At 54.9% G+C, this 136494-nt stretch overlaps 4 protein-coding genes and 2 long non-coding RNA genes across 14 annotated transcripts; 5 read left to right on the forward strand and 1 right to left on the reverse strand.

Annotated features, from left to right (window-relative positions):
* Positions 1-18066: 18066 nt before the first annotated feature.
* ETV3 (ETS variant transcription factor 3) lies at positions 18067-31326 on the reverse strand. 2 transcript variants are annotated; one of them, XM_040635840.1, is made up of 5 exons: positions 31241-31326; positions 29355-29413; positions 28512-28749; positions 27153-27268; positions 18067-22338 (listed from the first exon to the last, which is right to left on the reverse strand). In XM_040635840.1, exons 2-5 carry the CDS (start codon positions 29398-29400, stop codon positions 21209-21211), a joined length of 1530 nt encoding a protein of 509 aa, XP_040491774.1. In that variant the 5' UTR covers positions 29401-29413; positions 31241-31326; the 3' UTR covers positions 18067-21208. The 2 variants fall into 2 exon arrangements, with proteins under 2 accessions (XP_040491774.1, XP_040491775.1); XM_040635841.1 differs by having other exon boundaries at positions 29355-29410; positions 31241-31324.
* Positions 21279-23083, forward strand: LOC103668330. Its single transcript, XR_569980.1, has 3 exons — positions 21279-21363; positions 22548-22673; positions 22808-23083. It is a non-coding gene; the product is annotated as an uncharacterized LOC103668330 (long non-coding RNA).
* Positions 31327-62866: 31540 nt separating the features above from the next.
* LOC103668329 (SLAM family member 8-like) lies at positions 62867-75258 on the forward strand. 6 transcript variants are annotated; one of them, XM_008696531.2, is made up of 6 exons: positions 62867-63002; positions 65894-66031; positions 66188-66283; positions 67852-68148; positions 69665-69772; positions 70622-75258. In XM_008696531.2, exons 1-5 carry the CDS (start codon positions 62930-62932, stop codon positions 69757-69759), a joined length of 699 nt encoding a protein of 232 aa, XP_008694753.2. In that variant the 5' UTR covers positions 62867-62929; the 3' UTR covers positions 69760-69772; positions 70622-75258. The 6 variants fall into 6 exon arrangements, with proteins under 6 accessions (XP_008694753.2, XP_008694750.2, XP_008694751.2 ...); XM_008696528.2 differs by having other exon boundaries at positions 65894-66283; XM_008696529.2 differs by having other exon boundaries at positions 65894-66283; positions 70704-75258.
* Positions 75259-88630: 13372 nt separating this feature from the next.
* Positions 88631-93069, forward strand: LOC103668328. The gene is made up of 5 exons (XM_040635844.1): positions 88631-88761; positions 88801-89015; positions 90523-90663; positions 90859-90950; positions 91219-93069. Exons 1-5 carry the CDS (start codon positions 88631-88633, stop codon positions 91309-91311), a joined length of 672 nt encoding a protein of 223 aa, XP_040491778.1. The 3' UTR covers positions 91312-93069.
* Positions 93070-97947: 4878 nt separating this feature from the next.
* LOC103672103 (CD48 antigen-like) lies at positions 97948-119091 on the forward strand. 3 transcript variants are annotated; one of them, XM_040635845.1, is made up of 6 exons: positions 97948-98069; positions 108206-108568; positions 112901-113200; positions 114744-114851; positions 115160-115290; positions 117444-119091. In XM_040635845.1, the coding sequence occupies exons 1-6, from the start codon at positions 98003-98005 to the stop codon at positions 117552-117554; spliced, it is 1080 nt and encodes a 359-aa protein (XP_040491779.1). In that variant the 5' UTR covers positions 97948-98002; the 3' UTR covers positions 117555-119091. The 3 variants fall into 3 exon arrangements, with proteins under 3 accessions (XP_040491779.1, XP_040491781.1, XP_040491780.1); XM_040635847.1 differs by having other exon boundaries at positions 115210-115290; XM_040635846.1 differs by having other exon boundaries at positions 112952-113200.
* Positions 119092-120761: 1670 nt separating this feature from the next.
* On the forward strand, positions 120762-125679 carry LOC103672102. The gene is made up of 2 exons (XR_005836231.1): positions 120762-121095; positions 122865-125679. It is a non-coding gene; the product is annotated as an uncharacterized LOC103672102 (long non-coding RNA).
* Positions 125680-136494: the final 10815 nt, after the last annotated feature.

Consider the following 136494-nt stretch of genomic DNA (forward strand, 5'->3'; position numbering starts at 1 on the left):
GTGTGTGTGTGTGTGTGTGTGTGTGTGTGTGTGTGTTCGAGAAGCGACTGGCAAGCGCATCCGCGAGGGGTAAGGAAGTTATCAACGGCGCCTTCCCGTGTTTAATACCGGTCTTCCCCTCAGAGCGGCGGCTCGGCGCCGTCGGGAACCCCGCTGCCTGGTTCACGGCGGGCCCCCACCCCGAGGCCAGCCCAGCACCGGCCTCCGACTCGCAGGTGCTCTGTAAGTATTCGCTGACTTACTGAACCCTGGGCGCTCGGAAGGTGGGATCTTGCCTGTCCCCAGTGTGGCGGGAGGCGTGGTGGCGGCCAGCGATGAGATGGGGAGGAGGCTGGGGAGTGAGCCCCACGGCATGAGCTTGCCTGAGGCAGGCAAAGGGGGGATGTCTCTGTCCTAGAGCCTCCAGACCGGCTCCCACTGTCACTGAGAGCAGAGCACCCAGGGAGCGTGGGGGGGTGCAGGGTGTGGGGCCCCTCCTGGCATGGACGGTCCCTGCACGGGCAGGACACGTGTGCCCCCGGCACCGGCTTACGTGACCTGACTCTGGGTTTCCAGTTCGGGCGAAGTCAGGCTGAGGTGAGCGCTGCTCTCAGCCAGAACTTACAGGCTGGCAGGCGCGGAGGGCATGTGAGGGCTTGTCTGGACTAGCCGCCTCGCTTTCCAGACGGCAGAGCCACCTGACGCACGGCGCTTAGCCACCGACCTCCACTCCTAGCGCGGCCCCTGCTCACGCGTGTGGTCCTGAAGGCTTACAGGCCGCTGTCTAGGGCAGTGGTTCTCAAACCCTACTGGGCCTAAGGATCCCCTGAGAATCTCTCCACAAGGCAGATTCTGATGCCGTGGGATTGGGGGTGCCTGTGACTCTGCCTTTCTAACAAGCTCCTGGGTCTGTGGATCCTGCTGTGAGTAGCCAGAACCGGGGCGACAGAGCAGAAGGGGAGTCAGGACGGCTCCGGATCTCAGACACCTCGGCCGTGAGACCCTCCCTGCCCTCCCCTCCTGGGCCCCCACCCCAGAGGTCAGCGGGTCTCCCGCTCTTCCTTTCGCAGGGGGGCTTGTCTCCCGGGGGTTGACTGACAAACCCACAGCTCCTGGGGGCAGATGCTTCTGGGGATCCCCAGTCCAGCCTGAGGAGAAGGCAGCCCCGGGAACTAAGGTGGCTGAGCGGCGAGTGGGTCCACGCCCACTTGGAGTCTGTGGGAGTAGGTTTCCTCACCCATCCCTCTGCCAGCTGACATTCTGGAACCTCCCCTTTCCTTTCCTCCCCTGAAGCAGCCGCCCCCACCCCTCTCCCACCTTCCTTTCCTGCCTCGTCCATTGGGAAGTTCCTCCTGTCTAACCTCAAGTGGGTTGGGGTCCTTCCCACCTCACCTTAGGAAATGGGTTGGGAGATTTGGGGGGGGCTCAGGGAGGGGTGCGGAGGTGAGAGTTCCCAAGGGAAGACTGTTCCGTGGAGGAGCTGGTGGAATTCCTACAGCTGCCCCTGTGCTGCTGGGTCTGATGGGGTCTTCTGGTCTGGAGGATCTGGCAGGAGGAGAATGATAGGGGGCCTGGGGGGCTCAGCTGGTGAAGCGTCTGCTTTTGGCTCAGGTCCCAGGGTCCCGGGATCAAGTCCCACATGGGGATCCCTGCTCAGCGGGGAGCCTGCTTCTCCCTCTCCCTCTGCCCCTCCTCCTGCTCATGCTCTCTCTCTCTCAAATAAATGAATAAAATCTTAAAAAAAAAAAAAAGAGAGAGAGAGAGAATGATGAACCCCCTGTGGAGCAGACCCTCAGTATGCCCAGCACCCCGCCCAGGAACTGACATGCCCAGAAACCTCACTGGGAGTATCCGAGGAGATGGAGCTCAGAGGAGTTAAGGAACTTCTCTAAGGCCACACAGCTCTTAAGTGAAAGAGCACAAAGAAAGACCTTAATTCAAGATTTATAATATTCTTCCACCCAGGTAGGCTACCAACACCCCCTGTCTGGCCCCCAAAGGGAAAAAGCCCAAATACAAAAACCAGAGTGGCATCAGTAGTGGAGGTCAAGCCCCCCTCCCTGCCCCTCCCCATTTCCCGGCCTCCCCCGTGTTTGTGGGAGTCCCTCTTGGACCCCCAAGTCTTTGAGGAGCTTGTCGCCTGGATGTGGACGTCCTCACTGCTGGCGAGTCCTGCCCAACGTTTCCCCTCAAGCCCCTGCTTTTGTGCTGGAGCCCCAAGGAGCCAACCCACCCTCAGACAGGCTCTCCCTTTGCTCTTGGGTTCCATTTTACCCCAGGCTCTGGTGGTGAGGCCCCCGAGCCTGGGGGGAGGCACCCCGCTGTGTCCCTCAACCCTCCACCCCAGGCCCCCAGCTTCCTCCCTCTGGTGTTGTGAGCCCAGCAGGGCTTGGGGGACGGGCCAGGCTCTGGAAGCCCCTACAGCTCCGGGCTACTGCGGGGTCTGAGAGGGCCGGCCTGGAGAGCTGTCCATCAAAAAGGGTCCTAACCCAGTCCGGGATGGTCAGCGTGGCTGCTCAGAAGCGCTTTGTGTTGTCAGAAGGGCTGTAGCAGTGCCACAGCGTTCTGCTCACCGGGACTTCCAGCAGTCTCCTTGGCCGGCGCAAGGGCTCATTACAACACATGTAGGTTTTAGGTCGCGAGTTAATAAAGCAGCATAGAGAATGCTGGCAACAAGAGAGAGGAAGCCCTACGCCAGGGCTTGGAGCTAAAGGAAATGTCCCAGGCAGATCTTATCTTTCTGAGAGTCAGTATGAATTGGGCCCCTATCCCGCCCCGGGACGGGGCTTGACGTTTTCCCTGATGCTACTGCATGAATCTTCACCATAACCCCCCGACGAGGCCATTCACATCCCCATTTGACAAGCGTTGGAAATCGAGACTCCAAAGAGTGGGAGACTTGCCCGAGATCCCAGGGCAGGTGGCCAAGCCGGCCGTCCGGGAACTGGTCTGACTCCGCGCTCTGAGCTGTGATCAATGGGGCAGAGGAGCTGAGGCCGAAGCCGTGAAGCAGAGCGGGCAGTGGGGCCCTGGGCCCTGGAGGAGCCTCTCCGGTCTCAGCTAAGCTGTGAAGCCTGGCGACCCACAGTCAGATGGGGGGCGGGGGATGAGAAAGACGGGGACACACTCAGAGAAAAAGAGAGTTGCGAGTTCAAGACCGATGCTGCCTACCCATCTGAAAAGCAAAACTCGCCTCAAAGGTGACTTTGTTGTTGGCCCCTAAGGGTCCGGCCTGGACGGACCGCACCGTCTGGTCAATGGGCCTCCACTGGGTCCTCTCATGAGTCCCTGACCGATTCAGCGGGAGAGCAGCGGGCCTGCCATGCTGGGGGCGGTGACCGTGACCGAGAGCCAGCAGTGGACACAAGCCAGGACGGAAGGGTCGCAGCGCAGAGACCAGTTCAGAGGGGGACAGTGGAAACACAGAGACGACAGTCTCCGGGTGGGGGGCGGGGGTTATGCCGGTCAGCACTGAGCAAACTGCGCACCCCCACCCCTCCACCAAATCCCCAATCTGATTAGAAGCCTCTGGTCTGTCCCCTTGATCTCAGTCCCAAGTGGAGAGGAGGTAGTCTTGAGACCTCCCTTAATGCTATTAGCTAAAGCTACTTAGGTAGGAGTGTGAGGGGACCGGGGGGGCCTGGGGAGGGCCAAGCTAACCACGTCTTCCCCTGGGGAGTTGGGGGGAGGGGCAGGGCTAGAAGTGCTTTCTTCCCGGGGCCCCCAGGGCATCTTGTCCCTCCTGCCAGGTCCCCAAGCCCAGGGAGCCCTTCTTGACTCTCCACCAGCTGACCCCTACCTCTCCCCTGGAACATCAGCTCTTCCTGCTGGTGCCCCAACAGGGAGAGACGCCCCTCCTTGCTGCTCCCCCAAGAGGGTCCCCAGGCAGCCCAGCCCTGCTTCTCCCACTCCTCTGCTTCCCTCTCCAGGGACCCTCGGGTCTCAGGTCGCTGCCCCCCCAGCCCGGCCCCTTGTAGACCCTCTGACTCTGGTCTCTGAGTCCCTGGGGGCCGTGGGCTTTAAAAGGTTTGTGCAACTGCGAAGAGCAGAAATGCAAAGCCAGACGCCCCTAGGCCCTACCCCAGACTTGTCAGAAGGGCAGCTGAAGGTCGTGGGGAAGGTGGCTCAGCCCTGGGGCCCAGGGGTCGGGAGGAAGGGCACTGGAGGTCAGGAGGCAGGCTCCCAGCCCCACAACCTCCCCTCTCCCCTCTCTGGTCTCTGTTTCACTTGGTTTGACCTTTTCATCTTCAGCTCATTTCCTGCTTCCTGAATGTTTCTTCTCTCTCCTTTCCAGTCCCCGTCCACAGGCTTCTCGAGTCTTCCTTCCCTGGCGTCTCTGTGGTCCATCCTTTTCTGTCTCGGTTTTGAGGCTGTTCCTTTTCTGTCATTATTTCTCGAGACGCGCCATGTGCCTTGCCCCATCCCCTTGCCCCATCCCCTCCTCCGGCCTCTCCTCCTGTCCTGCTCCTGCTCTCTGTCTCAACCATGCTTCCGAGCTGGAAACCAAATGTGGGCGGGCCCCCAGCTCCCTGGCCTGGGCTCTGCAGCCCCCTCGCTCCGCCTGCCTCCCTCCCAACACCCTCCAGCACCGCACCCCTCCCGGGGCAACCCCAGCCTCAGTTCCTTCCATCTCCTTCCCGGCAGGCAGCTGTGCCCCGGGGATCCCCCTGCCTGGACATCCCCAGTCCTTCCCTTTGTCCCCCCCCACCCAGGGACAAGAAATCCCCTCCAGCAGGCGCTGAGGTGGCTGGGAGCCAGGCAGCCAGAGGAAGTGAAAGCTCTCAGCCAAATGCTAAGCCGGAGTGGCTGGCAGCCAGGATCAGCGGCTCAGGACCTCGCCTGCGGGGGGGCTTCTGCCACCTTCTGACGCACCCACCCCCAACCCCAGCCCACTTCCAGCCTCCACCTCGACCCTTGTCCTCACCCCAATCCTAGTGAACCCTGACTTCCACTTCCACTAAGCCTGGAGCCTGAGCGAGGCCCCTCTCCCCTCTGGCCCCACTGCCCCCGAGCAGGGCCAGAGAGGGGCTTGGAGCTGGGGCGACAGGGTTGCCACACTCCTCCCCGGCCCTTCTCTTGTCCTTTGGGAGGGGCTGGGGAGGGGAACCTCACCTCACTGTGCCTCTCCAGCCTCACAGAGCCGACACCTGTCCTGGGGCACAGGGGCTCTCAGACTTCGGGCTTCTTGGACCCAGTTCTTGGGAAGGACGCCAGGAGGCTGAGGAAGGGAGACAAGCAGGCACAGGGGGCAGAACCCCCTACCCTGTCAGAGGCTTCAGTCCGGCTCACCCCAGCCTGGCTCAGATGGGAGCACAGCCTTAGCTCTCCCATCCTCGGGAACCTCTGCCCACCCCCTGCCCCTCCCCATCCCCGGGGTGGGACGCCCACACGCCATGTCAGTCCTCAGCCCCGTGGACCATGCGGTGAGCTCTGGGTGAGCTGTTGCAGGTGCGGACGGCGGGGATGTGCCGGGGCCCGTCCTCCCCTCAGCTCCAGCCCCACTCGGACCCCGTTAATGCCGGGCGTCCCATCTGCCCCAGCGAGCTGACACCTGACCTCGCCAGTGCCCGCATGGGGAGAGGAGACCAGCTGTCTTTGTGAGGCCCCCACTTCTCTCTGCCCTGACTGCCCAGCACCTGGCTCTGCGGCTGTCCCATGCCTGGCGCAGGAGTCAGCCACCTTGCAGGGCTTCAGGGTGGCCCTGGGGCTCTCGCCTCCACCAGCGCCTGCGTCTCCTTATGAAGCCGCTTCCCGATTGTTCCACAGCTGGACCCACAGCTGGGGTGGGGCGGGGTGAGCAGGGCCGTCCCTCGGCCAGCCCAGCCGCACACCTGCCACCAGAGTCCCTTACCTTGGTGTGGCAGCTGTCCCCTGCTCCGTCCCCTGCTCCTTCTGTGCAGCCCTCGCGCAGCCCAGCGGCCTCGCTCATCACATGCGAGTTAGGGTTACTTAAAATGAGAGCGGGATCTCCAAGCTCCCAGGGGAGCTGATGTGGTTTTCAGACAATAGCATTAACCCTTTGGGGGCCAGTGGCACCACGGCCGCGCCCCCTCCACCTCGGTGAGGGCTGGGGTGGGAGGCGTGTCTCTCGGTAGGCCCTTAGCACCCAGAGCCCACCCCTGGGGCGGGTGGGTCCTAAAACACGGGGCCAACACAAACACTGGCGAGAAGGTGGCCTGTCCTTGGTTCGAGGAAAAGGACACGGAAGTGCAGGGAAGTCCTTCCAGCTGTCTACCCTTCCCTAGATAATCAGGCTTCTCTCAGGGAACCTTCTGTGGAGATAGAGCCCACGCTGGGAAGAGAATCCCCTTCGAAACCTGGGCCTCTGGGTCCCAGAGGGGTCCCAGGCCCCGGGCCTGCTCACCGGGCGCACCAAGTCCTCACGCGGAATGTCTTCTCTGAGTCGCGGGTATGAGATGATACGAACGGTTTACCCCGTGTGTTTTCTCTGAAGATACGTAAACACTGTGTCTGTCCTCCTGGAGTTCTGGAAAATGATTTTTCCTTTTCTCTACTAATATGACTCAAAGCCAGACAGCAAGAAGAACTTCCAACTCAGGCACAATAAACCAGACAAGAGGAAGTACCTACAGGGGCTTCGGACAGCCTTCTGCGGGAATAGTAGGACTGGGGAAATGGGTGGGAGGCAGATGCTTTAGGCACCTGACCTCAGGAGAGGCTTCTTAGGGGGAAGCTGGAGCCTCTGTCTTTAAAGTCCTGGGTCCGCCTGTCGGGCCTGGAGCCCGTCTCCCCAGTGTCCGGCAGGGAGGAGGGGGTTGACGGCTGTCATCGGGGAATCAATATGATTTTCTTGTTTTCCTCCCTGGCTCTGGGAGGCCAGGCTGCCCTCCCCCCTCATTACGCAGCCCCTCCCAGCCCTGAGCTGATGGAGGACCATGGAATTCAATTCTGGGGGTTGTTTTCTGGTTAAATCAACCGAAGCTAACATGACGGAAAGGTGAGAGAGGGAGAGGATGATTGATGGGAGAGACAGGCCGCTGGGGGCCACGGGGAGAGGGTCCCGGGGGGTACTGAATGAGCATGCAGGCTGCTGGATGCAGGCCGAGGGGGGGCAGGATGAGCAAGGACAGGGCAGGCTCAACCTCCACGGAAGACGCGGAGCGGCCGCGTGGGGACCGAGGTTGACTCCAAGCCCGGGACCCGTATTTCCCTTAGGTGCCGGCGGCCTGTCCTCACCCCACAAGTGGTCCCACCCTTCTGCACCTTCGCCCCATTCCAGCTCCCTCACTGACGGGCTCAGGACCACTGGAGTTGGGAGCCAGTAGAGGCCAAGGCCTGGAGGACCCTGGGAGGAAGGGCTCTCCTCTTCTCTCCACCGAGGCCCTGCCCGTGCAAAGGATCCACCGGGCGCAGACTCTGAAGGGGGCGGACTGGGACATCGGAGTGGGGCCTGGACTCCACGGGGAGTCACTCGGGTTTCCCTGGGAGGCAGTGTCTGGGCGGCCTCCAGCAACGGAGGCTCCTGGCTTCTCTGCTTTCCCACTTCCTGCTGTCACCCCAGCTCCCAGGAAAGTCCCCCGGTGTCGCGAACTGTGAGTCCTTGCGGGAACTAGACCAGCTGCCTCTGAGCCAGTGAGGGTTTTCCTCTTGCACCGCTCCGCACACTTCCCCGCCCACTTCCTCCCATATGCCCGTAAAGCCCATCAGAGTGCAGCCCCGGGCCCCGTCCACGTCCCACGGGGACAGGAGGCTGGGCTGGGGGGCAGGAAGCCAGGGGCTTGGCGCAAACGCTGGTTTCTGGGGTGGCACACGGGGCCTCTTGTTTCTTCTCCAAGACAGAGGCCAATGGCCTAGTGCCCTCTGGGGATGGGGTCCCCTTCCCAAGTCCAGCCCTTTCCTTCGCCCTGTGAGCCCCCAGGGGCGGATGCCGGGGCCTGGCGCAGAGCCTGCACCGCCCTGCTCCGCCAGCGATGGCTGAGGGATGACCCGAAAGGCGCCCAGCCAGCCTCTCACCCTCGAGCAAATCCCACTCCCCTGGCTGGCAACAGGGACCCAGTTCAGAGCTGCCTTCAACCCCCAAATTCATCACCATTAACGTTGTGCGGACCGCTCCGGCTCCCTAAGCTTTCCTGACCCAGGAACACCATGATGGGCGCCTAGTGAGGGGCGGGAGAGACCCCAGCCCCATCTGGAGGCCGCAGTGTGCAGAAGGCAGCCCTTCCCACTCCGGGGGTCTCCCCGGGTCCGCGTGGAGGGGACTCTCCCAGGGCGGAGGGAGGGCCTCGGCTCCCCTGCCGGCCCCTAGGGCTTAGGGGCCCAGACGCGGGTAAACCGAAGGATGCCCCATTTGAGCCTGAAGGAGAAGCTTCCTGTTCCAGTTAGCGACTCTTTTTCATACTTGAGTAACCAGCATGAGCCTCCGGACACGGCGTGACAAGTCGGATCAAGACCTCATCACCCCACATGGATCCTCTTAGGCCTCCCTTGGGCCTGTGTAACCGGCTGACTTACAGTGGGCAGGACGGCTCACGGGGCTGACAGCGTGCGGGCTGGGGCTCGGGCATGAGGACCGGGAAGGAGAGGAAGAGGCCCCTCTCCTCCCTCTCCGCCGGGATCCGGCCCCGGGTTACGGCAGACTGAGCCCAGGAGGGTCTATTGGCCAGGCCAATTGTGACAGTTGGGACTGGACTCGGCCAGGAGGAGTAGGGACGCCCCTGAATAGGGGGGTCAGGGGACAGGGACACCCCTGAATAGGGGGGATCAGATCCCCGGTGGCTGCGATGAAGGAGGACTTGGGACCTCAGGAGTGGAGGCCGAGGCCGAGGGAGGACAGGAGGAGGAGGAGGGCGCAGGCCAGGCTGGGTCACCTGGAAAGCAGCCGCCAGACCAGGGTGGGGGAGGGGAGGCTGCGCGTGCAGGCGTGGAGCCCGTGGCTGTGGTGTCGGTGGAGACTCTTCATGTCCCATTAGTGGCAATGGAAGGTGACATGCGGGATCGATACCAATCGAGGCAACAGACTCCCAGTAATAAACCCATTTCACTCACGCTCCCCACCCCCGCCGGCCGCCCCCGAGAGAGGGAGCCAGGGCTTCCCACGCCTGACCCCCTCTCCAGCGAGGCTGCTCCCAGACCCGTCCCCAGCCCTGGCACCGGGGCAGGGCGGGGGCCCCAACCTGGGAGGAGTCACCGGCAGGGTGGGGGTGGGTGTGTAGCCGCTTCTGTGGGGCTCAGGCCCAGGGTCCGCAGCCGGGTTGGGGTAGGGGGGCACTGAGAGCTTTGGCCCAGGCCCACCTCATCCTCCCCAGGGCGGGGGGCGCCAGGAGGAGCTGGGCTCACCTCTCAACCCCCGAGCGTATTTCCAAGGCAGAACAGGGAAAGCTCTGGAATGTGGTGAGTGGCTCACTGTGGGCCCCCGGTCAAGGTGTCTTTGTGCTCCTGGCCCCCCTGTGGCTCCGTGTGGGTGTCTGCGTGGGGGCCTGTCTGTGTCTGTCGGCAGGTCTGTGTCTGGGCGTCTCTGTGTGTCGGCTGTGCGGTTTCATGCGTGGGTGGTCGTCAGGTTTTGTGTTCGCAGCGTGTGTTGTAGGTGTGCTCTGTGCTCACACCTTCTCCGGGCGCGGGCGTGTGAGCCTGGCTTTGTCTGCGTTTCTGTGGCTGTCTGCTCTGAATGTGTGGGTTCTGTGTTGTTTCGGAGCCTGTCCGCGAGCATGTCTGTGCACGTGTGTATATGTGCATGCATGTGGGTGTGCATGTGGGTGTGCATGTGCGCATACATGTATGTGCATGTGGGTGCGCGCGCACATATGCATGTGTGCGCGTATGCATGCACATGTATGTACACGTGCATCTGTGAGAGCATGCACGTGTGCAGATGTGTGCACATGTGTGGGCATGCATGTTCATGCGTGTGCACACACGCACATGTATGTGTACGTGCATGTGTGTGCACATGTGTGTGCACATGTATGCATGTGCGTATGTGCATGTGCGGGCACATGTGTGCATGTGTGTGTGCACCCGTCTTGGTCTCCTTCTACATGCGGCACATGCTGCTCTGTCCAAACCCTTAGTATTTGGACCCAAACCCTGCGCCGCTCCAGGCCCTGGAGCTGGACATGAGGCCCGCGCATCCGGCCTTGCCTGGGACAGAGAGCTTTCCCCAGAGTTTCAGCAGCAAAACTGAGACACCCCCCCTCCCCCCCTCAGCAGGATGGTCATTCCTGCTTCTCTAGGCCTAGACCCCAGGAGGACAGAGCAAATGGCAGGGCAGATGCAAGGCAGGGAGGGAGGGAGAGGAGTGGGCTGTGGAGGCTGGACGGGGGAGCTGGAAATGTCGAGGCATGTGAATGAAGAACTGGGAAAGAACGAAGGCCCTGGGAGCAGCAGGAGGAATGCAGGAGAGACAGAACGGGGAACTTCCTGGAGCTGGGAGAGTGGGGAGGATGCTCTGTCATCTGCTCTGGACACACCACGGAGAAGGGCTGTGGGGGGCTCTGCGGGACCGCCGGCACAGGGCGATGAAGGGGACTTGTTCGTGGCAGGGAGCGAGCCCCCGGACGGGCCCTGTGGGGGCTGCCACCCCTGCACACCTGCCCCCTGCTTGCTCCGGCCGTCACGGGTAGGGACGGCTGTGCAGTGTGTATGCGGAGGCCCTGCTTCCCTCGCAGCGGCCAGAAGGGGCCTGGGTGGCCTTGGGTGGTGGGCATGGGTGGAGTGGGGGTTGGGAGGCCAGGCTCATTATAGTGTTTCAGGGTCTCTACACTCCACCGGGAGGGTCCAAGCCATGCTTCCCCGTGGAATTCCTAGCCTCCCCCTCCGCGCCTGGCCCGTGGTCTCTCAGAAACGTTGACCGCGTTTGTAGCTTTGCCCTTGCTCCTGCACGTGCTAGCTGCCCTCTTGTCGGGGGCGGAGGCAAAAGGGCGCCTTCTGACCCCCGGCCGCTCCTGGCCTCAGCGCCTGTCCCTCCTCTCTCTCCCGCTGCCGTCGGGGCGCACAGGGGAGCAAAGCGGCCCCAAATCTCATGCCTGCGGAAGTTTCTGCTCAGACAGGACCGGGTTCCGGCCAGCCGAGGGGCCCCGTCTCTGCCCAAAGATGCCCCTTGCTGTTTTGTCTCTATGCAGTGCTTTTCCAATCGCCCTGACATTGGCCCTTTGGCACCGTGGGGGCGTTTGAGGGGTTGTGCCAATGACCACGAGGATTTCATTGTCTTCAGAGGTCACACAAGGCTTTTATCTGTTTTATAAACCCAGTTCTCAGTAGAAGTTTTGAAGACAGAGCTCCAACGTTAAGAATCTTTGGCAGCCTGGTCCCCTCCTGACACGGGCAGGTGCTTGTGGACGAGAACAAGCAGGCCCCTGCTCCCCGCACCCCTGCTCCCCTCCCCTCTGCTCCCGAAGGAGTGTCTGGGGTGCAGGCTGTTCACTGCTCCAGTCATCTGGGCAGAGATTCCAGGGTGCCGGGCGCCCAGAGTGTGGGCTGGAAGGAGGACATGGCTGCAGGTAGACGCGTCCCCTTGGCCACAGACTGCAGACCCTGGGTACAGTTGTACCGTTTGCAAATGATAATCTCAGTATCAGCTGCCCCTCCGCTTGACTGGTCTGTGACCTGAGTTCTGGAAGATGGTCCAGGACCCTTCACTGCTTGCTCCCCTCTGGGCCTTGTCCTTTTGTCTTTTGTGTGGGTCTTCCTGTCTGACCCTCAGATGGGTCTGTGTCTTCCTGCGGATGGGGGTTCAGGAAGCCAGGAGCTGTTGCTTCTCAGATTGGGGGCTCCTTGGGGGGGGGCTATCTCTTCTCTTTCAGGCTGCAGATCCCTGGGGAGGGTGAGCTCCCTTCCTGAGTTCCCCTTCCCCAGGCTGCCTGGGCCCCGTGGGTGGGGGACTGGGCAGGGGCGAGGACGGGGAGCAGGAGAGGTAGGAAGGGGGGCACATGGGGCTACGTGGGGGCAGGTCTGATGGGCGCCACCGTAGTTGAAGAGGTGGGAGGAGGCAGTGGGGGGGCAGAGGCAGGACTCAAGACCTACTGAAGGGACGCCCAAAAGCTCGGCTGGGGAGTAGGGGGCTCGAGGTCCCAGTCGGGGGGCGATGGGTGGGGTGGCAAGATGAGGCGGTGGAAGCTGAGGCCCAGGGATTCTACTTCCCCAGCTCTGTCTGGACCTCGGAGCCCAGGAGGGCGGGCACTTCCACTCTCTGGAGCCAGGGAGGGCTTCTTGAGAGCGGAGAGCTGGTCACTCTCCGCCATCCGCCCCAAACACCAGCCCAGGGCAGGCTAAGCAAACTTGTATCTGTAGGTGCTATGTGTTAGGGAGCTCTGCATCGGGCTGAGAGAAGAAACAAGAGGGAGAGAGAAGGGAAGCCAGGAGAATGCAGAGCTCAAATGAGACCCGAGATAAAGCAATTACCTGATCAATACGGGTGAAATTGAGTAATCTAGCAGGTCAATACCGTGGGCAGGCGGCTGGGGGGGTCCCGTGCCCACCCCTGCTGCAGCCCCCATCTACTCCTTGAGGCTTCATCTCTGAGTCGGCCTCTCCGTCTGGCCCCCCAGAGGACCCCCCTGTCCCTCCCCGCTCACCCCCTGCCCTGTGCTCAGGCTGCCAGCCCCCCGACCTCCTCTCCCCTCACCAGTCCTTCCGGGCTGCTGCCCTGGGTGCCATCCCCTCCTTCTCCAACTCCCCCGCTGGGGGCCACAGCCCAAGCCAGCTGAGTAACCAGCTGCCCACCTGTGTCCTGGGAGCATCAGATAGGACTCTCTGAGGACAAGAACCAGATCTGCAGGGGCCAGAACTGACTGGAGGGATCTGTGCCTCGGGCACTGGAAATACACCCTAACCTCTCCAGTGCTGAGTACTCTCTGAGCCCCACTGGGGGGCAAGCAGCTGGAGGGAGGCCCCGGAAGGTGGCCTGCAGGTGTTGGCAGGGAAGGGCACTCGTCCATCTGGGGACTGCCCAAGGTTAGAAGGGGGACTTGGGGCTCTGGTTTTTTCCAGAAGGGGTGTGGGGAGAGTGGGAACACTTGAGCTCCTGCCTGCCAGCCTGTCAGTATTGAAAAATCCTGGGACCGGGGACACTGCAGTGTGCTGGGGATGAGGGGAGGCCCTGGCACTGGGGGGACGGGGGCGGGGGATCGGGGTGGGGTGTGTGGGTGGAACTGGCCTCCTGATTACACCATGGCCTGTGGCCTGCGGGACTGAAGCTCCTGGTGTGTAAGGAGTGTCTTTATTTGACTTTAAAATCCCAGGACAGAGCGTGGCATGGGGCAGCCACTCCGGAAATGCTAGTTCAATACATGAACGACTGTTGTCACTGGGCCACCATCTGCCTTGCATTTCAGTGCATTGTTGGCGTGTTTGTCACCTAAAGCGTGAGTCCCTGGAGAGCAGGGACCTGCTGTCTGCGGGCACCCACGTGTGGCCTGGAGGCTGTTCCAGGAGAGCCCTCTGGCTTCTCGAGTCCTGACCCCGCAGAGTCCCCTTAGGGAAATCAGGGGCCTCTTTCCAGCCACTCAGACCCCCGGATGCCTTCCACCCCGGGGCTGTCCCAGGATCTGTGTGTCACTGCTGGCTAAGAGGCAGGGAGGTGCTGGTGGGGGACATGGACCTCGGAGTCAGAAACTTGGGCTGGTGACTCACTAGCAGTGCTGACCTCGAGCAATTCACTTCACTTCCTTGAACTTCCTTTCCTTCATCTGCAAAGTGGGGACAGTAACAGGTGCGTGCTGCAGAGGGCAAGTGGGGATTAAGTAAGTGAGTTCAAGTAAGCGCCTCTGGTTGTCTGCAAGCGGCTGGGGGGGTGTCCCGGGCTCCCCTCCCTCTCCTTCCTGTCAGTTGCCCAGAGGACACAAGTCACAAAAAGAAGACATCTCGAAGCACCAGATGAACCTGGCTCCCCACCTGGCACCTGTTCCCGTGGCTCTGAGGAATGGGGGGGGCAAGGAGTTCTTAACAGCACACGGGAACAAAGGGTCCTGCATCCACCCCCCCAAACCTTGCTTCAAGGCTGATTTCGCCTCCTGGAGGGAGGGGTCCCTCCATCCTCCTGGGCCACCCCACCCCTCTCCAGTGAGGTCCCTGCAAGAGGGCAGGCGAGAGGCCAGGGCGGCCTCCCTGGCTGGCCCTCAGCTGTCTGGGACCAAGGTTGTAGACCAGTGTTCGGACCGAAGCTGCCAGCTGAGGCAAGGGGCCGTGCCACGGGGCAGAGGCCTGCTGCTTCTTGGCTCTAGACCTTCACTTTCAGGCTCAATCTACTGCTCGGGCCGCAGCCCACCCTGCTGTCTGCCTAGACCACCGGGATCAGAGACTCTGGGGACTGCTCATCGGCATTGCTGACGGCTTTGATCTTTGATCTTTCTCCTCCCTGGTCAGAGGGCAGCCCAGCCCCTGGAGGCTGCTTGACCAGAGCTCAGGGCCCCTCCCTGGGTCTGCTGCAGAGGCCAGCTTCCCTCCTGTGCTCCGGACTGGACAGACAAACACCAAGGCTGGGGGGGCCCCTGCTCCCAGTTCTGCGTGTCTGATCCTTAGAGGCGTCTTCGCTCTTGCCTCGGAGACCCGAGGGCAACGCCCGGGAAAGCAGGGGACTCGGAGTTGGGAGGCTGTTCGAATCACCTGGCCTGGGCCCACTCGGCGCCTCATTTCTCTCCTCTGTGAAACAGGGATCCTGGCATCTCCGTGCTCTGGAGGGCGGCCAAAGAGAGATGGGAGAGTGCTCGACTCTTGATCTTGGGGTTGTGAGTTTGAGCCCCAAGGTGGGTGTGGAGATTACTTAAAAATAAAATCTTAAAAAAAATGATTTTGAAGGGCCCCTGGGTGGCTCAGTCGGTTGGGTGTCTGACTCGATTTCGGCTCAGGTCATGACTCGGGCCGTGCTGGGCTTTGCTGCGTGGGGAGTCTGCTTGGGATTCTCCCTCTCTCTCCCCTCCCCGCCGCTCGTGCAAGCACACGCTCTCTCCCAAATAAACAACTCTTTAAAAAATGATTTTGAGTACTAAGTGCTCTCTGCGCATCACTTAATCCCCACAAAAATCCTGCAAAATAGGGAAGTTGAGGCACAGAGAGGTTGCCTAATCTGCCCCTGTTCTCTGGGCCAGTACAATGGCAGGGGTGGGACAGCGGGAGCGAGGCCAGCGCCGGCTTATCTCCCTCCCTCAGGGTGTCAGCACACCCTGCTGCTGGGAGAAGGGCCGTGGGAGCGTGCTGGGGGGAGGCGTGTCGGAGTAGGGCGCTGTCCAGACAGCAGGCCTTCCTGGGGGGTTTTCAGCTGCCTTCTCTCACACCCTTTATTTTTTTATTATTTTTAAAGATTTTATTTGAGAGAGAGAGAGGGAGGGAGAGAGAGAGAGCGTACAAGGGGGGGTGGGGGAGGAGGGTGAGCAGAGGGAGAAGCAGGCTCCCCGCTGGGCAGGGAGCCCGAACGCGGGACTTGCTCCCAGGACCCCAGAGGCCGTGACCTGAGCCCGAGGCAGACGCTTCACCGACTGAGCCACGCAGGCGCCCTCGCGCACCCTTAAAAACCTTTTTTTTTTTTTTTTTTGCAGGTCTGGGGCAGGGGAGTGAAGCCGGCACGTGCGGGGCTATCGGGGAGCACCGTGAGTGGGAGGGGCGTCGGTTCATCTTCCCCTTGGCCGCATTCTGTGAGCTCGTAGCTGGGAGCACACGGGGCAGGGGGCAGGTCTTCAGGGAGGGAGACAGCGCCAAGGTGCAGGGTGGGAGGGTAACCGCCGGCGCAGGTGCCGCTCTCTGCGGCCTGGAAGCTTGCAACAAAGATAGTGTGTGCTGCAGTGCTACGGTCCCCTAGTCCCCTTGCCTGGCCCATTCCGAGCCTGCAGCCCCCACCCCAGCAATCAGGCCCCCCTGTGCATTTCCCGTCACCCATTTATCCCACAGGCGTCGGGCCGGCATCCTGAGGCTTTGGCACCGCGCAGGGCACCGGCGCGCTGGCCCTCGGCTTCCAGACCACGCCGTGAGCAGCCCGCCCCAAGCGCTGGTGGCAGCGTGCAGGGTGGTGGGGCAGAGGTCCTCACGGAGCAGCAGGACCCCTCAGAGCAGCCAGGGAAGGAAGAAGGTGTAACTGGCCAGGAAGAGGGGAGGAAGGGAGGGTGTTGTGGGCAGTGGGATAGACCAGCGGGTCGGCAGGCCCGAGAGGCTCTATGGCAGAGCTGTGGAGAGCACGGACATGGGGCTCGCACCCCGGTCATACCAGTTACCAGCTGGGACTCAGTGTCCCCTCAGTAACACGGGGACACACAGCACCTGCCCCAGGCGGCACCAGGTGGAAACCGCAAACACCAGGCAGCCCGACACGGTCACTGCTTGTCCGCAGCGCAGGCTGTGTGTGGGGCAGGAGCGTGCAACAGGGGGGTAACCCGGAGCCACCATGGCCCTACCTTCTCCCCTCCTGCCACCCCACCTCCACACAATTCTGTGCGCGGAACGGTCCGCACAGGGTGGCACAGCCTGACGCGCGGGCCTCACCTCCGAACTACACCCCTCTGGGGTTCTGACCCAGCTGTCTCCTTTTGCTTCCAGCCACAGGAGGCACTCCCAGCACGAGGGTCTGCCTCCGAGCTCAGTCCCAGCTTGACTTGGATGGTTTAGGGATTCAACCAGTCTCTGTCACTTCACTTGTTCCCGAGCAGCGACCTTGACAGGCTGGGTGGTTCCCCAGGGCCGTGACCGCCATGTTCCTCACTGGCTAGTAAAATGGTAAACTCTTGTAAAATACTGGGGATAGCCACTGCTAGTGGAGTAAAATGTGGCCTCCCCAGGCATCTCCTAAGACCTTTTGTGATCTGCCCTTGCTTGCCTCTTCAGCCTCGCCCCTATCGATCTCAGCTTTCCCGAACTCACAGGGCCTTTCAAGAGGAGTCAAAATGCCTGGCTATGATTCTACAAACGTGGGGAACTTAGGGGTGAAATGAGATGACTTAGCCTAGCACCATCTCTCGTAGGCTGTGTTGTGGGACAGTCAACATCCCAGCGAGACCCCCACCTGCCCCTTTGGATTCCCGTTCTCCCCTGGCTTCCCTAGCCCCGGCTTGCCCATGCTTCACAAAACCACCTCTACTGAGATAATTCACGTACCGCGGCATTCACCCTTCCAGAGTAACCATGACTCAGTGGTTTTTACTATATTCAAGTTGTGCAACTATCAGCACGCACTGCAGAAGGCTGCCATCCCTCCAAAAACACGTGGCCCATTGGAGCCCTGCTCTCCTCGGCAACCGCCGGCCTAGGCTCAGGCCCTATGCATTTCTCTACCCTGGGCGTTTCCTGTGAACAGAACCTTCCAAAGTGCGGCCTACTGGGTCTGGTTTGGTCAGGTGCTTTTTTTTTTTTTTTTTTTTTTTTTTTTTTAATTTTAATTCGAATTCTCAAGTGAGCTCTATGTCCAACGCGGGGCTGACACTCACCACCCTGAGAGCAAGAGCCGTGTGTCCTACCGGCTGAGCCAGGCGGCCGCCCCTGGGCCGCGTACTCTTCATTCTCAGGACAATCTTGACAATCTAGACATTCCCCCGCCTCCCCCGGCTCCAGCTGTCCCTTCTCTAGCAGCGGCCACTGACGCCAGGATACGGACAGTCCCCGAAGCTGTCAGACCTACGTGCTCACCGTGCGACGGGACGAAGGGCGGCGGTCTGTGGGCACGGGCTCGGCAAGTTCTCGGCCACGACCGCCCTGGCGCCGCGCGTCGACACCACCAACACCCCGCAGACGTTACTTAAAGTATTTTTTTATTTAATTTCTGAGGTAAAATACTTTTTTCTTTCAACTTCCATAACAAAATACAGAGCTATCAGATACCCCTGGAAAAAATATGTATATTATACATATATTTCTATAACATTACATCATATATATATATAATATATATGCAAAAATCTGAAGACTTTATAGAAAGTGGAACATCTAAAAGGCACTGCACAATGGAGTCGGCTACCTACATCTATGTACATATACACACTTTATTCTGCTGAAGCGGAGAACTAGTGAAGTCATCTTTCACGTGTGAATGTCTCACTCACAAATCCCTGCCTCGCAATTTTGTAACTTAAACAACACCCAGATATTTCAAATCAATTTAACTGATAACTCCCCCCACCCCCCAAAGTGAAAAATAGAACAGTTCTTGAAAGATTGATTCAAAAAAATTTTTAAGCAAAATTAAAATGTTCCATTACCCTTTACAAAACAAAAGTACAAACATAATTATGGAATAAATAAAAAACAAGGGAAAAACAGCCAACTGACTACCCGCTTGGTGAGAAGTGATGTACTTCAACTACGTTTTAATGCTTCTGAAAGTTTCTTGGCCCACGGAGGACTACTGCGGTAGCTAGCGAGCTGGTTTAATGCAGTGCAGCCTGAAGACTGGGGTGAAGGGACCTGGGGAGTCACTTATATGACACTCCTAGCCATCCTTAAAAAAAAAAAAAGAGCTCAGCAGTGCTGCGTGCTCTTAAAGAGACCTGTTTCTTCTATAGTCAAAAAAGCGAACTGTTTGCACGAACAAGTTCTTAATGAAATTTCAAGATTTGTATCTGCAAAGTTTTAAACGTTTGGCACAGCGAAATCTCTAAAAAATGGGGGAGAAAACAGGCCTGGTTTTGTCCCCCTTTTCCCACCTGCTGCCGGACAGTGATGAAATGTGCACGAGAGAAAGGCGTGGCTTTGTGCCGGGCTGGCGACAGGTGCTGCCAGGAGCGGGTCCTGGGGGTGAGAAAGTACCCCCACCCCCCTTTACCCCCAGGAAACATCAATGACTTCCACATTCCCGGTCCCCTTCCTGAGCAAGCCCAAGTTCGGCTCTGTGGAAGGACCTCCCACCCCCTGCCCCAGCCCCAGCGTGCAGTGCAAATCAAGCAATGATTTACTGGTGGAATGGCAGTCAAAGGAAACAGTAAAACACCAAACAATTTCTTAAAGCCAAAAAACATTTTTCATGGAGTTGAACATTTTTCGAGTGTGTTTTTTCAAGTGTAAAAGCAGTGACTTTTTGTTCAAACAGAAGCAGCATCTAGGAATTAATTCTGGCACTTGGGTTCCAGGGGGTTACAGGTATGCATCACAGATTTTTCTCCCTCTTATTTTAAAGGCCTCGAGTTTCTATTCCTGAGTTCATACCGACACGTGCCGGCCCTCTGCTCTCGTGGACAGAGGGGGGCCAGCCAGCCTCCCTGGTTAGACTGGGCAACGCCAAGCAGAGAGTCGTCTTGCACCTGCCCGGGCTTGCTTTCTGATCCGAGGTAAGAGGTGCAGAGAGAGAAATGACAAAAACATAACCAACCAGAGGAGCCTAACAGGGAGCCCTTTGCAGCCCAACCAAAGCCTGAGTTGATAGAGACCGTTCTCCCGATCCCTTCCCTAGGGAAAGACAAGTCACTATTTGGAATCTGAACCGAACAAGGAGGATGCTTGCCAGACAACAGCATGATGCACTCAAGTCATCCCAAGTCGACTACCTATTAACCCACCAACCTGCTCCGACCCTTTTCCGCCCCTCATGCGTGCACTCCTTTCAAAAAGATCCCCCCAACCCCCATCAAAAGACACCCCTCGAATGCTCCCCAGTGTAGCGCTCACTTAGGCTAAGGTGCAGTCAGGGATTTCTCCGATTCCTAGATGGCGCCCCTGTGCCCACTTCTCACCTCCATCGGCTACAGAGCCCTCTCCTCTCACCCTGCCTCCTCCACGCCAGGCAGACGCGAGCCACCTCAGTGTCTCCTCTGTAAGCCACACCACGCAGGGACACGCGCAAACACATGGGTGGCAATGGCTTCTCTCTGCCCCCCCGCCCCCCCATCAGGCCCCTTTTGCTTCATGCAAGAGTGATACTTTCCTGTTCCTTTGTGCTGACGGAAGGGGCTTTCCCACGGAGAAACCACTCCTCCCTGTAAACTGGAGGCTCCTGTGGGATGGTCAGTTGATCGTGAGAAGGAGAACAATCTGGGGAAATGGGTATGGCAGGAATGGCCACACCACAACCGTACAGACACCGACTCCTTCATTCCTACCAGGCTCCGGCATCTGGCTACCTTCTGTGTCTCTGTCCACCTCTGCCTTCAGCCTCGACAAACACCCACTTGCACCCCGGCTACCTTCCGCGCTCCCGGGTTTTACCCGCCCCGACCTCCCGCAATCCTGCCTTTTTGCTCCCTGGCCCCAGGAAGTCAAGAGGGGACCACTAACCACCAGCTCGACCTGTAACCATGTTTTGACATTCCTGGGTTGTCTGAAGAGTTGTCCGTCCCTTTTACAGGTTTATGCTGACAGACCCGTATCACGTGATGAAAGTATGTTCATTGTTAAGGCTTCACTTAGGAAACAGTCAGAGACCCAGACACGACGCAGACAGCTCCAGGGTCGGGCCGCTCGGTGAACTCACTCATAGTCACTCTGCGGTCTGGCTCCCCAAACCACGATGGAAAAGGAAAAATGAAGATCGTTTTTGTGTTTGTTTTGTTTTTAAAGGCATTGGGTTACTTCCTCATGCCCTCTTCTTTCTTCCCTGAATGAGAGCTTACGAGTCCTCATGGCTTCTTAGCAGGTGAAGGAGGGGCGAGCCCAAGGAGCCGGCACGGCTCCCCACCTCCCGCGCCGCCGTCCCGCGCCTTGGCCCTCCCAGCCCCGTTCTGGCGCCGCGGCTCCCGCTTCCTGCAGCCGGTTTTTCAAAAAGGAAAGGTAAAAATGCCAAACAACAACAAAGGAAGAAAGAAAAAAAGCAACATCTGAACATCCCCCTGTCCCCAGTAAGACTGAGATTACCTTACTCCTCCCCCGAAGGAACTACACAGAAACATTTCAGGCCACACGCTTGGTATAATGGTCTCTCACTGCTCAACCTCCCCACCACGCCCTACTCCCTTCTCTCTCTCTCTCTGACCAAAAGAAATTCATTAATGGCTTTTCATATATAAATACAATAGAAAAGAAAGAAGTCTGGAACCTGAACTATACCGAGACCAAGGACACCTTGGCCCCCTGGGAGTTTGTCAGCAAGTGTGAGCCTCCCCAGGAAGCAGAGGCTCTTCCCCTCCTTTCAGTTCATTACCCTTCCCGTGTGCTACTCACCAGGAAAAAAGTGTGTTCACGTCCCACCTAATTTACAACAGAAGATACCCATCCCATCCCCCAAACATAAAAATACAAGTCTATGCCCCTAAAATGATCAAACCAGTCTAATTCCCTCCCTCCCTCCCCCCCGACCCTGAAATCTCGCTACATAAATACATGTATGCATTTGATTATAGTATAAACACCTCCCAATGCACTTCCAGTTCTAGGCGTCGGCCGCGGCCGTGGCCAAACCCCGGGGTCCGGACCCGCTCCAGAGGAACTTGCCGTTCTTACTCAGCTCTCGGGCTTCGGGATCGTCATTCCAGCGCCGCTTCAACCGGAGCTTGGGCGGCATCAGGGCATCTTCTTTCTTCTCAGGTGCGTTGGGCTCTTTGCCAGGCCTGTCCTCACTGTCTTCAGTCACCTCTAGGGGTTCTTCACTTGGGGTGCTAGCGGGGACAGAGGGCCAGACTGGTGCGGCCGGGCGGGCAAAGACGGTGCCTTTTTCCTCCTCTATGGTCCTGCTTGGCACAGTGCCCTCCTCGTGCGAGCGCTCCTCCTCTCGCACCAACTGCCGGAGACTCTCGGGATCCTTGTCAGAGGCTGGCTCCACCTTAATTCTTGGGGGAACAGGAGTCACGGTGGCGGCGGTGACAGGGGCTGACTCTTCACTGCTCTCTACCCTCTCCCGGTTCTTCCGCCCAGCCGGCGGCGGCTGCAGCTTGATGGAGAACTGGGCGGACTCCTCAGGATGCATTTGGCACTGCAGTGGCGGGACCATAAGTCCTGGGTAACGGGGAAAGGTCCGGGGACTCAGATGGTAGTTGAACACAGAGCAGGCTTGAGAATGAAGGTAGTGTTTCATTTCCTCGGGGTTGAAGGAGAAGCAGCTGCTGCTGGTGAAGGGGCTCAGGCCTGGGGATGGGCTGTAGGAGAAGATGGTGGGAGTCAGGGAGAGGGCCGGTGAGATGGGGACGTTCAGAACACCTCCGCGGCCAGGGAGCGGAGAGACAGCGAAGGGACTGTGGGGGTCAGGGTACATCCCTGGCCTGGTGAACAGAGGAAGCATTATGTCAGGCTTGCGTTTCTGATGGCCAAGCCCTCCACCGACGGCACTCCGGGAGGACAGGAGATCCACGCCCCGGCGCCAGTCGGCGGCTGAGCCGTCCTCCAGCTCCGGAAGCTCTGCCTTTCTATCAGCGCCATTACTCGACTCCTGGCCAGAAGCGGTGAGGGAGCCAGCCGAGAACCGCCCTGGCTGCACGTCACTAGTTGGAGAATGGGCGTCCAGAGGCGGGAAATGGAACCGGGACGAGGCGGTTGGCACTGGTGGCGCACTCTGGGGAACCACACCTGGGACGGTGGAGAAGACAAAGGCCGCTTTAGAGGACTGGTCACTCATCGGCAGCACGGTTACTTACGCTACGTGAGCCCAAGATGTTTACTTCTTGTTACGACAGGAAGCCAACACTCCAGCCGTGCTGAATCCCTCCGCTCCCCGTCTTCCCGGGAGCACAGCTCAGCTTCCTCCACCCAAGCCCTCGCCCGCTCTGTCTTCACAGGACTCGTCACTGCCTGCCTTCGCAACCATGTACTTGGTCGTCTGCACTCTCAAACATCAATTCCACGAAGGTGGGGACTTCCTCTCGTTCACGACTAGACAAACGGCCGTTCGCGGTTAACAACAGGTGGGGCTCAATACAGGTTAGGTGAATGAACGGATGGATGGGCCCATGAACCTTCTCGTCTCCAACTCTAAATACTGTGCATACACCACCTGCTGCACTTTCCAGCTGGGTAAAGTCTTGTTTTATTTTCATAGGTTCGGCTTTATCTGTCAAACAAGCAAGCGAACCAAAGGCAAACAGCCCTGGAAATGATGCGCACGTCAAGTGATGCATTAGAAGCCCAAAGACTGCACCTCACGTACGTGGACATGCGCAAGACCACGTAAGATTTAAGAACAAAAGCAGATTAAAAAAGAAAAGGCCATATGTTCAAGTGAGTTCTTACGGTAGATCTTTTACCATTTCTGATCTAAAATCACCACAGAGATTCAAATATTTTTCGATCTCTTCAAATCTGATTTCCTCTAACGTGTTCTATAGAACGCTCACCGTTCCCACCCGCTTTCAACGCTCCTCAGGCACCGAGCAGGCTGGGAGACAATATAGGACCTCCCCTGTCCCTCCCCCAAGTCCGCCGCTAAAACTGAGACTCAAATCCAAGCAGAAACCAACTTCACACTAAATACACCAAATTCAGAGGCCCACAGGTTCTCCACTCCCCCAAGAGGTCCTTCCCTAAACAAGGCAGAAGAAAGGTGGGCCATCAGAGGCCTCAGAGCCCTTCCTGGGAGGGGCTCCTGGGAGGTACCAGAGCCTTCCATGGGTAATGGCGTCAGGAGAGCTTTCTACACTCTGAGGCAGAGATAAGGGAGAAAGAAAAAGAAGGAAACCCAAGTGAAAGTATGGTGACCTAGGAGAAGACACAAAAGAGGGCGTGAGGCGGAACTGGGAACTGCCCCCATCAGCTGCCTCCTCCTGTTCCTGGAGTAGTGGGACATCCCCCGCCAGGACTCTGGGGTCGGGTGCCGTGTGCACTGTGGCTTTCGAGGCACGTGCAACTGAGTGACTGCCAGAGCAGTAGTTCCCAAACTGAAGTTCCACAGAAACTGCTTTGTCCCCCTAAAGCCAATGACCTCATCTTTCAATTAGGAAAAACTCATGCATGACCTTGTATATAATTTGACTAGAATCAAGAAGGTCCCAGGACAAAAATCTCCCTTCTGCCAGCCTTAACTGTATCTACTCTTTTTGATTCATTTGGGTCTTGTTTTATATTAAGAGCACATCTATTGAAAAGCAAAAAACCACTTTCTCTGTGTTCTGAAAGACTACAGGAGTATAACGTGGTGGGGGCGGGGAGGGGGGAGAGAAGGTCCTGTCTCCTGAACAATTTAGTTTTGTTTTAAATCCGGGTGTGAATCTCAGTTCTCGCACCGTCTATGTTGTGGCATGTAATCAACGGGTTTTTGACCCCCTTTGGCAAAATGGAAATAACGAGACCCTTGCCTAGGTTCAAACCCTGGCTCTACCATTTATTAGCTGTGTGACTCTGGATAATTTACTTACCTTTCTGTGCCTCAGTTTCCTTACCTGTAAAAGGGACAGCTACAGGACTAATCCTCATATTATAAAAACTTAAAGGGTTAATATTTTTATAAAGTCCTTATTATTATCGGCACACAGCAAATTACATGTTAGGTTTTTGTTAAGACAAGTAATTTTTTATTACGTAATAGTCACACTTTAAAAACAAAAACTGTAAAGGCACATGCTATCTGAATATGTACCATGTGTTAGACAAGAACAGTAGAGTCACGTTAAACTTCCCAGATGTGTTAATGTTACTGGGGTCATGGAGGAGAATGTCCTTGTACCGAGGGTGTTAAGTGCTAACGCACACAGGGGACAAATGTCACGACGTCTGCAACTTAACCTCAAAACTTAAAAAGTACGTAGAAGAGAAAAACACATATGGCAACAATGTCGATCATCAGTGAATCTAGAAAGAGGACACATGGGTGTTCCCAGTTCTATTTTATCCCATTTTTCTATAGGTTTACAGTTTTCCAAAATAAAGAGCAATATAAACCACCAGGGTGGGAGTGGGGAGGCAGAGAGTGAGAATTCTCGAACCCGTCCCTGAGCTGGCCTGTCCTGCAAGGTGAGCACTGTTCCTAGTATCTTCTGTATCTTCCCAATCTTTGATAGACAATAAACATTCAAAAATACAGAATAACGTATTTTACAGCACGCTTTTAACGGTAACGACAAGATACCGTACGCAGAGTACTTCCCGCACCTTCCAAATGTCAAGCATTCTACCTGAAGCTGTCACTGATGAGGAGGATGGTGGGGGGAGGGACCAAGAGTGCTTGTTTGGCTTTTTACTCTAACCCTCGGAACTGTGTGGACAGGTGCCACCACCATCTAGACATGAGCTCTCTGGCCTCAGAACCAAAAGCCACACAGCTCTGCTTCCTGGAGGGCTTCACGCACTGCACTGCTATTTCCCATCGTGCTCCACCTCATCTAGCTTCTCTCTCCTGCGAAATTTTCAGTTCCTCCGGAGAAAGAACTCCTCCCTGATCTTTTTGTTTTGTCTTCAGGACTTAACACGTTATCTGTTGAGCAAATGAATGAATCCCAGTCTGGGGGAGGAATGTATGAATTACTCCATAAAAGCTGGATTTCAGTAGCTCAGTCTCTTAGGAATGGTTTGCTGAGAAACCGTTCAACGGGTAACTGTACTCAACCTGCCTGTCTCAGTCTTGGACTTTGCTGTCCTCCGTAATTTTCTCATTTGTAAAATGTGAATATTGAGATATACACTTCAGAGCAGGCTGGGAGAGGTGAACGCGGTAACTCACAAAAACACCAAGCAAAAGTACCTCCGTGAAGCAGATGCTCAGTCAATGTTGTTTCCCCCGTCACCATAAGTTAAACCCGAAACAACATCTGCCCTCTGGGTAAAAGTTCTTTATAAGCTAATGATTCCCATTCTTTGGGGTTATCTGTACCCAGGACGTAAGCAACCAAATATATACCTAAATGAAATGCACACTGTTCTGCTTTCCCTGTGACTTCATTCTGCTAGGGCCCCAGCTTTGTTAAGGAGCAATGCTGGGCCCACTGCTTTCAGGCAGACTAGGCTGTGCTAGGCCATGACCGCCAGGCTAGTAGTCCAGAGTCTTCCCAGAGTGAGGATCCAGATTTTCTTCCCATGGAAGGGCACATTACTCCCTAGGGCTGACGGGTGTGCCCTGTTCCAGGCTGCCCAAGTGGCTGGACTTCTGGGTTTTCAATAGACAAAAATGGGTCAAAGACCTAAGAACAAAACCAATGAAGCCCTTTTTGGCGGGGGTGGGGGGGTGAGGGAGAGTGGTATGGAATACCAATGCATGCTTCAAAGTTGCTGGTATATCCACGTAGAGACCCAATTCCTCTAGGTACACAGGAAGGGGGCAAGAGTGAAACTAGAGGAAGCGGGATTCCAGTGGCTAGAATAGGTCTGATTTCCTAACACCTCTCCCTCAGGCACCAGGAAAGAAAACAGGTTGTAATTAGAGAGATGCATTCCAATACCATTTTTTTTTTTTAACGCATGCCCCAGGGACAGGAGGGAGTGGCTACAGGAGAGATGAGATGGAACTGTACCGATAGCAGCATCAAGCCCAAACTGCCCTAACTTGTTGTGTGTAGTTAATGACCTATCTGCAATGGATCTCAGCATTATACTCTCAGCCACACCCCCGCTCTGATTTTCAAGTTTCTTCCGACTTTTCTCTGAGAAATCAGGATACTGCAGCGTCACAACAGGTTTCTTGGCCTTAACACACAACGCCACAGACACAGAGCACCGATGGACTGTTCAGAAACTAGTTAAATACAATCTATTTTCCTAGGGAAGGAGAGATCTTGCCTCTGAAACGAAACAAAACCAAATCCCTTCAAAGCGGCTGGACAGAGGCTGACCTGAAACCTTTGTGAGGAGCTCTGATGGCGAGCTATCCGTGGACAGCCCGGAGGGGAGGCCTTGCTGCACTTCAGAGCAAAGAAGGTCAAGTAACCCCAGACCTTACTCTCTGAGGAGGTGCTGGTGCAGATCAAAGACACCGCTTTTCACTGCAAACATATGAACCTCCCCTTCTGTGATTAAGGATGCTGTGGTTTTGATGATATTCACTTGATAAGCGAGAGCTTGGTAGTTTCATAGAAAATCGGAAGTGTTTGTAGAAACCGGTTCTTGTCTATGAAAGAGCTGCTGGGCAGGGTGTTAACACTGTGCGTTCTGACCTGAAGGATGAACACGAACCTATGGAACATAATTCCTGAAGAGGACAGCAGAAGAGAATCTGGGAGACGAAAACAACATGCACAAAAGAGAACCAAACAAACTACGAAACAAATCTCTCCTGATGCAGCAGAGCCTGTCACTCCCCATATGGGACAAACAGAGAAACCTGAGCAGGACCCTGGGGGTAATCCACTGAGCCTAGTATTTCTAAAAACCCTTTAACGTGCCAGGTCTTAGACTTGGGTTTTTGAACTTCTTTATCAACTCAAAATTCATTCCCCACCGAGAAAGAGTTTGCTTCTTACCACTTGACCGAATGTTGATGAATGGGTAGTTGGGCATCACCAGCTTGTTGAAGTTAAATTTGTAAGTAAACCTTTTCCCTTTTGTTTTATGAAGGATCCTCTTGTTGTAATAGTATCTGTAAAAATAGGAGCATGGATCAATTTACCTTCTAGTTACCGACAGTTTTTGATATACACAGGTAACCACTGAGATCAACAGCAGCTCTGCCCCTAAGTATTACATGGAAACATCACTATCATTCTTTTGCAGCCTGGCCTTCAGGTTAGGGCTGGGAAACTTATACAATTTACAAACGAAGTTCTAAGTCCTTGGCTGGAGCTTTACAAAGACAATCTCACTTTAAGATCTTGAACACCTGTCCTAGCCCTAACCACCTTTCTCCTCTGTCACTCTACAGTTTCAATTCCATAGTCCATTTCCTTCCTATTCCCGTGTGTGTCACTGCTCTGCCCAGGTGGGGGCAGACAAGTCTCTTGGGAGACCTGATCTGGCCAGTCTGGAGGCCTGAGCACAAAGTGCAGACGAAGACACGTACAACTGTTCTGCGGCAGCAGATCCAGCAGTCACACGCCCTGATGTGGAAAGCAGCAGGCAGCCTGGTCTGCTTCACTTTCACAAAGATGTGAGAGAGCCCCCAGCACTGCTGCTGCCCAGCTCTGACATTCAAGGCCACGAGGAATGAAGAGAGACAGGGGCCTTGGGGGGGGCCTGCAGCCCCCAGCCTAGCATCTATTTGGCAGCACCCGTTACACACAGCCTTCTGGCCCCTTGAGGGTGAGGAGGCTAGGAGATGGAAAAACTGACAAGGGGAAGAAAAGAACCCAAGAGAACCTGAAGTGGTCAGTCTTTAGACACTTCAGAGCAACCTTGGGCCTGACAACTGAGCTCACAGATACGGGTCCTCAACAGTGAGGTCAGGACCATTCAGGGAGCCCTCCTCCTGTGTGCTCTGCTTGCTTCACTTTTCCCAGTTTTTTCCAGGAGAGCCTCCAGAAGAGACATTCTAACACATTTCCCGCAGAGAAGTCTAAACTAATCTGGATTATAAATGAGCTCCAATCCGTGTTTCACCATACACGCTCGCCCACTACAGAGCAGAATCGGTTGTCTGTCAGGACCCAGTGCCAACCACGTTGGAATTCCCTCCTACATAGAACCAAAGATATGCCTTTTCTCCTCCTGTGCCTGTGCTACTCAGACTCAGCAGCTCCTCTACTCCCACTTCAAAGCTACACATTATTCACTTAGATAGTGCAGTCTCTTACCACCTGATACGCTTTTTATCCAACATTCATACCCAACTGCTTAGTCTCCCTCCGATCTGTTAACAGCATCCATTCGGGAATCCTTTCCCTCACCTGAGGGCTCGGCTCAGCTTGTCGTAGTTCATCTGGGGTTTGCACTTCCTGCGGCCCCAGAGGCGGGCCACCTCATCGGGATCCTTGATGACAAACTCCCCGTACTCTCCCTGCTGCCAGGCGATGACATGGCGGAACTCTTCCTTCTGCAGCAGTTCCAGGATGAAGTGCCACAGCTGGATCTGCCGGGAGCCCGGCGAGGACTCTGTTTTATAGGCCCAGTCAGGAAACTGATACCCTTTAATGTGAAAAGGGCAAGATCAAGGGAGTCAGGAGTCAGGTTCATATATATCGGTATTCCCGACTTCACATGCCGATGCTCAGAATCTCTAGAGTGCTGTGCAAACATGCCATAAACATCCCTTCGGTCAGCCAGGGCTAACCACAACAGGGGAGAGGAAAGCACAGAGACGTCACCTTTCCTGTGGCAATCGTTTTATCTGCTAGAGCTGGACAGCAGCACCCAGGTGTGCCAACCTCTCGCTCTTTCCTGCATTACTAAATCTCACACCTACTTTCCGTGAGGGCAGGAACATTCCAAAAGAAACAAACAGGAAAGACAAACTAACATTTTAGGGAAATACAGCTGAAAACCCCTTGTCCCCGAGGGTGGAACTGTGTCTCTAACAGGGAGGAGACTCTAAAGCTTGGGATAAAGGTGTGGTGACCAGACATGTTAATATACATCCATAAGAAACAAGCCTACAACTGTGCTAGCAGTATCCACCCAGTCAAGAGGCTGTCTAGTCATGGTCTGACATTCGTGAACAGAGCCCAAGTGGAGAGAAAAGGAACCCCTGAGGGACATTCCAGGTACATCAGAGATGATTAACTTCTGCTCACCTCCACCTCCTTCTGGCTTTTCCACGATGCTACAGCCTGCTTTCATTTTCGCCCTCCTGCTGAGAGACACAAGCCACATCAATTACTTTAAGGTGCTATTTATTTATTCTCCTCCCAAGGTTTTCTGGCACAGCCTTTCCCCAAACTTCCTTTCCCCGTCTTTCCCTCCTTATGTAACCCTCTTTCTTTCAAATATGTCACCTCCAAACTGCTAATCCCCAAGTCATCAAATGATGGTCCTCAGGTCATCAGCTTCAAAGGCCGTAATTATCTCTCACCTGACTTTAAACCACAAAGTGTAAACACTGTCTTTAATATTTGCTTTCTTCCTCCTGACCAGCCCTTCAGATGTAAGGAAGAGCGCAGTGAAATGGGTCCAGAAAGGCAGCCAAAACAAGCCAAACAGTTTTTCTTCTATTACTAGACAAGCCCAGATGCCAAGACACACATGCCTGAGTTCACCCAGATGTACCAGTTTTAAAGAGTAAAAAAAATCCAAGTCCATCTGACTACAACTCCAGAAAACATCTGATTTTGATTTATTTTGCTGAATTACGGGAGACGGGAGAAGGAAAACTCCTCCCAGTCAGAAACTAACCCCCTCCTCCTTGAAAAACACCGTGGGATACAGGAAGTAAACACACCGCATGTACAGTTACTCACATTACTTTGAGAAATATTTTTACATTTTTTCCCTTTAACAGGAAGGAAAAAAGGCAAGCATTTCTGAGAACCCTCTGTTCAAAAAGCGCAGGGAGTCTTGCTGTGATCTGAATTCATTCCATCCAGATTTACAGTTCCTCAATAAATTTCCTGTTCCTAGCAGCAAGCAGCTTTGTATCAGTCAATCCTTTAGCAAAACGGAGGGAGGGGTGAAGCTGCCTGAGGGAGAGGCGGGCAGGAGAGGGCAGATCTTCGCTCTCCGTTCCCCAGGGTGGATGACAGGGCCACAGCACCCACATTAGCAAGAGCGCTCCTGGATGGAATGTAGGTGCCTCAGTGGCCTCGGGGTGGGGTGGGGGCGAATTCCTAATCTTGGAAATTTCATCTAACCTCGGATTCCTCTAGATCCTTCGAGCTTTTTTCTCACCACATACATTAAGATAATCAGCGAGTTTGTCTATAAAACTATGAGGACGACATAAACACCCCAAAGGAAGGAGAAAACAGACGCAAACACAAACACGCAGTCACATACACAAGACACACAATCACAAGGCCTCGGAGCCGAGGCAAGCTTCCTCTCCCGGCTGCTCCCATCTCCGCGACAACCAGGGAGGAAAACACCGCTCCCCTCCGCTCCAGGAAGCCGCCCGGACTCCCGGTCCCGGAAGGCTCCGTAGGAATGCAGGGCCTCCATTCTGCCGCAGGAGTGCCCTCCAAGCGCACGACTCGGGGGTCCGGACCCCGCCGCGGCAAGGACTTGACCAGGAAGCTTCCTCCCGACACCCCGGCTCCCTGATCGCCCCCTCGCAGGAGTCCGCAGGCGCCTGTCTACGCCGCCCACAAATTCACCGCGAGGCAGCTCGTCTCGAGTCTGCAACCCCCCCGGGCCCTCACCCTTCCCCAGCTCGCGGCCGCTCCCGGGAGGGCGAGGCGAGCCGAAGCCGGCGCTGCGGTTGTCCCGAGGCGGCGTGCGGCCCGGCTTCCCGGCCCCCGGAGTCTCCTTCCCTCCTGCCTCCGGCCAGGCCGGCCTCGCCCCGGGGCCCCGCGGAGCCACCGCACGAACGCGCCCCGGGTCCCGGCCGTCCCTCACACACCGGGGGCCCGGTCGCCCCCGCGCTGCCGGCGGCCCGGCTGGGCCGGTAGGCGGCCCGCCCCTGGGGACGCCGCCCTCGAGGCCCGGGGTCGGCCCGGGAGGGCCCGGCGACGGGGTCGGGACTCACCTCTCCCCGGCGCGGCCCGTCTTCGCTCCGGTCTCCTCCGCGGCGTCTCGGGCTCCTCCTCATCCACCCTAGCAGGAAGTGACCTCCTCAGCCGCTGTCGTCACTTCCGCCCACGGTAGGGGGCGGGGCCAGAGGCGGGGCCGTCCAGCCGGGTTCTCCCCCTACCGAGGGCCGCGCCCCCGTCCTTCTCCTCGCTGCAGACGCCGACTTCCGCCGCCCCGCCCCCGCGCTCCTCCAGCCGGGCGTCGCGCTGCGTCACGCCGCGGGGGCACGTCACGCACGCTCGCGGGGGCCCGTGCGGCCCCGACGGACGGGCGGGCGTAGGGACGCGCGGCGGGGCGTAGGCGGAGGGGCCACGACCCCTGGGCCCGCCTGTCCCCCACCCGCGCAGGAGTCGGAGCCTTGTGCCGGCCGAGGGTCCTGCGTGCCGGGGAGAGGGACGCCGCGGGTGCCTCGGAGCCCGGCCGCGCCCCCGAGTTCCCGTCCATCTGCTGTCTAGTCCCGGTGTCCAGATGCGAGCCGCTGGCTCTCCTCCCTGAGTCGCTAGAAAACATCTCCCTTTCTTTTTTTCTGCCTTCTGTTGTATGCGCGCGCGATCGCGAGTGTCTTGTCCAGAGCATTTTCGGCCTTGCCCGAAGACTCGTTCGTGGTGAGGGCCGCTAGCAGCTCGCCCTGGCCTTCGTCCCCACCTCCAGGCCCACCAGGGACGGGAAAGGGAGGAGTGGGGGTCGGCAGGGGCAAACAAAGGGGCATGAGTACTGAGAGCAGCAGACTTGGAGAACAGGGACGGAACCCAGCATGGTTGAAGAGCTAGTCGGGATACAAGAGCAAACTCTTAACACCTTTTTCTCCCGAGGGCCGCAGAAAACACGTGAACATCACCATCCATCCGTGCTTGGCTCTGCCACTAGCCGTTCTCTAGCTGTTGATAGGTTAACTAGTAAGTTGTCCCCTCTGGACCTCAAGTTGTCCCCCCCCCCTTTTTTTTGTTTAAAAAAGGAAGGATAATAGCATCAGGGATGTAGGGTCTTCTCTAGTTAGAAAAGGATACAATGCAGGTGAATAAAATGAGCAAAATTTTAGTGCCAGAGAGGATTACCAATATCCATAACTATACCATGAGCTCTTCATAGAAACTGTCTATATGTCCTTTGTATCTTCTGCATAGTGCCTAGAACAATGTCTTATATGTAAATATCAGCTGTTTGGTTGAACATTCTTATTAAAATACTGGGATTTAGCTGAACGATGTAAATTGTAGTTTGATCTTAGTGCCTTCAGTTATTAGCTGTGTGACCCCCATTAAGTTACTTGATCTCTCTGTGTCAGTCCCTTAGTACCTTCTCCTGTGGTTGTACTAAATGAGTTAATACATGTAGAGTGGTTAAAAGAGAAGACCACATTGTAAATAGGACAGATGAACGTATGTTAGCAAAAATAATCCTAAGAATCATTATCACAGAAGTCCTTAATCTTACCGGTTGAGTCAACTCAGACACCAGGGTGGTCAGGAGCAGCTTCCCCTGAAAGTCTGAAATTGCTAACCTTTGGCTCAGGGCTCAAATGGTCATGGTGAGAGCCAGCATTCCGCCTCCGAGGACCCTGTATTGTACAAAGGGCCAGCAGCCAGAGCCAGGCACTTTTGGCATATTCTTATTCACCCTGGTCTCCTAGTGGTTCTCTGCTGCTGCTTCTCTGGCTAATTAGGGTCACAAAGGATGAGTTGAGTGAGTAAACACAGTTAACAGAGATAAACAGGTCTCTCTACCGGGCTGGAGTCTGAACTGATGTATTGAGTAATGTCTATGTCCCAGCAGAGCTCAACACAGTTTTTACATTTATCTAATCACTGGCCTGAGACTCAACAGGCAGATTTGGGTGTGACCACGCAAACTGGGAATTCCCTGACAATTACTGGGTCCAGATAAGTAAGTTTTGCATTGGAAACCTCTCTGTGGTGGCAGAATCTGGAAAGATTGGGATGGTTAGGGACTCCTTGCCCAGCGCACTCAAGGTCCCTGTCCTCTCTCTTCCTCACTGTGGCACCTGCTGCCTTCATCTGCTCCAGACAGACTTCCACAACCATGGAGGTTCTTCTTGCTCCTGAAATAACAGAGAGCGTGAGCTTTCTGAAAGCGTGTGGGTGGAAACATGTACGCATAGTCTAGGAGTCAAGACAGGTCATAATCTCTCTCGAATTTCCACTTGCTCCAGGCCCTCTCTGTCCACTGCTACTGCCCACGGCCCCGCTTCCTATCTGTCTTTACAATTGTCCCATATGCTGGGGATGAGTTCTGTTCTAAATCTCACTCTCTCAACTCTGCTCTTGCCACAACACAGAGACTCCATTGCTTCTTAACTATGAAAGAGAAGAAAAATAAGTTTATTTTTCTTCCAGAAAACCTTTCCTGGATTGGTGTATGCGTGTCTTCCTTGCCCTGCTTACTCTTCTTTACTGCTCCCATTTTTATTTATGCACTTGTATTCTCCACATCCCGAACTTCCCTGGCCATGTGTATGGCAGAAATGCTTTCCCCTCTACCCGTGGAGATCACTGGGGCGGATCTACTGCGGTAGATGCCATCGATAGAGCGTGCACGTATTTGCTCTTCTTGCTGTGTTTGTCTTAGATTGCAGGCCCTCAGAGGTTAGAGCTGCAGCAGATCCCGCAGTGCCCAGAGCACCTCTATGTCATCGTTCGAAATGCTTGGTGATGATAATTTCCTTCTTTGCCAACACACGAGCTGGTGTGCTGCCAAGACTAGCTCCTTCCCGTCTCCCTTCATCTCCTCTCGGTCTCCCAGTAAAATTCAGGTGGCCCCTTCCCCCCAAAGGGTGTTCTCACTGAACTTGGATTCAGAAGACCTGAGTTTCAGTCCCAGTTCTGCCCTTTGCTAACCGTGTCCTTTGACAAGCTGCTAAATGAGTCCTAGCCTCCTCATCTGTAAAAGGGTGACACTGTTGATGTCCTTGATGAGGACGGAGTGTCTTAGCAGCTGTGGAGCACTTGTGAACTGTGAAACTCTTTACGAAGGTCAAGGATCGTGATTACTCTCACTACTACCCCCGAACCCACACTATTCTTGGTATCAAGAACTCAAACTTTACAGCCTTTATCACCTAATTTCACAAACCTTGAGTGAATTGAACGTTTCCAACTTGGGTAGGACACTAACGGAAAAGAATTTCAGACCTTTCAGAAAGAAAAATGAGATAACATTAGAACATTATTTATATTGAAGTCAAAGACCGAAGGGTAAAATCAACTCACTTTCCTCTCTTTGTGACTCAGTTTCCCCTTCAGTAATGTGAAGATAAATTATGAGAAAATAAACTTTGACTATGGATTATTTGTATCTTACCACATTGGACTCTAGTAGATCATAAGATTTTTGTGTTTTGGTTTATTTTTCCCATCAACCTCAGGTTGTTGTGAAGTTGGAGGACTTAATGTCAGTAACATGAGTGGGGATCCCCAGATTAAAGGTTAAGTGAGTCCAAAGCAGAAGTAACTTGGCCCCGAGTCACAGCTCAGCCAGGAGGGGCAGAGCCTGTCTGTTTGTTTAGCAGTGACTTGGGGACTCAAGGACTCTCCCTGATTCCACATCTATCACGGTCCACAAATACCCCTTCCTCTCATTTCCCGTTTTCAGGTCTTGGTTCCCCCATCTCAGGGGAGAGGGTAGTGAGAGATCACAAAGGAACAGAACAGGAGAACAGGATAACCACGAGGAAATGGCCACTTAAGTTATTTAGGCTTTTTTTTTTCTCTTTTTCCTGGCAGACTAGGAGAAAAATGTTCCCCTAACCAAATGAATGATTGCCAGAATCTATATATTTCTGAAAGCTTGTTTCTCCCAGGAAGTCTGCTGAGGTTAATTGGAGCAGAGGGCTAGCTCCTGATCTTGACCCACCTAGGGCATGTTTCTCAAGGCCCTTGTGTATTTATTCCGACTCTGGTAAGACCCAAGGCCATAACCTGTCTGCTACATGGACCTTTTTCCTGTCTTTTGTATTTGTTCAGTGTTCATGTCCGGCTCTGGCTGTACACTCTTTATGACTGTCCACATCACTTGTCATCTGAAGAGGGCAGGGACTGCGTATCTGATTCTCGTTATACGATGGCCAATAAACTTGATAATCACTGTAATATACACTTGGGATCATAGTCTAGCAAACGCCCGTAATAATTGCAGCGGACAACAGAATGGGGCCTCAACTCAAGTTAATTAAAAGGCAATCAACTTGAAAATATTTTAGAAAAGCTTCTCTTTAATAATTGTCCATGGGTTTTTGGATATGTAGAATCTTAGAGATGGACTGAAGGTCAGAGGTCATCCTCCCATCCTCTTGCTAAGTGCTGCCAGCCTCTCCCTGGACCCTCACCATGACGAGGAACTCACTGACACCTAATACCTAGTCAACCTAGGTTTCTCATTGTAACATACGTCATACCCACAGAAGAGTATGTGGAAATCTATATGTCAGTTGAAAAACAGTAAGAAAACAAAGGTACTTAAGTGCCTACCACCCAGGCAAAGAATAGAAGTTACCGCACCCCAGCATTTTCTTTGCTTCTCCCAATTTTATCCAAGTTCAATGTTTAGATCACCCTAACTGTGGAAAGCTCTTCCTTATACGGAGCTGAAATGTGTCCTCCTGACACGACTACCCATGACTCCCAGTTCTGGACACTGGGGCTCTGCAGATTAAATGGAATGTTTTTTCCATGTGACGACCTGTCAGCTATTTGAAGACAAGTACCATGCCTTCTGTCAGGAATTACTGGAAGAATCATCCTTACTTCCTTTCCTCCTCAAATGTGGCTTCAGTAACTAAACACTGGTCATCCACAGAGCCAGTGTGAATAGCAAAGTTAATTCCTTCTTTGTTTGGACACTCTCACTCCCCCCTCCGTCTTTCTTTTTCCTTCTCTCTTTCTCATTCCTCCCTCCCTCCCCCCTCTTTCATTCCCTCTCTCTCTCTCATGACGGCCTTGGAAGGATTGACTGCTTCAGAGGCCAGAGTATGCTACTGAATAGATAGTCAAAATCCCTGTGGTTTTGTTATGAGAACCATCCAGGTCTTCTGTTAAGTAGCTTCAAAATCACATTAATTATATCCACTCGTGTCAACTTTGTTTGGTAGGGTTTTTTTTTTTTAAAGATTTTATTTATTTATTCGACAGAGATAGAGACAGCCAGCGAGAGAGGGAACACAAGCAGGGGGAGTGGGAGAGGAAGAAGCAGGCTCATAGCAGAGGAGCCTGATGTGGGGCTCGATCCCATAATGCCGGGATCACGCCCTGAGCCGAAGGCAGACGCTTAACCGCTGTGCCACCCAGGCGCCCCTGTTTGGTAGGTTTTGATCTGTTATTCATTCCAGTCTGTCTATATCACCTTGATTTATCAGAATATATTATTGTATGATTTACTGGTAGAGAGACTCTACTTGGAGCAAACATTAAAAGAACTTCTGCAGAATACATTAAAACACCAAATGTGAAACTATTCTACACACAGTCAGACATTTTCTGACGGGCTCAGATGTCATTGCAGGAGCTTGTAGTGTGTCCTCAATATGGGACCTTTTATCTGTGGGATGTCAGTGAGTAGAGCTGCGGGTAATGGGATTCCGGACAGCAGAGGGCTCAGTGAGGAGACTGGCACAGAGCTGGAGCCACGGGGAGGGTAGGAACATCAAAGTCGCGCTGCTCATTACGCCGGCTGCGGGGAGAGGGGAGCGGGAGCTCGTCTACAGGACTTGGACATCATAAGGAACTGGGAATCGATCATATTTTGGCATCAATTCAGAAGGCGGAACTTCTAGATACGTGTACTGCCAGGACATTTTTCTCCGAACAATAGATTATTGTCATGGGCTGTGCTCATGGGCTTGCATTAATGCCTTCAGACCAGGTTTGCTGGCACAATGAAAAAAAAATCACCATCATTATAATAACAAGTCTTGATTTTGCAGCAAAAATCCAGGCTGCCAATACTTTCAGGAAAGAGGAAAAACTCAGCCCTTGGAAGGAAAACACCCTAGCAGGCGCCTCCTCCTTCTGGCTGTTGGGAAAGCACCCAGGGCTCAGAGGACAGGCACGGCAGGCACACAAACACGCGTGCAAGCGCCGTCTTGTCCGCCTTCGACGCGGCGCGGCCAAGCCCTCTCCTGTCCCTACGTGCCGGGCTGGTCCAGACGGTGCTGCTTTCTCTCAAGTTCCTCGTGGAAAATATTTTGCCCTGCGACTGCCTCTGAAGGCCTGAAGCGCTAATTGAACCCGAACGTTTTAATTGAACCTCATTACTTGCACTGTGTGAAGGAGGTGTGGGTCCCCCGGGTCGGCCCTGGGGTGGGAGGAGGCTCCCCTCCAGGTGGCCCAGGTGTCTCGTGTGCCAAAATGCACGGCCTCTGGGAGCCCAGTTACTTGTGGCAACTCTGTGTCCTGGGTCCTCATTTACTGCAAGTACTTCCCGCCTGCCTGAGCCCTTCACCTTGAGGCAGAGAGGGAAGTAGCAATGAGACGGAGTCACGAGAGGCTCTCCAACGTTGGGGAGGCCAGAATTTGGGGAACCGCCACCAAATCGGCCGCTGACTCCCACAGCTAATGCCATTCGTTAGTTAGGCGCTCGGTTCTTCCCTATTCTGCAGAACATGAAAGGTCAGACACGTGGGGTTTTGTGGAGCAAAAGTGACATTCCAGTGTCCTGCATGCTGTGTGTGGATTTGCGCCGTGCTGCCCGCGACTCTGCGGAACCAGCGTGAGACGCCGCTGAAAACAGCTCGTAGGGACTAGCGCAGCCCCACCGCTCAGAAGAAGTGGCTCTGAGCATTGTGGGCCTACTGGCCAAGCTCATGAGAACCATTCTTTGTTAGCAGAATAGAATAGAATAAAAACAGGTGACAGAAATACCTGGTGATACAGGATCTTTGCAAGTACCAACAGAGAAGAATGCATGCCCAGTTCTGGAAGACATTTTTCTAGAAAACATGATAACTCCTGAAGTTTAAATAACAATGTTTTTTCAAAGCATTTTAAAAAAGTAATCTCTAAAGCCCAATGTGGGTCCTGAACTCACGACCCCAAGATCAAGTGTTGCATACTTTGCCAATAGACCCAGCCAGGTGCTCCATGTTTTTTGTATTTTCACGACTCATTTATCCATATTCATTCCATAAACAATTCAAGCAGCCGATACTATGTACTACGCATGATGCCAGACTTTGGAGGGACGAAGCTCACGAGCTTGCCTTCCTCCGACTGTAGAAGCAGTTCCATTAGCGATCCTCCCTACAATTATTCAAAGGTGTGAACCACAGACTGTGCAAGGCAAACATACGGACGGAGTTTAATGTCGTAATCCAGTGTAACAACAGGTTCCTCTAGGTCATTAAGTTCTATGCGCTCATTCCTTCCATAGATATGGGCTGAGCACCTGTATGAAGCGTGCGCGTCACTGAGGGTACACAGTTGGTCAACACACTGGCCTCTGGTTCAGAGAGTGGAGAGCCTAATGGGAGTGGTAGACACAGAAGCCGACAGCCCGACGCGACGCAGACGCCGTGCCGGAGGTCGGCAGCCTCCCCGCCGGTCATTCCCGACGTTTGCCTTCTGGCTGGCAGCGCTCTCTTCCCATTATAAAAGTGAAAATGCTTTCCCAGCTTCCCTTGCAACTGGGAAAAGCGCATGTTACCAAATCCTGCTCCGTAAATTTACTGGAAAGATTCTGGCAAACTTGAATTCTGTTTCACTTGAAAAGACAGATTACCAGGGGCGCCCCGGTGGCGCAGTTGTTAAGCCTCTGCCTTTGGCTCAGGGCGCGATCCCGGCGTTCTGGGATCGAGCCCCGCATTAGGCTCCGCTGCTGGGAGCCTGCTTCTTCCTCTCCCACTCCCCCTGCTTGTGTTCCCTCTCTCGCTGGCTGTCTCTGTCAAATAAAAAAAAAAATAAAATAAAATAAAAAAAGAAAAGAGAGATTCCCAGAGAGGAATTCGCAAAGCTGCATCTCCCTCTGTCCTGAAGGAATTGTGCCCCCCACCTCTTTTGTTGAAGTCCTAATTCCCAGTACCTCCGAATGTGACCGTATTTGGAGATGGGGTCTTTAGAGAGGTAGTTAAATTACAAGGAGGCCATTAGGGCCCAGAGAATGGCCTACGTGCTCACTTAGAACCCCGACATAGCGAACCAGGTCTGGAACCATCCACTTCCAGGCTTCTGGTAAAGAGACAGTAAGTCCCTGTTGTTCAAGCTGCTTCAGATGTGGGAGTTCTGTTACCCCAAACCACAAGCATCCTAACTGATACATGCAAGGACAGAGGCCTTGTACAGAGATAGGGATCTCAGGGACACCGAGAAGAAGTGTCTAGGTGGCAACTCAGCCTGGGTCTTTCAAGATATGCGGAAAGTAATCAAGTCAGTGCCTGGACAGAGGGCATTCAGAAAGGCAGGATCGCACAGACAGCAGAAGCCACCAGCTTTGTGGGAGAAACTTAGTAGCGACAAGCCTTTGGTGTTGTAGGAGTCCCAGGGGGGAGTCGGGAGGGTTGGGGAGTGAGGCCTTGAGTTCTGCGGGAGAGCCGAGCCTCACTGGTCCCTCTGGGGAGCGTGTGTTCCCTGGGGGAAGGGGGAGACACCCGTTCCTTCTGTTGGTCAGAATGTCACTGGCAGAGGCAGGGATCTCAATCAGGAGTTTCTCGAGAGGTCAGGAGGGAGAGGAGGGAGCAGAATTCAGGTGGAGCGGAGATGGGGAGGAAAGACCGGCAGCAGAAAGTTCTGGAGAAAGTTCACACACTTGTGCGATGTTGCATAGCCTTATTGTACCGTACAACAATTAGGCATAAACAGCAAGTGGCTGTATTTATAACGTAGCTGAGAGCAGAATGTTGAACCTTATCCCAAATGCCAAACTTTGTCTATTTGCATCCCTTTTCATGCAAAAATTTAAGATGTACTTCCTACTTCCCTGTCTTTTTCAGCAGAGTCGACCAGATGTCAGCTAGCCTTTCCTCGATGACTCGTGGTTGTCACTATGAAACAGAGGCGTCACGGCGCAGAGGGGAGGGTGTGCTGCACGCTGCCAGATCTGCCTTTCTTCCCAGCCCCACACACGCTAATCTGTGTGGTCAGGGAAAAGGTCACTGAGCCTCTCGAGTATGTCTCTTCTCCTTGACCGTCTACGTCACAGGCTCGCCGTGGGATAGCTCGGAGAATCGCGTGCAAGGGCTCGGTGAACCAGCACAGAGGGAGGCGTTAGGATCCTTTCTCTAGAGCCAAGTGGCATAGGACACAGTGCTGTGCCTGCCTTCGAGCCCTACTGTCTTTTGCTGTTGGCTGTCTCTTCCTGTCCAGACGCTCCCCTCACTAGAAGGCCTTTTATCCACGGCCCACCTCGACCTCCAAGGGCCGTGGGCCGGGAAGTCAGAGGTCAGCCTCTGAACCTGTTGTCCAGGGTAGCCCAGTAAGGCTCTGTGTGGAGGTCTGAGGACCCGGCTTTGGCTCAAGAGATTCGTGTCAGCTCTTTGGGTGCTTACAGGCCTTTTTCACTTCTGAATTTGGGGCTGCGCCCCACGGAACCGAGGATGTTGGAGCCAGACCTCCAGTGTGCTCGGACGGCTGAACGAGGTGTCCAGCGTGCGCCCCCCCTGCTCGGGTCTCTGTCGGTCCCGAGGCCGGGCACAGAGTCATCCTCACACTGATGCGCACACCAGCACGTGGAACTGGTCCAGACCCGTGGCTGCAGCTGCTCCCCAGAGCTGTATCTTGGATTCCTCCTTGAAGGATGTAGGGTCCCTGAGTTTCCACCTTCCTTCCCTTGCCGTCTAAGGGGTCCTCGAGGAGCACGTTGAGCAGAGCCCAGCCTCTCACACGGACTGTGGGGACTTGGGTTATGCGGCCCAGACGTAGGAAACGGGCGGTTTGCTAAAATGGTAGAGAATTCAGTGAGTAGATGTACGGACTGCTGCTCGATGCCTGGGCTTCTGCGTGGGAGCGCTTGGCTCTGGCGTGCCGCGTGACTTCTCGTTACCTGGAGTGTGAGGTCAATGTCTTGGCGCAAGGAGCCACCGTCTCTAAAGCCACAAGGCCTCTAAGGTACTGAGCACAGACTCTGGTACAAAGTCAGTGCCCATTAAACAGAAGGTGGTGATGCTGGTTGGAAAAACCCATCCCAGGAGACAGGGAGGCCGGGGGTGGGGGGTGGGCACAGAGTCTGAGCTCCTTAGGACAGAGGGGACACAGAAGCTGTTCGGACCCAGGGACGGGGTGTTCGTAGAGGATGGCTAGGTGTCTGTGTCAAGCAGGTTCTAGACCACGGGCTGGATTTTGGATGACCCAGTGTGGGTAACTCCTGGCATCCGGGCAGGCTAGGTGGGGGTGCAGAGAAGTGGGGAGACACCCTGGACACTGAGGTGTTTGGGGACTGCAGCCAAGTCTGGAGCTTTAACTTTTGTATCACGGAGCTCTCCGTGGCCGTGGCTGTCCCAGGTCCCCTCCCCCACATCCTTCCTGCCTGGTGCCCATCAGCTTACCGTGTGTGCCGGATTCGCGATGGCCGGAGACCCTCTGATACTCCTCCCTCAGACGTGGCATCTATTTCCCCTTCTCTGGAATCTTGGCTGACCTTCGATTGCTGTGGCCAATGAAGGACAGCACGGGTGACTCAGAGTGAGTCCTGGCTTAGCCTTCAAGAGGACCTCCAGCCCCCACCTTATTCTCTTGTAGCCTGGAGCCGCCCCTAGCAGAGAAAGCACATACAAAGACCCCAGACTGCATGCAGAGGGAAAGGCACCCAGCCTTTCCACCATCTCAGGCAAGATGCCACATATGAGAAAAGTTATCTTGGACTGCCCAGCCGAGCTGAGCCACCACCTGGGACCAGCTGACTCCGTCTGAACAGCGGGTCGCAGAAGACTCGCCCTGCGGCGTGCTGTCCAAGCTCCTGACCCACAGAATCATGAGAGGTAATCAGATAGCTCTTGTCTTAGGCAAGACATTTTTGTCTTAAATTTCGGGGTGGTTTACTCTATAGAAATAGAAAACAGAACCAAATAAGGACAAAATAAGGTTTATTTGCAATATTTTGAACGGGAACAAGGAATTTCTGGGATCAGAAGAGCTCTCCATGATGTCGCCATCGAACTATTCCTCCAGATAATGATTCAACTAGAGAATACAGTCGACCCCATTATAGTAGCTGATTAAGGACTGAAAGCTCACGGACCTGAGAAAGCCGACGGACCAGCTGTCTCAGGCCCACAAGGGTGGGCTCCGCTACTCAAATGATGCAAGATGGAAGATGGAAGAATTCAGGACATATCTGGGAGAGAAGGCCCTCTCCTGTCCTCCCATTGAGGATTGGAAGAGGGTGGAAGGCCTCTGAGCGGAAAGAACTGGAAGCAGGACCACCAGATACAGTTTCCAGAGCTCGGCCAGCTCTCCTTTCCTGCAGTCGTAAGTGCACAAATACAAGCTCTGCCCTCGGAGGGATGGCCTCATACACAGCCTGGGATCGGCCGGCCCTAGCCCCCGGCACTCAGAACCCCAAGCCCGGGAGGGCCGGGTGTCCGCCCCCGGCACTAGGAACCCCAAGCCCAGGAGGGCCGGGTCCCCGCCCCCGGCACTCAGAACCCTGAGCCCGGGAGGGCCGGGTCCCCTCCCCCGGCTTTCAGAACCCCAAGCCCGGGAGGGCCGAGTCCTGAAGTCCCTTGCTCGGTTATTTGTCATGTCAGTGGTGGAGCTGGACTCGGGATCCTGGCTCTCCTGGGCTGTTTTCCGGGGGGATTTTTCTACTGTGTCCATGATGTTTCCTCTACCCTTGCGGCTAAGCACAGGAGCACATTAAGTAATAATTATCTCGAAATTCTCTGGGACCCTGACTCCCAGAGGTTCAGCCTTCTGCTCTGAGTGGTTACCTGCCATCACTCTGGGAGGTCAGAAGGGGCAGGCGTTGGTTTGCTGTCTTCGGCAGAGGGGACAGCAGCCCAGAGCAGGGGCTTGCACGGAGCTCGGAGCTCAGCAAGAGAAAGTCCGAGACAGTGGGGAGAATTTCAGAGGGTCAGGTTTGGCCCTCAACCGTTTACATTCTAGGTGGGGACGTGGCATCTGCTTCCTCCAAGTGGGTGGGGGAAGGCAGGAAGCCATGACTAAGCAGGTCTGAGCCCGTCATGCTGCTCCTGGAATGGAGGGGAGAAGGGGAGGAGAGGTGCTAGTCACAGAAGGCCTCTTGGAGGAGGTGATAGGCCTGGATTGGGAAGGAGTGAGAGAAAATATCTAGGAGCCAACGTTTTGTGCAAAGTTGCAGAAACAGAGACAAGCACGCTCATGTTTGCGGCCTGATAAGAACGTGGCCAGAGATAGAGAGCAGGCCTGGCTGAGGGAGCAGGAGAGGTGTCATCAGAGAAATGGGGGGGCTCCCGGACGCTCAGGAGCGCTTTCTCTGATCCAGGGGCCCGGTACCACGGGTCTGGTCCCAAGGCCAAACCTCCAGCTCCTTCTGTTCCGTGCACATTCCTACCTTCCCTCTGCGTCTCTTAGGCCTCTGAGCGAGTCACAGAGCACGTCTGACACCTGTTGTCTGCTTCCTGCTTGACTCGTGCCAGGCACGGCCAGAAGCTCCGGTGCATTCTCCTGTGACCGAGGGCGATCTACACGTCACCGACTAGGAGAGAGCAAGTGTGAGAATGCTGGGAGCAGGGTGCTGGAGGCTTGACACCCGGCCCCGTGGAGCCCTGGTCCTTCAGGGTGGCCAGGCTGGGAAGGAGCCGGTGTCACCATCACCGTCCCTGTCCTTCTGAGTGGGGGACCCAGTGTCACTGTCCCCATCCTTCTGAATGCAGGACCGAGTGTCACTGTCCGGGTTGCCGCCCACGAAACTGGCTGAGGGTCATTGCGGAGACACAGGAGGGACAGACCTGCATTCAGCCGTTACTCCTCTCCTCTGCTCGGGCAATCGCTCAGCAGCCTCCTTCAGGGAGGGAGGGAGGACAGCTGGGAGCCGAGGGTGAAGCTGTCCCCTGGCTGATCCACCCTCAAGGACCCCTAGCTCCTGGTGGCTGGAGCTGCTCCCAGATGAGGGTCAGGCTGCGTGCAGCCCGGGTGACGTGTTGTGTGGGTACACATCCACTCGTAAGGTGTGAAAGTGGTAAATAATCCAGGAATTTCTGCCCCTCTAGTGCCCTGTAAGTCCGTTTATTTAAGGTGCCCTTGCTGTGTGCACTCGGCCCAGTAGCGAGGGCAGGATGCAGAGCAAGGGGAAGGAAAGCCGACGCTCCCGGCCTCAGGAAGTTTTGCACTCTGATCGAGGATATAAGATTCATAAGCATTAAATAATTAGAAGACAATGCCAAATAACGTATAATTATACTGTCCATTACGTATGATGAAGTCCCACCATATACGCCCCACACGTTACTTGCCGTGCGCGGTCTGCACAGAAGCCAGGGTGGCTCTGGTGACACAGCGTGGAGGGCTTCCTGCCATGGTGGCCTTTGTAGCTGGACCTTGAAGGAATCAGAGACGCGAGGGGGCCACTCACGGGTGGTGTGGGAGGTGTGCGAGAATGTTCACGAATGTGTGGGAAGGGAGAGCAAGACTGGGGACGGCATGAGCGCAGCAGGTGACTAGACAGGCTGAGCCCCAGGTGGGGGGCAGGTGGGTGGCAGGTGGGGACAGAGCTCCCGTGACGGACATGCTGCAGGGAACCAGGTGTGTGAGCTTCGGCATCATGTCACCTTCGCGAGCCTGGATTTTCTAAGACCATAGCATCTGCCGTTCAAGGTTGTTCTGAGTGATGTGCGGGAACAGGGGCAAAAGAAATGTAGGTAAAATTCAACTTATAACTTGCAGCCCATTGGCAAATACCCGAGGCAGGCAGAGTATAACCGTCCTCCAGGAAGCTCCCAGCTGTCTTCCTGTTAATGCCTTTCCCGAGGGAAAAGCAGCCTTAGCTTGACCATAGCCAGGCCTCTGGGATCCTGAGTCTTCTTTAACATATGAAAGTCCCTTTGGGAACGTCCTTGGTCATGACCTCCCCCAACTCCCAAGGATATAATCAATTGCTCCTCACAATCCCAGAGCAGTTCTTTCTGCCCACGGGGCCTGTCCTCATGCTTTAATAAAACTACCCTTTTGCACAGAACATGTCTCCAGGATTCTTTCTTGGCCGTTGGCGCATGGAGCCAAACTTCAAACCACATCACTAAGGACTATGTGATCCACATAGAGCCTGGCATGGAGCCTGGCACGGACTAGAGCTAAACACAAAAGGTTAGCTGTTGTGACAATTATTTTGCAGACACAGTCGCTGGCCTAGTAGGGTCAGAACGCGGCCGGCATCAAACCCTAGCTCCAGTCCACTTAAGCTCTGAGACTCAGTTTCTGCTTCTGAAGGTAGAGTTGATAGCATCCCCACCTTGTAGGGGGAGCAAGGGTGGAAGGACACATGACACACAAACACTGAGGACGGGGCCTGGTTCCTGGTGACCAGTAGCCGTTAGGTTTCGTGATGGCGAGCCCTCCCCACCCGCGGCAAGGGCATTTGTCATTCCCACATTCGTGGACGAAACAGTCTCAGAGGTTAAGTGACTGTCCAAGCCACCCAGGCAGTCACTGGTGAGCCAGGACTTCGGTGAAGAGCAAACACGCCGGCCCAGACTGCCTTCCTCGGGCCTCAGGTGGACACGTAGCTGTCGTTCTCACAGCTCTCTGTGCTTCCAGGATAATACAGTCAGACCTGCCCTGCGGTGACTCCCTCCAGGGCGACTGCCCCTGTCTTACTCATCCTTCATGAACCAGCGCCTGACATCCGCCAGCCTCTGGAAGGTGCCGTTGACCTGAAATGAAACAAGGTGCCCGGGGTTGGAGCCCCAGAGCAGGCGGGGCTTCCTGTGAGCCTGCATGCCGGCTGTCAGAGGAGAGAGGCAAAGACGATTCCACTCCCGGGACTGAGTCTGGACCAGGAGGAGGAGGGTGGGGCTGAGGGCACAGAAGGGAGAAGCTGCTGGCTTGGGTCAGAGAAGAAAGTGGGGGAAGGGCACACACAAAGGTCAGGTTGAGACAGGTGGTGATGCAGTCAAGAGCCATTTACTTAGAATTCTGGGCTATGAAAATCCAGTGATGGCTCCCTACCCTGAACCCGAGGACTGGCTTGTGACCTGGCCTCAAGGTCCCTGCCCTGGACTTGTTCCTACAGGAGAGACCTGAAACACACGCAGGAAACCCCAGTACTTAGAACACTTGCACAGCCACCTGTCAATACCCAGAAAAGGAAAGGGAGTCTGTCACTGTGAGGATGAGGAGCTCTGGATGGGGGTTGGGGAGGGGTCCCTCTAGGAGAGCTTCCTGGACAAGGAGGGGCAAGAGGGGCAGGAGGAGGGAGAGGAAGAGACTCAGCGTTGGCCAGGACGGGGCAGCTAGCTGTGAAGCAGAGAATCAGGGGGTGATCGTCTTTGAGGGAAGATGAGCTTCCTGCCTGTGGCTGGGATGCTGGGCATGGTCCCCTCGCCCATCCATGGGAGTTGCTGGAGGAAGAGACCATCACAGCTGTCTCAAGGGGGCCCAGAACAAGATCTCCAGGGAAACAGGACAAGAATAACCATTGTAATGCACCCTTCCAGCTCAGCTGCCTTCTGTCCCTGCGGGGGCTTTGCTTTCTGCCTGGAGGACATCCTGGCCTCCATCCTCCATTCCCCAACTTTCCACCGGGCAGACTGTGGGGAGGAGGGACCACCACCTCCCAGCGAGGGGGGACAGCCGGCCCTGCCAGCTGTCTGTGCCCTCTCCTTAGCCCACCACCATCCCTTCCTCCTCCCTCTTCCTCCGGGGCTGGGAGCACCACTCTGGTCCTGACAGACAAGTGGGGCATCCCTGTCTGTGCTGGCCCACCCCCTCCCACCCTCCCAGCTCTGACCCCCTCCCCTCAGCTGGCCATATCACCCTGATGTCCATGAAGTGAAGGCCTGGATGAGGCTGTCTCTGTCTCCCTCTTGGGCTGCTGGCCCTGGCCTGTCCCCAGGTATCTCCCAGGACACTCTCCAGCCTCCCACCCCTCCTGCTCCCCAGTACACCTCAGCAGCACCCTCTGCCCCAACCCCTCTGCCCGGCCATTAAGGGGGCACAGCAGCTCCTGCCCGGCCGGGGCCAGCTGCGAGTCCCTGGGGGGCAGGGGCAGTTCTGCTTCTGGGAGTTCCCCAGCCTGCACTAGCAGGAAGCCTGCATGGAGAGGGAAACCGAATTCTGGGCATTAGGCCAGCTACTAAACCAGACCAAAGTTCAGGCCGGGAGCCTGTTGCCCTGGTCAGCTGGGGACTCCCACTGACCTCTACTCTTCAGATCTGGGTGGGGAGGCCTCAGAGGCCCAGAGAACAAGGTCAGGTGTGGGCCAGGAGAGAGAAGGAGGCACTGGAGGGCGTGGGAGCCCTGCTGACCCCCGGCCCATCACCCTGTCCTGTCTGTCCCTGCCCTCGCTGTCCAGCAGTGGGGTGGGGGCTCCGTGAGACAGGCGGTTGTGGCCTGAGCCCAGAGTGTTCATAAAGGGTGCGTGGCAGAACCACCCTCCCCCACCCTCATGGGAACCCCAGTGTGTCCCAAGAGCAGAGCGGGCAGGTGGGCACCCTCCACTCGGGTCTCATGCAGAGACACCCAGGAATTCAGACAGATAAGTAGGGTAGCTGGCAGGGGGTGCTTCCCTCTGGTGCCTCAGTTTCCCCTTTTTGGGTCTCTTGCTGTTGGAGAGGGATAAACCCTGGGAGTGGGGGGGACATGGCCAGTGGCGCTGGTGGGGTGAGGACTGCCAGTCACCACCATTCCTCCCTGTTCTCTGCTCTGTCCTCACCCCCACCCCCCTGCACAGTTCTCTGGCTCCAAATGAGCCCCTGGGGACCCACAGCAGCAAACACAAGAGGGACAAGCAGGAGCTACCCCCAGGGAGCGCAGCAGACAACACAGTGACTGTGCACATTGCACGTGCCCTGGCCACCCTCCTCTGCCCTTCCTCCTTGCCTCGCCACCCCGACAAACCAGGCTGGCTGCCCTCAGGGCTCTTCCCGGGGCCCTGGCCAGGAATATACCCCAAGACCCGGGCAGCAGGGCTGGGAAGGGCTGCTCCCAGGGGCTAGGCTTCAGTCACTGCCCTGGGCCAGGGAAGCCCAGGAGCCACAGCCCAGGCAGGTGTAGGGACTGAGGGCAAAGCTGTGTGAGCAGCGCCGCCTGGTGGAAGGAGCTGCAGCGACAGCCGCCTGCACCCAGGTCTCTCAGCCCTGCCTTCTGGGCCATGGGGAGCAGGTCTGTCCTGGACACTTGCAGGGAGGACAGCATAGCCCTCCCAGGGCCCAGGGCATCTCTGCTCCTGCCGGAGTCAGGTCTGAGAAAGGTGTCCAGGAGCCAAGGTCGATCCCAGTGACCCGGGGTGGGCCTCCCACCTGTCCCCTGGTGTTCTCGCCTGTCCAGCAGGCGGTGGGTTATGGGACAGACTCTGAGGCCTGCTGGCTCTGGCATCCCGGGATTCTAGGTCAGGATGGACCTGATCGGGGTCCCTGTTACCTCGCTGACCTCCATGTCCTACCTGTCTTGCCTGGGCTCACGTGGGCTCTGGCCACACTGACCCCTTGCTCCTGGAACAGGCCAGGCAGGGTCCCACCTGAGGGTCATTCCACAGGCTGTTACCTGGGCCAGGAAAGCGATTCCCCCAGATGTCCACTGTCACTCCTCACCTCCTTCCAGTCTTTTCTCAGGAGTCCCCTTCTTGAGGAAGCCTGTTCTGAGCTTCTGGGGTAACCCTGAAACCACACTCCCAGGTGCTGAGACCCCAGCCTGCTCTTTCACCCCGAGCCCTGCTCACCTTGTTTGCTCTGGTTCCCACGCACTGCCTTTCCCCTCCTAATATGGGAGGAAGGCAGGGGGTGTGCTGGGTGCGCTCGTGCACGTGCGTGAGCCCCCGGAGCAGGGCCGGCGCGCAGTGGGAGCTCATGCACTGTCTGTGGAAGGAGCGAGTCCACCATTGGGGAGGGTCTGGGTTGGGGGCTGATGGGTCCCCCCTAAGCAGCTCACACTCAGGGCGTGGATGAGGTGGTGATACTGTGACCATATAGGGGTTCAGGGAAGGGAGCCCGGGGCCCATGAGCTGCCCTGCGGGGAGAGCGAGACGCGGTGGAGGGCTCGTGGGGAGGACACAGCACAGCTCGGCCGCTGTCACTCACCGTGTCCTCACACTGGCACCCGACTTACCTGCATCAGACATTCTCAGTGGGATCCACGGAGCATCAGCTGTGAGAGATGCTGCTTGATAAAGGGGTGGGGGGCAAAGGTCAGGAGATACGGAAATGCTGCAGAGCAGATCCCTTCTGAGATGTTCACGGCCCTGCTCCGGGGGCACATCACGTAAATGCTGTAATCTGATTGTCACAATATGTAGGACCACCGATTCACGCTCCTGCTTTCCTCTTTGGAGCAAAGGCTCTTTGGAGCTCCTGCTAAGTTAGGGTCTGAATCATCACCTGCTCTGGGAAATGTCCACCTAGAAGACGAAGCCGAACTCCGAGCCCAGCTCCCAGGACTGTGGGGTCCCTGCCAGCCTGCGGCGGGTTCTGGGCCTGGGCCTGCTTGGGCAGGGGTGAAGCAGGGGCTCACTGGGTTAGGTCAGGGGCGGTGGGAGCAGGCAGCCTTCTCTGGCAGGACCTCTGGGAACTGGGCGGGGGGAGGCCGAGGAGCAGAGTTCAAGCAGACAGGGCTCTGAGCTGGGGCTGGAGTCTAGAACACCGTCCAGGGAAAAGTCCGGGCAGAGCCTAAGGCCCTTTGTCCTTGGTGACGCCTGCGGAGGAATCCTACGTTGTTTCAGGCGCGGTGAGTTACCCACATCTGAGCTTAGTGTCCAGAGGAGAATTGCCCCAATTCCACCCCAAAGCTTCGGGAAGTAGAGTCGTCCTCACATCCAGCGAACGTGCGTTCTGCTCCCGCTACCTGAACCCCCCGGTCTGGGGCCCACAGTCGGGAGGAGGGAGGTGTGGGTCCTGGCTGCTCTGCATGTTCATGATGCTCTCGTGGCCTGGGACACGGATCTGCTCACGCTCCTGGCATCCCTTGGCCGAGCTCTCCTGCCCTAACCCCGTTCAGCGTGGCCTGGCTCTGTCTCCCTCATGTGGGCTGTGCTGGCTTCTCCCCTCCTGGCTCTGGGCTTGTTCTCGGTGGATGGCGGACCAGGACCTGGCTGCTGCCGAGTCCTGCTGTCATCCAGGTCTTCGGGCCCCTGTCCTCAGAGGACATCCTCTTAGGGCTTGGCCGTGTCACCCGCCATCCCTCCACGCACAGGGACCCTGTGGCTTGAATCAGAGAGCTGGACGGGGGCAAGAGGGACTGGGCTCTCCCCCCTCTGCCCTGTTTGTACCCCTCCCCCATGCCAAGGTCCCCCCCCTTCCCTGATCCCCTGGAGGCGTGTGAGGAGAGACCTGGACAGAACAACGACCGGTGGGCTCTCTCCCTCCCCTTCCATCCTTCCCCCCAGGCTGTCACTACTGTAAACTTTCATGCACGAGGAGCCTGTTTTCTCACTGAAGCAAATGTCAAGGCCATTGCTGGCCAGCTGCTGACCCTGCTCAGAGCTCGCTCCTGCAGACTGCGGGCAGGACGCCCACAGCACCGGGAGCAGCGTCCTCTAGTTACAGCTGCGGGGCCTCCGTCAGGAGCAGAGACCCGGCCACGGGGCCTGAGCCACCTGTCTGCCCCTGCCTGCAGCTCCTTCCCTTCCTGGTGGCCGCGTGCCCCCAGCCGCCCCCCGATGGGCCGTCCTGCACGCCTGCTCCGAGCCCCATTCCTGGGGTCTTTCCCTGTCTCCTGTGCTGCTCTTGTTCCCTGGATGAAAGAAAATGCCCAGGAGCCTCTGCGTGGAGGCTCCTCCCCCTTCCCTGAAGGATCTGTGCTTCTGTCTTCGTCCAGCCTGTGGGCTCCCCTAGGACAACGACTTAGCTTCCTGTCTCTGCTTCCCCCTGCTGCACACTGTAGGTGCTCATGACCTGTGTGTGCAGGTGATCTGAGGTGGGAAGGCTTCTTGCCCCGGGTGTCTCCAGCATCCGTTTGGTCCTCGGCCACCAGGTGGCGCTGGTGCATGCGCTCGGGACCTGGAGGGAGGCTGCTCAGGGAGGCTTGGAGGCACAGGTGCTGCCCAGGGTGGGCGGGGCTACGGAACCTCTCCCTTTGCTCCCAGACCCACCATAGGGCAGGCAAACTGGGAGGGGCTGGCAAGTCGACATGGGGTGAAGGTACAGACGTGAAGGTGCAGCCGGGAGTCAGGGATTAGGAGCCCAGCCTGGAAGGTAAGAGCCCAGGTGAGTGATCTGGGGCAAGGTCCTGATGTAGGAGGGGTGCAGACTCGGGGTTAGGGAGGGGGATCTGGTGGTCCAGATTGTAACTGGGCCTGGGGCGGGATACCGTTGGGAATGGGGGAACCCTTGAGGGTCGTGAGTCTGAGATCCGAGCTTGTGATCCAGGTGTCTGGGGTAGAACAGCCTCAGGAGGAGAGAGGGACCCCGCCCCACCCCTTGAGACAGACCCTGAGATGTGAAGGCAGATTGCCCAGGGAGGTGAGATGGGACAGGGTTTCCTGGGGTGACAGGTCATCTGGGGGACACACCTGGCACTGAGAGAATGTTTCGATCCCTGGAAGTGGAGCCTGCCTCAAAGGACAGAGAAAAGTCAGAGCACACCAGCTCCCCAGTGAGGTGTCTGTCACCCTGTCACTGCCTCCTCACCTCTCTGGGCGGCGTTCTTTTCTCGGGAGTGGACGGTCACCGTGTGAGGCAGGTGGAGACACTCTGAGGGGAAGGTGGGGTGCAGGGGACCCTGAGGCACTTCCCGCCTGGTACCCACCTGGAGCGATCACAGCTGCGGCTCCTGCCTGATTCCCCCTCCAGGCTGTGTGACCCAGGCCAAGTCTCCCAGCCTCTCTGTGCCTCTGATTTCTCTTGAAGTCGGTGAGGATGCTGAGGGGACTGACCTCAGTAAGCTGTTCACAGGATTAAATGAAAAACCAATGAATCGGTGATTAGCGTTATGTACTCACAGATAATACCTAATATAAAAGGTAGTCTAGGGCCTGGCTGGCTCAGTCAGAAGAATGGGCAATTCTAGATCTGGGGGTGGTGAGTTCGAGCCCCCATTGGGCGTAGAGTCTACTTCAGAAAAAGTAGTCTGAAGTTTGTTAGCTTAAATATTAAAAAATTAATGACACAGAGGAAATAAATTGTTCCGTGTTCTCTCTGTCAGGGAGCTCCTCATGACGGAGCTCACGTTTACACGTAGGATTGAAAATTGGAGCAGATGTTTCCAGAAAAAAAGTCTCCCTTCCACCTGTGTGTCCCACGGCCCCTCTGCTCCAGGGAAGCCCGTCCTACTTTCTCACGGTTCACAGTGGCTACTGGGTTTCATCGGAGCTACACTGTATGGGTGACGTTGATACATCAGTCCTTTATGGACCGCTAGGCAACGTCAGTGCAAACGTGTGTCCCGACCTCAGAAATGTCCACAGAGAGGACACCCGAGCCCAAGGAATCCTGACGAGCGGGAGCCAAGACTCCTCTCCCGTGAGGCCCCGCGGCAGCTGCTGGACCTCAGCCTCCTTCCCAGTCATGCCTGCGATCTCTCCAGGTCTCAGTTCAAGCGGCCCCCCACCTCACCCTCAGCCCTGTGGCCTTTGTCCCCCTCCCCCTCCTGCCCCTGGTTTAAGGTCTAACTTAAGTCCTTACTTGCCTCTCAGATTTCCCAGACTGCTCCCTTGTCCACTCCCTAGTTAACGGTGTCAGTCCCCGGAAGGTTCCCTGTCCCGTCATTCCCCCTGCTGGGAGATAGCCCCAGAGGGAAGAGCTCTGATTACCTCAGCAGTGACCCCCCATGGGGCCTCAGACCATAGCAGGGAGTAGGCACTGAGCTGCTCGTGACCTTGGGACTCCTGGCTGGCCTGGTTAGGGTCTTGACACCTCCCGTTGGGGCCATGGACGCTCTGGAGAATCTGAGGAAAGCTGGAGAACACCTTCCTAGAGAAAGACTCACAGTTGCCAACAACACAGGAAAGAAGCCCATGAAAATGAGGCCATTCCCTTAGAAAAGGGGGTAAGGACTCAAAGCAGTAATGACACATCGTGGACAGGCCATGCGGGATCAGACGGTCAAGGTCAACATCCATGGGGACAGGTGGTTCTCTGCCCGGGACAAGTGTCGGGTTCCTGTGAAGAGGCCCTGAAGATGGGTCCCATCGGCTGCCTCCTCTCAGAGTTTTTTGATGTTGTTCCAGAAGCTGGGACATTGTCGGGGTGCAATGGTGGGTACCGACCAGCATCTTCTCCATGACCTGGGGACGTTGCACTTGAAACAAGCCTCCTGGGACGCGGTCGGCCCTCTCGTCTGGGGACCTCCGAGGTCTGCTAGGTGGGGCACCAACGTTGTCCGGATTTTCCCAGTTTTCACAGGCTGGTGACACTTTCCAGGTCATGAGAGCCAAGCCCCTTCCTTAGGCACGAGGCCCACAGACAGGCGCCGGGGGAGATGGCAGGAAAACGCCGAGCCTCCGGGACGGCCCCGCAACACGCTGCCAATTCCCTAAGATCACCCGGAAGGGTCGCCTTGCAGAAACTGAGACGACCAGAGCCACAGATGGATCTGGACTCCGGGGGTCCCCGGATTGCCAAGCAGGAGCTGACCTGCAGCTTGGGGTGCTCCTTGGGGAGCACAGGGCACAGGCTTGGTTTTTTTAATTTTGGTTTTTGTGGCAAAAATGCCACAGAGGCCCAACACCATGTCCTTGCCAAACTGCGGTGCCCATCGTCCATCATGAGCTCGCTAGACGCGGCCCGGAAGGGACCTGGTTTCTTCTGACAGTGGGGTCAGTGGGGCCCATGGCCTCCTCCTGCCTGTCAGGTTCTCAGCGTTTGCCTGCTCCGGGGTTTGGAACAAGCTCCCAGTTCTCTATAAAGATCCAGCTTCTTCCTGAGAGCGTGTGCTCCCGTCCAGGCTGCCCTGGCCCCGTGGGCTGCAGGCTGGGCTGGCTGGGACTGGCCTGGGGAGCGGTGTGCACGCAGGGGCGCCTGCGTTTGGGGAAGGCCTGACTCTGGCCGGAGCTGCGCGGCCATTGGAGGCTCCCGAGAGCTGTGTGGTCAGACCTGCGGTGCCAGACTATGGAGCCACCTCTTCTGGAAGTCGCCACGGAGCCCTCTCCCTGTGGGCCTGCAGACCCCCTGCCTCATCTGCACGGATTCCCTCCCCACCACTCCCTGCAGAGCCAGGCCTTCCCCGAAGTCACGGCTCCCCTCCCGACCTTTCTTCTGCACAGTGGAGCACCCCAGAAACCACACGGACCACTAGTAACCTGGGGCTGCTTGAAACGGTGACTCTCTCCTACCAGGTGGACATCCTTCCTGCAAACCCTGACCCCGGATCCCTGTCCTCAACTCAGACGACTTGTGAGCCACGCAAGGCCCGGAGGGGTGACTGGGGAGGGAACAAACAAGGAAAAGGGACATATTGAAGAACTGTATTCGTACACGCGGAGTAGACGGACTGCTGATGTCCACAGTGCAGCTAGAGCTCTTCCACAAGTGAGCAAATGACCCGCAGCCCAATGGAAGATTCTAGAGAGAACAGGAGGCGTCAGGGAAGAGACACAAGAGGCCACTTAACAAATCAGAGGATTTCTAGATTTGCTAATATTACAGGCATGGAAATAAAACAGCCTGTTAGTGTCACACAGATTTGCCAAGTTTAAAGACGTTAATAACCCTGAGGGGCCACGAGGGTCTCAGAGACGGGCGCTCTCATACACGCTGACGAGCTTCGGTTCCTCCAATCCGGGGAAAACGTGACGGTCCCTGTGAAGATACAGAAGGACACGTCCTGTGCCCCCGCAACGTATCCTTCTGGAAAACACACAAAGGCAAACAGGGATATCTACACAAGTAAGTTCGGTGCGACAGGTTTTGAGGTCGGAAACCCTCCAAATGAGCACTGATTGGGAACTGGTTACAGGAGGAAGGACGTCATCTTCACACCGATGAGGAAACCTCGGTGTGTCCTCAGCTGAGCACGGGCAGCAGACACCCGCGGACCTCCGCGCTCTCTGAGCTCCGTGCTGCCAAAACATCACACGGACAGATGTGAGCGCGGGAACAATCTAGACTGCACTGCGTACGCGTCAGGGCTTGCTGTCTGCATGTGGATCGGGAACCGTCCGCATCGGACGGTTCTACGTCACGTAAATCTCCCACAGGCCCAGGTCCTTCCTTTACGGAACAGGCTTTATTTTCGAGGAGCAGTTTTCATTCTCAGCAGCACGAGACAGAAGGTACAGGGATCGCCCACACGGCCAGTGCCGCACGCACGCGCGGCCTCCCCGTGACGAACGTCCGCAGCGGCCTGGTGCGTTGGTCACGGGGGACGCACCTCCATCCGCGTCGTCACACCAGAGCCCGGAGTTCACCTCAGGGCTCCCTCTAGGACCGACGTCTACCCTATGGAAGCAGGCAGAATATTTCCTCTGCCCTCACATCCCGCCATCCACCTACACTGGACTGGCTCCCACCCCTGCAAACTAGGCGGTTTTTACTGTTTCCGTCATGTTGCCTTTTCCAGAAGGTGATGTAGTTGGCATCACACTGCACGTAACCTTCTCAGGCTGGCTTCTTTCATGGGCTCACAGGCATTTAAGTTTCCTGTGGGTCTTTCCAGGTTTGCTTGCTCGTTTCCTTTTCGTACTGAGGGTTTGTCCGTCGTCTGCATGGACCCGTCTACTGATTTATTCTTCCAGTGCAGGACATCTTGGCTGCTTCCAGATTTTGGCGATTACGGATGAAGTCGCTAAAAACACCGGCATGTAGGTTTCAGAATGAGCTGAGTTTTCAGCCCTTTGGGTAATTAGCAAGGAGCACGACACTGGATCGTACGGCAGGAGTACGTGTAGTTGTGTAAGACGCCGCAGAACCGTCTTCCGAAGTGGCTGCCGCATCCCGCGTTCCCACAGCCGTGACTGGGAGCTCCCGGTGCTGCCCTTCCTCGTCAGCGTCCGGTGTTGTCAGGGTCCAGATTTCGGTCATTCTAACAGGTGTGCAGTGGAAGCTTGTTGCTTTCATTTGCATTTCCCTGATGACATGTGGTGGGGAGCATCTTTCCAGATGCTTAGTTCCCATGTGTGTGTCTTCGGGGAGGTGTCTGTGAGTGCCTTTGGCCTACTTATAATTGGGTTGTTTGTTTTCTTACTGTTGAATCTTCAGAGTTCTTTATATATGTTGAATAACAGTTTTTTATCAGACTGGTCTTTTGCACACATTTCCCCCCAGTCTGTGGCCTTTTTCTTCTTGTGACGTTGTCTTTTGCAGAACAGGTATTTCATTTTACTGAAGTCCAGCTCATCTCATCTTTTTTCCATGAATTGTGCCTTTGGTGTCTTTTCTGAACATCATCACCAAACCCAAGGAAACCTAGATTCTCCTATGTTATCTTGTGGGAGTTCCATAATTTTTCTGGGAGGTCATTGATCCATCAGTTAATTTTTGTGAAGGCTATAATGTCTCGGTTCCTTTTCCTTTCTTTCCTTTCCTTTCCTTTCCTTTCCTTTCCTTCCCTTCCCTTCCCTTTTCTTTCTTTCTTTCTTTCTTTCTTTCTTTCTTTCTTTCTTTCTTTCTTTCTTTCTTTCTTTCTTTCTTTCCTTCTCATGTAGATGTCTGGTTGTTCCAGCACCATTTGTTGGAGAGATGGTCTTTCTTCCATGGTGATGCCTTTGCTCCTTTTCAAAGATCAGTTGACTGTCTCTATGTGGGTCCATGCCTGGGCTCCCATTCTGTTCCATTGCTCTATTTGGCTCTTCTCTCACGGATACCAGACTGTCTTGATTGCTGGAGGTTTAGAGTAGGTCTTGAAGTTCGGTGGTGTCAATCATCCATCTTTGTTCTTCTGCAATACGGTGTTGGCTACTCTGAGCCTTTTTCTCTCCATACATACTTTAGAATCACTTTATTCACATCTACAAAATAACTTGCTGGATTAAGATGGTGATTGCACTGAATCTCTGGATCAAGTTATGAAGAACTGATATCTGGACAATATTGAGTCTTGTTATCCATGAACATGGACTATCTCTCAGTGTATTTAGCTCTCCTCTGGTTTTCTTTACAGAGTCTTGTAGTTTTCCTCATAAAGTTCTTGTGCATATTTTGTTAGATTTATACTTACATAGTTCATTTTTGGTGTGTCAGTGTAAACAGTTTTGTTTTCATTTTGAAATTCCATTTCTTTCTTGCTGGTGTATAAGTGGGCAGATGGGTTTGGTGCAGTGACCTCGTGGGTTCTGAAACGGTGCTATCATCACTCATCAGATCTAAGACTTCTCCTTCGTCCTCGTCTTCCTCCTCCTCCTTCTTCTTCCTCTTCCTCTTCCCCCACCTCCTCCTCCCCTTCTTCTTCTTCCTCTTTTTTTTGTCGATTCTTTTGGATTTTCTAAATAGAAAACCAGGTTACCTGTGCTCAAAGACAGTTTTAATTCGGGGCACCTGGGTGGCTCAGTCGTTAAGCGTCTGCCTTCGGCTCAAGGCGTGATCCCGGAGTCCTGGGATTGAGCCCCACATCAGGCTTCTCTGCTGGGAGCCTGCTTCTTCCACTCCCGCTCCCCCTGCCTGTGTTCCCTTTCTCTCTGGCTGTCTCTATCTCTGTCAAATAAATAAATAAAATCTTAAAAAAAAAAGGTAGTTTTAATTCTTCCTCCCCAGTCTGTATGCTTCTTATTTAATTGTCTTGTCTGACCTTATTAGCTGGGACTTCTAGTCCAATCCTGAAAGAGGGGTGATAGGGGCCATCCTGCCTCATTCCTTGTCTTAGAAGGAGCACTTCCCATCTCTCACCGTTGAGTGTGCTGGTAGCCGAGGTGTTTTTGGAGATGATCGTTATCAAGTTGATGGAGTCGATAAACTAGTCCTAGTTTACTGCGAGTTTATGATCATGAGCAGGTCTTGGGGCTCAGTCACTTTTGGAGTCAAAGAAAACAATGACAAAATGAATTTGGCAGAGGACACCCCTCAGGCAGGTACCACTCATCTGAGCAGGGGACCCAGTGTCCCCTGCTCCCTGGGATACACACTCTACTCCATCCGCACAAATACCGTATCTACCCTCCAAGCTGCCAAGAACAATTTAGAACAAACGAGCTTCAAGCAAATGCATTCGGATCTCTTTTCTACACATACGGGAGGCAGAGCTGCTCCAGCGAAGACCATCTCTCACTACAGCACAGGCAGAGCTTCCTCCAGGACAAGCCATAGGGTTTCAGGGGGAAACGTGGTTGCTCAGCTGAAATGAGTGCTTGGCTTGTCCGAGAACACTGGCTAGTTACCTAGAGCCCAGCGTGAGCCACGGCTGAGCCCCAGGCACCTCTGTGAGGCCAGACAGCTGTGCTCTCCTTCTCCACCAGGCTGTCGGTGTTCGTGCTCTTGTTTCTGCTTGTCACCAATTCCTGGGGGTGCAGATGCTGTGGTTCCCTGTCAGGCCCCAACCCCTCCCAGCATCCCCCCCACCCCGACCCAGTCCCCAGCAGCAGGCACATCTCTAGCCTCAGGGAAAACTTCCTCTATGAGCCCAGGAACCTGTTGTCCACACGCCCCTCTGCACCTTGGTTCCACTGTACCCTGTTTCTGGAAAACACTCCCCCTTCTCTCCATTTTGAAATTAGGGGACAGTTAGATCATGTCATTTCTCCTAATAGACATCCGAAGAAGCTTTTGTGTCTTTTTTTCATTTTCAGCATGTAATTGTTGCATGAAAAAAACGAGTAAAATGATGCAAAACAGTCATCCCCTGTCCCACCCTCCCCGTCATCCTGACCCCTCTGCAAAGACAGTCACTTCCAGTTCTGAGAGATTTCTTATGGCATTTACCTCTGTGTTTCTAAAAAACGTTCTTTTTAAAAAATAATGTTCTTGTAATACTATTCTCAGATCAATTTCAGGCCCCATGTATTTTCCATCATAAAAGATGAGGATTTTCCTCTCTTCCATGGCTTTCCCCCAATTTCCTCCCTCCAACTAACATATATATGGCATATAACATATATATTGGTTAAATCAATTGTATTTATAATCTATAATTCTATAGATAGCTCAACTATTCAGCATTTATTATGAACTAGTCACCGTTCTTAGGTGTGAAGATATAACTACTAATTTATCCACTAGATACTATGTTTATCTCAGTTTCATGGATGATGAAAGCAAAGTACCTCTTGTGAAGATTGTGAGACCATGAAGCCAGTAGGGGCAGAGCTGGGATTTGAGGCCCGATAGCAGGTCAGCCTATAGACTCCAAGCTTGAACCACTAGGCGATCCCACCAACATAGCCTGTTTATGGATTGCTTACCATTGTGCTCAGTGCTGGGGGTACACAGTGAACAAAATTAATCCCCGGCCTTTGAGATCTTGTATTTTGGGGGGGACACTGGAAATAAGCCAGTGACTGAGTAGATAGGAGGTCGGTGGCCAGTGGAAGGAACACACGAAGCAGAGTCAGGCAGGGGAGCTGCTGTTCTAGATGGGTCTGTCTGGGGAGGTGGCAGAGGCTGAGTAGGGGTGAGTGGGAACCGTGCAGGTCCGTGGAAGGACATTGCAGGGAGAGGTGACATGAGCCAAGGCCCCGAGCTGGGAGCCTGCCCACAGTGCTGGAGAAGCTGCCCCGGGCTCGGGGCTGCAGGGCAGTGAGGGGAGCAGCAGGGAGAGGGATGGGGGAGGCGGCCTGAGCCCCCGGGAGCACCGGGTTCATCTAGGAGGGATGGGGGTCCGCAGAGCATGCTGAGCGGGGCAGGGGCAGGGTGTGAGGCTGGTGGAGAGGCCCAGGTGGCCGTGTGTGGAGGACACAGGGCAGGGCTGGGCGGGGAGGGTGCAGCCTGGGAGAGGACCCGGCGGAGGGGCTGCTGGTGGCTTGGCCTCGACTCAGAAGCGGGCAATCTGGAGCCAAAGCACTGGGCTTCGAATGCGGCCCTGCCCCCCCTGCTTCACGGGCCTGGACAGTGTAGCCAGAGGAGCTCCAGGTTCTCCATGGGTAGAATGGAGACATGGAGGAGGGGTTGGAACGAGGCGATCGTGAAATACTTTGGAGTCGATAGGCCTTGCTGATGGGTCAGATTTGGGTACGCGAGGAGGGGAGGTCGAGGTGGACTCTAGGACCTGGGCCTGGGACCCGGTCAGAGTAATGGTGTTACAAGTGCGTTCTGGAGCCAACAGGGGTCTCCTGGGGCTGGGTGACCTCACCGGCCCCGCACAGGCCCAGGACTCACCCAGCGACTCCTGCAGCAACTCCACATCCCCGCTGTGCTGAAAGCTCGGGCGCGGGGACGTCCAGCCCTGTGTCCAGGGACACGCAGGGAAGTGGGGGAAGAGGAGAGTCAGCCTCACGGTGTCTGGTCCAAGAGCCCGGCTCCCCCGGCTGTGGACTGAGTCCCTGCACCTCCAGGAGGGTTTCCAGCCCGAAGCCCGCTGTCCGCACAGAAGCCACGCTACCCAGCACGAGTCCTCGGGCTCAGAGTCATGAGCTCTCTGCCCACCAGGGAGCTGTGTGCAGGAGGGTTAGGAAGTTTTCAGAAGTACCCGAGTGTGGGAGAAGCCACCCCCACCCTGAGCTGGGCTGGAGGAGCTGGCCTGAGTGTGACTCAGCCAGTGCAGGGGGGCGGCTGTGGACCTCAGAGGCTGCAGAGCTGTAACCATAGGCCTCGTGTCCTCTGCCTGGGGTGTGAGAAAGGAGAGAGGCTGTCCAGGGTCAGGCCTGGCCTCCTTCCCCCTCATGTGCTTCTCAAGGTCTGGGAGGACTTGGTTCTGGAAAGACCAGTGGCCTAGGAGGCCTGAGACCTGGGCCTGGCTCTGTCCCATCCTGGTGTCCAGACTGTGGGGTCATCATATCACCTAAATGGCCCTGACTGTGGTCATCTGTAACATGGACGGTAATGCTGAGCCCCTGCTGGCCCTCACAGGGACATAGCTTGTGACCCACAGAGACCTAGACACACGGAGGCCTGGTGACCTTAGCTCTCTTGCTGCACAGGACGGTGGGAGGGGACAGAGAGTAGTATCAGCAGATGTAACAAGTCCCAGGGGCTGCCCCAGCATGGAACGTGTCCTGGGTGACCCTCCGGGGTTCCTGGCCTGCAGCTGCTGGGGGCTCCCTCCTGGGCCCCGAGCCCCACCCCAAGCTGTGGTTTCCACAAGCAAACAGTCCTCACCCTGAGAGGACTCGCCCAGGGCTGTAGGGACGGGGACAGGGGCACAGCTGACTTGGTCCCCATCACCCTGAAGGGACCAGGGGAGGAGCTGCCCAGATCAGGACTCTGTCCGAGGACTTTGTACCCACAGGCTCTGGGACGGCCCGTGGAAGGGATCTCCCATCACTGGCTGGGAGCGGGGGAACAGGGCAGTGCTGAGTGCTCTCCGGTTCGAGAGGCGCAGAGCAGGTCGGGGGAGCCCAGACGGAACGTGGTGACTTGCTGGAGGGCGCACAGTGGGACGGGACAGCGGCGGTGAGGCGGGATTTCTTAGAGCTCCTTGTTAGGAGTCCAGACCCTGACTCTGGCTCTGCTGTGTGACCTCTGCGGGTGGTCCAAACCCTTAGGACTCCGGTCTCACATCCAGAAAGTGGGTTTAACGGCCACCAGGCTGACCACCTTGAGTGCGGGGCCCCGTGCCAGTCCTGGGGTCCAGCCTTGTCATCTGAGGGTCTGAGCAGCTGAGGGGGAGCCCAGGGGGCGGGGAATGGGGCACCGGCCGGGGGTGAGTGATGGAGCTGCTCCCCTCGGGTCCCCGGGAGGACAGGATTCTCAGAGGTTGTGGGAACCCATCTGAGAAGAGGAGGCCGGGCCTGAGCCTCTGTAGGCGGCCGTGAGTCTGAGGCCGCTGAGCCTGGGGCCAGAGGCACGTGTCCCTCTCCACCCCTGCCTGTGTGTGAGTGCGGGCCCAGGGCTGGCAGAGCCTCACAGGGAAGGGGGGCTGTGGCTCTGGTCCGGTGGGGGTGGGCTCGGTCCTGTGTGTGGGGGCAGGGCCGGCCTAGGCCGCAGACAGAGCCCTGGGGCAATAACACTAGGGACATGGCCTCATGTGCATTGGGGTGTGTGTGTGGGGGGGACACTTCCCAGGAGTGCTGTGTTCTCGAGTTCCTAGCTTCTCACTTGGACACTGACAGGGAAGTTCCTAGAAAATCAGAAAGGAAACGTGACTCGTGAAATGGTGTAGGGACAGAGGACAGGCCCAAAGCAGGAGAGGCCCTGTGTCCTTGGCTCTAGGATGTGACTCTGTGCTGTCCATTGGCTGGCGCTGGCGAGCAGGGCGGCCTGGGCTGAGTGGGACCCAGGGACCCAGGTCAGGGGTCCTAGGGGTGCAGGCAGGGGAGGGGAGACCACTCAGCTGGTTGTGAGCATGGGGACGGGGCCTCTCCAGCTCTGGGCCTCCTAGAGGGGGGCTGTTCCTACATTTATTCTGCAATTATTTCCTGAGGCCTCTGCACGAGCGAGGTAACAGGAGAGATGGGAATGGCTTGCTCTAGACTGGACAGTGAGTCCAGGAACTAACAGTCAGCCCCCCCCCCCGTGGGTGGAGCTAAGAGCTCTTCTGAGTGATGCTTTTCCTCTTTTCTAGATGTTTCCTGTGCAACCTCATAGGCCCTGGCCGAGCCAGCAGAGAGGCCGCCGGCCATGGGCACCTGCTCAGAAGACCCCCACCTGGGTGGGGCCTCCTGGCTCCTGGGATTCACCAGCCTTCTCCTCAGTGAGTGGCCGGGCTCCCTGGGAGGGAGGGCTGCTGGGTGGGCGGGAGGCAGGAGCCGTTCGGCTGTCTGAGGACTTTACTGAAGAACCAGAGAACCAGCTCTGTGATGACCGAGCACACGCCGTGCATTTGGTTCAGAGCCCGGGGTGAGCGGAGGGAACAAAGGGAGCTGGTGGCTGAGGCCAGGCTGGGAACCCTGAGCCCTGGCTGCCTGGCTGCATGAAGGGAACCCCTACCAGGGGGGAGGGCAGGAGAGCCCGGAGCCTCCTGGGGAGAGGGATGGAGGAGACAAGTTAGCGGCTGGGGGACCCAGGGGTGCAGATGGGCACCCCACCTGCGTAGCCCAGGGGACTCGGCAGCGTCTGCAGCTGCTGTGTGCAGGAGGGGCCGGCCCAGAGCCCCTGTCTGAGCTGGAGGAAGCCGCTCTAGTCCGGCTCCTTGGGCAGGATGAGGGCCCGGAGTCCTATGACAATCTGTGCAAAGGAAGGAAAGGAGCCCCCAGAATTCAAGGGTCTGTGCCCACCGGCTGTGTGTAGGGCGAGCCCAGAACAGGAGACTGCTGACCTGGGCTCCGGGTGGGGGTGACCCGGGCGGGGCAGGAGGGAAGCAGAGGGGGCCCCAGAAAGGGAACTGAAAGAAAGCCTGTCCTAACCAATGCCGGATTTCTGGTTTTTTACTTCATCAGGGTTGATCTGCTTGGTGTAACAAATGGAATGAGAACTAAGGCGAAAGCTGTTTTTGTGTGTAACGTTTCGTGTGAGCGCAGCAGCCCCTTACTGAGCTGCCGGGATTCTACGACATTTCCAGAATCCCAGGGGATCTATAAACAGGGCAATGAGTCATCACAAAATGAGCTTTGCAAGGCAGGAAGACCCTTTCAAGGAGGGAACTTCCTGTCAGCAACATGTGGCCTTTCTCTTCCTTTCTGTTTTATTGAAATTGAGACATAGGGGCCATTACACAGTTTCCTCTATAAATGTCAGGGTTGGATGATTGAGAAAGAAAGCAAGAAAGGAAGAAAGAGAAATGGACAAAGCATTATGTTGATGGTTGAATATTGAATTTCTTCTTATTTAAATAACCCAGACTCTTGCTCACAGCCACCCACCCCTGCCCTTGTGTCCCTCTCTGGGTTCAGCACCTTCTGCAGACCTGAGCGCTCTCCTGCCTCCCCCCTGTCTTGAGTGGGCTTCCCGCTTGCTCAGGCTGAGGCTCACCATCCAGCTTCTGGGCAGCTCCTCCCCTGCAGCCTGAGGGCTGAGCCTCCTCTCTCCCGGGTTCCCCCCTTTCCAGCTAGCGCTGTTTGACCCTCAGCTCACCCCACGTCTCTGCCAAAGCTGCCGAGTACTTGAGTCCCCTCTCCCGGGACAATAGCTGGAGGTGAGACCCCAGAACTGCTTGGACCCCGCTGACCAGACAGCGGTGCTGGGAGGGAGAAGCCCTGAGCAGGGCAGAGCAGAGCAGGGCAGGAGGAGTGCAAGGGGAGAGCTGTAGGGCAGCTCCCTTCAGGGGAGGCACTGGGCTGGGGGAGAAGGAAGCTGGCTCCAGGTCTGGCTCTGCACGGTGTGACCCGGGACAAGTTCCCCCCTTAGGGATCCTCTCATCTTCGAAAGGTCCTTAGAAGTCCCTCCAGCTGTGACATTCTGGGATTGGGTGTCTCCTGTGCTGCCCTGAACTTTGCATATTTCCACATGAGATGAGCCTTGGGTGTGTTGACCTAGGGTGGGAACCAGTTCGTACAGGACAGTGTTCTTCTGTCCATTAATTCATAAGGGAGCCACCAGGCTCATTTACAAGAGAAATGCTCATTCAAATTTGATGTGATATAATTTTCCCTTATCAGTTTGGCAAAGGGCAACAAGTTCGGTCACCGTGTGCTGGTGGGAACTCAGCATTATTGGGAGGAGAGCAGCTGGGGTCACTGTCAGGGGGGTGGTGAGTGAGGTCTGTCAAAGCTGAGAGGGACCTGCCTTTGGTCTGTTAGACCTACCCAGTGGGTGGTCCCAGTGTCTCCACACCCACGTGTGCTGTCCACAGAACCGTGTGCGACACATGTACACGCACATCGGGCATGCATGCACTCACATGTGACAGATGTCCGTGTGTGATGTCTAGATGCCCACAGCAGTGAATATGAGCCCCATGTGACGTATAGAGGTCCCTGTGTGCGGACAGTCCCCCCAACCTGCCCAGGGCAACAGTGTCTGCAGGGACAAGATCAACACAACTGTCACCCGAGGAGGGAACTAGAGCCCCATTCACTCCATGAGCAGCTGTTAAATGAGACGTCTCCACGAGTGTAGACCCTGCAGGCTGTTGGCCAGAGGCTGCCCCATCTGTCCCTCTCCATGGGGGCCTCTGCACAGGGCCGCCCACAACACGGCCGCCGGAGTCGTCACAGCGAGCAGGACACAGGGTGACAGCAAGATGGTGTTACCCTCGTGTAGGACCTGCTGTCCCTGAGGGCCGTCCATCCGGTAAGTGGCACTCTGCTCCTTAGAGGCCAGTCCCGGGGGCGGCCCCCACTCCAGGGGCAGAGCTTGCCCGGCCTGCAGGCAGGAGGGTCTCTGCAGGCCCGTGAGAGGCTGCCTCCTGCACTAATGCGCTCGGTATGGACCGAAAACATGCTCGTGCTTTGCTCCGACCTCTCCTGACATTCCTGCTCGCGCTGTCAGGGGTCAGGGCACCACAATTGAGCAAGTTAGCAGGATCCGTTCAAGGGGACGCTCCCCTGGGACCAGGACGGATCCCAGCCTCGCCTCCTATTCACGGCTCTCTCCCACCTTCCAAGAGTCTGGGGAGCAACGGGAGAGATCTCTTGAAGATGGTTCTAGGGGTTCCTCCTTTATTTCCAACGAAAACCTCTGACATTCCTGTGTCCTGTGCCCTAGGTGTCTGTGGTGCTCTGACCCAGAGCTCTGGAGTCCGTGGTTCTGGAGTGGGGGATTCTGGAATCCCTGTTTCTCTGAAGATGAGAGGAAGTTCTGTTTCGTTTCATGTGATCAGAAAACCAGAATTACCCCCAGAAGGTGAGCTGGAGAAGATTTCATGGGGCATTGTATATGGGTCAAACTACAGAGTCATGCTGAATGTCCTTCCTGGGAGGAATGTTCCAGAATGGGTCAACTTCCAGGACAAGTTCAAGACGAGGGTCCATGTGCCCATCATAACGAATTTCACTATAGACAACCTGACCCTAGAGGACAGCGGGCTGTACCGGGCTCGAGTCTACTACACGAGAGGAAGACAGTATGACCAGGATTTCCACCTGACGGTCTATGGTACGTGGTGGCCCCTCCCCAGCCCCATAGCTGACCTCCTTCCTCTGTCCCTGGAGTGTCCATGCGCCCTGATGGCAGGATCCCTTCCAGACCGCAGCCTTCAGACTCGATCTTCTCCCCTGGAAGTAGATGCCGTGTGTTCAGCACAAACGCAGGCAGAGCTGAGGTTCACACCGGGGATGAATCACTTCTGTGCCTCAGGAGGGGAACACGGAACGGGGGGAAATGGGGACTTGGCCATAACACTCACTGTCCCCATAGGACTCAGGGTGCTCAGTGTGACTGTCAGCTGTCTAGTGCTGCTGTAACAGCTGACTGACCCTCATGGGCTGAGTGCACCACCACCTGAGTGTCCTCCTGGGCTGCAGGGCAGGACTCAGACCCCAGAGCCTCGGCCATGAGCTCCAGGTGTCGGCAGGGCTGCTCCTCTCTGGAGGCTCCAGGGAAGATCCATTTCTGCTCCTGTCCCTCCTTCTAGTGGCGCCCGCATCCCCTGGCTCGTGGCCCTTCCTCCCCCTTCACAGCCGGCACTGGAGGGATGAGTCCCTCTGACCCTGAGTCTCTCCCTCCTCCTCTCCTGCCCCCTCCACTTGTGCGGACGCTGTGATCACTTGGGGCCCATCTGGGAATCCAGACCTTCTCTGGTTTAGCGTCAGCTGGTTAGCAGCCTCAGTTTCCCTTTGTCATGGAACCTAAGAAACTTGCAGGTTCTGAGGGACAGCTCGTGGCCATGGTTGGGGGACACTCGTCACCTAGCAGGATGCGGAAGCCCACGTGTGGTTCTCCCCGCCCCGTCCCCTCGTCCTTCTCAGCACCAGCCTGAGGCAGCTCACTCAGACTCACGGGTCCAGCTCTAACCCTCCACAGACGTAGGAGACGCTCACAGGTCAGCCCTTCCTCAGAAGCTCAGTGAGCAGCTCTCTCTCCCTGCACTCCCCCCTGTGCAGGGAGACGTCCTGCTCCAGAGAGAGTGGCCTGTGCCGCTCAGGTCTGGGGGATTCCCAACACTGACTGTCAGTCTGTCCCTTGTCTTTGTGGACCCCAAGTTCAGTGCATGTTCCTACAACACTCAGGGAGGCTATTCATTGTGGCCACCACTCTGTCCCCCACCACAGTCTTTCCTGGTGGGAGTCTGGCGTGATCTGGGCTCCCAGAGCTGGCCAGTGGCCTTCTGTACCATGGGCTGTTGGGTTCCGGGCACCATCCGAGCTGGAGAAGCAGGCTGGGACCTGGACCAGGCAAATCCTCTCCCTACTTCTCCTTCTAGGGGACACTCCACTTTCTTAGAATTAATGGGTTTCAGGTAGGTGCCTCTAGCACTGATTTTCTTCAGGGAGATTTTTTAAGACTTACTCAGTCTAGTAAATCACATAGAGCTGAACACAGCGTCTCCCACTCCTTTTTGGCACCTGCTGTATATTTGGGTCTGTTCTGAGTTATCTGTAAACTGCAGGCATCATCCTTCAGGGGAGGAAGCCAGAGCGTCAGGGAGAATCCGCAGGAGAAAGCAGGAGCTGTGATGTTCTCCACTCACGTGAGCCTCTGTCCTCTTGTCTCTCCCACCACAGAGCCCGTGCCCCTTCCCCAGATCCGGGCCACGGTTCCGTCCCTCACACCAGGCTGGTGCAACGTCACTGTGGAGTGTGACACCACGGGAACCAGGGAGGGCCTGACCGTGTCCTGGGAGAGCGAGGGCCTCCCCAGGGAGCTGGAACAGAGACCGGCCCCGGGACCAGCCCCCAACCCCTGGACCCTGGCTGTGACCCTGCCCCTGAGCCAGCCCAACGCCAGCCTCACCTGTGTCATCCGCAACCAGGTGGACCAGAAAACTGCCACCCGGGACCTTGGGGACGTCTGTGGCCACGGTGAGTGCATCCTGCCAGAGGGGAGGGGCTCTCCCTGAGCTCAGGCAGCCCTGGGTGAGGGTTCTCGGCTCCTGTCCCCCATGTTTATGTCACCACCTGCCACCTGGTCACCCCGTCGAGGACTCTGGGAGGCACATCCAACCTGCTTCTGCCCTTCAGTGTCCCTCCCCTGCTGCTCTCCTCTCCTCACCCCTGCTGGTCAGGCAACACCAGCAGGTACCTCTCCCCACCCTCATCCATCATCCCGTGTGTGTCTAGGCTCGTTTTTAGGAAGAACGAATTGGGGGTGTCAGTGGTCTGTGCCCTCTGAGGGGTCTGAGCCAGGAACTCCCTGCAGGATTGAGGGCTCAGGGCTCCTTTGCCCGTTTCTGGCCTCACGAACACGCTTCACACCCACCTGCTTGCTTGCGTTCCTGGGTGTGTCCTGCTCTCCTCAGCTTCCAGCCTCCACTCAGGCCCCTCCCTCTGCCCTCAGCCCTTCCAAGTCAGGGGTCCTCCACTCCCCCACTTATTCCCATCCAGGGACCCCTTCACTGCACATGCTCCGGGGCCCGTGACCCCTGCAGTCCCACAGGACTGCTGCTGGGTGCAGTTCCAGCATTCAGAGAGTTTGCAGAGGGGCTCCTCAGCCTCGATGGCTCAGGGCCCTGCAGGAGCTGCCGCTGTCCTGCCCTCACACCTCATCTCCTCTACGGAGCGGTCAGGGCCCCACATGGAGAGTTGATGCTCTGGGCTGGGATTAGTCTCCTCTGCAGCCTGAACACCTGGAGCGCAGGGGCCACGTCTGTTTCTCCTTTGCATGCCTGTCCCACACTCGGCCTCGGGTAGTCTGCTCACAGTCAGTGTGTCCCTGAACGAATGATGACCTGGGTCCCCGCCTGCCCCCTTGTCCCTCCACCCCCTCTTCCATCAGCTGCGGGGGAACCTGGTGCTTCAGCATCTCTGATCCCAGAGGAAGCTCAAGGCTCAGTGACCCACTGGACCCTCTGGAGAGAGGCTCCTGCCTCCCTCTCATCCTCCTACCCGGCTCCCCCTGCCTGGTCCCTCTCCCTTCTGCCCCAGTGGGTGCTGGCAGCTCCCAGGGCTGGAGAGTTGACACAGCCATTCCTGTTCATGGTTCTCCTTCCTGGAATGCCGCACCCACCCTGAATATCGGGTAATCGTCCACTCCTCCCTCAAGACCAGGTTTCTCCATCACCTCCTCCAGGAGGCCCTCCCTGAAGACCTGGGTGTAAGCTCTAAAGCTCTTGTGCCCTGGGATGGCTCTGGCTGGCTGCCTCTGGCATGTTCTCAGCCTTCCCCCCGCTGAGGGGCTCCTCAAGGGCGGGCACCATGTCCCGTTCCTCTCAGCACCCCGGCCAGAAGCAGGAGCTTGGGAACTGGCTGAGGGAAAGCACCTGCCGTGCTCCTCCCTCTTCAGCTTCTGACCAGGTCCCTTCAGACGTCTACGTGTGCACGGTCACCGGCTTCTTCACTGCTGTCTTGTCTTAACCTTCCTCACTCTCTCTGTGGCCAGACACAGGTCCACATGCACAAGCCCCCACTGCCCATGCGGGAGTCACCCAGTGCGTTGTTGTTCTTGCGCTGCTGATTCTCGGAGCTGGACTGTGACCTTGTGTGACAGGTAAGAAGAAGAAGAACTTGGAGCCCCAGAGAGGCAGGTTGCACTTCTCCACCCCTCCCCCCAGTGGACCCCGGGCCCCCTTTCTCCTGCCTTTTGCGGCTCAGGGAATGTCCCGCAGGAAGCTGGCTGCTGTGGCCATGGCCGTGGGGTCATGGAGGGGGAGGGTCCAGGTTTCCAGGCTCAGACTCCAGCTCCGTCTGTGCATGACTCAGGTGCAGGATCGCAGGAGGAGCACAGGGACCCGGACGCTGGCATCCACTATGCAGAGCTGGGCCAGCAGGAGTCTAGAGACAGGAGGGACAGGATGAAGCTGGGGGAGGGGGCATCTGGGTTCTCCCCAGTGCCTCTGTGCCTGGGTGTGTGTCTGTCAATCCCAGTCATCTGCACGATCTGGCCTGGATGCCTCGGTAACCCTTTCCAGACAACTCGATATTCACTAAGAAAGTTCTCCTCAGGCCCCATGCAGTGCTGGACACTGGGGGAGGTCATGTCAGCAGCACTGGGTCTGTGCGGGTCCCTCTGGGGCGGCTCTGTCCCTCAGCTGTTCCAGGAACCCTATGTCTGCATTCCAGGGTTTGGATTTTAGAAATATGGGGGAGGTCCTTGAGAGATTTCAGACCGGGGTTGTAATTTTAAAAAGCAGGAGAATCTCACCCTCCCGTGACACCTGTCTCGTGAGCATGACGCCTGCAGCTCGGGTCCTGCCTCCACCACCTCGGAGGCTCTGAGCAGGGACTGGATGGATCCACCGTCAGTTATTTCTGTGCTAAATCGTTCCGCACAAGGTCACCGTGAGACACACACAGGGGTAGATCAAGGGGGGGAACTGAGTAAACAAACCTGTTCCAGGACCGCTCAGCCTCAGCTACGTGTCAACCCCAGACGGCCCCCGCTCTGCCCCTCGTATCTACGACATCCAACTGCCTTTCAGACCCGCAGCCCCGGGGACGAGCCCTGGTGAATTCCCAATATCCCGCCTGGACCGTCTGAACACCACCCAGCGGCCAGTCCCGTGCTGAGAGCTATTCACGGACCCTGTGGATTCGTAACCGTGAGCGCTGGCTGAGTGCCGCTCTGTGACTCGCACTGTTCTGACCGTTCTGCTCCCTCCTAACTCACAGGGTCCTCGTGGACTCTCTGTGAGGTGGGGATCCTTGTGCCCACTTTACAGATCAGTAGAAGGAGCCAGAAAGCCTACTCTCCAGGCCACATAGCTGGGAGTCTAGGAGTCAGGGCTGAGCCCAGGGAATGGAGCTCCAGGGCTTCTCTCTCCAACCCTCGGCTGTCCTGCATCCCGGCAAACCTCCCTTCTGTCCTGTCCTGCTGGCCGATGGCCTAGCCTGCTATTGCTCAGGAAAAAGCAGAAGTTTTTACCTCCTGATAGTTAGCTTTACTGACTGCATTGACAGACACCTGCCTCCTCTCTCTCCTGTCCCCTTGGAGGACGCTGAGCTCTTCGGGGCTCAGTGAGGACTTTTCCCTACACTCCAAGGCCCTTCTCTGGGGATGTACTGTCTCAAGCATTCTTCTCTCTGGCTCCTCCCCCTGACCCTGCTGGCTCCTTCCCTGCAGCCCTCACCTGGTCTCTGTGCTACCCCTGCTCCACGCCTAAGCCCTCACCTTGGCCTCACTTCACGGGGCCCCCTAGAGCACCAGGAGGTGACCCCACCTGACACCATTGACCCCTTTTCTGCTCCAACCCCCTCTGCCCTTGCGTTCCCTGACGGACACAGTCCTGGACCCTCCGGCCCACCTGTCGCCCTCCCAGACTCCTCAGCTGTCCCCCAGGGCTGCTCTTCACTCACAGGGTGGGGCTTCCACGGGCTGGGCAGGACCCTTCCCATCTCCTGTGTCCTCCTTTCTCTGGGACCCCTGCCCCGGGGCCTCAGTGACCAGTGACACCACTGGTGCTCAGGGAAGCCTCCCCGCCCCATGCCTTCTGCTCAGCCCCATCCCTGCCCTCCAGCCCCACTGGCCACATCGCTGCCCCTATGTCTTCCTCTGCCCTCTCCCCCTGCGGTCTCAGTGCCCACTTCCCCTTCTGTAATACCCGGGACCTGGTGAGAAAGAGCAGGAGCTCCTCTCCCACAGGAAGGAAAGCAGAAGCAAGTATCACCTGTGTAATCAGGAAATAAATGTGCATATTTTGTTTGCGGGAGTCGTGGGAGCCATTCACTGGAGCCCATGAAAAATACTGTAAGGTTACCTCTTGGTAAGGGACACATTTTCTCTCCTTCCTTGCTGTACCCACAAATGCTGGGGCTCCTGACCTGAGTCCCAGAGCCTGTGGGGGAGGGATTGAGCCAGCAGGGAGCCCAGCTGGGGTTCTTCTTGGAGAAGCAGCTGCATCCAGGCCGCTCCTCTGTCCCCTGAGCTTTGTCCCTGTTGTGCCCGCACAGCGTCTGTCCCCAATCTCAGAGAACTGTGAGCATGGCAGCGTGAGGACGGCCCCGGCAGCCACCTGTGCCCCCAGCAGACCTGGGTGTGTGCTCTGGGCTGCCCACAACCACGGGGGCCAGACGTGCTCCGGAGAAGGTGACAGGTGTCCCTGCCTCGGCCACGGGGACGTCACGTTACCTGCTCCTGCAACCAGGCTGCCCGGCGTCCCCCGTGCTGGGGAAGGACAGGGATGTGGCTGGGGCCAGGTGGCTCTCCCAGGGATGTCCTTTCTGTCCTTCAACGCTGACACATAAGACGCTTTCCTGGGAACACGACGTGAGTCCAGCAGATTTGGGCAGGGCCGGCTCGTGATGAACTCGCTTTTATCAAGAGTCAAAGTTGACAGAACTAACGGAGCTACTGCTGTCAATTATTTCAAAGGATAATTTCTAGGGCTTCTGGGGGCTCAGTTGGTAAAACTTCTGATTCTTGATCTCAGGTCTGGATTCCTGGGTTGTGATTTCAAGCCTCACATTCGGTGGGGAGCACACTTGAAATAAATATGTAAATAAATAAAAGTATAATATTGAAAACAACCGAAGGACATGATATCACATCCTCATATTTAAGTGCAGTTCTCTGTAAGTCTGTGAGGGGAAAGCTCGTGGACGTATATTTGCATGTGTCCTCGAGGCGGGACACAGGACTGTTGGCAGAAACCACCAGAATGCAGAGCCCTTCCCAGCCTTTCATGGGATCGGATTTGGTCCTTTTCCATGTGTCCTGTGAGTTCCAGGAGGGCACTTGGAGCGTGAACACCAGGAACACGGATCCTGTAAGGATTGTGGCACCAACGTCTCTCCAGTGGTTTTTCTCCATTTTCCTGTAACTGGAACTCCATCTCCTTCTCAGAGTAAAGAGTCTCTTCTGTAGTCTGTGAGATATCCCTTCCTAAATTGCTTCTATATGAGATAGACAGACAGACAGGAGTGGGGCAGCTGGCAGACCCACAGGTGCGCACGTCACCTGCCGCGCTGGGTGAGCTCCTGCCTCCGTCTACACTACACGGTTGGTCTCCGGAAATTCCCTCCCTCCCAGCTTTTCCTGAAGCCCGGCCACTGTCTTCTCTTGGATCATGGAGCTCCCTGTTCAAGACCCAGCATCGCTGTGCGGAAACCTGCTGTCTCCTACCCTAAGGCGTTTTGTCTGAAAGATAAAATCCTGACTCAGTGGCACCTGGGCACACGCAGGATCTCGTCTCTGCAACCCTTCACCACCCGCTCCGAAAACCTAACTGCCTAAAAGATGAAGTTAAAAATCAGCAAATAAACATAATTACAAAGGAACCGAAACAAACAATGACTTTGCTGAACTTACACGAATGTATTGAAACCTTAGGAGAAATGGATCACTTTCTAGGCAGTGTCATCTGCCTCTAGGACTCTGGAGGAGGAAGAGCATCTGAGCGGGTAGGCGTCTGCTCTGTGAACAGCTCAGCGCTGCGTGCCTTCGTCACCCCCAGACCCGCCACACCGCAGCTGGCCCTGGGTGAGGTTCTTTTCCCCACACCAGGTGCCTTCGTGATTTCGGGTCCCCAGCTGGGTGTCCTAGAGTCTCAGGCAGTCCTGACGCTGCGTCCCTGCAGCTCAGGTCAGACCCCACCGGGTAGGGTTGAAGGGCACCTCACCTGTGCCTCCACTCGGACGCCAGACAAGCTGGGGTCTGTGCCTCTGAGCACCTGCTGTCCCTCGCAGGTTCCCACGAGCTGCTTGTCTGGTTGTTTATTCACTGGAGTAGCTCACACGACAATGGGGACGCAGTCCCTTCCTAGCTTACTGGTTGGTTCTACAGGGTATAACTCAGACCAGCTGGGTGGCAGAGGGGCGGAGGACAAGGCATGTGGGGAGGGGAGCGGAGCTGCTCTCCCTCTAGGTGAGCTCCCCCCCACCTGTGTGTTCTCCCACCGGGAAGCCCTCCTAATCCTGTCCTTCCAGGGTTTCAGGGAGACGTGATTACACGGGCACCCCTGATTAAATCCTTGATGACTGGAGACTGAGGAACTCACGCTGCAGCCCTTCTCCCTCCCAGATGGTCAGTGCGTGGGTCCTTAAGTTCCCACCTGCTAACACGGTTGACGCCCTGGCAGCCAGCCCCCTCCTTAGCAGTTTTTCCGAAGTATGTCACTGCCACAAGCTCAGGTGTGGTTGTAGGGGCTTGTTACGAACAACCAAACGCCCACTCCCCCTTCACTGTTCTGGCCCAATTTCAGGAACTGGGAACAATCCTAAACGTAACAATGCCCCCCGGGCTCTCATGGAGGAAGTCGCTAGATTCCAGGGGCTGAGGGCCAGGGATAGCGCATGAAGACTAGTAACTTCTTCTTACTATAAATCACAAGAGTGCATCACATTATGGTCAAGATGGGTGACATCGTCTAAGACCTACTGTGTGTCTTTAATTGTATTTGTAATTAATTGTTTTTTATACTCTGGCTTCTGTGACCGCGCACTCAGCAGGCGTCCCCCTGGCAGCTCTGTCTCCGTCTCTCTTAGTGGACCCCATCCTCTGCTGCTCAGCGCCAGGCCCCCTGTTCTCCCCTCGCCATACTGCCTCCCTAGTGATTTTTGGGACCCCCAGGGCTCTCAGTAGCCCAGCTGCGTTGAGGCCGCAGCTCCAGCCCTAATGGGACTCCCACCCCCTACTGCCTGATAACCTTCTGCTCTTCGAAGCCAAGGTGACCATGTGGAGCACTGAGTCCCCGTCTCCGGCCTCCCCTCCCCCGACAGCTGCTCCTCCTTATGCTTTCCTGATACTTACAGCTCGGGAAGGTCACAGCATCCTCCCAGCTGCTTTAGCCAAACACCTGAAAGTCTCCTGGATTCTCTTTGCCTCCACTCTGGGGTCTAAGCCGCCAGCAAGTCCTAGTTCCCAAGTCCCTCCCCTTCTCTCGGGCCCCGTCCCTCTCTCCCTGCACCTGTTCCAGGACCTCCTCCCTGAGCTCCTTCCTCCTGGTCTTGCCTGTGTTATTTCATCTGCATTTTGAAATTTTTAATATATGTTTGTACATAGCGTTTCCCTATAATTTATAAAAGTTGTTGAAATTTCAATGCCTTGATTTTCATTCCTAAACAATTAGGTAGAACGTCAACTTTTTCTTCATATCTCAGGATTTTGCTTTTGATTGATCATTTTAAAATCGACTTCTGATTTTGCTGATGAAATCCCCTTCTTCGTTGTCATCCGTGCGTAGAAGTCAGGACTACGTCTGCCTGCAGCGAGCGTCCAGCTCGGCTCTCAGCGCTGCGGCAGGTGGGTTACTGATCTCTGCAAAGGAACTCAGGCGATGGTAGTTGCTGGGGTCGGGTCGTCTGCTCAGCACGGTCCTTGGGCTCCCAGGCTCCCCATCTTTCTGCTCCACCATCCTGGACACGGGGTCTTGACCTCCTGCGTCTTCCTCATGGTCGCAGACGGCTGTGGCTGCAGACAGCAGCGCACAAGGGAGATCGCCAGCGAGAGAAGGACAAAGGGCGAAGTCTCTGTTGTCGTGAGGCTCTGTCTGCCAGGACTGAAGACCCACGGGTCTCCTACCTCAGTGCTGAGCCCCAGGGCAGCTCTAGGGAAGCCTGGACCCCATCCCTGAGGTGCCTGTGGGTGAAGTTGTGCCAGCAGCGCCCCCTGGTGGAAGGAGCTGCAGCGACAGCCGCCTGCACCCAGGTCTCTCAGCCCTGCCTTCTGGGCCATGGGGAGCAGGTCTGTCCTGGACACTTGCAGGGAGGACAACACAGCCCTCCCCGGGCCCAGGGCATCTCTGCTCCTGCCGGAGTCAGGTCTGAGAAAGGTGTCCAGGAGCCAAGTTCGATCCCAGTGACCCGGGGCGTGCCTCCCACCTGTCCCCTGGTGTTGTCGCCTGTCCAGCAGCAGTGGGTTATGGGACAGACTCTGAGGCCTGCTGGCTCTGGCATCCCGGGATTCTAGGTCAGGATGGACCTGATCGGGCTCCCTGTTACCTCGCTGACCTCCATGTCCTACCTGTCTTGCCTGGGCTCACGTGGGCTCTGGCCACACTGACCCCTTGCTCCTGGAACAGGCCAGGCAGGGTCCCACCTGAGGGTCATTCCACAGGCTGTTACCTGGGCCAGGAAAGCGATTCCCCCAGATGTCCACTGTGGCTCCTCACCTCCTTCCAGTCTTTTCTCAGGAGTCCCCTTCTTGAGGAAGCCTGTTCTGAGCTTCTGGGGTAACCCTGAAACCACACTCCCAGGTGCTGAGCCCCCAGCCTGCTCTTTCACCCCGAGCCCTGCTCACCTTCTTTGCTCTGCTTCCCGCGCACTGCCTTTCCCCTCCTAATATGGGAGGAAGGCAGGGGGTGTGCTGGGTGCGCTCATGCACGTGCGTGAGCCCCCGGAGCAGGGCCGGCGCGCAGTGGGAGCTCATGCACTGTCTGTGGAAGGAGCGAGTCCACCATCGGGGAGGGTCTGGGTTGGGGGCTGATGGGTCCCCCCTAAGCAGCTCACACTCAGGGCGTGGATGAGGTGGTGATACTGTGACCATATAGGGGTTCAGGGAAGGGAGCCCGGGGCCCATGAGCTGCCCTGCGGGGAGAGCGAGACGCGGTGGAGGGCTCGTGGGGAGGACAGAGCACAGCTCGGCCGCTGTCACTCACCGTGTCCTCACACTGGCACCCGACTTACCTGCATCAGACAGTCTCAGTGGGATCCACGGAGCATCAGCTGTGAGAGATGCTGCTCGATAAAGGGGTGGGGGGCAAAGGTCAGGAGATACGGAAATGCTGCAGACCAGACCCCTTCTGAGATGTTCACAGCCCCTGCTCCAGGGGCACATCACGTAAATGCTGTAATCTGATTGTCACAATATGTAGGACCACAGATTCACGCTCCTGCTTTCCTCTTTGGAGCAAAGGCTCTTTGGAGCTCCTGCTAAGTTAGGGTCTGAATCATCACCTGCTCTGGGAAATGCCCACCTAGAAGACGAAGCTGAGCTCTGAGCCCAGCTCCCAGGACTGTGGGGTCCCTGCCAGCCTGCAGCGGGTTCTGGGCCTGGGCCTGCTTGGGCAGGGGTGAAGCAGGGGCTCACTGGGTTAGGTCAGGGGCGGTGGGAGCAGGCAGCCTTCTCTGGCAGGACCTCTGGGAACTGGGCGGGGGGAGGCCGAGGAGCAGAGTTCAAGCAGGCAGGGCTCTGAGCTGGGGCTGGAGTCTAGAACACCGTCCAGGGAAAAGTCCGGGCAGAGCCTAAGGCTCTTTGTCCTTGGTGACGCCTGTGGGAGGACTCCTACGTTGTTTCAGGCGCGATGAGTTACCCACATCTGAGCTTAGTGTCCAGAGGAGAATTGCCCCAATTCCACCCCAAAGCTTCTGGAAGCAGAGTCGTCCTCACATCCAGTGAACGTGCGTTCTGCTCCCACTACCTGAAGGGCCCGTGTGATGTCTGAGGACACGAGATGGAAGGTCTGTCCTTGGCCTCAGGGGCCTGGATTTCCTAGGGAGGCCCGGACCCCCCTGCCCCCCGCCCCGGTCTGGGGCCCACAGTCGGGAGGAGGGAGGTGTTGGTCCTGGCTGCTCTGCATGTTCATGACGCTCTCGTGGCCTGAGACACGTGCTCCATGAAGAGATGAGCCTCCGCGTCCAGCACACAGTAGGCGCTCAATAATGTCCACAGCCTGAAAGATGCCAGAAGCACCTGCTCTGGGAAACAGGGAGACCAGATGTCCCAGGCCCACAGGTGTATTCAGACCCCCCACAGAGATTTTGTTAGAACAGCAGAGTGTGGCCTTTGCGTTAGGATACGGGTCAAACTATTGCAAGGTCCACATTCAGCAACACCCGCACAGCCGTCAGCAGTCCATGTTCCCCCAGGTCGGGGTGGGGGCGCTGCTCTGTGGCTCAGATGCTGGTAAGCAGGTCCCCCGAGATCTGCCCACCCTGCAGAGAATGGGGACAGTGAGCTGCCTCCCCTCCTCAGAGGATCCTAGGCAGCGGGCCCAGAAAGAGAAAAGGGGGCTGAGCAGTAGGGTCCGTACTGCTCTGGGATGGGCCAAGCAGCTCTCATGGGGTCTGGAGAACAGGGGCAGTTCTGAGCTCAAGGACGGGTTCTGCCCCTGGGACGGCATCTCAGGGAGGGAGGGCTTCCACCCCCATGAAGGAGGGCTTGAGGGTTTGGGCACAGATGGCAGCATCCCTTTTGGGGTCCCGGGGCTCTGAGGGTCACAGGGAGGAGGCCCCTGGGCCAGGACGGAGCTGCTGTCCCGAATGCTGATGGTGGGAAGGGCAGGGCTTGGCTTCCAGGCCAACCCCATGTGGGACGCCTCCTTCCCTCTCCGCTTGTTCTCGGCTTGCTGTGTCCAATGCCAGGCAGTGGGGAGCCCATGGGCCCTCTGACCCCCCCCACCGAGCAGCTGGAAGCTCGGGGCACACGTCCCCTAGTTGTCCACTGTTTGTTCCAGAGCCCGTGGGAAGTGGTGCATGTCTTGTTCCTCACCAGTCCCTTTCCATCTGACGGCCACGCCAGGATCACTGACTCCCCGGGGGTCACGGTGTTGCTCTTCGGGGGGCGAGGAATCCAGTGTCCATGTCGGGAAGGATGTTCTGATTCCCACTGACGCGTCCTCACTGGATGGGTGCTTTGGGCTCCTGTGTGGAAATGCAGACAGGTGCTGGCTCACGGACGGAGCTTCTACCCTCAGGGGCTGCCTGTCCCCAAGTCAGTCCTGTTCCTCCGAAAGGACAGGAGGGCAATGGAGAGGCAGGAGGGGCTGCTCCTGGGAACCTGGTCCAGCAGGAGAGCCAGCATGTTCTCGTGCATGAGGTCTCTCGGACAAGGGCGTTCTGGAACCTACAGGGGTCTCCTGGGGCGGGGTGACCTCACCGGCCCCACATAGGCCCAGGGACTCACCCAGCGACTCTTGCAGCAGCTCCACATCCCTGCTGTGCTGAGAGCTCAGGCGCGGGGTCGTCCAGCCCTGTGTCCAGGGACACGCAGGGAAGGGGGGGAAGAGGAGAGTCAGCCTCACGGTGTCTGGTCCAAGAGCCCGCGCTCCCCTGGCTGCGGACTGAGTCCCTGAACCTCTAGGAGGGTTTCCAGCCTGAAGCCTGCTGTCCACACAGAAGCCACGCTGCCCAGCGCGGGTTCCCCGGGCTCAGAGTCATGAGCTCTCTGCCCACTACAGAGCTGTGTCCAGATGGGATGGAAGTCTCTGGAAGAGCCTGAGTGTGGAAGAAGCCACCCCCACCCTGAGCTGGCCTGGAGGAGCCGGCCTGAGTGTGACTCAGCCAGTGCAGGGGGGTGGCTGTGGTCGGCAGAGCCTGCAGAGATGTAACCATAGGCTTCGTGTCCTCTGCCTGGGGTGTGAGAAAGGAGAGAGGCTGCCCTGAGTCAGGTCTGGCCTCCCTCCCCCTCAGTGTGGCTTTTCAAGGTCCTCCAGGGACTTGGTTCTGGAAAGATCAGTGGCCTAGGAGGCCTGAGACCTGGGCCTGGCTCTATCCCATCCTGGTGTCCAGACTGTGGGGTCATCATATCACCTAAATGGCCCTGACTGTGGTCATCTGCAACATGGATGGTAATGCTGAGCCCCCGCTGGCCTGCACAGGGACATAGCTTGTGACCCACAGAGACCTAGACACACAGAGGCCTGGTGACCTTAGCTTTCTTGCTGCACAGGACGGCGGGAGGGGACAGAGAGTAGTATCAGCAGGTGTAACGAGTCCCAGGGGCTGCCCCAACATGGAATGTGTGCTGAGTGACCCTCCGGGGTCCCTGGCCTGCAGCTGCTGGGGGCTCCCTCCTGGGCCCCGAGCCCCACCCCAAGCTGTGGTTTCCACAAGCAAACAGTCCTCACCCTGAAAGGGCTCGCCCAGGGCTGTAGGGACAGGGACAGGGGCACAGCTGACGTGGTCCCCATCACCCTGAAGGGACCAGGGGAGGAGCTGCCCAGATCAGGACTCTGTCCGAGGACTTTGTACCCACAGGCTCCGGGACGGCCCGTGGAAGGGATCTCCCATCACTGGCTGGGAGCGGGGGAACAAGGCACTGCTGAGTGCTCTCTGGTCTGAGGGGTGCAGAGCAGGTCGGGTGAGCCCAGATGGGATGTGGTGACTTGCTGGAGCGTGCAGAGTGGGACGGGACAGCGGCGGTGAGGCGGGATTTCTCAGAGCTCCTTGTTAGGAGTCCAGACCCTGACTCTGGCTCTGCTGTGTGACCTCTGCGGGTGGTCCAAACCCTCAGGACTCTGGTCTCACATCCAGAAAGTGGGTTTAACATCCAACAGGCTGACCACCTTGAGTGCGGGGCCCCACGCCAGTCCTGGGGTCCAGCCTTGTCATCTGAGGGTCTGAGCAGCTGAGGGGGAGCCCAGGGGGCGGGGAACGGGGCACCGGCTGGGGTGAGTGATGGAGCTGCTCCCCCGGGTCCCCAGGAGGACAGGGTTCTCAGAGGTTGTGGGAACCCATCCTGGAAGAAGAGGCTGGGCCTGAGCCTCTGTAGGTGGCCTTGAGTCTGAGGCCGCTGAGCCTGGGGCCAGAGGCGCGCGTCCCTCTCTACCCCTGCCTGTGTGTGAGCGCGGGCCCAGGGCTGGCAGAGCCTCACAGGGAAGGGGAGCTGTGGTGCTGGTCCGGTGGGGGTGGGCTCAGTGCTGTGTGTGGGGGCAGGGCCGGCCTAGGCCGCAGACAGAGCCCTGGGGCAACAGCAGTAGGGACATGGCCTCATGTGCATTGGGGTGTGGGGGAGACACTTCCCAGGAGTGCTGTGTTCTCCTGCTCCTAGCTTCTCACTTAGACACTGACAGGGAAGTTCCTAGAAAATCAGAAAGGAAACGTGACTTGTGAAATGGTGTAAAGACAGAGGACAGGCCCAAAGCAGGAGAGGCCCTGCATCCTTGGCTCTAGGATGTGACTCTGTGCTGTCCGTCGGCTGTCGCTGGCGAGCAGGGCGGCCTGGTCTGAGTGGGACCCAGGGATGCAGGTCAGGGTTCCTAGGGGTGCAGGCTGGGGAGGGGAGACCACCCAGCTGGTTGTGAGCACAGGGACGGGGTCTCTCCTGCTCTGGGCCTCCTAGAGGGGAGCTGTTCCTACATTTATTCTGCAATTATCTCCCGAGGCCTCACTGCAGGAGCGAGGTAACAGGAGAGATGGGAATGGCTTGCTCTAGACTGGACAGTGAGTCCAGGAACTAATAGTCAGCCCCGCCCTTGGGGCGTGGAGGAGCTAAGGGCTCTTCTGGTTAAAGAATCTTTCCTCCCTTCTTACATCTGCATTCTGGATGTTTCCTGTGCAACCTCATAGGCCCAGGGTGAGCCAGCAGAGAGGCGGCCGGCCATGGACACCTGCTCAGAAGACCCCCACCTGGGCAGAGCCTCCTGGCTCCTGGGATTCACCAGCCTTCTCCTCAGTGAGTGGTCTGGGCTCCCTGGGAGGGAGGGCCGCTGGGTGGACGGGAGGCAGGAGCCATTCGGCCGTCTGAGCACTTTGCTGAAGAACCAGAGAACCAGCGGTATGATGACCGAGCACACGCCGTGCATTTGGTTCAGAGCCCGGGGTGAATGGAGGGAACAAAGGGAGCTGGTGGCTGAGGCCGGACTGGGAACCCTGAGCCCTGGCTGCCTGGCTGCATGAAGGGAACCCCTACCAGGGGGGAGGGCAGGAGAGCCCGGAGCATCCTGGGGAGAGGGATGGAGGAGACGAGGTAGCGGCTGCGGGGACCCAGAGGTGTGGATAGGCACCCCCGCCTGCGATGCCCAGAGGAGCCGGCAGCCCTGCAGCTGCTGTGTGCAGGAGGGGCCGGCCCAGAGCCCCTGTCTGAGCTGGAGGAAGCCGCTCTAGTCCGGCTCCTTGGGCAGGATGAGGGCCCTGAGTCCGATGAAGATTGTGTGCAAAGGAAGGAAAGGAACCCCCAGAATTCAAGGGTCTGGGTGCACCTGCTGTGTGTAAGGGTGAGCCCGGAATAGGAGACCGCTGACCTGGGCTCCGGGTGGGGATGACCCGGGGGGGGCAGGAGGGAAGCTGGGCCCCAGAAAGGGAACTGAAAAAAGCCCAGTCCTAATAGAAGGCCGAAATTCCAGTTATCCTACATCTGAGACCGTCTGCTTATATGTAATAAAGTAAATACGAACAAAGGAGAAAAAACTAAGCTCCCGAGGTATGTGAATTCTGGAGACACCTCGGAAAGCTTTTACGGTCTGTAATGTATGGTGTGAGGGCACCAGCCCCTCTGTGAGCTGCAGGGATTCTAGGAAATTTCTGGAAACACCGGGCATCTGTAAACAGGACGTTTACTCATTAGAAAATGAGCTTGCAAGGCTTGAGACCCTTTCAACAAGACAACTTTCTGTCAGCAACATGTGAGCTTTCTCTTCAATTTGGTTTACCTGGAGACATAAGGGAAATTACATGGAGTTTCCTCCATAAACCTCTCAGTTGTAAGATTAGAGAGATAGAAAAGGAAGAAGGAAGAAAGAAAAAGAAACAGAAAGGCAGGAAGGAAAGACGGATGCAAGGAAGGAGAAAGGAGGAGAAAGAGAGAGAGAAATGGACTAAATATTATGTTGATGTTGAATGTTGAATTTCATCTTATTTAAATAAACAATGACTCTTGGTCACAGCCACCCGCCCCTGCCCTTCTGTCCCTCTCTGGGTTCAGCACCTTCTGCAGACCTGAGCGCTCTCTTGCCTTCCCCCGTCTTGAGTGGGCTTCCAGCTTGCTCCAGCTTGCTCACCGTCCAGCTTCTGGGCAGCTCCTCCCCTGCAGCCTGAGAGCTAAGTCTCCTCTCTCCCGGGTTCCCCCCTTTCCAGCAGGTGCTGGTTGACCCTTAGCTCGCCTCACGACCCTTCCCTGCCAAAGTCCGCTAAGTACATGAGTCCCTTCTCCTGGGACAATAGCTGGGGTGTGAGACCCCAGCACTGCTTGGACCCCTCTGACCAGACAGCAGGGCTGGGAGGGAGGACCTCTGTGCAGGGCAGGGCAGGGCAGGGCAGGGCACGGGGAGGGCAGGGGGAGAGTTGTAGGGCAGCTCCCTGCAGGGGAGGCACTGGGCTGGGGGAGAGGGAAGCCGGCTCCAGATCTTGCTCTGCACTGTGTGACCCAGGACAAGTTTCCCCCCGAGTGACTCCCTTCTCTGTGAAAGGTCCCCTCGAAGACCTACAGCTGTGATATCCTGGGATTGGGGGTGTCCACCTGGAGGGGACTGACCTGTGGCTTCTCCCAGGCCTCTGCTCTGTGTCTCCCTCCTGTCCTGTCCTGTCCTCGTCCTGCATCCTGACAGGGACAGACAGTGGGGAGCCTGTTTGGAGCCCCTTCAGAACCCAGAGCCCAGGCCTATCGTTGTCACGTCCATGGTCCCCAAGGAGGGAGGAGATGCTCTCTCCAAGGCTCCCCTGCAATGCCCTGGCCCTCTGCGGTCTCCGTCTCTGCTGCCGAGCTGGGACTGCAGAGCCCCTGCTGCAGGACCCCGGCTCCTGCCCTGGTGTGTGGACCCCGGTCTGCACGGCCCGCTCAGGACCACGAGCTGCAGCGGGGAGCCGCCAAGAAGCCGCTGGCGAGCAGCCTGGTGGGGGCTGCGCAGCTGCTGACGGAGCGCCGCAGAAACGCCCGCTCCTGTCGCCCTGTTCCCCTGGGGCGGACGCCTCTGACCCACGCGGGGGCACTGAGGGGGACGGCGTGGGCTCAGAATTCCTGGGGAGCAGCCCGCGGGCAGGGGCCACCCTGGGGACGGATCTGCTGTCCCTCGGGAGCCCCAGGCACAGTTCCCACTGTTGGAACAAGGGCCGCTTCTCTGACTCGGGGTTAGCGTCCTGTGGGCATCAGACTCTGTGTATTTCCACCCGTGATGAGCCCTGGCTGTGAGTACTGCGGTGGGGACGCAGGTGTGACAGGACACTGTGGTTCTGTGCATTAATTCATGAGGAAGCCCAGTCACAGGAAGAGTCAAAGTCCACCCTTCACAGGCCACCAGGAACCCCAATCGACTTACGCGGATGTCCTGTGTGTGCACGGGTCTAGCGTGTCTGCGGCCGCACAGAGAGGACGCACATCTTCATGGCGCTGACTTTTGGGAGGGGGCGGCCCTCGAACTTCTGCTGGAATCAACCCCAGAATCCTTAGGATAGCTTTGGATGACACAGAACACTTCACAATCCCGAGACGACCCGCCGAGGGGAGCAGACATGCCCACACCGAGTCCCGGGCACGATAGACACCACTCTGCCCAGCATCTCGGGGGTCTCAGCCACCTGGTGACGGGGGACGTGACAGGGACCATGGAAGCCAGCTGCTGTGGACATGGCCAGGAGTGTCCTCTCGCTCAGGAAGGCCCTGGCCGGACTTTACTCCTGTGGCCACCTATGGGATCCCAGCATGGATGTCTGTGTCCCGGGGGCCCATCCCTGATCCCAGGAGGAGCCCCCAACAGGGGCAGCTGGGGAGAGACGTGGACTCCATCCTGGCACCTGGGAAGGCCGGCTGATCCCAGGTGTGCTCGGCCAAGAATCAGCATCGTGGCGGTGAGAGCAGCTCACACGATGGGAACGCCTTCCTCTCCTGACATCCTAGCACACATTCTGGGAGGGCTGCATGGCTAGTATGTCCCCGTCCCAGAGGAAGGCTGGAGGCAGGGAGGTCACTGCTCCCGTCCACGGGCTCAAGGGAACAGAGGACCTGGTCTCACACCTCCCGGACCCTCCCGTCCAGGGTGCCGACCGCCCTGCTGCACTAGACCTCCCGGTCTGAGACCCAAGCACGTTCCCTGTGCGTCAGACTCACACAGGACGCTGAAGTCAAGAAGGTTCTAGAAGGAAACGAGAGAGAATTAGGAGCACACTTTGATGTTGGGGGGTGATCTTTTCATGCCAGAGATAAACCAGTAAGCCTTAAACGATCCGTACGTTTAGCTTCATGAGGACAGTAGCAGGGCCATCAGTCCAAGACAATGGTGAAACGCAAACTGGAAACTATTTCTATTATTTTGTTAGAAAACAGGCTAATCTTCTTAAAATAGGTCTAGCTCCTGAATGCTAATAAGAAAAACAGAATCATGGGGAGAGGACATGAGCAGACAGCTCACAGCGGCCAGAAAAGGAGACCAACAGTCCTAGGACATGATGACCGGGTTCATGTACAGGAGAAATGCTCCTTAGAAGATGACGTGATATAATTTTCTCTTATTCTTTGCAAAGAATGAAACCTTCGGTCACCATGTGCTGGTGGGAACCCTGAGCATTATTGGGAGGAGAGCAGCTGGGGTCACTGTCGGGACGGCAGTGAGCAAGGTCTGTCAGAATCTGAGACGGACCTGCCTTTGGTCTATTAGACCCACCCAGTGGGTTATCCCAGTGTCTACACAGCCATGTGTGCTGTCCACACAGGAAGCCCGTCTTGGTGGCAGGCACAGCAGAGCTCACCAGACCATCATCAGCTCCCCCACATTTTCTCGTCCCGGGCAGTTAGTCAGGCCGGGTGACAGTGTGGCCGACAAGACTGAGCAGAGACCCCACTACTTCTGGATTAGAGAGACACCCCCCGGGGTGACTGCACTGTCTGCGTCCCTGCTGTGGCCCCGAGGGGCACCTACCAGGGCGTGGAGCCTCCCCCAGTGTGACAGGCCCTCCCTCAGTCTGGAGGACTCCCCTGGTCAGACCCTGAGCTCCTGGATGTGTGAGTGACAGCAGCCCAGCCTCACCAAGCTGACTGTGGGCCTGCCCAGAAGGGGGGCAGGGAGCCACTTTCATCAGCGCCTCAGCGGTCACCTGTTGTGGGTAACCTGCCGTCCCCTCAGCCCCTGGACTCACACTGGGTGTGGGTTCCCAGCTCGTGCGGTTCAGGACACAGGGGGCTCGGCGGGGTCCTCAGGCCCAGCGTCTCTGGGACAGACATTAAGGTCTGGGCTGGGGCTGCAGGGAGCTCAGGGGTCACCCGGGAGGCTGTGCGTCCAGCTCCCGCCGGTGCTTGCTGACGGGGTGCGCTTCCTGTGGCTGCGGATGGAGGCCTCACCCCTCCCTGGCTGTTGGCCAGAGGCTGCCGTCCGTCCCTCCCCATGGGGGCCTCTCTACAGGGCCGCCCACAACACGGCCACCAGAGTTCTCACAGCGAGCAGGACACAGGATGACAGCAAGACGGTGTTACCCTCGTGTAGGACCTGCTGTCCTGAGGGCCGTCCATCATGTGAGCGACACTCTGCTCCTTAGAGGCCAGTCCCGGGGGTGGCCCCCACTCCAGGGGCAGAGCTTGCCCGGCCTGCGGGCTGGAGGGTCTCTGCAGGCCCGTGAGAGGCTGCCTCCTGCACTAATGCACTCGGTATGGACCGAAAACATGCTCATGCTTTGCTCCGACCTCTCCTGACATTCCTGCTCGCGCTGTCGGGGGTCAGGGCACCTCAGGTGAGCAAGTCCGCGGGACCTGTTCAAGGGGACGCTCCCCTGGGACCAGGAGGGATCCCAGCCTCGCCTCCCATTCATGGCTCTCTCCCACCTTCCAAGAGTCCGGGGAGCACACAGGACGGATCTCGTGAAGAAGGTGGGTTCTAGGGTTTCCTCCTTTATTCCTAACGAAAACCTCTCACATTTCCCGTGTCCTCTGCCCTAGGCGTCTGCGGCGCTCTGACCCAGAGCTCTGGAGTCCGTGGTTCTGGAGTGGAGGATTCTGGAATCCCTGATTCTCTTAAGAGGATGCAAGGAGCTTCTGTGTTGTTTCATGTGATCAGAAATCGAGAATTACCCCCAGAAGTCGAGCTGGAGAAGATGTCTTGGGGCATTGCATTAGGGTCCAACTGGACAGCCATACTGCAGGTCATTCCTGGGTCAGATGTTCCAGAATGGCTCAACTTCCAGGACAAGTTTGAGAAGAGGGTCCATGTCCCCAACACAACGACCCTGAGGATTGACAACTTGACCCTTGAGGACAGCGGGCTGTACCGGGCTCGAGTCAGCTACAGTAACGGAACACAAACTGACCAGGATTTCCACCTGACGGTCTATGGTACGTGGTGGTCCCTCCCCCAGCCCCATAGCTGACCTCTGTCCTCTGTCCCTGGAGTGTCCACGCGCCCCGATGGCAGGATCCCTTCCAGACCGCAGCCTTCAGACTCGATCTTCTCCCCTGGAAGTAGATGCCGTGTGTTCAGCACAAACGCAGGCAGAGCTGAGGTTCTCACCGGGGATGAATCACTTCTGTGCCTCAGGAGGGGAACACGGAGCGGGGGGAAATGGGGACTTGGCCATAACACTCACTGTCCCCATAGCACTCAGGGTGCTCAGTGTGACTGTCAGCTGTCTAGTGCTGCTGTAACAGGTGACTGACCTTCAGGGGCTGACCACACCACCACCTGAGTGTCCTCCTGGGCTACGGGGCAGGACTCAGACCCCAGAGCCTCGGCCATGAGCTCAAGGTGTTGGCAAGGCTGTGCTCCTCTCTGGAGGCTCCGGAGAGAATCCATTTCTGTTCCTGTCCCTCCTTCTAGTTGCATCTGCATCCCCCGGCTCGTGGCCCTTCCTCCCCCTTCACAGCCGGCACTGGAGGGATGAGTCCCTCTGGCCCTGCGTCCCTCCCTCCTCCTCCCCTGCCTCCCTCCACTTGCAAGGACCTGTGATCACTTGGGGCCCATCTGGGAATCCAGACCTTCTCTGGTTTAGGGTCAGCTGGTTTGCAGCCTCTGTTTCCCTTTGTCATGGAACCTAAGACACTTGCAGGTTCTGAGGGTCAGCACGTGGCCATGGTTGGGGACACTTGTCATCTAGCAGGATGGGGAAGCCCACGTGTGGTTCTCCCTGCCCCGTCCCCTGTCCTTCTCACCACCAGCCCAAGGGAGCTCACTCAGACTCACGGGTCTGGCTCTAACCCTCCACAGACGTAGGAGACGTTCACAGGTCAGCCCTTCTTCAGAAGCTCAGTGAGCAGCTCTCTCTCCCTGCGCAGGGAGATGTCTTGCTCCAGAGAGAGTGGCCTTTGCAGCCTGTAGTCCCAGAGATTTCCAGGAAGACAATCTGTCCCTTGTGTTCATGTGTGGACCCCAAGTTCAGTGCGTGTTCCTACAACACTCAGGGAGGCCATTCCTCGCGGCCACCACTGTGTCTGCCACCATAGTCTCTCCTGGTGAGAGCCTGACACTGATCTGGGCTCCCAGAGCTGGCAGTGGCCTCTGCACCACGGGCTGTGCAGTCCTGGGCACCATCTGAGCTGAAGTAGGGGTAGGGTCTGGACCAGGACATATCCTGTCCCTACTTCTCCTTCTTCTAGGGGACACCCCACTTTCTTAGAATTAACTGGCTATGGGTACGTGATTACAGTATATTCTCATGCGACATTTTTAAGACGCTCAGTGTAGTGAAATCACATAGAGCTGAACTCAGTGTCTCCCACTCCTTTTTGGCACCTGCTGTATATTTGGTTCTGTTCTGAGTTATCTGTAAACTGCAGGCATCATCCTTCGGGGGAGGAAGCCAGAGCGTCAGGGAGAATCCGCAGGAGAAAGCAGGAGCTGTGATGTTCTCCACTCACGTGAGCCTCTGTCCTCTTGTCTCTCCCACCACAGAGCCCGTGCCCCTTCCCCAGATCCGGGCCACGGTTCCGTCCCTCACACCAGGCTGGTGCAACGTCACTGTGGAGTGTGACACCACGCGAAACAGGGAGGGCCTGACCATGGAGTGTGACACCACGGGAACCAGGGAGGGCCTGACCGTGTCCTGGGAGAGCGAGGGCCTCCTCAGGGAGCTGGAGCAGAGACCGGCCCCACGACCAGCGCCCAACCCCTGGACCCTGGCTGTGACCCTGCCCCTGAGCCAGCCCAACGCCAGCCTCACCTGTGTGGTCAGCAACCAGGTGGACCAGAAAACTGCCACCAGGGTCCTTGGGGACATCTGTGGCCATGGTGAGTGCATCCTGATAGAGGGGAGGGGCTCTCCCCGAGCTCAGGCAGCCCTGGGTGAGGGTTCTCGGCTCCTGTCCCCCATGTTTATGTCACCACCTGCCACCTGGTCACCCCGTCGAGGACTCTGGGAGGCACATCCAACCTGCTTCTGCCCTTCAGTGTCCCTCCCCTGCTGCTCTCCTCTCCTCACCCCTGCTGGTCAGGCAACACCAGCAGGTACCTCTCCCCACCCTCATCCATCATCCCGTGTGTGTCTAGGGTGGTTTTCAGAAAGAGCGAATTGGGGGGTGTCAGTGGTCTGTGCTCTCTGAGGGGTCTGAGCAAGGAACTCCCTGCAGGACTCAGGGCTCGGGGCTCCTATGCCCGTTTCTGGCCTCAAGAACTCGCTTCACACCCATCCGCTTGCCTGAATTCCTGGATGTGTCCTGCTCTCCTCAGCTTCCAGCCTCTGCTCAGGCCCCTCCCTCTGCCCTCAGCCCTTCCAAGTCAGGGGTCCTCCACTCCCCCACTTATTCCCATCCAGGGACCCCTTCACTGCACATGCTCCGGGGCCCGTGACCCCTGCAGTCCCACAGGACGGCTGCTGGGTGCAGTTCCAGCATTCAGAGAGTTTGCAGAGGGGCTCCTCAGCCTCGATGGCTCAGGGCCCTGCAGGAGCTGCCGCTGTCCTGCCCTCACACCTCGTCTCCTCTACGGAGCGGTCAGGGCCCCACACAGAGAGCTGATGCTCTGGGCTGGGATTAGTCTCCTCTGCAGCCTGAACACCTAGAGCGCAGGGGCCACGTCTGTTTCTCCTTTGCATGCCTGTCCCACCCTCGGTCTGCTCACAGTCAGTGTGTCCCTGAATGAATGATGTCCTGGGTCCCCGTGTGCCCCCTCGTCCCTCCACACCCTCCTCCACCAGCTGCTGGGGAACCTGGTGCCTCAGCATCTCTGATCCCAGAGGAAGCTCAAGGCTCAGTGACCCACTGGACCCTCTGGAGAGAGGCTCCTTCCTCCCTCTCATCCTCCTACCCGGCTCCCCCTGCCCGGTCCCTCTCCCTTGTGCTCCAGTGGGTGCTGGCTGCTCCCAGGGCTGGAGAGTTGACACAGACATTCTGTTCATGGCTCTCCTTCCTGGAATGCTGCACCCACCCTGAATATCGGGTAATCGTCTACTCCTCCCTCAAGACCAGGTTTCCCTATCACCTCCTCCAGGAGGCCCTCCATGAAGACCTGGGTGCAAGCTGTAAAGCTCTCGTGCCCTGGGATGGCTCTGGCTGGCTGCCTCTGGCATGTTCTCAGCCTTCCCCTCACTGAGGGGCTCCTCAAGGGCGGGCACCATGTCCCGTTCCTCTCAGCACCCCGGCCAGAAGCAGGAGCTTGGGAACTGGCTGAGGGAAAGCACCTGCCGTGCTCCTCCCTCTTCTTCTTCTGACCAGGTCCCTTCAGACGTCTCTGTGTGCGCGGCCACGGGCGTCTTCACTGCTCTCTTGCCTTAACCTTCCTCATTCTCTCTGTGCGACAGAAACAGGTCTACATGGACAGGTCACTGCTGCCCTATTACGAAACATCCTAGGATCTGTTGTGATCGTGCTGCTGATCCTGGGAGCTGGGCTGTATCTTTGGAAGACACGTGGGGAGAAGAAGAACGTGGACTCTGGGAGAGGCAGGTTGCACTTCTCCTTCCTGAGCCCAGACCCCTCCCTCCCCCACTCTTCCTGGAGCTCGCTCTCTCCTGCATTTTGCGGCTCAGGGAATGTCCCGCAGGAGGCTGGCTGCTGTGGCCATGGCCGTGAGGTCATGGAGGGGGAGGGTCCAGGTCTCCAGGCTCAGACTCCAGCTCCGTCTGTGCATGACTCAGGTGCAGGATCACAGGAGGACCACAGGGACCCGGATGCTGGCATCCACTACGCAGAGCTGAGCCAGCAAGAGTCTGGAGACAGGAGGGACAGGGTAAGGCTAGGAGAGGGGGCAGCCTGGGTTCTCCCAAGTCCCTCTGTGCCTGGGTGTGTGTCTGTCAATCCCAGTCATCTGCATGATCTGTCCTGGATGCCTCGGTAACCCTCTCCAGACAACGCGATATTCACTAAGAAAATTCTCCTCGGGCCCCATGCAGTGCTGGACACTGGGGGAGGTCATGTCAGCAGCACTGGGTCTGTGCGGGTCCCTCTGGGCTGCTCTGTCCCTCAGCTGCTCCAGGAGCCCTCTGTCTGCATTCCAGGGTAGGGGTGCCCCTGATCTAGAAGAGGAGAGCCCTCTCACCACTGTCTACAGTGAGGTCCGCAGGCCAGGCCAGGCCATGAGGAGGATTTAATGGGAAGAAGCAGGAGAATCTCGCCCTCCGGAAACACCTGTCTCGTGAGCATGACGCCTGCAGCTCGGGTCCTGCCTCCTCCACCTCTGAGGCTCTGAGCAGGGACTGGATGGATCCACCGTCAGTTATTTCTGTGCTAAATCGTTCTGCACAAGGTCACCGTGAGGCACACACAGGGGTAGTTCAAGGGGGAAACTGAGTAAACAAACCTGTTCCAGAACCGCTCAGCCTCAGCTACGTGTCAACCCCAGACGGCCCCGCTCTGCCCCTGGTCTCTACGACATCCAACTGCCTTTCAGACCCGTAGCCCCTGGGACGAGCCCTGGTGAATTCCCAATATCCCGCCTGGACCGTCTTGAACACCACCCAGCGGTCAGTCCCGTGCTGAGAGCTATTCACGGACCCTGTGAATTCGTAACCGTGAGCGCTGGCTGAGTGCCGCTCTGTGACTCGCACTGTTCTGACCACTCTGCTCGCTGTTAACTCACTGGGTCCTCGGGGACTCTCTGTGAAGGGAATTTGAATGGCTCCATGATGCAGAAGACAAAATCTGGGTGGAGGGGACCTGAGATGTCCCTAAATCTCTCAGTGGATCTCATTCCTTCTACCGCGTCCCCATCCAGGTGGAGTGGAGAGGGACCCTCGTGTCTGGCACCTCTACTATCTCTGCCATCTCTCTCCCTTCTGAACTTCCAGTCGTGGGCGTTAGTGGGATAGACCAGACCCTGGGTCCTGCTCGACTCTCCTCCAGGGGAGCCTCTCCAAGCCTGTCGGGTTCCTGCTTTCCTGATTTCTTTGCCAAAGTGAGCAGATAGAGCTTGTGTGAGGAGCTCCCTCTCCTCTTCTCGCTTCCCTTTCTCAGCTGCTCCCTGCGCTGCTCACAAGTGCTGCCCGTGCTCTGGGGTGTCCTGCGTCTCAGGGTCATGTCTCCCTCACTAGCCTGCAGGCAGCCCGAGGCCAGAAGCTTCACCTTGTTCTCCGTCCCATCCCCTGTGTCGCGGACAGAGCTGCTTCCTGGTGGCTGTTCAGTAGCTGTTGCTGGAAGATGAGAGACGTTTGCTCAGAAATCATTTGTCCCTCATCTGGGCTGCAGGAGAGCCCACCCAAGCCCCCTGTGAGATCTCCTGAAGTGACATCACTGTCCTTGCAGACGACCTGCTCAGAGCTGCCCACTGGTCCTGCAAGACAAGCTGCCAGGGTCTCCTGTGATCGGACCCGCTCCGTGTGCATCCAGCCGCGGGAGCTCAGCTCGGTTGCGATCATAGCTGCCAGTGATGTGGGAAAGAAAGGCAGAAGAAAAATTATTAAATTTCCTTACTATCCACAGCCCATTGACTAGTCCTTGAAACAGGCAGAGTGACCTTCCTCTAGGGATACAACTCTTGATGTTAATACTTTGCTGAGGACAAAAGTCAGTCCTAGCCTGGGATCCTGTAAGTCTACTTTAACATACAGAAGTTCTTTTGGAAACTTCGTTTATCTCTACCCGTCCCCCCTAGAAACATGTTGGGAATCATCCTCAAGCGTATGACCCACCGATATGCATCTGAAGGGTTTCATGACTAAGGTTTTATCAGATGGTAATAAATGACCTTTTCCCAACAATAGCTACCCCTCTCAATGCCCTCAAGGCCCTGGAAACCTTGCTTCCAAGTTCCTTAGAGACTTAGGCTCTCCCCAACCTCCTCCCAACTTGAGGGTATATAATGGGCCACTCCTCGTGACCCCAGGGCAGCTCTTTCTGCCCACAGATCCTGTCCATGTGCTTTAATAAAACCACCTTTTTGCACCAAAAACGTCTCAAGAATTCTTTCTTGGCTGTTGGCTTCGAACCCTAACGTTCTTTCTTACATCATATGGCCCCTGAATGTCTCATCTGGACTCTGAGCCATGGTACAAACTTGGTGAATACTTTCTCTTCTCTTCCTTTATTCTCATCCCAGGGACTCTTCAAGGAGTCCAGTCTTAGGAGAACACTTTGATGTCCGTTGCTCAGGCTGCAATCCTCTAGCCCTTTTCTGGTCTACGGGGAGGTGAAAGCCTGCATTTTGGGTGGAAATCAATACTCTGGCCGGGATAGTAATACGACCCAAAGGAAAGTTGTAGAAGTTTTGTGATGGGAAAACTTTGGAAAGGAATTTAAGGTGTGGTCAGGACAGACTAAGATTGAAATGGATGGATTTTAAAGTTCACTGGTATAAGATTGAAAGTCTGCTTTCTCTCTGTTCGAAAAGACAAGTTTTCTTGAATTGTTGGTCTGCTCTTGATAAGGAAATGTAATCAGTTTTCTCCTTGCCTGCCCAGAAAAACCAGTTTCTATGTTTTGCCTTTATCAGGTCTTAAACATCCTTAATCCTATACTAGGCATCCTATTAGGCAAGGTTTTAACACACTTCCCCAAGATTTATATTGTGAACAGAATCTCGTTGACTAATTGGGCTTGTTTGTTGATATGTTACATTCTGCAGTAAGTCTGCCTTGGGACGGGAAGTCGATATTCTGGCTATTGAAGTGTTACGTGTCACAGAATAACTGAGTTCCCCTGTCAGTTGCGTCATATGGAATTCTCATATCAGATCATTAGCAATGTCCATTTTGGAGTTTTTGTCATTTATAATCATTCTTATTGTCTTGCAAAATGAGTTTCATCTTCAAGGAAGTTCATAAAAAGGGCTTTTAGGACAAAGACAGGTATCCAATATCTTTAAGATCAAAACTGAAATGGGTAAGATGTCCAGAACTAACTAAAAATCTGCATTCAAATTAAACAAGAATTGGTAACATGGGACTAAATGGACTAAAAGACGATTATGGTGTTGTGACTCTTATCTCAAAGATTGTTGGTTCTCTAATGTTTGCTTTTCCAGATTAAGGAAATGTTCTCTTAAGATATGACTTACAGAAACATGATAAAGTATTCATTTGTAAACATACTGAAGGATTTACCTTTTCTCTCTACCTGAACCCTCTGAAATTCAAAAGGTCTCAGTGAGTATTCTTTCTTCCATGGCAATCAGAGTTATTTGCATACGTTCAGTATGAATCTGTTCTCCTTGTAACAGGACACCATTGGAAACATTGGTTATTTTACCAAGGCTTTGACTGGAATGTCCTATTTGAGAGAGACATACAGACTCGGATATGACCAGACAGCTTTACGGAACTAGGGTTGACTTTATGAAACCTGGAGCCATAAAGCCCCTTGGGAATGTTGGCCTGACACCTTGCTTACCGAGTTCCCAGCAGCCTCACCAGGTGAGTAAAGAATGTCACTTCCCGGCTGGTGCAGGGAACTCAGATATATCGGGGACCTCAAGAAGAGAAATCCATCCAAATCTACAGGTATTGCAGGCATGTCTGATGTCAATTACCTGGTTTGGCTTTGGGCCTGGAGAGGCTACTGAGAGTTCAACCTAGAGATGCCTTATGAAAGTTCCAGCAAAGCAGATTCTAAAAGATCTATGTGATCAATCATTATTCTTGCTGAGCTTATGTAAGTAATTAGGCCAAGTTTGTGAAAATTGGACTTACAAATTAGTCCTGGCTTGGTTATCTCTGATTAAAAATGAGGGTTATTTTAGAGAGAAGAATTATGTTTCAATAACACACCTTTGTAGATGTTAATTCCTAGTTCTGGTTGTCTTTGAATGTTGTTTGCCTAAGCTAGACAGCTTGAGGTAAACGTCAGAGAAATTGCCACAATAGCTGATATAGACAATCTCCTTGCTGTTATTCTATGGGGATAATAACAGGACCTTATGAGCATATGATTATTTGAACAGCTGAAAAATGGGATTGATTCCCCAACAATTGTATAACTCAACTGTCTCCTTGACCAATTCTGTGTGGGTGGGATGACAGAATCACTCCTAAAAAGCCAGAACATACCCCACTCTATGGGGTTAACTATGGACTTGTGAAGATAATGGATGACCCCACTTTCTTTATGATTGGATTGCATGATGCACTTGGGGATGCCCTTATCTCTTGAGACAATCTTCTCCCACTTGCCAGTGATTCCTTGTAATTAGGATGTTGTTAACACTAGACCTCAAAGAGGTCTTCTTGATGGTATTACCCCTTAGTCACCTTTATCCTAGAAGCCACCGCTATTGATATAAAATTGCAAGTAAAGGCTTTAGCCAAGCAGACAGCAGCTCTCCTGGTAGAATGAGCCTCAAAGCTCACTTTGGGACAATCCCTGACTGTAATGACTTCACATCAGGTCCAGAATGTCTTAGAGACCAAAGGCCCCTTGTTGGGAGGCTGACTTATTAAACACCAAGCTGCACTTACAGATATGCCTGAAATAATACATGAAATCTGTCAGACTTTAAAACCAGCTACCCTTATACCTGGACCTGACCATCGTACTTCTATAGAGCATAACTGTGCAGAGGTTATTGATCCTGTTTATTTTAGCCAACCAGATTTAAAAGATTCCCCTATCCAAAGTGCAGATGACAGTTGGTTTGCTGATGGCAATAGTTTCATGGAAAAGGGAATAAGAAAAGCTGGGTATGCTGTAGTGCTCACTTGTGCTTTGCAATTGTCAGAGCCTTAAAAATTAATATTTGTACCGACTCCAAATATGCATTCCTAGTGCTACATGCCCATGGAGCAATTCGAAGAAAAGAGGATTATTATCAAGCCATAACTCCCCAGTCAAATAGGGCCTAAAATTATTACACCTTCAAAGAATGGCCCTCCAAAACTGAGTAGCCCTTGAAATCTGACTACACTTCACAGAGGCCCAGTATTATATGACTGGCTCCTGGTTGGGATCCAGTGGCTGTGTGGCTCTAACTTGTGTCCATGGCTTCCCCCAGGCTGGATAGGTCGCTGTGCTCCGGGTTTTGCCTGGACGCATGGATGCATTACTAAAACCATGACCAACCTGGCCAACCTTCCAAATTTAAAACAATGGTGGACACGTTCTGCTTCTCATTGGTATGACCACCCAACCTTCATCTTTGTTCCCTCTTTGAGACTGGATGATGTTGTTTGGCACATGGAAGCTCTTGATAAGTACATGGTCAAAGCCCCAAGTAATACTTTACAAAAGAGAATGGCATTAGATGTTTTAACTGCTACACAAGATGGAACTTGCACTATCATAAAAACAGAATGCTGTGTATACATTCCAGATGACCACAAACTATTTTTGGGTTTCTAACTGACAAGAATACTCAAATTGGTCCTTTAAACAATCCTTCTCTTTCCTGTAATGATTGATTAAACTTCTGGACGAGAAGAGGATTTTTGTCAACTATCAAAGGATTCTTATTCGAGCTTCTTTTCCTTTTTGTTACACAAATCATGTTTTTGCTGTTTTCTCCCATGTCTCTCTACTTGGTGCCAAGACTCCTTTGCTGCCATAACTTCAAGCCAACAGATGATCCTTTCCACTTGGGGAGATCCACACACGTAGTCTCCCCTGGGTTCAGCTGCCTCCCTGTTTTGTAACTCCGCTAGACATTCCCCAACTGACCAATATTGACCCATAGGTAGGGACATCTCTATGCCCCTATTCCGCAGGAAGACGTTACAGAAGATGAGACCTTCCACCCTCAGCGACCTTAAAGATTTAAGGGTCAAAATTGTTCAGGGGGGAATGATGTGGGGAACAAAGGCAGAGGAAAAATTATTAAATTTCCTTACTACCTACAGCCCGTTGACAAGTCCTTGAAACAGGCAGAGTGACATTCCTTTAGGGACTCAGCTGCATAGATGTTAATAATTTTCTAAGGGCAAAAGGCAATCCTAGCCCACCCCCCCCCAGGATCCTATAAGCTACTTTAATATATAAAAATTCCTTTAGAAATTTCCTTTATCTCTAACCCCCCAAGATACGTGTTGGCAATCATCCCCAAGCATATGACCCACCGATATACATCTGAAGGATCTCATGACTAAGGTTTCATTAGACAGTAATAAATGACATTTTCCCAACAATAACTAGCCCCCTCAAGGCCCTGGAAACCTTGCTTCCAAAATTCCTTAGAGACTTACACTCTCCCTAACCCCCTCCCAACTTGAGGGTATATAATGGGCCACTCCTCGTGACCCCAGGGCAGCTCTTTCTCCACACAGATCCTGTCCGCGTGCTTAAATAAAACCACCTTTTTGCACCAAAGATGTCTCAAGAATTCTTTCTTGGCTGTCGGCTTCGAACCCTAACATCTTTCCTACATAACTAGAATCATGCCTCACTCCCTCTGCCCTCATGCTGATTTCCTGTGGAGACTCCAACACATTGACGTGACCAAGTGAGAAGGAAGTAGCAGGTGCACTAGATGTCCCTGCACAGAGAAGCACCGGAAAATGGATTATAAATCCCATGAAAATCAAGGATCCTGACATCATTGCATAGTTTCTAGGGGGTCCAATCATTTGGGGAAACATTAGCATATCCCTTCAAAGTTATTTCAAGTTCAATGAGCCTTATTCTTCTGTATCATTTTCTGTTTTCCAAATTTTTGTATAATCAGCATGGATTATTTTCATCAGAAAAGCCCTTATTTTTCAAATCTATTTGCTGTTGCTGATCAAGCCGTCTGAGTCCAGACAGTTGGCTGATTATCAAAGAAGAGGAGGGGCCTGGGTGTTAAGGGGGCAGAGGGAGGGGGCGGAAGGAGGGGAGGAGCAGGACAGGAAGGGGAGGAGCCCGTGTGGTCTGGGTCCCACAGTTATGGTTTCCCTGTGGGACAGCCGGTTCTCTGGCCAGACCTTGATGCTCCAGGTCAGCCTCTTCCTGGGTGAGTGGCAGATCAGTTGGCGGGGGAGGCTCTGGGGTGGGTGAGGATGGGGGGTGGGGGGCCAAGAAGCAAGTGTGAGGGAGGCAGGTGGGCAGCAGTGGGCTTGCTGGTATCAACATCCTGATTTCTCCAGAGTCTTGAAGGGTTGAGGAGAGAAGGGGGACTAGGGTCTGTCTGGGACGCCCTCAAACTCCCCGGGATGGGGAAACCACCTCAAACCTCTCTAAGGAAAGGCAGGTATTCGCCCTGCTCCGGGGGCCGAGGCTGAGATCATCAGTGGCTCAGGGTCTCACTTTCCAGAGTCCGGCTTTGTTCCCGGAGCTGTATCTGCAATCTCAGCCCCATGTGTGCACCCCCTCCCCACCCCCCAGCCTGCCTGTGTCCTGGCTCCCAGCTGAGGAGGGCGTGTAAGTGGGTGAGGGGGCCAGGACGGCCACCCATGGCCCCCGTATTCGGGACAGCTGGGCTGTGACACCATCTATGGGGAGGGCAGGATAAGGGGAACTTCCCTTCTTATCTGCCTGTGATCTTTCTGCGTGGTTAGAGCTGTTTTTAGTCTCTTGTGGGGGAGGGGGCCCCTGCAGGCGGCCTCATGTGAACCAGGCTTCCACTTGGTGGCCTGGACCCGCCCTTGTCCCCACAGCTCCTCACGGTGCAGAGAGGGCCTGGGCTCTGCAGTCAGACCCACTGGTCACTCATTCTGCTTCTGCCCCAAGTTGGCTCTAAGATTCTGGTCGTGGCAGCAGAGAGATCGCACACTCTCCTGTGCTCCCTCCCCCTCTCGCTCCACACAGGGGTGGACACCGAGGGAACCTTTACAAAAGCTCAGGTCCCCCCGCACATCAGTGAGAGAAGTAGGGCCACCATCGTCGCTACACAAGCAAAGAGCGTGAGCTCAGTTCATGCCGAGAAGAGTCAGATCAGGTGCACGAGCACCTGGTCACCGTATTTGCCTGTCAAATGATCACACTTGTGTGTGTTGTGTTGGAGTTCCGAGTGCAGTGACAGGGGTGGGACAGCCTCTCTCCTGTCTCCCTGGCAGCTGCTTAAGGAGGAGAAACTCCGGGCAGTCGTGTGACCTGTCAGAGACCATGAACCATTTTACACGCTGCCCCCTGAGCGTCCTCCCCCATCTGAATCTCTTTCCTCTTCTACCCATAAATGCTGGGGCTCCTGACCCGGGTCCCAGAGCCTGTAGGGGAGGAGTGAGCCAGCAGGGAGTCCAGCTGGGGTTCTTCTTGGAGAAGCAGCTGCATCCAGGCTGCTCTTCTGTCCCCAGAGCTCTGTCTCTGTTGTGCCCGCACAGCGTCTGTCCCTAATCTCAGAGATCTGTGAGCGTGGCAGCGTGAGGACGGCCCCGGAAGCCACCTGTGCCCCCAGCAGACCTGGGTGTGTGCTCTGGGCTGCCCAGCAACCACAGGGGCCGGACGTGCTCCGGAGAAGGTGACAGGTGTCCCTGCCTCGGCCACGGGGACATCACGTTACCTGTTCCTGCAGCCAGGCTGCCTGGCGTCCCCCGTGCTGGGGAAGGACAGGGGCGTGGCTGGGGCCAGGTGGGTCTCCCAGGGATGTCCTTTCTGTCCTTCAACTCTGACACATAAGACGCTTTCCTGGGAACACGACGTGAGTCCAGCAGACTTGGGCAGGGCCAGCTCGTGATGAACTAGTTTTTATCAAGAGTCAAAGTTGACTGAACAAATTTGCTACTGTCCTTTATTTCAAAGAATAATTTTTAGGGCTTCTGGGGGCTCAGTTGGGAGAACATCTGATTCTTGATATCAGGTCTTGGTCTCAGGACTGTGAGTTCAAGCCCTATGTGAGTGTGTAGCCTATTTTAAAAAAGAAATAAAAGGATCTGGGTGCCTTGGTGGCTCAGTTGGTTAAGTAGCTAACCTTGGCTCAGGTCATGATCTTGGGGTCCTGGGATTAAGCCCACTTTGGGCTCCACACTCAGTGGGGAGTCCGCTTCTCCTTCTTGCTCTGTCCCTCCACCTCCTTTTGCACTCTCTCTCAAATAAGTTAATAAAATATTTAAAAAATAAAAGGATAATATTGAAAACAACCGAAGGACATGGCATCACATCCTCATATTTAAGTGCAGTTCTCTGTAAGTCTGTGAGGGGAAAGGTCTTGGACGTATATTTGCACGTTTCCTCAAGGCGGGACACAGGACTGTTGGCAGAAACCACCAGAATGCAGAGCCCTTCCCAGCCTTTCATGGGATCGGATTTGGTCCTTTTCCGTGTGTCCTGTGAGTTCCAGGAGGGCACTTGGAGCGTGAACACCAGGAACACGGATCCTGTAAGGATTGTGGCACCAACGTCTCTCCAGTGGTTTTTCTCCGTCTTCCTGTGACTGGAACTCCATCTCCTTCTCAGAGTGAAGAGTCTCTTCTGTAGTCTGTGAGATGTCCCTTCCTAAATTGCTTAAGTATCAGTCAGACAGACAGAGAGACAGGAGTGGGGCAGCTGGCAGACCCACAGGTGCGCACGTCACCTGCCGCGCTGGGTGAGCTCCTGCCTCCGTCTACACTACACGGTTGGTCTCCGGAAATTCCCTCCCTCCCAGCTTTTCCTGAAGCCCGGCCACTTGTCTTCTCTTGGATCATGGAGCTCCCTGTTCAAGACCCAGCATCGCTGTGCGGAAACCTGCTGTCTCCTACCCTAAGGTGTTTTGTCTGAAAGATAAAATCCTGACTCAGTGGCACCTGGGTACACGCAGGATCTCGTCTCTGCAACCCTTCACCGCCTGCCCCAAAAACCTAACCGCCTAAAAGATGAAATTAAAAATCAGCAAATAACTGATGTGGGAAACAAAGGAAGAAGAAAAATTATTAAATTTCCTTATTACCTACAGCCCATTGACAAGTCCTTGGAACAGGCCGAGGGACCTTCCTGTAGGGACTCAGCTGCCTCATGTTGAACTTTGCTAAGGGCAAAAGGCAACCTTAGCCCAACCCCCAGGACCCTGTGAAGCTATTTTAACATAATAGAGCTTCCTTTGGAAACTTCCTTTATCTCTACCCCCCAAGATGCATGTTGGCAATCATCCCCCAAGCACATGACCCATTGATATATATCTGAAGGGTCTCATGACTAAGGTTTTATTAGACGGTAATAAATGACCTTTTCCCAATAATAGCTCGCCCCCTCAGTGTCCTGGAAACCTTGCTTCCAAATTCCTTAGAGACATGTGCTATCCCTAGCCCCTCCCAACTTGAAAGTATATAATCAGCCCCAGTGCAGCTCTCTCTGCCCACAGGTCCTGTTCCTGAGCTTTAATAAAACCACTGTTCTGCACCAAAGACGTCTTAAGAATTCTTTCTTGGCCATTGGTTTTGAATCCTAATGCCTTTCCTAGATCATAACCACATACAAAGGAACTGGAACAAACAATGACTTTACTGAACTTACACGAATGTATTGAAACCTTAGGAGAAATGGAGCACTTTCTAGGCAGTGTCATCTGCCGCTAGGACTCCGGAGGAGGAAGAGCGTCTGAGCGGGTAGGTGTCTGCTCTGTGAACAGCTCACCGCTGCGTGTCTTCGTCGCCCCCAGACCCGCCACACTACGGCTGGCCCTGGGTGGGGTTCTTTTTCCCACGCTAGGCAACTTTGTGACTTTCGAGTCCCCAGCTGGGTGTCCTAGAGTCTCAGGCAGTCCTGACGCTGTCTCCCTGCAGCTCAGGTCAGCCCCAAGGGGTAGGGTTCAAGGCCACCGCACCTGTGTCTCCACTCGGACGCCAGGCAAGCTGTGGTCTGTGCCTCTGAGCACCTGCTGTCCCTCACAGGTTCCCATTGATGTAGTTTTGGAATGTTGGTGGGGTCTGGGGCCCTACGGCCAATAAAGAATTCTTGAGAGATCTTTGGTACAAAAAGGTTGTTTTATTAAAGCACGGGGTCAGGAACCAGGGGCAGAAAGGGCTGCTGCCCCTGGATTTCGAGGAGCAACTATTTATATACTTTGGGGGTTGGAGGAAGTAAAGATAAGGGAAGTTCCAAAAGGACTGTCATTTGCTGAACAAGACTCACAGGGTCCAGGTGGCCTTTTTATCGTCAAACCCAGGTTAGTTTTCACCTAGCAAGACCTTAACATTAAAACAGTTGGGAGCTTCCTGCCTCCAGGATTGTCAATGGGCAGCAGGCTATAAGGACATTTACTTTTATTTACATTTCCCTCTGCCTTTGTTCCCCACATCATTCCCCCCTGAACAATTTTGACCCTTAAATCTTTAAGGATGCTGAGGTGGAGGAACTTATCTTCTGTAACTTCGTCCTGTTGAATAGAGGCATAGAGATGTCCCTACCTATGGGTCCACATTGGTCAGTTGGGGGAATTTATATATGAGTCACCAAAGTCAGAGGCAGCGAATCCAAGCTAGACAACGCATCCGAACCTCGCTGAGTCAAAGGGATCGTCTCTGGGCTGGAAGCTATGGTAGCGAAGGAGCCTCGGCACCAGGAAAAGACAACAAAATGAGGTTAATGCTATAATGAGAAAGAGAAGCCTGAATAAAAAGACCTTTGATAGCTAACTAAAATTTTCTTCCAGTCCTTTATTGTCATTTGAAGAGAAATTTGAGGTTTTCCGCAGGTTCGTGGGAATAATAAGAAGGCATGTTAATTTACTCATTGGTTTCCTGTGACGGGGATGCAGGTTTTATTCTGATCTATGAGCCCACGGAGAGCGCCCCTCTATTTTTACTGCCGCAGGACTGCATAATACGACCCGCTAGGGACCCTTCCATTTTGGAGTTAAATCCCTTGCTGTGTTAGACTTCCAAACCTTTAAATAAACGAATTATCTGGGGTTTATATGGAGTGGGTTGCTACTGACAGATCGGGTTTAGGGAGGATAAGTTTTGCCTATTTATTTAGAGGTTTATGAATTAACCTGGCCTTAAGTGAATAATTAAACAGAGTGTTATAGTCTCCATCTATTGATAGGTCTACAGTGAGAAAAAGTTTTTCATAAAGTAACTCAAAGAGACTTAACCTTATTGGTTGTTTTGGGGGCAACCCTTCTCATCCTGAGAAGCCCAGCTGTAAAATAGTAATCTGGTTTTCTTGAGTCTCCATTCCTGAAATCTAATATCTACAAAGATGTGTTACTGAAACATTTCTTTCTATAATAACCCTCATTTTTACTTTATTTTCTAAAGATTTTGTTTACTTATTAGAGAGAGAGAGAGAGAGAGAGCACACAAGCAGGGGGAGTGGAGAGGGGGAGAGAAAAGCAGGCTCCCTGCTGAGCAGAGAGCCCGACATGGGGACTCGATCTCAGGACCCTGGGAACATGACCTGAGCTGAATGTAGTTGCTTACGTGACTGAGCCACCCAGGCATTCCAGTAATGCTCATTTTAAATCAGAGATCACCAAATTGGGACTAATTCATTTGTAAAACAAGTCCAATTTTAACAAACGTGGCTTAATTATTTGTATAAGCTCAGCAAGAATAGCGATTGATCATATAGATCTTCTAGAATCTTCTTTGTTGGAACTTATTATAAGGAATCTCTAGGTAGAACTTTCAGTAGCCTCTCCAGACCAGAAGTCAGACCAAGTGTTTGCCGTCAGACGTGCCTGTGATACCTGTAGATGTGGGTGGATTCCTCTTCAGGAGGTCCCCAACATATTCTGAGGTTCCTGCACCTGCCACAGTGACATTCTTTACTCACCTGGTGAGGCTGCTGGGAGCTCTGTAAGAAAGGTTTCGATGGGGGAAACAATGGCAAAAGAAATGTAACTTAAAATCTTACAGCTTGCAGTCCACTGATAGATCCCTGAAACATATGGAGCGTGACCTTCCTCGATTAACTTGTGGCTTCCTCAGGGCCTTCATGTTTAAAGGAAACATTATCTTGGTAGCAGCCTGCCCCTCAAGGTTCTTTGAAAGCCTTGCTTCCAGATTCCTTGGAGACTTGCACTATCCCTAACCCCCACTGACTAAAGAGCATACAGTCAGTCACTCCTCACAATCCCAGTACAGCTCTTTCGCCCCACAGGTCTTGTCCTGGGAGCAAGGAAGGGGTGAGGGTACAGGCAGGAGAGATAGGAGGCTCCTGACTCCCCTGAAGAGGATCACACAGGGGGCTACATGACCAGGCTCACAGAAACTCCAGATGTGGAGAAATGCTGAGGTGTATGAAACCAGAGATAAGGGAACGTAAGGAGACCACCTCGTTATGTCTTAAATGTCAGAGATGAGATGGCCCTACGACAGTTACAGCTGGACCACAGAAAATGACCAAACTTCAAAGAACAAGTAAACATGTTTCTATCCATGCTTGAGATGTCAAATTTCAGTTTCCTGGTCTGTTCTCAATAAAAGACTGTGACAGTCCACAGTGGAAACCCATCCGAGACCCTTCTCACTTTAGAGAGCTTCTTCTTTCCTCTCTGCTCTCACCTTCACTTAACAAATGTTCACTTCCCTCACCTTTTTGTGTCCACGAGGTTCATCCTTTGACCTTGCGAGACAAGAATGCTGACATCCTGCAACAGTATCAGGCCAATGTTTCCAAGGGGCTCTATTGGCTTCATGCTTCATAACGTCAACCTTAGTTCCTTAAAGCTGTTTGGTCATATCTGAGTCTATGCATGTCTCTCAAATATGACATTCCAGCCAAAACGTTAGTAAAATAACCAGTGTTTCCAATGGTGTCCTGTTACAAGGAGGACAGATTCATACTGAACTTATGCAAACCACTATAATTGCCATGGAAGAAAGAATACTTATTGAGACCTTTTGAATTTCAGAGGGTTCAGGTAGAGAGAAAAGTTAAAGGCATCAATTTGTTCACAGAGGAATACTTTAGAATTATTTCTGTATATCATTGATGTCTAAGAGAAAGTTTCCTTAATCTGGAAGAGCAAACATTAGAGAACCAGCAACGTTTTAAACAAGAGTCACAAACTGTAGTCTTCCTCAGTTTATTTAGTCCCATGTCACTAATTCTTGTTCAGTTTGAATGCAGCTTTTTAAAGTTAGTTCTAGAAATTCTTACCCATTTTAGTTTTATGATTTTGAAGATACCAAAAACCTATATTTGTCAAAAGCTCTTTTTGTTAATTTTAGCCATTCTGACTGGTGTTAGGTGGGATCTCACTGTGGTTTTGATTTTTGTTTCCTTGATGTTGAGTGATATGGAGCATTTCTTCATGTGTCTGTTGGCCGTTTGTATGTCGTCTTTGGAGAGATGGCTGTTCATGTCTCTTGCCCATTTCTTGACTGGATTATTTGTTTTTTGGTGTTGGGTTTTATAAGTTCTTTATAGATTTTGGATACTAGCCCATTATCTGATAGGACATTTGCAAATATCTTCTCCAATTCTGCAGGTTGTATTTTGGTTTTGTTGACTGTTTCCTTTGCTGTGCAAAAGCTTTTTATCTTGATGAAGCCCCGATAGATCATCTTCACTTCTGTTTCCTTTGTCTTTGAAGATGAGTCGAGCAGGAACTTGCTGCAGCCAGGGTCAAAGAGGTTGCTGCCTGTGTTCTCCTCTAGGATTTTGATGGAGTCCTGTCTCACATTTACATCTTTCACCCATTTTGAGTTTACATTTGTGTATGGTGTAAGAAAATGGTCCAGTTTCATTCTTCTACATGTGGCTTCAACAATTCACCATTTGTTGAAGAGACTGTCTTTTTTCCCATGGGATATTCTTTCTTGCTTTGTCAAAGATTACTTGACCATAGTGTTGAGGGTCCATTTCTGGGTTCTCTATTCTGTTTCATTGATCCACATGTCTGTTTTTGTGCCAGTACCATACTGCCTAGATGATTACAGCTTTGTAACACAGATTGAAGTCTGGAATTGTGATGCCACCACCTTTGGTTTTCTTTTTCAACATTCCTGTATTTGGGGTCTTTTCTGTCCATACAAATTTTAGGATTATTTATTCCAGCTCTGTGAAAAATGTAGATGGTATTTTGATAGGGATTGCATTGAATGTGTAGATTGTTCTGGGTAGCATAGACATTTTCACAATATTTGTTTTTCCAATCCATGAGCATGGAATGTTTTTCCATTTCTTTGTGTCTTTCTCAATTTCCTGCATCAGTGTTTTGTAGTTTTTGGAGTACAGATCCTTTACCTCTTTGGTTAGGTTTATTCCTAGGTATCTTATGGCTTTTGGTGAAATTGTAAATGGGATTCATTCCTTAGTTTCTCTTTCTTCTGTCTCATTGTTAGTGTATAGAAATGCAACTGATTTCTGTTTATTAATTTGATATCCTGCCATTTTTCTGGCTTCCTGTATGAGATCTAGCAATTTTGGAGTACAGTCTTTTGGATTTTCCACATAGAGTATCATGTCATCTGCAAAGAGTGAGAGTTTGACTTCTTTTCTGCTGATTTGGATGTCTTTTATTTCTTTTTGTTGTCTGATTGCTGAGGTTAGGACTTCTAGTACTATGTTGAACAGCAGTGGTGAGAGTGGATGTCTCTGTTGTATTCCTGACCTTAGGGGAAAAGTTCTCAGTTTTTCCTCATTGAGAATGATATTTCCGGTGGGCTTTTCATATATGGCTTTTATGATATTGAGGTATGTTCCCTCTATCCCTATGCCGTAAAGAGTTTTAATCAAGAACGGATGCTGTATTTTGTCAAATGCTTTCTCTGCATCCATTGAGAGGATCATATGGTTCTAATCCTTTCTTTTATTAATGTGGTGTAACACATTAATTGATTTGTGGATGTTGAACCACCATTGCATCCCAGGAATAAATCCCACTTGGTCGCGGTGAATAATCCTTTTAATGTACTGTTGGCTAGTACTACTGGCTAGTATCGTGTTGAGAATTTTGGCAACCATGTTCATCAGGGATATTGGTCTATAATTCTTTTTGGTGGGGTCTTTTTCTAGTTTTGGGATCAAGGTAATGCTGGTCTCATAGAATGAGTTTGGAAGTTTTCTTTCCATTTCTGTTTTCTGAAACAGCTTTAGAAGAATCGGTATTAGTTCTTTAGATGTTTGGTAGACTTCCCCTGGGAAGCCATCTGGCCTTGGACTCTTGTGTGTGGGGAGATTTTTGATTCCTGCTTCAATTTCCTTGCTGGTTATGGGTCTGTTCAGGTTTTCTGTGTCTTCCCATTTCAGTTTTGGTAGTTTATAAGTTTCTAGGAATGCATCCATTTCTTCCAGATTGCCTAATTTGTTGGAATATAGTTGCTCATAATATGTTCTTATAATTGTTTGTATTTCCTTGGTGTTGGTTGTGATCTCTCCTCTTTCGTTCATGATTTTATTTATTTGGGTCCTTTCTCTTTTCTTTTTGATAAGTCTGGCTAGGGGTTAATCAAACTTATTAATTCTTTCAAAGAAATGGCTCCTAGTTTCATTGATCTGTTCTGCTGTTATTTTGGTTTCTATTTCATTGATTTCTGCTCTAATCTTTATTATTTCTCTTCTCCTGCTGCATTTAGGCTTTACTTGCTGTTCTTTCTCCAGCTCCTTTAGGTGTAAGGTTAGGTTCTGTATTTGAGATCTTTCTTGTTTCTTGAGAAAGGCTTGTATTGCTATATACTTCCCTCTTAGGACCGCCTTTGCTGCATCCCAAAGGTTTTGAACTGTCACGTTTCCATTTTCATTTATTTCCATGAATTTTTATTTTATTTTATTTATTTTCTTAAAGATTTTTATTTATTTATTTGACAGAGAGAGAGAGACAGCGAGAGAGGGAACACAACCAGGGGGAGTGGGAGAGGAAGAAGCAGGCTCCCAGCAGAGGAGTCAGACACGGGGCTCGATCCCAGAATGCCGAGATCATGCCCTGAGCCTAAGGCAGACGCTTAACGACTGCGCCACCCAGGCGCCCCTCCATGAATTTTTAAAATTCTTCTTTAATTTTCTGGTTGATGCATTCATTCTTTAGTAGGATGCTCTTTAACCTCCATGTATTTGTGTTCCTTCCAAGTTTTCTCTTGTGATTGAGTTCAAGTTTTAAAGCACTGTGCGTGACCCAAGGCTGTGTGCTCTAGGCAAGGCCAATATCTAAGCAAGCAGCTCTGCAGCTTGGCCTCCTCTTCTGTGAAACGGAGCGGCTCCTCTGCTTACAAACACGCCTGTGATGTGATGGGACCGCAGGTCCTACAGCAGCGTCATGCTTGTTCCCTTCTCTCTTCCCCATTGTAGCTATTCCCTCAACAAGCGTCCAGTCTGTGGACAACCTCAGCACCTCCTGCACCCTGGAAAGGATCGTGGGGGCGTCTGTCCAGCTGCAGCTGACCTCCTCCTTGTACCCGAACATCCGAGAGATAGAGTGGAGTTGGCATTCTGAGCCTGAAAAAGAAGAGATCCTGGTGTCCTGGAAACCCAATGCCACTGGTCCTGACTGGTATGAGCTGGAGGAAAAATTCAGGAGTAGCCTCTCCCTGACAGAGATGGCAGTTTTGAGCATCAGGAATCTCACTATGGAAATGAGTGGATGGTATACAGCAAAGGTCAAATTCCGCACAGGAAAATCCCAGAAGGAAGTCTTCAGACTCTGTGTGTATGGTAAGGTGAGCCCGTCAGGAACTCCAACAATCTCTTTATCTCAAGTATGTGGACTAAACAGATTTAAAAAAACCCTATCTTCTTTAGGAGTATTTGCAACTCTTTTGATGCCCTAACCCTAAAAGCTAAATTCTAAAGATGTCATCTTAGGAAAAAGTAGCTAAAATGTCTTAAAAAGTATAAAAAACACATGAAATGGGGGAAGGGCAGGAAGTCATCCGAAAGGATAACAAAAAACTATCTTCAATTGCAAATTATTTCAAAATTGATTATTAAACATACAAAATTATATCAGAAAGTTTCTTAACCAGTTGTTTCAAAAACTAATTTAAAAACTCGTACGTGACCCAAAAAGCTGGCAGAAACAAAACAAGAAACCAGACATCAGAACAGTGAGCAGCAACCCCAGGAGGGAGACCGAGGGTTAGAACTCCACATTGGGTAAAACCCTTTCCACCACTTGCCCTGCACTCCTGCCAGGAGGACCGTGGGACTCAGTCACGTCCTAGACCAAGTGGAGGACACAGAAGGAGACCCAGGCCTGGCTCCTGGAGCTCCCGGGCCAGCAAGGACCCCCCACCCCCAGGAGCAGACACCCGGGCAGACAGTGCAGGGGGAGCAGGACAAAGGGGAGAGGAGCAGAGCCTGGGGTGTCTGCCTGCCTGAGCTCTCTCCCATCCGTCCCCTGTTCCGGGCATCATGGCGGCCTCCTCACAGGCTTCCCTGCGCCCGGTCTTCCCCTCCAGATCCCCCTCTACCTTACTGCTCTGTGGAGCTTTCAGAAATGCAGGCCCCTCCTGTCCTTTCCCTACCTACAGCTAACCCGCTCCCACCCCCGCTCCCCACAGGATCCATGGCACTCAGGAGAGAAGTCTCACCCGCTCGGGATCTGGTCCCTGGCTATCTGTCCAGCCTCGTTTCCAACATTGTCCCCTCATGCCCTGTTCCACCTGCGCTGCCCTTCACTGCACCTGCTGCCCGCTCTTCCCTCCTTCCCGGATGCTGGGGCGGCCCGGGGGTACCCATCTCTCACCTTCTCCTGCATCGTGGACAAATGCTCCTGTTTCCAGTCCTTTCCTGGACCATCTTTCTCAGCCTTGCCCTGGAGTGAATGGGTGTGGTCTACTCTCCACCTGCCAGCCCCATTCCCGGCCCCGCCCTCTGTGGCACCTGCCGGCCGTTCTACACGGCTCCCAGCAGGCATTGAGCAGGTGTCCTTCAACTGGGTAGATGTCAGCAATACGTAAAGGAAACCTACAGAAACACCTAAAGTTTCTCGGAGTTTTGATTCTTCAAGCCTGACTCATTCCTTCACCTGTTGAAAAGAGCCTATAACAAACACTCATATAAACCAACTGCTGAGCAAATTCATTCCCAAAAGCAGAAGCTTTCTAAATGCCTGCGTGTGCTTTCTAACACTTTGTAACACACATTCCGTTTGATTTTGTATTTAAATTATTACCTGTTAATTAATTCCATTATTTTAAAGAAGCTACTTAAAAGGATCATTTCCCCTAGTCACATGTGCAGTGAGTTTTGGGAAGGGTTGCAAGTTGGTGTTTTTATTAATCCCCTGATCAGGGGTTGGCAGACTATAGCCATTGGTCAAATATAGCACATGTGTGTTTTTGTAAGTAAAGTTTTATTGGAACACAGCCACATCTCTACATTTTTATGTGTATTTGGCTGCCTTCTCCCTATAGTGGCCAAGTTATGTATTTGTGACCAAGACCATATGGCCAGTTACACCATAAATATGTACTGTCTGACCCTTTCCAGTAAAGCTGTCCATCCCGCCCTGGATGACACTGCTGACACAGGGGATCGTGTAACTCTGTGGGTTCTCCTGGGGATTAGAGAAGGTGATGGAAAGCCCGTGCAGCTGTGCCTGGGAGTCCGCACCTGCTCCGTAAATGGGAACGACTTCTTCTTCCCTCTGCTGCTGGAGTAAATTCCACTAATGAATTTCCTGGTTACACGGTCCTTGTATTCCTACAATAAATGCAACGTGATCATGAGGTATCATGTGATTTTATTTGCTGATATTTACTTTAGGAAGTTAAGGTCTCTGCGTGTGACTGACTGTAACCCGTGGGTTAGCAGGTGTTGTCCTGTGTTGGGTGTGGGATTCTCCTTGTCTGACGTGAGTGGTAAAGCCGAGCTATGCTTTCATGACCTGACAAACCCTCCACCTTTCCGAAGCTGGAACACTGTCCGTAACACAGGACTGTTGTTTTCCCTGGTCATGGACAGTGCTCACGCCCCGAACTGTGTGTCCTTCATGCTCTTGATGACATCCGACCTCTGGCCACCTTCCTAATTTTTTCAAAGTCGGTGCGTATATCCAGGTTTCTCGCATCTTCTTACTAGAATTTTGATCACTTCATGTTCCTAGAAAGGCATGATTTCACCCACGTTTTAAAATCTCTTACTGTGTTTCGTACATAGAGTTTCCCTGTAATTTGCAGTGTTGGTTCTTACCTGTATTTACGCCTTGATCCTCTTTCCTAATGACAATTGGTAGAACGTCAGCTTTTTGTTCAGACCTCAGGATTTTGCTTTTTGATTGGTCTATGTTTTTAATCGACTTCTGATTTTGCTGATGAAATCCCCTTCCTTGTTGTCATCCGTGCATAGAAGTCAGGACTACGTCTGCCTGCAGCGAGCGTCCAGCTCGGCTCTCAGAGCTGCGGCAGGTGGGTTAGTGATCTCTGCAAAGGAACTCAGGCGATGGCAGTTGCTGGGGTTGGGTCGTCTGCTCAGCACGGTCCCCGGGCTCCCAGGCTCCCCATCTTTCTGCTCCACCATCCTGGACACGGGGTCTTGACCTCCTGCGTCTTCCTCATGGTCGCAGACGGCTGTGGCTGCAGACAGCAGTGCACAAGGGAGATTGCCAGCGAGAGAAGGACGAAGGGCGAAGTCTCTGTTGTCGTGAGGCTCTGTCTGCCAGGACTGAAGACCCTTCCTCCTGTCCCGCATGGGTCCCCTACCTCAGTGCTCAGCCCCAGGGCAGCTGTAGGAAAGCCTGGACCCCACCCCTGAGCTCTCCAGGGTGCGAGCAGGTGCGGCCAGGACAGACGGCCGTGCAGCTGGGTGTGCAGGGAGCTGCCTACCAGGCTGGCCAGTGGCTGTCCGTGTCATGGGTGACCCGGGCTCCTGCCTCCCCTCTCGTCTGTGTGGGCCTGTCCCCAGAGGGAAAGACTCCTCTGCAGGAAGCCTGCATTGGGTCATTGACCCCAGGATTCCCAGCAGAGTTTTCGTTTGGATTTTCTGGTTTGCTTTCTGACATTTCCCCATCTCCAGTCTCTGTTGTTAGGTCTGTAGGAATTTAAACTCTCTCTGTGGCTGCTTAGTGTTTTCTAGGTGAACCTGGATTCGCTCTGCAGTGACTGTTGTCACACCTGCCATCACGTAGTTGACATGTACCTTTGGATGGTTTTCCTTCTCTGTCTCTTCAGTCTCTCTGTGTCATTAGGTGATGGGACGAGCACGCGGTGGCAGGACCAGAATCCGAGTCCTGGGTTGTAACAGGGGGACGTCATGCCCGCAGGTGATGTTCAGGTCTACACAGACGCGCCTGCTCCTGACGTTTCCTGTTCTCGACTCACCCTTGTTCGTATCTTCTTGCCTTGGGCTGGATTGGTAGAGTTTTCATCAATCTAAACATCTCTAGAATGTTGGAAGTTTTAACCCCTTGTACTTTCATCTTATTGGATACTAAACTTAAATATTTATTTCAACATTTAAAGATAATCAGTATTTCTCTTTAAATAAAATGTGAACGTCTAATATGTTTTCCCACTGTATTCTCAACTCCTTTCATGTTGTGTTTATTGTATCTGTGAGAATAGATACAATTATTATCATATGTATAATCATCATGTGTATATATAATTATAGAATTACTGGGGCACCAGGGTGGCTCAGTGGTTAAGCATCCGACTCTTGGTTTCTGCTCAGGTCATGATCTCATGCATGAGACTGAGCCCTGCCTTGGTCTCTGCACTCAGCATGGAGTCTGCTGGAGATCCTTCTCCTCGCTTGTGCTCACCTGCTTTCTCTCTCAAATAAGTAAATAAAATAAATCTTTTTAAAAAAGGAATTATCATATCGATCATGATTACTGGGTTTTGTAGACATAACTGAGCATGGAAGGGCCTCAGCCCTCTGCCCTGGGCTGGGAGTCAGAACCCCTGGGCCAGGGGCAGTAGGTCCCTTCCCAGGCCCATAGTTAGGAACCCCCACAGCTGGGTCACTTGGCAAACGTGCTGATCCCCTTGTGTGTCCTCCAATGCTGAATCTCAGTTTCTCTTTTGTCTCCTCCTCCCCCAGAGCCCATCCCCCACCCCCAGATTGTGATTCATTCATCTTCCAACCATGCAGGCTGGTGCAATGTCAGCCTGGAGTGTGGGATCCCAGGAGCCACAGAGAACCTGACAGTGACCTGGCTGAGTGAGGGGCTCCCCAGGGAGCTGGAGCAGAGAAGGGCTCTTGGGCCAGCCCCCAGCTCCAGGAATCTAAGCCTGAGCCTTCCCCTGAGCCAGCTGAATGGCTCCCTCACCTGTTGTGTCAGCAACCCCGTGGACGAGAAGAATGCAACCTTACTCCTGCAGAGCGTCTGTCTGTGGAGGGGTGAGTGGGACCTCTGGGAAGGGCTGGCCGAGAACAGGGCAGGGCACGACTGGGGGACTCAGGGAAATCACTGGGACAGAGGAGTACTGGAAGGGGGTCACTATGGGCACCCCAGAGGCAGGTGCATGGCCGCACCCTCATTATGGAAGCTGAACGGGTATGAGGAACAGCTGCGTCTCCCAGGGCATCCCTGTGGGGCTCATCGGGGAGCCGCGGAGGCCGACCTAGTCAGCAGGATGCAGGCAGGGGAGGGGAAGAACTTGAAGACGACAGACTGAGGACCCTGAGGGCACCCCCTCCCCAGCCCTGGAATCTCAAGTCCCAGGACCCCGGATGGTCTGGACGCTCATAGCCCTTTCAGGCTGATAAATGCTGGTTTTTTGCTGTGTGCCAGACACGACCTTTCTTAGGATGGTTACCACCTGTGAGTGCATAAACCACAGTTCAAGCCTCCCCTGAGCTGTGTGAGCCCCTGCGGTCACCACAGCCAGCCACCATCCTTCCGCGTCAGCTGCGGGGTCCCCTTGGCCATGCAGCAAGGGAGTACATACAGTAGTGCGTGGTAGGTAAGGGGGTACTCTACCTTCCCTGGAACCACAGAGCAGGAACAATGCATATAAAGAAGGAGGTTAGTAATCGGTGTGGCTGTCCTGTCTCACCAGGTTCTTCCTGGGCTCTGACGTCCCCCGCAGCTTCTCCTTGCCACGTCCTTACTCAGCCACCCGGCTTTCAACCCTTAACACCGGGCCGAGTGCTCACCACATACGGGGCGGAGGAAAGACGCAGGGAACAGTATGACGAACCCCCACTGAAGGAACCTCCGGGGCCGTGGGGGCATCTCCACTTCCTGGCTGTGTGACTCCGGACAAGTTACTCAGTCTCTGGGGCCTGTCTTTGAGATGGGTGTTAGTGACACCCACTTCATAGGGTGGTTTAAGCTATCAGCACAGCCTGTGACACACGGCTTATCAATACGTAGCCGGTAATGGTTCACGGACGAGGAGGGGTACGTTTGTCGACATGTACGAATTTCTGCATGACGGTGGCGGAAATCGAGGCAAATACAAACTATATGGTTCCCGTACGAAAGGAAGAAAAACAGTGCTTAGTTGCTGCAGGACTCGGGAAAGGCATTGCAGAGAAGGGACCCCCTGAGTTGAGCCTTGAAGTGGGAGCCGTGTTCGTGTGGCAGGCAAACCGAGGGCAGGACGTGCACTGACGTCAGGGGGCCCTGGAACCTTCCGTCCCCTCCCCCTCCTAGACTGGTTCTCTCCCGGGAGTCTGCCAGGGGAGAACAGGGCCAGACTGCAGGGATGGGGGCACCTGCGGCTGCTGGGAGCCTCTGAGGTCTCTGGGCAGAAGCGGCACAGAAAGCCTGGTACAAGGGCCGCTGAGGGGGCCTGGCCAGCAGACAGGAGCCTGTCGGGGCTGCAGCAAGGGTGCGCACTTGGGACACAGGCCCCGAGTCGGGGGCGGGAGGGTCCCGCCTTCTCCCCCGCACCCTCCCCCCAAGGGTGCACCTAACAGCAGCTTTTGATGGCAGGTTCTCAGAGCAAGCGGGTTTGGACAGGTGTCCTGCTCACGGTGCTGACGCTGAGCCTGGCCGGTGGAGTGGTCATCTGGAAAAGGAAGAAAATGCGGTCCAGGAGGGGTAGGTGCTAGCCAGGGCCTGAGCGGTGCTCTCGGGGAAGGCAGTGGACGGGGGACCCGGGAGGGGGCCGGGCTGGCACATGGGGCTCACTGACCTCTCCTGTGAGTCATCTGGGTGGGAGGCTGGGACCACGTGGTACCGAGGGCAAGGGCTGTGTGCACGCCCAGACGGGAGGACTGGTGGGCGGCAAGGATGGGCAGGCGTCTGGGACCTGACCTTTTAGCCCATGGAGTGATGGCTGCCCTACCCTGGGGCTGACGAGGGGTCACCTCAGTTCCATACGCTCTCACTGTGCGTGCTGTGTGCAGGCCAGTCCACTCTGCTGCCCACAGAGCTGGGCTCCGCCGCTCTTCCCCAGGCCCCGCCCACAGAGGAACCTGCTGGGGCCACGAGCCACTGCCCTCCCGATGTGGAGCTCAGTCTCCTAAGACACGCCAAGGTGGGTCCACGGAAATCAAACCAGGTCAACTGACTTGTGCTCGGAGGTCGTGAGCGCTGGCCGGTCCAGGGCACTTAGCTGCCTGTCGGGCTCTGGTCTGGTCCTTGCTGCGGACAGTATGGTTGTTGTGTCTGGAACTGGGCGTGAAGGGTGGAAGCCACCGACAGGGACACCGCGCTCACATGTTCACAATCTCGTCCTCGCCACAACCCAGGGAGATGTGGATGGCGGAGCAGGAGAGGGAAGGAGGCAGGCTCAGTGAGGTGTGTGGCTGACCCGAGGGCACACAGCTTGGCAGGGGAAGGAGCAGGAGAGAAGCCAGGCTGCTCCGGAGGGGCTCACCACCCAGCAGCTCAATGTCAAGCCCTGGGGAGAGGCAGGAGTGTAAGCGACTGCTTGTCATGTGGGACCTGTCATCCATAAAAGACCCAAAGCCGGTAGGAGAGGGGCCGACTAGTGGGGCCGGGAGGCAGGGCAGACCCAAGGTTCTGAGGATCATCAGGAAAGCCCCATCCTCTCCGCCCCCCCGCAATACCCACCCCACCTGCCTGAGATCCTGTCATTAATGCCTCCTTTTGGGGCAAAGACTTTATCGCCCCAGTGTGAGTTGCCCCTGAAAGAACATCTCAGTTGCTCGGCCCCCAGTGAGAAATGGTCACAGATGGCATGACTACACAAGGGGAAGGCCCGGACACGGGAGCAGCCAAGGTGAGGGTGCCTAGAGCGCCACCGGGAAGCAGTGGTTCTCAAACTGAACTCACATCCGAAACACCTGGAGGGCTTGCTGGACCCCCTCCCAGGACTTGTTTCAGTGGGTTCAGGGCAGACCTGAGACCTTGCATTTCGAACACGTTCCCAAGTACGGCCCCACCTTTGGGAACCACTGGACTAAAGTCGAGCAGAAGGAAAGCAAACAGAGCCACTGTCTGCACTCCCAGGAGCAGCCAGTGGCCGGGTCCTCTCCTCTCCTGCCCTTTGACTTTGCCAAAGGGAGACACCTCTTGGTCATTGACCCACAGACCATCAGGACCTTAGAAATCCCCTGGTCCTGTCCCCGCAGTTTATGGTGGTGAAAAGTGGGATCCAGAAGGAGCACTAAGAAGGACTCGGGCAGGAAACCACGGCGGCACCGGGTAGAACGGGGTCTGCTTGCTCTCAGCTGAGTGTGCTGTGCACTGTCCCCAACTGTCTCAGCACCTGGCTCGCTGGAACTTTCCATCTCAGCCCCTCTGAGTTATGTTCCCATCTGACCCAGGCCACAGGGAGCTCCGGACCCAAATCCCGATACCGTCACTGGAGAAGCACAGGATGGGAGCAATGTGTGGCTTTGGGATAAAGAAACAAATCAGGCGACCTCTGACCCAGACCCCCAGCCTTACCCCCTCAGTCTCTCTGCCCCTGGGGAGCTTCCTAGCTGATGAAGAAAATTATTTCCCTCCCAGGACACAGGGAGGCAAGCACAGAAGAGAGATGGGGGTGGCGTGAAGGAGCGAAGGGGCAGAGGCGGGAGAAGTGAGTGTGAGGCTCTCATGCTGACTTCTCCGTCAACCTTACAAAACTACTGTCCGGCGTTCAGTTTCTTCTTTCATAAAATGCAGATTGCAAGAGTAATACCTTTATCTGCTGCTTTGCAGTTTTTCAAAGCACTTTTGCAATGAGAGTAGCCAAGGTGAGTTACAAATTTGTCCAACTAATATTTAACGAGTGTCTACTATATCCCAGAGCCATTCTGATCTGGGACACAGAGGTCAACACAACAACAAAAAATCCTCGGCCTCGGAAAATACACATTCTAGGCTGGGGGAGGGGAGAATAGCAAATAAAATAAATAAGCAAAATGTGAAGTGTTAGGTGATGATACGTGCTCAGGGGAAAATATGGCAGGAAGGGGGCGGGGTGTGGTATTATCAACTAAGGCAGTCAGGGAAGGGAGAGAGTGAGTACAGTGGTGGCCCAGCGGGGGCGGGGGAGGGGGGCCCAGGGGAGAGGACGAAGACTCCGCAGTGTTCAAGAGGGAGGTCTGCACCGAAGCTATGTTTTGGGGTTACTGGGGTTGAGACCCGAAGCGCGTGAAGAGCCGTAGCTTGACTGACCTCTGTGCCTGAGTCTTTGAAGTTGACCACGGGCACCCCTAAACTCTGCTTGAATTGCAGAATGACATGGAGAGGGGCAGCTGTCATCCCCCTAGCCCTGAGTGCCCCCCAACAGTCTGCACCGTCTACGACAAGATTCGGATGAGCCGAGAGCCCCAGGAGGACGCCTAGGTTAACGAAGACATCGGGGCAGTGAAGGGCCTTGGCAAGATCTGGCCCACCCTGCCTTCCACCCAGGGCCCCAGAAATCCCTCCTCAGGTAGACCTAGTACAAGACCCCAGGTCTTCCTGACGTGCCGCCCCCCTCCCATCCAAGGTGTCAGAGCAGCACCACGTGTCCCTGGGCTCCTCACCAAGCTCTTGTCACTTCACAGGTGGTAAGCATCGACTATGCCACCTGAGCACCCAGGATGAGAGGCTGGTCCTTGGGCGGGCAGTCAGATTTCTGACCTGTGACCCACTCACCCCTGGGAGGGGTCACCCGTAGTCAGGCAGGACCTGCAGACGCATGTCTGGGAGCAGAGATGCTGTCCCAGAATCGGGCGGGCTTTGGATGGAGGACCTCTAGGCTGTCACTGCCCAGCCCGGCCCCATGAACAGAAGAGGGAGGGCCCTGGACTATGGGAAAACAAGAGCTGCAGAGAGGAAGTTCAGGGTCAGCTTCAGCACGGAGGGAGGGGCGGAAGGGAAGGAAGTAGTTTTTGAGCTCCATCACCTGCAGGCTTACTGTAAACACCAGAAATGCACTATCTCAAGATCTCTCAAAATTCAAGCAATTTATCAACCTTTTTAAAAATTACCTAATGGGGGTGCCTGGGTGGCTCAGTCGCTGAGCGTCTGCCTTTGGCTCAGGGCGTGGTCCCGGAGTTCTGGGATCGAGCCCCACGTCAGGCTCTTCCGCTGGGAGCCTGCTTCTTCCTCTCGCACTCCCCCTGCTTGTGTTCCCTCTCTCGCTGGCTGTCTCTCTCTCTGTCAGATGAATTAAAAAAAAATTACCTAATGTACATAAATTGCAAGAAAGCCAAAGGCACATCTCCTTGACATTATATTTCATCAGTTGCAAATGGGATCCTGTTGCAAATGGGATCCCATTCCCGTTGTATCTTCTCATGAGTTGTTACAGTAACACATACATAACACGTATTGTCACATCGCTTAATTTCTCTACCGTTTGAAATAGTTTTTCATTCGACCCCTTTGAATTTCTGGGCAAAGAACCATATTATTGACAAATAATTAGATTTTTTTCCTTCTTTCTTTCAATTTTTATGCTTCATTCTTGCCCTGCGTCTTGGTGCTGAAGGCTGGCGAACACCTCGCAGACCGTGTTTAGTAAGAGTGATTCTGAACCTAGTCTTGTTTAGTTCCTTACCGGGAGTGCTCCTAGGGTGCCCTGTTCAGCATGATGTTTACGGTTAAGGCATAGGAGGCAAGTCCACAAAGTATGTTCTTATTGCTATTTTATCAAGAATTTTACCATGAATAAAATGTTAAACTTTATTCTTTTCCTTTTATCATCTGTGATGATGACATCTGTTTTTCCTGTTTTTCCTCTATGAATAATGCACTAATACATTTCCTCCTATTGAACTATTTTTGTGCTAAGGGAATAAATCCCAGTTGATGTATTATTCTCTTAATGTGCTACTGTATGGTAACGTTTTGAGTTGGGATTTTGCATCATTATTCATAAATGAAATTCTCCTGTTTTTTTTTGTGCTTTACTTTGTCACTTTGGTATTTGTATTATGCTTATTAGAGGTTCCTTCTGTCTCCACTTCTTGTAATAATCCAAGAAAAATTTGCTTTCTAGTCCAAAAAAACGTTCCTTAAAAAAAAAAAAAAGAAGAATTCCCGGGGCGCCTGGGTGGCTCAGTCAGTTGAGCATCTGCCTTCGGCTCAGGTCATGATCTCAGGGTCCTGGGATCGAGTCCTGCATGGGGGGGGGCTCCCTGCTCCACGGGGAGTCTGCTTCTCCCTCTGCCTCGGCTTCTCCCCCCACTCATGCACTTTCGCGCTCTCTCTCTCAAATAAATACATTAAATCTCACAAAAAAATTAAAAAAGAATTCCCATTACCTCGTGTCGACTTAAATTACTTTTATTGTAAATTACTTAAAGATCTATAAATATGCAACTATGCAAAAACGTCTTGTGCTTTTAGCTTTTATACTATAAACTCAAAAATATGTATAAAGTAGATAAAAACAGAGTGACAAAACAACAAGCAATGGTTTTTCCAGCTAGTATTCAAACCCACAACTTTAACGTAACATGATGGGTGTTTTCATTTTGCTAAAATGAAATCACTGATGTTAGGATTATAGGAAAATACTGTAGCTCTGCATCTGACTCTATATTTAATTTTTAACACTTTAATACAAACAGTGCTAGTTCATATACATTTGTTGTACAACACTTGATTAAAGTCTTTGTTTACCAGTTCAAGCTGGTCATTCTCATCCTTAACCAAAACTCTGCCAGGTGGCAATGGATAGATCTGTAAAACTGTTTCATTCACCTTAAAAAAAATTAGCACCACAGCGTTGTTAAAATCCCCACTGCCTACATACCTATCTCCTTACTCCTGGAATCGTAGAACAAAAAAGTTCTTCATTGAGTATTTGCTGCCGTGGTGGGTGTTTGTTACGTTCCCGCTAATGAACTTCTGTAAGGTGGTGACGCGAAGACAGGCTCCCATCCATCCGCTTGCACATCAGACGCGCCCCGGACGGCCACAGAGCAGGAACTTTGGAAGCTGACCTGCCTTTTGGAGAGGTGTGGGGCAAAAGTAGGCCAATCTGACAGGTGCCGGTTTAGTGCGTGATCAAGTCGCCAAAATGATCAAATCTATCTTTTTTACCAGAAGCTCCTTTCTTTTAGCTATGTATAAAGCTTAATGCAATTTACGGTGGATAGACGAGTTTAAACAGCTTTTGAAGGTTTCTGTAGTTCTAGTCGACAGGTTTCATGATTTCTCCCTACGAGCTCCCTGAGCAAGGGTGGAAGTTTCCCTATGGGCTCCCTGTAGAAGAAGAAGTCAGCACACCAGACGGCCTGGATTGGTGTGCCTTGAACTGGGGGAGGCTGGGGGACACAGGGGGACCCTGAGGGCCGGGGAGGACGTCTGAAGCCAGAACTCTGGAGTCCGCTCCCCAAAGTTCTCACTGGCTCTCTTAATCCATCGATTCAAGTTGCCATAGACTTTATCAGTAATTGATGGAAATGAATATATTTTTTTAAGATTTTATTTATTTATTTGACAGAGAGAGAGACACAGCGAGAGGGGGAACGCAAGCAGGGGGAGTGGGAGAGGGAGAAGCAGACTCCCAGGGAGCAAGGAGCCTGATGCTGGGCTTGATCCCAGGACTCCGGGACCACGCCCTGAGCCGAAGGCAGACGCTTAGCTTCTGAACCACCCAGGCATCCTGGAAATGAATATTTTGTAAATTTAGTAAATTCAGCAAATAGTGCGCTCAGTGATTTGCTCATTTAGGATATACAATGGTTCTAGATGAATTGACCTTGGGGCAAGTTGATGTGAAGCTTACAGCTTAACGGGGAAGACGTGAGGTTTCGGGCCGCGCTGCCTGTGTGGAAACCTCATGCACTTCCTGGCTGTCTACTCCTGAGCAGGGACTTGGCTTCCGTGTGCCTCGGTCTCCTCGTGCAGAGAAGCGGAGTCATCAAAGGCCTTCCTGCACAGACTTGGGGTAAGAGTCACTTGTGAGCACCCTCGTGGAGCTCAGAGAGTGCTGGCTTGGGGAGGGCTCAGTCTAGGCTCCTGCTGCCCCCCTGCCCTGCGCCGGCTGCCGACTCTTCCCCCACCCGTCTGTCTAAGTGAACCACAAAGGCCCTTCGGGACCACGCTTTGCACACGTCCTCATCCGGTCCTCCTGTGAGATGCTTGAACATTAAAGCAAACCCGGCCCCCGAAGGGACCTTTGCTATAAGGCGACCACCTACAGCATCCAGAATATGGACAGATTCGAGTGCAGATTATTATCTGAGTGCGAGCATGACATATGCATGTTCTAACAGCCCTCGCTGGCCCCTGAGACTACAGAGCACAGCGGCTTGAGGTATAGCGTATTAGGGGCAGCAGAGCCACGCAGGAAAGAGCAACGGTGGGGGGAGTGAAGCCCATGAACCACAAGGACGTCATGCCATGTGGGTGGCCCAGGCCGATGGGGAGGAAGGCGGGGAGGAGGGAGAAGGAACAGACGCCCAAAGCGCCTTCCTCGTGGGACCTCCTGGGCGGGGATGCCCTGCTCAGTGGAGACTGCTTCTCTGTGGCTTTCACAGAGCTGGGCAGCTGGAGCGCACAGGGTCCTGCCTGCCAGGCAGCTGTGAGATGGACGCAGAGCACACGCCATCCTGTCTGGTTCTCTAACTCCCGTGCTAAGAGCTCAGTGTCCAGAACGCAATGCCACAAGAATCCAAGTACACATGTTTGCTAAGCAAAATGAACAGAAAGTCCCCCAAAGCTAGCAAAGCAGAAAAAAAGAAAAAAAGAAAACCCTAACAGGAGCCCTATACACATATGGGGACTTCCCAAATATAGGAAAGACACAACCTTTTGCAAAAGACTAACTCAAGCCAGAGATGAAAGGTGAACAAAGGCATTGGAGTGTGATGGGGGAGGGGGAGGGCTAAGAAAATAACTGGGGAGAAAGTGATTCTTTGGCAGAATTTTAAAAAATGCGAAGAACAGAATCCATGCTACAAGAAAGCCTATGGTGACGTGGAAGACGGCCGAGAAGGAGAGGAAAGCACTTAGAACGAAGAGGAGGAGTATGGGTTGGCAGTGGAGACGAAACATAGAAAACTCGGTCCCCAGAGAAGAGAGAGAACGACTGTGCTCCCTGCCATCCATCCCCTCCCCCAGAGCCACTGTTCTCGCTAACAGAACCCGCCCGGCTCAGTGGCACAGCGGCTGCCCCGACGCCACGGTGGGCCCGTGGCCCTATTCTGGCCGGCGATGAGGAAGAGAAGCTCACTGGGAGTTTCTGAGAATGACTTCCACCCCGACAGGAGTAGGAGGGAGGGGAGACGCCCCTGCTCCTGCTGCCCACTGGCTCTTACCTCTGAATGGCCGCGTGACAATGTGAGCCTGGAAACCCATGGAGCCCCGGCCGAGCAGAGGGGAGGGCAGGAGGGGCCGAGGCTGAGCCGGAGCCTGGCACTGCCGAGCGCTGACCCACGCCCAGCGCAGTTTCTCTCCGGGCTTAGGAATTACCTGGGAGCCGCGAGGGTGGCGTTATTGCCCCGGGAAGGAGCAGTGTGTCCACAGGGGAAGTGAGGGGCAGTGGTCACGGAGTAGTCTGCGGACTTGGTTGGCTGGTTTGTTTCTTTGTGCTGAATGACAGCCTGCAAAGGAGTGGTTGGAAATTAAGTCGCACGTGGGCAATGAGAGCAGGTTTGGGACTTTGTGTGAAGATGTTCATAAACCATGTAAATGCATGTCTCCTCCCCTCCCCAGAACCTGCAAACGACAGCAAGTTTAGGTGTCTAAATCACAACGTCACAGAGGACGGGCGGTAACTGACAGCCGACCAGAGATGCCTTGGAATCTCAGAGAGAAGGAAGAGGGCTGCCTGGGTCGGCAGAGCCTGAGCCCGGACCAGTTCCATGAAAGTCTCTGGGGTAGCGCCCAGGGAACTGTTAATGACCCCTCATGGTGAGTCCATTATGCAGCCATGTTCGAGAACACCCTCCTGGAATACCCACGTGGGGCTCAGCAGAGGCTGGAGCTGTCTGCCTATAGGACTGGGGGACGCTCTGAGCTCAGAGAGGCCACGGAGGAATGGGAGGGCTTCTTGGGGCTGACACAGGGGCGATGCTAGAGGTCTGTCCATGAAGCAGCTCCCAGACCACCGTCCAGTGGCAGGCACGGAGTGTCCTGGAGCCGGGCACTGCCTTTTCAGCCGTCAACAGAGGAGCACTCTTCTAAAAAATCCCAAAATACCCTACAGAGAAATCGGGCGGCTCGTGTGCTCACCGGAGCCTTGGGGAAGCCTCCTCATTCTGCCGCAGACGGCTTCCGGCATGACAGCCAGCTCCCTGCCCCGCCCTACGTGGAGCCTGATTGCCCACATGGCTGCTGGGCTCTTCCTGAAATGTAAGCGGAAAACCGAGGTCACCACACAGGTGAGACAGGCCAGCAGCACCAGGATCCATTGCAACCGCTGGCAGTGGCCGAAGGGGAAGCGTCAGGGTGTTAGAGGGAGTCATTCAGTGATGTCTCAGCTGGAAAATGCCAGAAATAACCTCAGAAGCATTACCTAGAGGCCCAGAAGTAACCACAAGACAATTGAAACCAGGAACAACAGACGCCCTTGCCTCTGGGAGACGCAGGGCTTTTAGCCCATGTTTCATGTGTGCCTGTGGGGTTTGTATGATTCGATGCACTGTACGTTCGTGCTGTCACACGGCGTGTGTGTTTGTGCACGTGTGCCCGTGCTCTCACACGGCGTGTGTGTTTGTGCACGTGTGCCCGTGCTCTCACACGGTGTGTGTGTTTGTGCACGTGTGCCCGTGCTCTCACACAGCGCGTGTGTTCGGTTACACACATCCTACAGAGAAGAAGCCAGACCGTAAGGCAGAACTTGTGCAGCCCGACTGTGCTCGCCACGTGCGGGGCAATCTTACTCAGAAGCGGATTCTGGTTCACAGGTTCTGCAGGCTGGGGTCAGAGTTCGTGGGTAGGGAGTTGTGGCTACAGCAGGATCCCTGGCAGAGGGTGGGATGTGAGGGCTGAGGGCCGGGACCCGGGCTATGGACCCGGGCTATGCAGCGGAGAGGGGGCTGGCCTTTGGAGACCTGGATAGGAAGGCGAACCCCTGCCTGTGAGGGCCTGCGGGACCACCAGTGTTTGGCCATCGTGAGAAAATATTTGTATCTGTCTCTGCCCTGGGTTCTGAAGACAGAGCTCCTAAGCCCCTCAGAACTTCCTGGGTGACAGGGGTGTGTTTTGTTCTAATGAGGCGACTCCAGGTGGGGTCCTGGGGGAGGCTGGTCATCAGAAAGACGGAGCCCCGATGAGAGGCTCTGAATTCTCAGCCCCCACTCCCCTATTTCTCCAGAGTGGGGAGGGGGCTGGAAATGGAGTTCATGACCCATCATGCCTACGTGAGGAAGCCTCCATGACATCCTGAAAGTACGGGGTTCTGGAGCTGCCAGGCTGGTGGACAGTTGGGGGTGTGGGGAGAGGGGTGCACCTGGTCAGGGCACAGAAGCGCCACGCCCCTTCCCACGTGGCTCACCCTGCACATGTCTTCCACCTGCGTGATCCCCTGTACCCTTTCCCATTTCCTTTAATGAGCTGGTGAACAGTAACTGGTTTCTTAGTGAGCTGTTCTAGCCAATTAATCGAACCCAGGGAAAGGGTCATGGGAACCTCTGATTTTCAGGCGATCAGTCACAAGCACAGGAAAGGCTATAGACTTTTGGTGGCCTCCGGAGTGGGGAGGTCTGGTGGGGCTGAGCCCCTACCCTGCAGGGTCTGACAGTGTCCCCAGGAAGAGAGCGTCAGAACTGAATTGAACGGTTGCAGACCGTGCTGGGTGCCGGTGAGAACGCCCCACGCCAGTGTCCGAGCGCTGAGTGGGGCAGCAGGGAGGTGAGGATCGGGTCAGGACACGACAGGAAGAGAGAGACTCTGCTATGCAGCCATGCAGGGCCCCAGCTCCGAGAAGCAGAAATTGATGAGGAAGTGACACAAAGGCGGGAAGCTTCTGTCCCTCACGAGCCCCACAGGATGTCCTGTGCCGGGCCGCGCCCTGGGCCTGCCGCCGACTCTGGTTCCGGCTGTTGGAATCACAATGCAGCCACTCGGGCGGCCTCTGGCCTGTAGCCCTTGCACGCCCGGCCTCCGTTCTGTGGTCCCAGCCGCCCACCTGTGAGCCCAGGGCCTGAGGCCTAGCAGAAAGGCCCCAGGACCCCAGGACACACCTCATTCTCAGGACATGTGCTCTCCGTCTGGGGCCCGGGCTCAGAGCTGCCCCTTCCCGTGTGCCCGGGGCTCGGGGGAGGCAGTGCAGCTGGAGGCCGGGGACAGACCGGGGACAGGCCGGGGTGGCTGCCATCCCTTGCCCTCCACAGATGGCTACTGAGCACGCAGAGAATGCTGATTTCGTGCCCGGTACCAGGACAGTCACTGAGGGGTCCTCATACGTGGCACTTCTGTGCAACTTTTTAGGTCTCTTCCTCATAGCGAACTTTTGAAAAAATCTGTAATATAATTTGCTGTGGGTTTACAAGGAAAATAAAACAGCTGCACAGCTCTCTGTAAGACAGCTGAGAACGGCCTCCATTCCGACAGGCTGAGGGCCCTGCCCAGGGCAAAGACACGCACACTCGCCTGGGCTGAGTTCTAAGCAGTTAAAGACGGGAGAGGTCTGACCTGTGGACAAACGGGGCACCGCTTCATCAGTTCCTGTTGCTGTCCCGTCACAGGCGCTTGCCGGGGCCTCCAGGCTGCCAGGGTGACCAGGGAGCTCAGTCATCACCAACCCCCACCCCCGCTCCAGTATTCTCCGGTTCACAGGCTCGGTGCCTGTGCGGGCCAGCGGGGGCTCAGCATTACCATCCGTGTTCCAGATGACCACAATCAGGACCATTAGGTGATGATGAGCCCACGATCTGGACGCCGGGACAGGGCAGAGCCAGGCCCAGGTCTCAGGCCTCCTAGGCCCCTGGTCTTTCCAGACCCGAGTCCCCGGCAGATCTTGAGAAGCCACACTGAGGCGGAGGGAGGCCAGGCCTGACCCAGGGCAGCCTCTCTCCTGTCTCACACCCCAGGCAGAGGGCATAAGCCTGTGGTGGCATCTCTGCAGCCTCTGAAGTCCACAGCGGCCCTCCGCCGACCACAGCCGCCCCCCTGCACTGGCTGAGTCACACTCAGGTCAGCTCTTCCCGTGCGGCTCAGACCCGGAAGGCTGCTGACCTGAGAAGCCCAGGCTGTCTCCCAGGATGGATCGGGGACCTCAGAGACTGTGAGCCAGGAGAGGCTGGTGAAAACCGTCCCCCTTACCTGGGGCATGAATGCTGTCCTCCTGGGGGGTCTGGTGGTCTGGCTTCATGGGGACCTTCCTCTTGCTCTTAACCTCCCCATCAGTCATTCCAACACCATCCTCCCTGTCAGTCATTCCAACACCATCTCCTCAGAGCCTAGAGAAGCCCACAGGTGCAGAGAAGGCTCCTGCCCAGATGGGGCCCAGCACCCCTGCAGGGTTCCCGCCAGCTCAGCTTGCTAGGGACACCCACCCAATTGACCAGTCTGTCCCTCCTACTGGGCTTCCTTTATCCCCAGTCTCCCTGCAGGGGTGGGGGGAGAGTCTGGGCTGGACAGTCCTTGGTATCTCTCTTATCCTTCTCCCCGCAGGGCAGCTCATGGGCCCCGGGCTCCCTTCCCTGAACCCCTATATGGTCACAGTAACACCACCTCATCCACGCCCTGAGTGTAAGCTGCTTAGGGGGGACCCATCAGCCCCCAACCCAGACCCTCCCTGATGGTGGACTCGCTCCTTCCACAGACAGTGCATGAGCTCCCACTGCACGCCGGCCCTGCTCCGGGGGCTCACGCACGTGCACGAGCGCACCCAGCACACCCCCTGCCTTCCTCCCATATTAGGAGGGGAAAGGCAGTGCGCGGGAACCAGAGCAAACAAGGTGAGCAGGGCTCCAGGTGAAAGAGCAGGCTGGGGGCTCAGCACCTGGGAGTGTGGTTTCAGGGTTACCCCAGGAGCTCAGAACAGGCTTCCTCAAGAAGCCTTCCTCCTGAGAAAAGACTGGAAGGAGATGAGGAGCGACAGTGGACATCTGGGTGAAACCCTTTCCTGGCCCAGGTGACAGCCCGTGGAATGACCCTCAGGTGGGACCCTGCCTGGCCTGTTCCAGGAGCAAGAGGTCAGTGTGGCCAGAGCCTACGTGAGCCCAGGCAAGATAGGTAGGACATGGAGGTCAGCGAGGTAACAGGGAGCCCGATCAGGTCCATCCTGACCTAGAATCCCGGGATGCCAGAGCCAGCAGGCCTCAGAGTCTGTCCCATAACCCACTGCCTGCTGGAGAGGCGAGAACACCAGGGGACAGGTGGGAGGCCCGCCCTGGGTCACTGGGATCGAACTTGGCTCCTGGACACCTTTCTCAGACCTGACTCCGGCAGGAGCAGAGATGCCCTGGGCCCTGGGAGGGCTGTGCTGTCCTCCCTGCAAGTGTCCAGGACAGACCTGCTCCCCATGGCCCAGAAGACAGGCCTGGGAGACCTGGGTGCAGGCGGCTGTCTCTGCAGCGCCTTCCACCAGGGGGCGCTGCTGACACAGCTTTGCCCTCAGTCCCTGCACCTGCCTGGGCTGTGTCTCCTGGGCTTCCCTGGCCCAGAGCAGTGACTGAAGCCCAGGCTGTGGGCGCAGCCCTTCCCAGCCCCGCTGCCCTGGTCTCAGGGTCTCTCTCTGGCTTGGGTTTCAGGAAGACCCCTGAAGGCAGCCAGCCTGGTTTGCAGTGGTGGTGGGGCGAGGAGGAAGGGCAGAGGAGGGTGGCCCAGGCAGGTGCAATGTGCACAGTCATTGTGTTGTCTGTCGCCCTCCCTGGGGCTGGCTCCTGCCTGTCCTTCTTGCATTTGCTGCTGTGGGTCCCCAGGGGCTCATTTGGAGCCAGAGAACTGTGCAGGGAGGTGGGGGTGAGGGCAGAGCAGAGAGCATGGAGGAGTGGCGGTGACTGGCTGCCCTCATCCCACCAGAGCCACTGGGAAAGGAGGCCATGCCCAACCTCATCCCAGGGTCTGTCCTTCTCCAACATCAACAGCCCCAGGGAGGAGAAACTGAGCCACCAGTCAAAGGGGCCAGCCGCCAGTTACCCTCCTTTCGTGCCCCTATCGTCTCATGATGAGACCCCAGTGCAGGATGCCCACCTACCCGCTATGGTCTAGGGACACACCGGGGTTCCCATGAAGATGGACCATCTAGTCTTGCTTACAGCTGCCCCAGGGCTGAGCACTGAGGTAGGGGACATTGGCCGATAAGACAGGAGAGAGGCTGTCCCACCCCTGTCACTGCACTCAGGACTCCCAACACAACACACACAAGTGTGATCATTTGACAGGCAAATACGGTGACCAGGTGCTCGTGCACCTGATCTGACTCTTCTCGGCATGAACTGAGCTCACGCCCTTTGCTTGTGTAGCGACGATGGTGGCCCTACTTCTCTCACTGATGTGCGGGGGGACCTGAGCTTTTGTAAAGGTTCCCTCGGTGTCCACCCCTGTGTGGAGTGAGAGGGGGAGGGAGCACAGGAGAGTGCGTGATTTGTCTGCTGCCACGACCAGAATCTTAGAGCCAACTTGGGGCAGAAGCAGAATGAGTGACCAGTGGGTCTGACTGCAGAGCCCAGGCCCTCTCTGCACCGTGAGGAGCTGTGGGGACAAGGGCGGGTCCAGGCCACCAAGTGGGAGCCTGGTTCACACGAGGCCGCCTGCAGGGGCCCCCTCCCCCACAAGAGCCTGGAAACAACTGTCACCACATGGAAAGGTCACAGGCAGATAAGAAGGGAAAGTCCCCTTTGCCCTGCCCCACTCCCCCCTGCAGACGGTGTCACAGCCCAGCTGTCCCGAATACGGGGGTCATGGGCGGCCGTCCTGGCCCCTCACCCACTCACACGCCCTCCTCAGCTGGGAGCCAGGACACAGGCAGGCTGGGGGGTGGGGAGGGGGTGCACACATGGGGCTGAGATTGCAGACACAGCTCCGGGAACAAAGCCGGACTCTGGAAAGTGAGACCCTGAGCCACTCGGGGGGGGGGAGGGTGGTGATCTCAGCCTCGGCCCCCGGAGCATGGCGGATACCTGCCTTTCCTTAGAGAGGTTTGAGGTGGTTTCCCCATTCCGGGGAGTTTGAGGGCGTCCCAGACAGACCCTAGTCCCCCCTTCTCTCCTCAACCCTTCAAGACTCTGGAGAAACCAGGATGTTGATGCCAGCAAGCCCCCTGCTGCCCACCTGCCTCCCTCACACCTGCCTCCTGCGCGCCCGGCCACAGCCACCCCGGAGCTGCCCTCTGACCTGCCCCCCACCCAGGAGAGGGCAACCTGGAGCCTCAGGGTCTGGCCGGGGAACTGGCTGCCCCCCAGGGAGTCCATTACTGTGGGACCCAGACGACACCCTCTCCTCCCTGCTCTGCCCCGCTCCCACCCTGTTCCTGGGACCGGTCTCTCCCTCTGCCCCACCGCACCCACCCTCCCCCTCCACTCCTCCCTCCGCACCCCACCTTCCTGCCTTTGAGTCCTTGGCCGCCTGCACTGGTCTCTCCCAGCCTGAGAAGCCACAGGCATGCAGATTTGAAAATGAAGGTTTTTTTCCGATGAGAATAATCCATGTTGAGTATATAAAATTCAGAACACACAGGAAACGATACAGAAGAATGAGGGTTGGTGTTACACACGTCACAAAGCTCATCGCAGCTTTACTGAGGGACAAGTGACAGGGACACAGGGGGTTGACGGGGAGCAGCAGGATGACTGGATGAGCGTGTGTAGGTCCTGTGGTCACTGCAGGAGTGCAGGGAGCAGCTCCAGCCCTCAGGAGCTAGTCCCCACTTGCGGTGGGAGCGCATCTGTCCCCCGCAGAGTCCGGTCCAGAACACTGTCGAGGAGCTGCAGTCAGCAGGCCGTGCGCTAGCCGCAGGGCTGACTCCCCTGGGCCCTGCACGTGAGTGTCCCCGGCAGCTTGTCCCCACTCGCCGCCACCCCCGCTCCACGCTGGAGATCAGCTTCGTCACTCTCCTCTATTCCAGTTGGTTAACGCACGCGATACTGGTTTCAGGCATGTGGTTAGTGGTTCCCCACGTCCACACAGCCCCCGGGCCGTCACCAGTGACTCCGGCTTTTCCAGGTTGCTCGTCTCAGCGAGAACGTAGCGCATCTGTTCTTCTCCGTCCGACTTTGCTGGCCCAGCGTGTGGCGCTCCACGTCCCTCCGCATCGTCATGGAAGGGCCGCTTCCTTCCTTTCATGGTGGAGAGTGTCCCGGGGGCTGCATGACCTCATCTCGGTCTGTCCGCCCGTCTGTGGACACCGAGGCGTCCCGGGTCTTGGTTCTTGTGAGCCCGTGGTGACGAGCACGGGGAGGGGCAGGCTCCTCGTCACTCGCGTCCACTGCCCTCCGAGAGACACCCACACGCAGCGAGCGGTAGCACGGCTCTTGTACTTCAGTGTGTTGAGGGCGCCCCGCACGGGTTCCCACAGTGGCCGCTCCAGGTGCTTCCCCACCAACACTCCGTCCCTGGCCTTGTTGATGGCAGCACCCCCCGGCCTTCGGCTTTGGTTTGCATTTCCCCGTCGATCCGCCACATCGAGCATCTCGCAAGCACCTGTCCGCGCTCGAGCGGCTTCTTTAGGAAAACGTCTACTCGGGTCCTCTGGCCAAGCTGTAGGCGCCACGAGCGTTTGTGTGCAGTTCCTCTGTGTATGTCTTTCTGGCCATTTTAAAATAACTTCCAGGAAAGTTATCTTTTTCGATAAAGTACTGGTCCCCAACGTGTGCCAGTAGGAGCTGGTCCACTGAGGCACACAAAGAAAACACAAGAATGTCTGTTTATATTTTTATTTCAATCAGGAAAAAACCCACTTCGGTGTACTAGAATGTCCCTGGCTCGCTGGTCAGACGGTCACGTGTGGGTGAACTGCCCCTTGAGGGCCCTGCCCCTCCCTGGGTCAAGTCCAGAGTCCTGCTGTCTGGGAGCGTGGATGTCATGGCGCCGGGCAGGCTGAGCTGTTGGAGGAGATGCCCTCCCAACACTCACAGATTGAGGACAGCACATGGAAGATGAGGAACAAGGGAACGATGGAGCTGGCCCTACTCTGGCGCCTGGCAGACTTCTTCATCTGCATATTCATGAGGCCGCGCCGATGACCCGATGATGACCCGAATAAATCGGACCAGAAGCTCGGCACACGTTCCGGAGGGTTTAGGTCACCAGGATGAGCTCTCTCTGACTAGCCCCCAAATGTGTTCCTAACAGGTACGGATGTTTGTTTTAACGTGGCTTTAAAATAGAGCAATAATGTAAACCATCTAAATTTCCCTAGTTTCGAGATGTCCCTGCCCTGAATTTTTTAATTCAAAAATGCAAACTTACAAAATAGTCATGAAGACCGAATGAGACATGGCTTGGCCTCTCCTACTGTGATAGAGCCTTTAGTCTAAACGCATTTGGAGCCTTGCGGGATGAGCTAATGTATGACGTCACCACAAACTGCAAGATATTAAAGTATTGCTTGCTTCATGGGCACGGAGATCTCGTATTTCTATAGGTTTTAATTTTTGGCATCTGCTTTAAAATGCACAATCCACAAATTAACAAATATTCTCTTGTGAGACTGCCTGCTTAAAAATCTTTTAACTTATTTTTTGCATCCGGCCATACAATTGATGGACCACTAACATAGACTTTCTTTGCGTCTCTACCTCCCAGTGATTCTGAAAGTAAACATCCTATTTTCAATTTTGCTAGCACTTTCCTGTAAATAATAAGGAAGGGCCTAAACCTATTTGTCTCTAGTCAATGCCAGGAGCAGAGAGCTATTTCCGTTTCTAGGTCAGTGAGAATGGAGCACATTTGCTCTCTCCCCTGCTTCTCGGTTTCTGTTTATATTATCTGGGGTTTTATACACAGCTTATAAATCTTGACTCTTGGAGACTCCATGTCTTCCTTTCCAGGAATTTAGAAATATTTGAATTACACGCTTGTTCTCTGGCAGCATGGGAGGGAGGCGTTCAAGCAGAGCCCAGCTCAAGGTTCGCTATGAGAAAGAGGTTGAGTGTCGGGGTCTTGCCTCCTGAGGCTGGGATCAGAGCTGTAAAACCTCAGGAAAGGGGAAGCTGGGGAGGTTCAGAACGCCTACATTACTCCTCTATTTTAAAGCAATATCTGTGTCCGTGAGGAATACAGTGGTGCCCCCTTATCCCCAGGGGACACGTTCCTAGACCCCCAGTGATGTCTGAAAGCACAGAGAGTACCGAACCCTATATAGACCATGTGTTTTCCTGTACACAAGTGCCTGTGGTAACAATTAATTTACAAATAAGCCTCGGTTAAGGATTAACAATAGCAACCTATAAAAATAGTACAATCTTAACAATGTGCCTCAATAAAAGTGATGTGAATGTGGTCTCTCTCAAAATATCTTCCTGTCCTGCACCCACTCTCCTCCCTCATAGGATGATGTGAGATGATAAAACACTCATGTGACGAGAGGAAGAGAGGGGAGTGCTGTTAGCACCGTGACATTGCGTTGGCTGCCACTGACCTTCTGAGCATGTGTCAGAAGGAGGATCATCTCCTTCCTGACTGCGGTTGACCGCAGAACATGAAACCATGGATAAGGGGGGGCTCCTGTACACTTGGCTGCCGGGGACAGAGATCTAATCACGGTGACCTAAACAAACCATGGGCTTGTTTTACTCTTGTGTTCAGAAAAACCTGCAGACAAGCAGTTCAGGGCAGGGATGGTAACTCTATGAGGCACTGAGGTCCCAGGCTTCCTGTATTTTTCTGTTCCTTAGTGTGTGGCTTCCGTCCTCAAGGTCACAAAATGGCTGCTGTGACTCTAGCCATCATGTGTCAGGTCTGGACACCACAAAAAAGAAAAGAGGGGAAGGGTGAGAGGGCTTTCCTCAAGTTCCACCTCAAGAATTCTTGCTTGCATTTTAGTAGCCCTCCTTGTCTTACAAAGGACTGGGAAATGTCACTTTCATAACTGACATAATTAACACTAAATATATAGTTAGAAATGGAAAGAATAGACAGCAGATAGGCCACTAGCAATTCCAGCCATAGGCTCCTTAACCATGTGTCTTTGAGCACCGATAAGGCTTTGCTCCTGTTGAAATATATTCCTGCAGGTAGAATTTCAAGGTCAACGTGCATCGTACATTTAGGACATCGGTATACTGTCGCCTCGCTCCTGGGACAGGCTGTGCGTGCTTACACACCCACCAGAGGAGTACGCGAGTCCCCATTGTCCACAGCTGTGCCAGGGCGGGACCTCCTTCTCCTGGTCTCAGTTTGATATATGAACACGGCATCCTGCTTCGTTTCTTATTTCCCTGATCACTAGTGAACTCGAACACCTCACAAGTCAGCTTGCTGGCTTTGAGGAGAAGAAATTTGTCCAGGGAAAAGACTTCCCTTCTCTCCCATCCCAACCGTCCACACTAGACGTGGCTTGTGCACAGTATCCAGGACCGGAGACGGGTGAAGCATTGAGTGAGCCGATGCAGATGCTCCCGTGACAGGCGTCTGAGGGAGGAACCGAGTTTTCTTCCGGACTGCGTAAATTCGAACTAAGAGGAAAAGTCCAAGGGAGATGCTTGCTGGTCACGAGGGCGGCGTGAGGGGAGAGACAGAGAGGTGCTTGTTCAGAATGTTCTGGGAAGTTTCCGGGTCAACTCCCATCCGGGGTTCACAGTGAGGGGCTCTGTCTGGGGCCGTGTCCTCAGGGGGAGGGGCGGTCATGGCTCAGAGGAGGAAGACGGTCAGCTCAGTCCCTGCTGAAGGCGGGGCTGATTCCTGCTGCTGCGGACTCACCAGCCTGAACGGGGAGATGCCTTTTGGGCACCCACCCTACATAATACCCCACGTGCCACCGATGGGTGACACGCGTCCCTGAAAACCCAGTGGCCGGGAGCTCATCTGCTCCAGCGGCTCTGGGGATGCGATCTGCATGTAACTCACATGGGAACGTCTCTAAACTTCACCTGAACCTCACTTTCACAGCCCACGGTGACCAAGCCGACCTCAGGCTTCAGTGACGTTTGAGACCTGCATCCTCATAGTCCCCGGTCTGCCTTCTCCATTGGGAACCCGACAGGGTTTCACACCTGCCCCGTTGGCATCCCGCCGAAACCCTCCACTTGAATGACTCGCCCGGCTGGCCTGGTGACTTCATCCAGCCTCTGGAGGCCTCCCTCGGGGGCGGCTCACACCTCTTTGGCACCCCTCCCTGTGCACATCCAGGCAAGACAGTCTCTCCCAACGAGTGACTTCCCCAAAAGGGGAGTCCAGCCTCTCCGCTCCGTGTCCCGTGTCCTCCGCTGGCCGGCCGCCCCTCTTCAGCCTCTGGAACCTGGTGAGTACAATTTTCTGTGTCTCATCAAATCTTCTTGGAGGGGTCGTTGTAGCTCGCTGCACATTCCGTCCCACGTGGTGGGAAAGGAGGAGACAAACCACAGTGGTTAGCTGTGACACAGGGCTGTCCTGTCCTGTGGGATCTCACACTCCATCCTTTTTCTAATGGTGGGGGTAGAACTCCTCTCTGGGGCACTTGCAACGGTCCCGTCCCTGTAACTTTGTGGTCCCTTACGGCTCTGGCCCTCTCCACAGGGGCACCAGCTCACCGAACACGGCTTTACCTGTCCCGCCCAACCAGGCACGGTCCCCCTGTACCAGCCGGAGGTGCTAGGGTTTGAGCGGGGATGTGTGCCGCTGTGGTTGGATCAAAGCTGTCCGCGTTCAGGCTTTAGAGCTGGTCTGCTCACACAGCCTGCCTGCCGCGGGTCAGGGCCCACCCTGGAATCGCTCCCCGCCCCCTGGAAGAGAGCGTCCTTTCCTAGGCGTCCTCCCTCTTTCAAGGGGAGCAGAAACGTTTATCTACTAAAGTCTTTTACATCTCCGTCTAAAACTACCCATCACTCTGACGCCCCCTCATGTCCGGGCTTTACTTCCTGACTCCAGGTGGGTGTTGCTTCTGGTGCCGGCGCTAATAATAGCCTTTCTTGCCTTAACTTGAAACAAGCCAGTAGGACTGCCTGCCTTCCAGGATCCGGGCAGCACTTTGACGTGCCTGAAACTACTCCACACACACCAGGTCCGCCAGGTACTGAGCGCAGGTGTTCGTGACTGTGACAACTCCTTGCCCCATCCCACCTGCGCGAGGATTAATTAGTGGCCAGAGCATCTGACAGTGCTCCCTACCCATCTGGGCTGAGGCCCCTTCCGTGGCTGGAGGTGGACGCTCTTTGCCCCCCAACCCAGTGGCTGCTTTGCACAAATCTAGCTTTTGGGGCTCAGCACCCCTGCACTGCCTCCTGATCCCTGATCCTGACTTACGTCCCCCCACCCCCAGTCGCTGGTGTACAGCCACCATCTCTGTGCTGCATCAAACGTGCTGTACCAAAAACAATAATTTGGGGGCCCATCTGGTGGAGTCTAGGCCTCCCCGTAAGACTTCCTTGAAGATTCTCCCACAATGCTATGCAACTTTTGGTCACTCCAATCCCAACACGTCTGCGGGGGCCTCTCCCTCCCCATGGCTGATGTGTGCTCAGAAGCCTCACGGGCAGGTCTCACCGTACCCAACAGCTGTGAGAATCCTGCCAGGCACTGACTTCACAGAGAAAGCAGCATCGGCAGTGGTGGACTCAGACACGGTCTGTAACAGCAGACCCTGCAGACCTTCTCCACCTGTCCCTTGTCTGCCTCCAACCACAGTGTGGCCTGCCTTCAGGTGTCCGCCCCGTGCTTCTGCAAAGGCTCCCGGATCGGTGTCCTCCAGCAGGGGCGCCACAGTCGGGCTGGTGGCAGGTCCCCCGGGGCCCCGAGCTGGCTTCTGGATGCTCTGTGCANNAGCCCGGGTGGGCCACAGGCCTCCTTTCCTTCCCAGGAAAGTTTCTGATTTCTTTTTTTTTTTAATTTTTAATTTTTAAAAATTTTATTTGTCAGAGAGAGAGAGAGAGAGTGAGCCAGCACAAGCGGGGGGAGTGACAGGCAGAGGGAGAAGCAGACTGCCAGCTGAGCAGGGAGCCTGGTGTGGGGCTCGATCCCAGGACCCCAGGGATGTCGTGGATCAGACAGTGCAGGGCGGAGGAGTCGGCCGTGGAGCCTGGTCATTCGGTGAGTCCCATGCTCGGCTATGCTAAGCGCCTGCTGGAGTCCAAGGTCAAGCCGAAAACTATAGGAGGTAAGAGCTACTTTCCAAAGAAGATGTGGTTCTGCTTAGTATCAGAGGCTCTATCAGGGCCCTGCGAGCAGTTAAATAGCTCAATTTCCACTTCAAACGCTGTGCGGCTCCAGGCCCATGAGAATCACAAGCAGAGCTACTTACACTGTTACCTGCACCAGCGAG

This window comes from Ursus maritimus, unplaced genomic scaffold (assembly GCF_017311325.1).
Source record: "Ursus maritimus isolate PB19 unplaced genomic scaffold, ASM1731132v1 scaffold_2, whole genome shotgun sequence".
Classification (NCBI taxonomy): domain Eukaryota; kingdom Metazoa; phylum Chordata; class Mammalia; order Carnivora; family Ursidae; genus Ursus; species Ursus maritimus.

Bases quoted from the DNA above. Each gene is read 5' to 3' on its own strand.
- ETV3 (XM_040635840.1), bottom strand. From the start codon at position 29,400: ATGAAAGCAGGCTGTAGCATCGTGGAAAAGCCAGAAGGAGGTGGAG. The intron at 28,750-29,354 runs GTGAGCAGAAGT...TTCACATTAAAG, and splicing joins AAAGCCAGAAGGAGGTGGAG to GGTATCAGTTTCCTGACTGG. The intron at 22,339-27,152 runs GTAAGAAGCAAA...CCACCGTCCCAG, and splicing joins CATCAACATTCGGTCAAGTG to GTGTGGTTCCCCAGAGTGCG.
- LOC103668329 (XM_008696528.2), top strand. From the start codon at position 62,930: ATGGGCACCTGCTCAGAAGACCCCCACCTGGGTGGGGCCTCCTGGCTC. The intron at 63,003-65,893 runs GTGAGTGGCCGG...CCTGTGCCCTAG, and splicing joins ATTCACCAGCCTTCTCCTCA to GTGTCTGTGGTGCTCTGACC. The intron at 68,149-69,664 runs GTGAGTGCATCC...CTCTGTGGCCAG, and splicing joins TGGGGACGTCTGTGGCCACG to ACACAGGTCCACATGCACAA.
- LOC103668328 (XM_040635844.1), top strand. From the start codon at position 88,631: ATGTTCTCCACTCACGTGAGCCTCTGTCCTCTTGTCTCTCCCACCACA. The intron at 89,016-90,522 runs GTGAGTGCATCC...TCTGTGCGACAG, and splicing joins TGGGGACATCTGTGGCCATG to AAACAGGTCTACATGGACAG. The intron at 90,951-91,218 runs GTAAGGCTAGGA...TCTGCATTCCAG, and splicing joins CTGGAGACAGGAGGGACAGG to GGTAGGGGTGCCCCTGATCT.
- LOC103672103 (XM_040635845.1), top strand. From the start codon at position 98,003: ATGGTTTCCCTGTGGGACAGCCGGTTCTCTGGCCAGACCTTGATGCTC. The intron at 108,569-112,900 runs GTAAGGTGAGCC...CTCCTCCCCCAG, and splicing joins CTTCAGACTCTGTGTGTATG to AGCCCATCCCCCACCCCCAG. The intron at 115,291-117,443 runs GTGGGTCCACGG...CTTGAATTGCAG, and splicing joins GTCTCCTAAGACACGCCAAG to AATGACATGGAGAGGGGCAG.